We start from the raw sequence: 144,179 nt of genomic DNA on the forward strand, positions 1-144,179 counted from the left end.
CAAGAGACAAATATATATTAAAATTAGAAAATCCAATTAGAATTTGTACATACAATACCACAGTTCATAAGCATAAAATACTGTTTGAATAGTCCGAAATCAATGATTTTTGAATGATGAAGTGTTGGCAAGTTCAATCATTGATACCAAATTTCTTAAGATAAGAGCTTATAACATGATATGCTTTGAATTTGAATCACAATGTCTGTTGTACATACTTTGCTAGTGTATATCATTTTCTTCTTTCTTCAAAGATATTCAACTTATAAAATGGATTACCATATTTTTGGTTGTAATATGTCATGCACTTCATTGCTTATATAAATAAGAGAAACTCCAAATTTCTTAGGTCATTGTGTTCTTTCTCTACTTGATTGTGCTTACATTATGTCACTAAATGCTGCAATAAATTTGTCTATGCTCTCTTGTAAAATGAATAAGTTTCAAGTAACATCCAATCTTATGAGACCCAACAAAGAAAATGAATAGTTTCAAGTAAAGATCTCTAAGAAGATGAAACAATGATTTCTACATAAGATGTCAACTACATTATGAATACATAAAAAGTTCAAGATGAAGATAGACATCCAAATTTGATGCATTTAAGATGCTTGAGAAGTCTCAGGTCTATGTTGCTATGAGAAAAAAACATGATATTTCGTAGGTCAACTAGAGCTTATGTTAGTGATATAATTAATTGAAGAGGTACATCAACCAAGCACTCCCTATACAAGGTGATGATTATTTAGAACAATTTCTATATCTTGTTGAAACCAATCAATCGAATTGAATAGAAGCATAAGAGAAAAGGAAAACAATATGAACCCACTTAATGTGCATTTCAATATTGCTTCCTAGAAATCATCACTTTTGCATACAATTACTATCATAGATTGCTAGTCCCATTTTTGCTAAGAAAGGTAGAAAGATCCTGAGCATTTTTATCTTCAAGTGAGAGTAACAAGCATATCTTTATTAAGTTACTTGTTCTTTTTGTTACTTATAATTATTTCCTACAAATGACAACTCTTTGTTATTATTAGTTTATCTCTAAAATGATGTAATTTTCATACATTTGATGTTCCATTTTATTTGATTTTGATCTTTTACTAATGGGAAAATTGGTTGATCATCCATTGTGATGCGAGTTTAATGTTTGTGTGATAAGGAAAAAACAAAATCACTCAAAAGAATCTCAACATGAGAGGAAATTGAAAGTGAACAGAGAGTAAGATTATTCTTGGGAGGTGAGATAATAAAAAACCATAAGCTTGTTCTAGAAAAATGTTATACAGTTATTTGTATTTCAACTATTTGGGTATATTCAAGATGTCTAAGTATTCTAAGCATAAAGAATTGCAAGTGTATAATAATCTTTGTTTTAGTGTTTGCATAGGTATTGTGCTTGTTCATCCATGATCTTCACAAACAATAAAATAGATTAGTAAGTTTGTTGGTGGATTACTAGACCTCCTATAACATTCTACTAGTTCTTTCATTGAAGGTGTATGTAGTACATAGTTTGTTGGTATCTAAGAGAAATGTTATCTTCATTAGAGAATATTTGTAAAGGTTTCCCATTGGAATTTTAGTTAATTACATGTTTGAAGGAACTCATGGACCTATTTCCACACATAATAGATATTGTTTTGATGCAAGCTCCATGAGAATAACTCACATTAAGAAAAATTATCATAACTCGGGTTCCTCTAGTTGGGCTTGTTTGTTATACTGCCTTTTGGAGTATAGAACAAAAGATAAGTAATTATTATCAGTTTTATGAATGTTACGTGATAAGCATTGGATAAAATCAGCAACCAATATAGTTTGTAGTAATATTTACAAGTAACAAGACTTTTCTCCTTAAATTGAGTTCCTTATAGGAAATTCCTATTTATTTTGCAAGATCATAAGTCTAGGAGTTCTTACCCTTGGTAATTATGCTTATGCTACTCATAATGACCATAGGTTTTGTAATATTCTTTGGTAAATGCAGATAACTTTTCTTTCTTACAAGTCATTATCCATTAATTTCATTTGAATCATATGTAGTAAGTAAATAAGTGAATCAAGCTTTGGGTTAATTCTTAAGATAACCTTATTATTCAATAAGGCCAAAACTATAGTGTAAATCACCAAAATATAATGCAAAAAACATGCTATCACTTAATCAACGTACACATATCATCAAGTCATAACATTAAACGACCTAATGGTTACACATTCTTGTACATTTGTACTCTATTTTCTTGACAACCACAAAGCATTATAATTTTATATATAGCATAAAACCAAACTACCAAATCTGAGATACAAGTTATTATGCCAACTATCTTCATCATTCTTCAATAGCAACCCAAAATATGCCAATGGGCCAAGATATGGAGTAAAACACTAAAACATAGCTTGTTAAATTATTCATTGGAATAATCATGCTTATACCATTCATATTTCTTTCCAATAATAAACAAATGCCTTTGAATATATAAATGTATATTTATGATATTACAATGCTTCCAAGAATCTATAGAACAAAATTTCCATACATTGTACATCTTCGAAAAGCAGTACTATGACCAAACAAAATACATACCTCGTTGTTATAACACATAACAAAAAACCTTCAAGTGGATCATGATATCCTTATACATATTTGAACCTTCTTCTCAATGCATTAAGCAACTTTCAAAACTTGACCTTCTTCTCAATGATTTTCTTACACATGTTTACATTGGGCTAAGGGAATCCATTTCAGATAGGCAATAGGATTCATCTTCATCTTTGATACATGCCTCTCCACATATCCCATCCCATCCATTTTCCCACCTCTTGTAACGCCCATACAAGAAGTCAACACAACCTCTCCACACAATACATATCAGATTTCGCAAAAGGCTAATGGGCATCTGGAAAATTTGGTGGGGTCGCCTTAGCCTATATGGGAAGAGAATTCAATAATGGAGGCTCTTAACTTTGGTTACAATCATGATAAGGGTAATGCACAACTACCTCTTGGATTCAAGTTCCATCCCACTGATGAAGATCTCATAATAGATTATCTCATGAGAAAGTTTTTACAAAATATTTTTATAGGAAGGGCCATTGTTGAAGTGCCATTCAAATTTGATGTGGTGTTCTAACCATAGGCTCTTTACTCTCTCCTCTTTACATACATATTAATCAATGATAAAGACAAACTAGGGGGCTACACAATGGAAGCTTTTGTTGAGTTGGGGGAATGGAAGGGAAACTAAAAGTTATTAAACTTTGATTGATTAAGAGTTATAAACTATGCACCAACCTAGATTTTCTAGTCATTCATTGATTTAGGATTCAACCATGAATATATATTTTGTCTCTTGTTGCATCCTTGTGATCTATGTCTCTATAGTGATCTTTTTTTAATGAAATATTTTTTTCTATATATACATATATAGACACACACACACACACACACACACACACACACACACACACATATACATATATATACTTAAATTGTATAATTCATTTAACTTGTTTAGATGTCACCCTTACTAAAGAGATGGTAATATTTTATTATTTTATTATTTTTGATTATATGCAAGATACTACTAATGCTTGTATGTTTATGTTTGATATAATTTTATAGCCCGAATATTTTCTCGTGAAGAAATTCCATGCCTAATAATATGAACCCGGGACAAAATAAGGTGACAATTGCTAGATTGTGATCTCCGTTCAAAAGAAAAGGTGATGGAAAATGTTATTGTCCTTGCAAAAAATGAAAGGGCTTAAAGAATCAAAGAATTCTAATCACAAAACTCATAGACATTTTAGGCAACATGATCACATTGAAGGGGGAAAGGATTTTAGTCCTTTGGTGAATGTGGATTTCGAACTGGTGCAACATGGAGGTGTGAAAATCAAAGCAGAAGGTAATGTTCCCATGGAAGAAGATGTTACTAGCACAACTAATGAAGATGATGAAGATGATGATAGTAGTGCATCTAATGATAATGATGATGATGAGAACCTTGATATACCTTTAATTGAAAAGACATATGAGCCCCTGTACCAAGGCTCCCAAACAATGCTTCTCTCTGTTGTATTGTTTTTGGTAAACTTCAAGGTTATGAATGGTATTATTAATATAGAAATCTCATGTATGCTCAAGTATAGTGTCATTTTTGTCATCTTCTATGTTAGCGTACCATTAATGTTCTTCATATTAACAAAAAAAAATTCCATAGGTTGATAGGTGAGTGTTTGTTACCACCATAAAAAATTTCTACCTCTCTCTTACCGAGAATTATCAACCATTATGACAGATATTAGAATGGAGTATCAAACAACACGTGCATGTCCCAATGATCATATTATATATCATAAATAACATGAATTTGTAACATAATACCGTGATTGTCACATTAGTTAATATCAATAGGATCAAATAACCAAATAGGTGTCTCGCAAGGTTCTTTGGTACATTCTCATTATTCCACGTCTACAACGATTATTCAAGTGATCTAGCTTGGCACAATTTATGGATTACCATGCACGCAATAGAAGTCAAGATGACATTATGTGAATTCATGTGGATGGTTATGCATTTAAGGACATAAAAGATAGGTGGCTAGTATTTAAAGAAAAACCTCATAATTTGAAGCTTTCATTGGCAGAATATGGTGTCAATCCATTTGGAGAGATAAAAAAATTTTACTCGATCTAGCATGTTTTTGTTATTAACAATAACATTCCATGCGCTCTTTATCCTATCTAGTCTTTCCTCTTTGACTAACTTAGGCCAACTAATTTCTTCCATATGTTGGGTTTTCTTTAGATATCTCAATAGTTGGGTCATTATTGAAGCTTCTAATGGGCATGTACTTGTTTTTTTCCAATAAAATCTCTTAAATAACTATTGTTTTAATTTTGAGGTTGGTGATGATGAGATGCTTAACTAAGAAATCCTTATTCCATATCTAGGACCCACAATTGAGTCTTGCAAGCCAAAATTGGGGTGCTCTTGCACCATTCTCCCCCCCAAAGAAAACAATTGTCATGGGATAGAAGGGGTAAGTAGTTGAGGATTGATTCCTTTCTTCTCAAAGTCAATTTCAAGGCCCTTCATACATTGTTAAATCTGCCATATTGAATGTAACCAGATTCTATGATGACTTTACACAACTTGTTTAAAATCTTGCAATTAATACTAATAATTTGTTTGTCTTATATTTCTATTCCGTAGCTATTTAAAGTAATTGAAGCAACACTTAAACTATTCATTGAATCTACATCTACATCAGACACTTTGTTTTCTATCTGTGAGTTGATCTTGTTAGTGAACATATTCAAGAGAAATTAGCAATTAATATGTTGGATATCTTTTACTATTTATGTTTCAAAGAAAAATTAAAATATTATGCTTGAGTGGACCAAATTAATGGAGATAGTATTAGATGTTAACTGTGTCAATCTCTTAGTTTCAAGCAATGCAGAAGGAGGCTCTCGTTCAATATGCAATCTCAATTGATATGTATAGGACATCAGGTGGAACTAAAAAACACATGTTTGCATTTTTTATACAAGTCATTAATGTAAACGTGGTGCATTTTTTCAGCTCCACCTATTGTCCATGCATATCAAACATTGGTGCACGTACGTGCATTCTTGATTCGAAGTGGTTGAATCTTATTTTGGATGGGAGGGAGAGAAACTAAAGACATATGGATGCTTAAGTAGATATAGACAGTGATTCTTCACTATTTACATTGTAGTTCTATTGCTAAATTCTTTATTTTGACTATTACTACATTCTACATTTTGATGTTATTAAAAGTAATGTTTAGTTTCTTTGTTGAAATGTGTCATGCCTTCATTCATGAAAATTGATCTCTGCTAATTGCAACCATATTGGTAATATGTTGATTTTAGTCTTCTTAAATTTGTTGTTATAACACTATAGATCCTAATATTCATATAGCACACTCACCAATGCAACAAAACTGGAACATATCTTGAAACTTTTCAACATCTTTTGTAATGCTAATTGATCATGATTTTGTTGTATTTGGTTGCAGGGTACCGAGTAGCAAAATTGAATGAGAAATTGAGATTGTAGGGTAAAGAAAGTATCTCTCCATCATTTGAGTGTAAAATGGGTAAGGACTGAATCTATTTATGGTTTGAATCTAGAAGAAAAGTATCGATGACAATGATTTTTTAAGATTCTTGCATAATGTTGTTTTGTTACATGTTTGGTGTTGAATGAGGGATGTCAATCGATGATCTTCTCTTTCTTATTCCAATTGGATAGAATTTTTTTAAGGCTTCTCTAATTGTAGTAATCTATAAAGGATAATATTGTAATAGAAAAATATCTGGTTGATCCTCCCTTGAAAAGAGATTGAATCCCATCTTATATCTTGCAAGGATGTGAAGAGATGCACCCCTCCAAGCATATATTGGTTGGTTATAAGTGGACATTACACACAATGTTTAAATAAGGAAAAGTTATCAACTATTTGTAAGATACAACTTCTCACATCATCTACCCTCACCAATGTCATCATTCAAAACTCAACTCCTTAAAGATCAAGAAGTCAAACTTTGATCAGTCCATCAACTATTGATCATATTGCAAGGTCCAACATCTGATCTCAATCATAGTTTTTTATCACACTCTCATCATGAGACATCTTATCCTTCCCTATGTCCACACTCTTGGGTTGTTCAAACACATTATTTTCCATCCTTAATGCCCATTGACAACTACCATCACTATCAGTATGTAGACAATAAAATGTAACTTTCCCTCTCTCCCAACCAACCCACATTACATCTTTTCCTTTATCTAGTCCTTAACTCTCTTTAGGCCTAAGGATTTTACTTGTGACATACCCTTGGACTAATATCTAATACTAAACCCCCAATAGCATCCTTAACTTTGTCAAACTTATGACAGCCAACTAAACATGTGGAAAGTCGCTCACCTATCAAACTAGAAAATGCATTCCACTACTCTTATATCAATAGGGTCACTAACTCCCCATAGAACGACAATTGCCTTACCTTGGATCACCAAACAAATAGGATTCTTACACTCCTAATGCTGGCAACATAACAGTCACCAATTACCTTAGATCACCAAGAAAATAGGATTCTTATGAAATTTTATTATTATTATAGAAAACTAGGGTTTTTGTTGAAGTTTTGACAATCATTAGTCAATCTATCGAAGGTTGTTGGCATCGATGACATGGCAATGTCGTTAGAATCTCATAGGATTTTGATGACATTTCGTTGATGTTTCAATGAGGCTTATCATTGATGGCATGGAAATCTCATCGATAACAATCTCCTACTTGTCAGATTTTTTACAAGGCCTATCATCGATGGCATGGCAAGCTCATCGATACCAATCTCTTAATCATCTAGATTTTGATATATCCTAGTGATGGTCTAATGTTGCCTCATGACAGAGATTGGGATCATTTTTGACGGGGTTGTCCGTCAATATATAGACAATGTTGGATTTTGTCAAAATTTTGACAAAATTATAGAGACGCAATTTTTTGACCATTGTCTGTTGAAATATCAACCAACCCTTATCAAAAAATAGGTACAAATTTACTAATGAAAGAACAACATCTGAAGATAAGAGTAGGTCTCCAAGAATGAAAATAAGAAGGTACAACTTCTATAGGATCGTGCTAAGTCAAACAAGGAAATCCAACTATGATCACTAAGGATGGACACACACAAACCACACAAGGAATACAAGAAGAAAGCTAATAACTCACTCACAAAAAATAGTCGCATAGAGAATTACTAGCTCCATGAGCATCAATGTAACCATAGATCCTAGTGTTGTATCATGAGTTCTAAAAATGAATAAGACCTTAATAGGTATTTCATCTATGACAACCAATAGACAAAGATATATCCCAAAACACAATCAAAGATTAGAAAAGATAATGTTTAGTTGTAATACAATGGCTCTCCAACATTTGAAGCTATAACTCTAAGGTACAATAGTTGTTATGCATCTAAGTTTTGTTTTCTGGGTGTTTTGTTTAAGTTTTTATTTTAAGATTTGACTATTTGACATGTAACAAGTGTACGATATTCCCAAAGTTCCTATTGTAGAAACTTGGTCTCTAATACTGAATGTAACACATCACTAGTGAACCCAAGAGAAGTTGGCTAAATATGTTACTAAGTTTACAAAGCTTTTTTTTTTCAAGTTCATACAACATGAATGATAACGATGTAGAAGCAACTTAATCAAAAACACCTTACATACACATGAATACAACACAATTCCAATTATATTTCTCAAAGGTTCCTAAATGTAGAATTACATGTGTGCTAATTTCATTAATTACATTAATCTTAAGTACAATGTACCACAACCATATGTGAACGTTAATTACATCATCTCATACATTAATACATCAATAGAGTTGATACCATAAGGTACACTCAATGACATAACATCCACCGGACAAGTCGTAGGGTATGTAATAAGAATATAAGTACAGATATAATACATCATCCCATAAGGATCTCAAATGATACAAGATACATGAAACAAAGAACAACATCTGAAGATTAGAGTAAGTCTCCAAGCGTGAAAAACAAGATGGTACAACTTCTATAGGATCATCCAATACCGATACAAGTTCGTTGAAATCTTAGTTAGAATAGAATCACTACCACTTAACCACATGGACCTAAATTCCCACTCCTATTGTGTTGAGGAGATAACATCAATCCCACTCAAATAAAAAACAATGAAATCAACAACACAAGCCTAGAAAAGTGATCCAAAAATCTCTATATCTTAAGTGGTTCTATACATACAACAAAAATGATCTTAGAGGCAACTAACACATATAGGAAACCTAAGATGCATGTGGGAAAATATCATCACATGAGCCAACTCTAAGGTTATCTTGGAAATCTCCACGCCCTAGTGACTCTATGGGAATTAGTAAGCTCTCATATAGATAAGGTCACTAACTATTCAAGACCTTAATCAAGCATCTTCTCTCACTCCCATCCTACGTTGTACTAGAACTCAAGGCATGAGTGGGAAACACAATCATCTTATTAGTGTTTTACCCCAATCTCAAAATTTATTAAAATAACACTTACTAAGTCAACTTACAATGAGTTACCCCAAAAGCCACTTAGAGCCCCGACCCCTATTGCAAGCCAGTTCCCCTCTATACACCTAGAAAATCTAGCCTAATGCTTCTAGCAAATAAACTAAGAAAGTTTTAAATCGAAACTACAAAAGACTTGTCATAAATCATCCAGTCGCAAAAATTACGGAAGAAAATGTTGTCTGATGATGTAAACTAATGAAATGTGTAAAATTAGATGTCTCTAATTTTTTTTTTTTTAAATTGAGTGAAAAATTTATCTATTTTGTAATTTTTAAAGTCTATTTTTTAATTTTTTTTAAATTCAAAAAATATAGAGTTTTTTTCCCGTCAAACAAATATATGCAAATGTTCATATTTTGATCTGATTTTGGAATATGTTAGAGTCGACATGTATACCTAGTGCACCAAAAAAGAAAAATTGAAATTCGGCTAATATTTTTCAATTTATAACTGGTCAAAGTCAAAGTTATCATAAATTGACAATTTTTCTATCCCATCAAACATTTTCCATAAAATCTACATATTTTTTAAAACAAATTACATATTCTTGAAGAAGACTCTCTCCTCTACTGCAGCATTAAAAAATAATAATTTTTTAAGATGATTTATTATTATTTTTCTTATTTTTGAATAGACATCTTCCCAAATCTTAAAATACCTACTTGTACTATTTTCAAATTATAACATATTATACATAATCAAAATTTTTAAAAAATTATATAATCATATTCTTGACTTCGAGACCTACAAAACTATATTTTTAGTTTTTAAAAAAACTTCAATTTAGTAAGTCAAATTGGCCTTCAAATTTAGAAGTTTACAGAGTTCTTATTTTTGCTTGTGTGGCTGCCACCTAGGATGCCACATAGGTAGTTTCAGCCAAAACCATTTCGGCTGTAACAGTTTCGGCCGAAAAGGTTACGGCTGAAACACCCAAGCTTATAAAATTGTCGTCAATCACTTTTTAGCTATTTTTTATGATATTTTGAGTCATTTGAAACATGGGGATTATGGCCAGAACCGTTTCAGCCAAAAGTGTTTCAACCATAACCTTGCATGCCACATCGACGGGTAAACTTGCCACATATGTATGACTGAAATGTGTTCGACCGTAACTATTACAGTCATAACTATTTCGGCCATAACCCCTCCAAATATCACAAATGGTGTCACAGGTTTGTGCTTTCACCCTGGAGCATATTAAAGAACATATATCACAAGGCCTATGATCATCAAAACATCAATAACACCTCTCTCAAAGCATGGGGCAAAACATAAATTAATATCATTATCCAATTCATAAAATAGTCACAGAAGAAGAAATAAGGTGACCAAATAAAATATCAACATAATAATGGTTGTCACTTTTATGGTAAAATAACATAAAAATCAAGACATGTGACATCCCTCACAAATACACCCCAAAATTGCTTATAAATCAAATTGTGACTTAAGACAATGTCTCTGGCCAGAACTCTACTGTTGGTGCTTTCCCTATAGCTAGGGTTTTGGGGGTTAGTGGGGATTGACAAAAGGTTGTTGGGAAGGTGGAGGATGGTTGGACATCAATTAAAGGAAAAAAGGGCAAGTCCACCAAACTTTCATTTGATATGGCTTTATGTTCTCATAAGACGGGACCAAAATGTAAATCTTGATGGACTTTGGTTTCTTGGGATGTTTGCCCTCTTGTAGAAAACTTAGATGTGTCCCTCTAGTTTGTTGGGTGGTTTTCCACAGTTGTGTTATGGTCCTCATTGTTATATCTTTCTTCTCCCTTTGTACAAGGTTTCGAGTCCTTTCAAAACCTGTTTTTACTTAATCAAGACAATGTCTCCACGTAGAGCAACACTCTACCCATACAAACATTTTTTCAAAACAAACATACATGAAAATATAAAATATTATCATGATGTTTAAATAAACTTGATTCATAAACATCTTTTAATTTATAACCTAAAAAATATATTATTAGATTCAAAAAATTAATAATTAATAATGTAGTTAAGCGCACTCAGGCTAGAGTAGTACTGTGATGGGTGACCTCCCAGGAAGTCCTGGTGCTTCACCCCTATGAGCATTACCTAGATCCAATTAGTTCTAAGTGTTCCATTTATTCTAATGAGAGATGGATTCATGTTGAAACACTACTCATGAAATATGGGTCATTGAATTTGATTAAAAATCACACTTAAATCCTGATAGCAATATCACAATATTAATTCTATTTATAAGATATTAATTTAAACATAAATTAGATCCAATCACAATACACAATAATATTTACAACTAATTCAATCCCATATTAACAAACATAATTCAATTATAAACTTAAGTATGCATTTCTATTAAATTATAATCAATTAATTATAACTTATCTGAATTATAATTATTTATTGAAGTGTGTCTCAATAATTAGAAGCCTTGCTCAAAAATTACTACCCATACATTTTAATTTATATCCAATTATATTCATCCATAATGAAATTTAAAAAAGAACACCAAATGTCCACAAGTGGACACCCAATCCAATCCAAAAAAAAGTTAAAAATAAATAACAAAACCATGCATTCTTCATATGTGCCATTAAAATTTCCTAGAAAGCAATTAGATAAAAGAAAGAAACAATCAAAACCCACACAAACCCATGCATATATCAAGTTTATAACCATTCTCATGCACTTTCCCCAAATGATAAGAATGGATTATGAAAAGAAATTTAGAAATACACAAAAACTTATTGATCCTATGTGGCTTCACAATTAGACATGGTTTTAAAGTGAAAAACAAGATTGACCATTTACTTTAGCTATCACACATCCGTTAAAGCAAAAAAAATTGTAAAGCAAGAACTTTGGGAATGATTTCCAAGATGGGCTCGAAACATAAAATAATTTTTTTAGGTAACATAGGAGAATAAAAAGGAAATTGAAATTTTAAAAAAGGAGAATAATTTTTTTAGGTAACATAGGAGAATAAAAAGGAAATTGAAATTTTTAAAAAAAAAATAAAGAAACCTTTTTTCTCATGACTTAACATTTGCCATAGGGGAATTGTTAGTTCCTGTCAATGGATACTTATGCATTCATGTAAGTGCTAATATCACATTAACACTAACCAATCAAATCAAAGAATTTAAAAGATTATATGAAATTTCAAATGTTTATATCTTTTTCTAATTTTTCATTATTTTATAAATCATATTTTTCATTCATTCTATTGGTCCCTACTATTTTTGGTGGGGGAGAAAATTAATTTTCTTCAACAAAAATACAAATATTTTCTAACAACTTCATCATGCATTAATGTATGCATTAATTACAACTTTATATTTTCCACATTTATAACAAGTTGATAAGATTTTTTTTTTCAATCATTTTATCTTCCCCCTCACACAATATGTCTAATCAATATTAATTCTCAATAGCAATATAATTTTAATATGTTATATCTTTGTATTTGAATTTCTAATTTTTTTAAAACTTTGATTTTTTAATAAAAGCAGTTAAATTATTACCATTATTTTACTTTTATAAAAATAAATTAAACAATATTATTTTTAATTATATTTTATAATAGTGTTTGTAATATGTATAAGTGATAAGTGTTACAATTTATAAATTATATTATTTATTATTATTAATATTTTTTATTTAAACAATTTATCATTTAATTTAAATATATTTAAAACTTAAATATATATTTTAATATTAAATTAATAATTATATTTTACGTCAAAAAAACATACTAAAGAAAATAAACACCAAAAAAAAAAATTCAATTCTAAAAGATATATAAATTATTATTAAGTTTTTTATAAACTATGTATTAAAATTAAATAGTTATATTCTATTTCTTATTTATTACATCATATTTATTCATCAACATCAAATTTATATGTATTACATCTATTTATTATTTACATACGTACATATTAAATTATATAGATATTATTTCATAATTAAAAATTACTTAATTTTATGAAAATTTTGGAAATATAAAACATGAACCTTCAATACATTTCATTTTTTCTTATACAAATGTGAGTTTTAATATAAAAATTAAATTCTTAGTTTCATTAATTAAAATATAATATATTTTAATTTTTTATTATAACCATGATTTTTATTTTGACTATTTGTTTTATTAAGAAAAATAATTATATTTAATTCTAACTCTCTCTCTCTCACACACACACAAAACTTATGTTGGTATCACTCTATCTCACTATTTTATCTCTCTTCCTCTTTCTCCTTTATATCATCTATCATTTTTTCCTCTTCATATATGTTTATGTTGTTATTGTTTTATATTGCTATCTATCTCTATCTAATGATTAAAAATAGTGTGACTTTCATTTGATAATCAAGATGAGAATAATACATAGTTGGGGGAGTTTTTCCAACTACTTATGGTTCTCTAGTAGCATGCATAACATGTTTAAACATATAATGTGATACTCCAAATTCTTCATCACTTCTTCAAGTTCTATAATTCAAATATTTGTATGGATATCTTTTCTTATTGTACATATTTTAAATTGTCGATGTAGAAAGTGCAAATTTGTCTAAAGCATATGTATTGATCGTAGTATGATATTAAGTACTTAGTGCCATATTGGGGACTTTGGCCTCTTATTCTTGGGCTTAAATGCCCAAAGATATAATAAAATAACACGAGAACTTAACAACAAAATATGAGCCATCCTATCATATCACAAGTGCAAGTGCATTTCTAGGATGAGAATTTAACAACAAAATATGAGCCATCCTATCAAATCAAAAGAAAAGTTCATTTCTCGACAAAAATTAATGCATTCACAATGTTTATTTAGAACTATTTAACCTTTTTCTCACTCATCTACACCTCTACAACCATTATGCATTAGGCAGGAACTATGACGCATTGTGTCTCTTGTTTTTAATTTGAATTCAAGAAAGCAATTTGCATAGTTAGCAAATATTGCAAGAAGGAAGAGAGAGAGAGAGAGAGAGAGAGAGAGAGAGAGAGAGAGAAGTATGATATATATTATTCGCTTTTTATATTTTTTTCAATAATATTTTATTTAGATTAATCAAATCTAAATTTTTGTAATTGAAATATCTGAATTCTATTTAAACATAATTTCCTCAAAGACTTCCAAATTTATGTTTGAGCTATAGTTTTTTACACAAAGAAAACTAATATTTCTTTATTCAAACTATTAAACAAATGAAAACTCAAATCAATTGTTTTTTATACTTTCCACATAAACAACACCAATTCAATTTTCACACAAAATCTAACTAGGGTTTCCAACATGCAAACCCTATTTTAATTTATTAATTCTCTCTGATGCATGTTAATTTCATTTTATTAATTTATTTTCCACGCTCACTTTATTGCACTAGTAAATTTCATAATATTATTTTAATTATCAATTAATATTTATAACATATTAATAATATGCAAATTGACAATTAACAGTTATTATAATAATTACATTAATCCATAATTGAGTCTTTTATTTAAAAACAATATTAATTAATTTTTATTTATTAAATAATCTTATATTTAATGTTTCTATTTTTCAAGAAATATAATTAATTTATGATTTAATTAATCTTTATTTAATTTCTTCAGTTGTCTCAACACCACATTCCACAACAAGCTGCCTAACATACAACAAGCAAGAAAACATACTAAATCCAAAAATGTCACATCACCTTGACAAATTCAAATGGGTAGTCAATCAGATACTTGCCAATTATTTCAGGAAAATAAAGGATTAGGTTGGGATTTGGAAATGAACATTATCTCCCCTCTTACCTTTGTTGATAGTTTGGTAATAAATCTATGAGATGTGGGTGTGTGTGTGTGTGTGTGTGTGTGTGTGTGTGTGTGTGTGTGTGTGTAAGTTTGCTATTATATTAATTATACTAATGAAGGGACATGTCCATTCATTAGTATAATTAATATAATATCAAACGTATAATTAATATAATAGAAAACTTATATATATATATATATATATATATATATATATATATATATATATATATATATATATATATATATATATATATATATATATATATATATATAAGTTTTCTATTATATTAATTATACGTTTGATATTATATTAATTATACTAATGAATGGACATGTCCCATGAAGGGACATGTCTCTTTTTGGCTTATTCCTCATACAAATTTAAAGAAATCAATGCATTTGGAAAACGCATACCAAAAAACATGGCAGTTGTAACGCCTCGCCATGTGACCCAAAAGAAGTTAACCTAAAGTCTTCACTAAGTTTGTCAAAAAAAGAAATTGTTCAAAGATGATAACTTAACAACAACCAATATGGCCACTAATATCACCTTTACCAGTTTGGACTAGGATACGCAGAAAGCCCATGAGCAGATGGTCGAGGAGAACCAGAAGATTTATGAGGCAGCCCAGGCCATGCAGGATCTCGAGAGGAAGAATGAAGAGTAGCCCTCTTGTTCTATCTTTTTGGATTTTTTTGTATCTTTTTTGACTTTTGGTTGTGGCTTTTGCTAAGTTCTGCTAAAGACAATTTGTTTTTCTGGCCTTTTCGTTGGCCTTTGTTGTTGGCTAGGCCTTGTGCTTATTATCAGCCATTAGACTAGTTTTATTCTGGCTGGGTTTCTATTGCTTATTTTCAGCCATGTTAATGTAGCTACTTTTGGGTTTCAGGGTCCCTATAAAACCTGTTTATCTTATCAAAAACAACAATAGAATAATACAGTGGAAGCAATTAACATACACTCATACATCAACAACACATAAATAGGTTACAACTCTTAAGGGTCCCATGACGTTGAATCACATTTAAGTTTAATTAATAATAAATATAATATATAATAAATCCACATCAAATAATAATATACCAGTATGAATCCATTTAAATAATATACAATTATATATGATGCCACTTGGCAATAAACAAAATGCACAATCATCCATTGTACAGGTCACAGGGTATGAAAGGATGAAATAATATACAGCATGAAATAAATTACATCATCTCTTAAGATCTTGTGAAATCAAATACAATACAATAGTACAACCATCCATCATAGAAATACAAGAACAGATAGAAAGGAACATCTACACAAACACATCCAGCAGCAGCATCTGATGGTCGGATCTTAATGGTATAAGAAAAAGCACTACCACCCGACCTTATGGTAACCCAAAAAGGTCCACTCCCACCGTGCTGAGGAGATAGTCTCAAGTCCCAAACAGGGTATCAATCCCAAAATCAAAAGTATTATCTAAATTAAGGAAACCCTAAAAGTAATCTAACTCAAAGGTTTTAAGATAAATTACATCTAGACCTAGAGGCAACACAGACACATAGGAAATCTACTATGCAAGTGGGCAAGTGTCATTCTATGAATCAATGTTAGAGTTACCCTAGCAGTCTAACTTGACCCCAGGCCCCTAGTGACTTTATACGGCACTAGTATCCTTTTGTACTGACAGGGCATACTGACAATGCATGGTCGCAACCAAGCATTCTCTCTACTCCCATCCTAGTCTGTACTAGCACTCAAGGCATGGGAGATAACATACAAAGACTCTTATTAGGTTCATTTTATTCCCATTTAGTGTAGTATTTTCACTTATTAAACAACTTACAATGGGTTACTCTGGTAGCCACTTTGGGCCCCAGCCTTCGTTGCAAGTCACTTCCTAAAATTACATATAGATAACCTACCCTAAGCTCAGTAAAATCAAAAGATCACAAAAGACCACATACCATACATCAATTCTTAAAAAAGCAACTGACAAGTACTAAAAATCACTGATCATAATCACAGGTTCCACCAATACGATCATCCTAACAGGACTGATCCCAAAATCAAGTATACATAAACCAATCCATGTCATAACATGACATCACCAAGAATAAATCATACAAACACCTTAGTCCTATAAAAGCAACTGGAAAGAAATCCAAATACAACCAATCGAAGACTCAAAGGTTATATCAGATAGATCACACCATTCATGTTAGTTTCACACAAGAGCACTGGAAAGCAATAATAATCAATGCATCAAAACATCTCATAGAGCATACTAGACACATTATCGTGGTTGAGTATAAAATATCAAGATCAAAACATCATCATGGCATCACAAAACAAAACTCCCAAGCCTCTGGTAAACATCCTGACTAGCCAAAGCTAAGTCAAACCCGAAAACCCAAACACTAATAAATCACATGTCACATAAACCACATACAAAAGTGAATTTCATAATTCATTAGGTTTTGAAAACCCTAAAGTTCAATATTTACTAAAGGTTTTCAGATTAAATCATAGACAATTCTATAATGGAAATTAATTTTCTCAAACAAGGGTTTCAACACAAAGAAATTCTAAAAATAGAAACATGATAGATACGAAGAAGATAGGAATTAGAAGAATGAGCAACTACTGCACAAACTCGCGAGATCTTACCTAGATCTGATGCTAAAACAATGAACGCACAAACATGCAAGAATCTTCCTTTTCCTTCGAAAACCTTCTTTTCAAAAATTGGCTCCTCCAAACCTGTGTGTTTAGAAATGAGCTCTAATTTCCTTAATAAAGAGTTTTTCCCCCAAATAAAGGCTTTGATCATGCAATTATATGATAACTCTTTGTCTTTAATTACTATATTTTAATTTTCATGCACACACTTTATTCAATTTAATTAAAATAAACTATATTAAATTAAATCTTTCTCTCCCTTGGTAAACTTGTACAGGTGGAAGGATGAATGTGTGCGCATTTCAGTCTACTGCTAGGGCCTGCGTGCCCTACCTCAACCAGCGACTATGCTAATCTCTGCACTGTGTGTTTTTTTCATGCTTGTGTGGGTCTGTACTTGTTGTAGCCTGGGTGGACGTTGCTAGTTTGGGTGACTTGGTCTTCATTTCGTTGTGGATGGGCGTCTGCTATCTTTTATTGTCACTGTTGCATCCTTGGTGGGGGTCTACGGTGGTTTTGGGTGAGGGGCTCCTGCCCCATCTTTTCTTATTTTTTTTGCTATGTGCAGGCTCCGAGAGAATGAGCATCTTGGTATCATCTCCTCCCTGCCTTCTGGTGGAGATTTTGAGATGGGTGATCCGGCTTCGATTGTGCATGCCAGCAATAAGGTTTTGAATGGTAAATCCTAATTGGGGGAAGGTGAATCCTCTTCAAATGGGAAGATTTGACTACAAAAAGTTAATGGATGTTTGTAGAAAGTCGATCTTAGGCCAATTTTGGTTATTCAACCTAAGAAAGTTTCAAGGGATGTCAAGTACTGGAGCAATCATGCTCTTATTTGTAAATTTTTGGGCCTTCGCCTTTCATTTCCTATGTTGGATTCTTGGGCCCGCCGGGTGTGGAACCCAAAAGGAGATATGGAGATTCTGCTAGCGGCGAATAATTATTTCATGGTTATCTTCTCAAGTATGTCGAACAGGAATAAGGCTTTTGAAGGTAGTCCTTGTTTCTTCAATCAAGTAGGTCTCTTCATCAAGCCTTGGCACACAAACTTTAACTCAGCTGAGGAAATCCCTTCTCGAATTCCAGTGTGGCTTCACTTGTCGAGACTTCCTTTGGAATTCTGGAGGGAACATATTCTTCATTCAATCTTGATGCTTCTTGGAAAACCTGTGGGATCGGCTACACAGACTCAAGATCGTAAGGTAATCTTCTTTGCTCGTATTTTTGTATAAGTTGATTTAAATAATCCACTCCCAAATTCTATGGAGATTTGTATGGGCTTAGTTTCCTGGATACAGCAGTTGGATTACGAGACCCTACCGTTTAGATGCAAAATCTACCATGAGTATGGGCATTTACTTCGCAAATGTCCCAGGAATAAGAATCCCACTTTGGATGCTCCTGAAACCCCCTAGGGAGGACAAGGGGAAGGCTAAGTTATCTTATGAACTTGTTGATAGTGAGGGGTTTACTCAGATTAAATCTTGTAACAGAGGCAAAGGTAAGAAGAGAACCTAGATGGATAGGCAGAATGACAGCACCTTTAACAGGTTTGAGGCTCTTGGAGAGATGGTCCAAGAGGAACGTATCCCAGTTGAGCTCTTGTCTGAGGCCAAAGGGTAGCATGAGATTCAAGTAGGGGATATGTAGAGAGAGGATCAAATTCTATTTTCAAGGGTTCTATAGGACGAGTAGCTGGATATTGATTTGCCTCCTCTTGTATAGGATATTGGAGATCTTTGTGGGTCACAAGGTTCAAAGGGCCTAGTCTTGGCGGCATCTGACCCCCTTTTGCCCAAGGGGACCTCTGATTCCACAAAGAGTAATAAGACTCCTCTTGTTTTAGGCATACAATAGAAATCCTTCAAAAAGGGGCCTTTAGATAAACCATCAAAGAATGGTAGGAAGACTGATCAAGAAAAGGTGAAGATTATGGATGAAAATTTGGTTGATTCTAGGTCTATGAAACCCATTGATTCTCATTTCTCCCACCCTCATAAATGAATGTGTTGTCATGGGATGTAAGGGGGTTGAACAACATCCCTAAACAAAAGGCTATTCAGAGATTAATTGAATCTCAGTCTCCTGATATGGTCTTTATTCAGGAAACTAAACTTTCATTGGATGGTTTGGCTAATTGTACTACGTGTATTTGGCCCCTAGGCTCTTGGTAGGGGGTGGATGCCTTGAATAGTTTAGGTGGGGTTGTTTGCTTCTAGGACCCAAGGAAAGTCTCCCCCTTATGGTGGATCTCCACTTGGTCCTCCAACTCTTTGGTTGTCACTAGCTTTGAGACTGGTGAAAGGTGTCTTCTATCTAATATTTATGTCCCTACTGATTTTTCAAGTAAGTCCCAACTATGGGCTCATATTAGATTCATCCGGTCCTTGGACCCCTTTCTTCCATGAATTATGGCTGGAGATTTTTATGTAGTTACTAGTTTGGAGGAAAAGCTGGGTGGGCTAGCTAGGCTGGACCCATCTTCAAATCTTCTCAAAGATATGATTGGCTCATTGATTCTCATTGATGTGAAGCCAACCAATGGATTCTTTACATGGAATAACCAGAGATGTGGTGGTGAGGCTATCTCGAAAAGGCTTGACAGATTTTTGGTTTCCTGCTATTGGATGGACAACAGGTGGATCACCAGTTTCAAAATTCTTGACTGGAGTTGTTCAGACCACTGGCACATTAAGCTCTCCATCTCTTCATATAGAGTCACCAAGAATCCCTCTTTCAAATTCCAGCTGATGTGGCTTAGAGATTCGTCCTTACCTGATCTTATGGTGGATTGGTGGTATAAGGGAATTTTTACTCATGGTACGGCCATGTACACTTTTAGTAAGAGGCTTCAACATGTGAAGTACAGGCTTAAGAGATGGAATAAATAGTGTTTCAAGCATCTTCATGTTCAGAAGACTACTGCTCAAACCAAGCTGGATGATATTACATGCCAGATTTGTGACCATGGGTTGAACTATGAGCTAAGTAAAGCTAGGTCCTCAGCTCTTAAGGATCTGGAAGAATGGGAGTTTCGGGAGGAGATTTTCTGGAAGCATAAATCCCATATCGATTGGCTCCAGGAGGGGGATAGGAACACTACTTTTTCTCACAAATCTGTTGAGGCACAAGGCATGGGAACTCTCTCTCCTCTCTTGTCTTAATTAATGGAGCTCAGATCTTCTCTTGTGAAGATATCTCTAGGGAAGCAGTCAATTACTTCTCTGCTCTCTTCTCTAGGGAGGATCTTTCTGCAGGGCCTAAGGAGTGGGACATCTTCGATTGTATCCCTTACCTTGTTTCTGCTAAGATGAATGGCGCCCTCTTAAGCCCTATCTTGCTTCCTGAATTGGATAAAGTTGTGTTTAATATGAAGAAAGGTAAGGCCCTTGGCCCAAATAGTTTTCCGATTGAGTTTTTCAAGAATTCTAGGAGATAATAAAGTATGATCTCCTAGATGTGGTCTAGGAATCACATAGGAATAAACAGATGCTGAAGTTTTTGAATTCTACCTTTTTGGCTCTCATTCCTAAGAAGGAAGGGGCAAATCAATTGGATCAATTTAGGCCTATAGCGTTATGTAATGTTGTCTACAAGATCATCACCAAATTGATTGTTGAGAGGCTCAAGCCACTCCTTGGTTCTTTGATCTCTGCTGAATAGGGTGGCTTTGTTGACGGAAGCCAAGTTTTGGATGGAGTTGTGATACTAATGGAGGTTGTACACTCTATGGCTACTTCTAAGGAGAAAGCTATTTTCATTAAATTGGACATGGCCAAAGCTTATGATTGGGTGAGTTGGGAGTTCTTACAAAGAATTCTTTTGACTTTTGGGTTTGCTGAGGAGTGGGTGGATTGGGTTCTTAGCTGGGTGACCTCGTCCTCCTTCTTAGCTCTTATTAATGGAGAACCTTTAGATTTGTTTGGTGCCTCTCGAGGACTTTAGAAAGGGGACCCTTTATCTCCCTACTTGTTCATTATCATGATGGAGGGTCTTGGTAGATTTCTAAAAACTCAAGTGTGGCAGGGTCTTATCCAAGGTTGGAGCTAGAAAAATGATCGTTCTTCATATTCTCATCTTCAATTTGTGGATGATATCAGATTGATGGGCATGGCTAGAATCAATGAGGCGATAAACATTAGGAAAGCTCTAGATACCTATTTGAAAGCATCGGGTCAGAGAATTAATGATGATAAGTCTTTCATTTATTTCTTTAATACTCCTCGGCTTATTCAAAACAGGATTGCTAGAATTCTTAGATTCCAAATTGTTTCTCTTCCTTTGATGTACCTTAAGTTCCCTTTTTCCTTGGGTGCTTAGTGGAGGGATTACTAGCACGGGGTTTTGGATAAATTCAGGAGTAAGGTTAGTCATTGGACTTACAGATGGTTATCTTCTACTGGGAAAGTGGTTCTGCATAAGACTGTGGTACAGTCTCTTCCCATTTACGGGTGTTGTGTTCAGGTCCCACCCTCTAATTTCGTGAGGGACTTTGATGTTTTATCTCGACAATTTCTTTGGTCTGGTAGCCTTCTTTCCTCAAAGTGGAGCCTGGTCAAGTGGGAGTTTGTGTGTAGGCCAAAACATGTTGGTGGCCTTGGGCTTCATTCGATGGCTCTTGTTGTCACGGCCTTGGCTACCAAGTTGTACCGGCGATGGTGTAACAATCAAGACCAAGATTGGGTCAAGATTCTTTACCATAAGTACTTTCTTGGTGTAGATTTCTCTGAGATACCATGACTTCCTTTGGTGGGTAAAGGCTCCTATATCTGGGATACTCTTAAGAAGGGATGGCCACCCTCCCATTATCTCTAGCTTTCCCCAGCTTCTTCCCCTTTCCTACACTTTTGCTAATGTTGGTTGGCTTAAGGTGGAGCATTTTAAGACTGTCAAATGCTTGGGACAAGTTGAGGTAACTTGCTAGAAGGATTTGCAGGAGTGGCCAATGGGTGGCTCGGATGAGGATCGTGCCCTCCTTTCTAAAGTTTTGGAGAATAGGTTCTGCAGCTCTCTTAATGGGAGGGACAGCTTGGCTTGGGGTCCTAGTCCTAAAGGTAAATCTATAGTAGCTCAAAGCTATTCTATACTTTACTGGAACCTACACGGTTTGGTTGAAGTGTGCTGGTGGAAGAAGGCTTGGAGTAACTTTTGTTGGCCCAAATGTAATTTCTTTTTATGGCTGGTGGCTCAGAAGAAGTGCCTCACTTGGGAGAATCTTTGCAAACAAGGTTTTCAAGGGCCTTCAGTTTGCTTTCTTTGTTTGCACAATGAGAAGTGTGCATCCCACTTGTTTTTTCTCTGCCCTTTTTCGAGAGAGATATGGAATAGATGGTGGGAGGCTTGGTGTCATGGTTATATTCATGCTACTTCCCTTATTGATTTCTGGGAAAGCTTGGACAAACCTCCAACAAAGACTTCTTTCTTATAGATTACCTGGATGGTTGGCCAAATTTCTATCCTCTGGAACCTTTGGCTGGAAAGGAATCGTAGAATTATTTGTGGTTCCAAATTAGGAAGTTGCCAACTATGGAAGATGATTCTTAATAGGCTCCAAGAAATTATTTTTGCAAAGTTTGATATGTCTGAGACTATAGCTCCTAAGGATCAAGTTATGGTGAAGAATCTAGGCCTAGGAGATAACAGTCAGGGATGCAGTCTTGGAAATAGACCTAGCCATGTTAAGCAGCGGGTTATTTGAGATGGGAGGTGGTCTCCTCCCCCGACTAGGATCTTGAAGATCAATATGGATGGTTCTTCTCGGGGGAACCTTGGTCATGCTGGTATTGGGGCTATTGGTAGAAATAGTGATGGTGGTGTGGTTTTCCTCCTCTCTATTTACAAGGGTCAACATTCTAATAATTTGATGGAGGCCCTGGCTATCAAGGTTGCTATTGAGCGAGGTTACTCTTTAGGGTGGCAGAAGGTTATCTGTGAGTCTGACTCTCAGATTGTTGTGGATATGCTAAATAACCAGAGGTTGGAGGATGTTAGTTGGCAACTTACCTCTCTGGCCAGACAAATTCTTAATCTTTCTAGTTCCTTGGACTCTATCTCCTTTCATCATATCCCTCGCGAGTGGAACAGAGTGGCAGACTATTTGGCAAAGTGGGCTTCAAAGAATGTGGGTGGATGGGATATTAACGGTAGGGATGAATTACCTTCTGAGTATTGTAAGATCATTGAACAGTTGCTTCTAGAGGACAGGAGTATGTAGTGTTGTTTTGGGCCTTTGGCCTTTGCTCTGTAACTTGGACTTGATTGAATAAATTTTTACCCCTCTCTTTGTCCCAAATTTAAAAAAAAAAAAAAGCTTTCTCTCCCTTATTAAATCATGCGACGTTTTTAATATAATATTTATTAATTTAACTAATAATATTATTTAGAGTTTATTAAAAATGAAACTCCAAAATAAATTATTATTAAATTAAATAAATATAAATACGCCTAAATTAGAACTTTAATCAAATATTTTAAATTTAATTCTTTCGTGCACATTTAAAGAACTTTTATATTAAAATATTCTTTTATATTTTCTTTTCCTCCACTTATTAATTAGTGCAAGCACTATTTAAAACATAGTTTATTATTTAAATTAATAAGAATAATTAAAGCTCCTTATTTAAATGCAACTCTAATCTAATAATTATTAATTAAATAATCCTAATAAAACAATATTAAATCTTTAATCTTTTAATATTTCAATTCTATTTTTATCCAACTTCTTAAATTAAACTTTTAACATAAATATTTTAAACTGAAGTACATATTTAATTAATTTCTAATTAATTAAATAACATCATATCCTAATCTTTCTTTAACCAATTTTTTAAATTTAGACCTTTTTATTTAAAGCATAAATTTAATTAGTTTTTAATTAATCAAATATTCACATATTTTAATATTTTCTTTTTAATCAAATAATATTTATTACTCAACTAATAATATTATTTAGAGTTTATTATTAAAATTAAACTCTTAAATAATAATTATTAAATTAAATAAATATAAATATAATAAAATTAGAACTTTAATTTAATGTTTTAAATTTAATTCTTTTGTTTAATTAATTTTTCAACTAATTAAATATAATTAAATATTGAATTTTCTATATACAATTTTCATGCAACAACTTTAAGCAATTTAAATTAAAATATCTTTATTAAATTAATTTTCTTTCTCACTTTAATTAAACATGAGAGGTTTTTAATATAATATTTATTAATTTAACTAATAATATTATTTAGAATTTATTAATTAAAATAAAACTCCTATATAAATTATTATTAAATTACATAATTATAATTATGCCAAATTAGAACTATAACTTTACCTTTAAATTTTATTTTTTTAGTTAAGTAATTCAAAGACATTTTTAATAATATATATATTAACCTAATTAGTAACATTATTTAGAGTTTATTATTAAAATAAAACTCCTAAATAATTATCATTAAATTAAATAAATATAAATATGTCAAAAATAGAACTTTAATTAAATATTTTAAATTTAATTATTTTATTTTATTAATCTCTCAATTAATTAAATATTGATTTTTTAATTAAATTTTCATTAAATTGTCTTTTAATTTGATTTGATTATTTATAATCACCACAAACCCGCAAAACCAAAAATGACAACTCAACTGAAGGCAAAGAACATAATCAAACTCTAGGGTCAAAATCACGAATTCATGTTGCTTGACGAATTCAGATGGGTAAACTAACTCAAATACTTGTCCTATTTTCTAGGACAATTGGCTTAGGGTTTAGGATTTGAACTCAAGAGTTATCTCCCCACTTATACCATTGAAATATTACGATAGGGTACACTCATCTTGGCAATTCAAGGAAGTCTATACCCGATACCTGCAATATGCATAAAATCCATGCATCTACAAACACAATATTCTAAACTAAACAAGCAATGGCAAGAAGTGGTTCATCGTGTAGGTCCCGACTAGTAGGTGACTACGACTCCCTTTCTCAACCACATCAGAAACGTCAAACATAAAGAAAACATACACGCACACCATACACATGCAAGTGTGGGGTAAGTATCCCTAGAAACCGCATAAAAATCATCTTTCTAACTTACATCAATCAATAATTGAAAGTCAATACATGAACATAAATATCATTATCGAACATAATCATAGCACATGACTAAAAGAACCCGATCAAAACAAATTAGAAAAGTCAAGTAGGGGTAGGCATTACATCTACTCCCTCTAGAATTAGGCTTACTCCTGGAAGCCTACAAGAAAGATAAACTAAACTAGGGGTAGGCATTACATCCACTCCCCCTAGAATTAGGCTTACTCCTGGAAGCCTACAAGAAAGATAAACTAAACTAGGGGTAGGCATTACATCCACTCCCCCTAGACTTAGGCTTACTCCTAGATGCCCACTACAATGACTGGGGTAAATAAAAGTCAAAGAGTATTATCTACAATGTCAAACCAAAAATCTCATTTAAGAAGCTAATACAAATAAGTTAACTATGTATACACTTTCAGTCAATTAGAGCAATATGATTTTGGTTTAATAATAAATCGAAAGCCATATTGATCAAACATTTATCTTTTTAACAAATACTGAAATAGATCCCCTAAAATAATCCAAACAAAAGATCAACATAATATTTTTAAAAACAATCAAAGGCATACTACCTTCAAGCATAGTCATAAGAAAATATGTCTGAAAACAAACTCAAGAGTTATCCATCTTTTGCCTTTTTCTATGTTTCAAGTATCAAGTCTAAAGTTTCAAGTTTCAAGTTTCAAGTTTCCAAGTGTTCAAGTTGCAAAAGATACATAACATTGTTTATGTTTCATTCCAGTTCAACTAGCTCAAGTGTTCAAGTTTGTCATAGATACACATAACAGCTCAATTTTTGTTTCAGTTCAATTAGTTAACAACTAGCGGCGTTCCAATATACCCAGAGCTCCCAATGTAGAAACTTAGGCTCTGATACTAGATGTAATGCCCTACCATGTGACCCAAAAGAAGTTAACCTGAAGTTTTCACTAAGTTTGTTAAACTTTTTTTTTTGTTCAAAGATAATAACTTAACAACAACAGAATAATATAGTGAAAGCAATTAACATACACTCATACATCAACAACACATAAACAGATTACAACTCTTAAGGGTCCCATGATGTTGAATCACATTTAAGTTTAATTAATAATATATATAATATATAATAAATCCATGTCAAATAATAATATACTAGTATGAGTCCATTTAAATAATATACAATTATATATGATGCCACTTGGCAATAAACAGAATGCACAATCATCCACTATATAGGTCGCAGGGTATGAAAGGTTGAAATAATATACATCATGAAATAAATTAAATCATCTCTTAAGATCTTATGAAATCAAATACAATACAATAGTACAACCATCCATCATAGAAATACAAGAATAGATAGAAAGGAACATCTACACAAACACATCTAGTAGCAACATCTAACGGTCGGATCTCAATGGTATAAGAATAAGCACTACCACCCAACCTCGTGGTAACCCAAAAAGGTTCACTCCCACCATGCTAAGGAGATATTCTCAAGTCCCAAACAAGATATCAATCCCAAAATCAAAAGTAATATCTAAATCAAGGAAACCCTAAAAGTAATCTAACTCAAAGGTTCCAAGATAAATCGACATCTAGACCCAAAGGCAACACAGACACGTAGGAAATCTACTATGCAAGAGGGCAAGTGTCATCGCACGAATCAACCTTAGAGTTTCCCTAGCAGTCTAACTTGACCTCAGCCCCCTAGTGACTCTATGTGGCACTAGTATCCTTTCGTACTGACAAGGCATACTAACGATGAATGGTCGCAACCAATTGTTCTCTCTACTCCCATCCTAATCTGTACTAGCACTTGAGGCATGAACGAGAACATACAAAGACTCTTATTAGGTTCATTTTATTCCCATATAGTGTAGTGTTTTCACATATTAAACAACTTACAATGGGTTACCCTAGCAGCCACTTTGGGCCCCAGCCTCCATTGCAAGCCACTTCTCGACATTACATATAGATAAACTACCCTAAGCTCAGTAAAATCAAAATATCACAAAAGACCACATACCATACATCAGTTCTTAAATGAGCAACTGACAAGTACTGAAAATCATTGGTCATAATCACAAATTCCACCAATACGATCATCCTAACAGGACTGATCCCAAAATCAAGTATACCTAAACCAATCCATGTCATAACATGACATCACCAAGAACAAATCATACAAACACCTCAGTCCTATAAAAGAAACTAGAAAGCAATCCAAATACAACTGATCAAAGACTCAAAGGTTATATCAGATAGGTCACACCATTCACCTCAGTTTCATACAAGAACACTGGAAAGAAATAACAATCAATGCATCAAAACATCTCATAGAGCATACCAAAAACATTATTGTGGTTGAGTATAAAAGATTGAGATCAAAATATCATCATGACATCACAAAACATAACTCTCGAGCCTCTAGTAAACATCCTAATTGGCCAAAGCTAAGTCAAACCTAAAAACCCCAACACCAATAAATCACACATCACATAAAGCACATACAAAAGTGAATTTCATAATTCATTAGGTTTTGAAAACGCTAAAGTTCAATATTTACTAAAGGTTTTCAGATTAAATCACAAAAAATTCTATAATGGAAATCAATTTTCTCAAACAAGGGTTTCAACCTAGAGAAATTATGAAAATAGAAACACAACAGACACGAAGAAGATAGGAATTTGAAGAATGAGCAACTATTGTACAAACCTACAAGATCCTACCTGGAGTTGATGCTAAAACAATAAACACACAAACACGCAAGAATCTTCCTTTTCCTTTGAAAACCCTCTTTTCAAAAATTGGCTCCTCCAAACCTGTGTGTCTAGAAATGAGCTCTAATTTCCTTAATAAAGAGTCTTTCCCCCAAATCAAGGCTTTGATCATGCAATCATGCGAAAACTCTATCTTTAATTACTATATTTTAATTTGCATGCCCACACTTTATGCAATTTAATTAAAATAAACTTTATTAAATTAAAACTTTCTCTCCCTTATTAAATCATGCAACATTTTAATATAATATTTATTAATTTAGCAAATAATATTATTTAAATTTTATTTAAAATAAAGCTCCAAAATAAATTATTATTAAATTTAATAAATATAAATACGCCTAAATTAGAACTTTAATCAAATTTTTTAAATTTAATTCTTTCATGCACATTTAAAGAACTTTTTACTTAAAATATTCTTTTATGTTTTCTTTTCCTCCACTTATTAATTAGTATAAGCACTATTTAAAGCATGCTTTATTATGTAAATTAATAAGAATAACTAAAGCTCATTATTTAAATGCAACTCTAATTTAATAATTATTAATTAAATAATCCTAATAAAAAAATATTAAATCTTTAATCTTTTAATATTTTAATTCTATTTTTATCTAACTTTTTAAATTAAACTTTTAAAATAAATATTTTAAATTGAAGAACATATTTAATTAATTTTTAACTAATTAAATAACATCATATTCTAATCTTTCTTTAACCAATTTTCTAAATTTAGAGCTTTTTATTTAAAGCATAAATTTAATTAGTTTTTAATTAATCAAATATTCACATATTTTAATATTTTCCTTTTAATCAAATAATAGTTATTACTCAACTAATCATATTATATAGAGTTTATTATTATTTTTTTTAAAATCTTAAATAATTATTATTAAATTAAATAAATATAAATATAATATAATTAGAACTTTAATTTAATCTTTTAAATTTATTTCTTTTATTTAATTCTTGTATAACAAATATCTCAATGTTGAGGACCCTATTTCTATCTTCAGGATTAGTAATCCTCCCAAGGGCTCCGAATGTTGGAATTTTATGCTAAAATGTCATGATCTCATTGATAAGTTTCTCACGTGGGATGTTGGTTTAGGAGACATGGCCTTATTCTGGGAAAACTCCTAGGATGGCCATCCTCCTCTAGTGTCCATGACATTCCTGCGCAACTTAAAGCATCTACTAATGACTCTTTGGGGGAACAAAGTTAGTGACTATAGAATTAAAATTGAGTTGAATGGTACGGATTATTGAGTATGGAAATCAGTGGAAGGTTTGGGTGCATATCCAGAAAAGGTTGGAGCTTTTAATAAGATATTGGCTGATAGGCCCATCAAGCAGACTAAGAGGAAAGATGTACTTATTTGGATGGTAGCTAATGATGGCAACTACAGAGTTAAAGATGGATACAAAGCTTTATTACAATCCCAAAATTGGGACAGGGTCAATATTCCTCTCAAGCTCTATTGGGATATAGCATGCCTTCCTAAAGCAGGCTTCTTCCTATGGCTAGCATTCCAAAATAGGGTTCCGACAGTGGACAGGCTTGTTAAATTTGGGATTCAAGGCCCATCTAGATGCATCCTATGTAAACAAAATTTTGAAGACTTGGACCATTTATTATATAAATGTCCTTTTTCACAAAAATGCTAGGAGTGGCTTAGATCTAAATTGGAATGGTATTCGTTGTTTCCTCTATCCTTTCGAGATTTCCTTATAGGTTGGCCTTCTAATTTTGGTAAGGGATTTTATAGTAAGGTATGGAATATATGCCCATCAATTGTATCATGGGAAATCTGGAAGGAGAGAAATAGGCGCATCTTTCGTGATTTGGAATTCAATTTCAAGGATTTGATCCCTAAAATTAAGGCTAGTATCATGAAGGTTACTAATTCGCATCTTAGAAAGTGCCCAAAAGAAGAAGGTTCCTTCTCTTACTAGGATGGTATCATAAAAAAAAAAGTGGGCCTTGTATACTTTTAAAAAAGCGTAGACAGAGCTAATTGCTCTTGGTCCCCACCTCCAAAAGGATGGTTCAAACTCAATTTTGATGGGGCCGCCTGAGGTAATCCTAGCCTAGCAGGTATCGGATGCATTATCCATAACGACTCTGGTCAATGGATAGCAAAAAAAGCTATGGCCATTAGGCCTAGTACAAATAATTTAGCTGAACTAGAAGCACTGAAATTAGGATTACTAATATGCTATGAGGTTGAGGTGTCAAAAGTTGTAATTGAGGGTGATTCTCAGATCATTCTGAATGAAATCAGGAAACATTCTACTCCCAACTGGACCCTCAATTCTAGACTTGATGAAGTCCTAGCCCTTCTTGATGGTTTCGAGGATATTCTTATTCAACATATTTATCATGAAGGTAATAATAAAGCGGATTATCTTGCTAACAAAGGTGCAGATGGTGACTCCATGTATCTTGTTAAAAATTTGGTCTCATCCAATGATTAGCAACGAGAGGGGTGGTATGGCTTTTCTTTTATTTTGTGTCCCTCCATTTATTTCTTTGATTATATTATGTTCTTATTCTGCTAGGCTAAACTTGGTGTGATATGTACGCTTCGTAGGTTTTTTTATTTTTACTTATATCTATCTGTCCCTTTAATCATCACAGAGTAAGGGACTATCTTTAATGATAGGCTCCTACTCGTCTGTGTCATGATGTGAGCATAGGTTTTCCATCCCTCTCTTTGTCTTTAATCACGTGTTTGGGTCGGTGTCAGCATCCTTATTTAGGGTCCGCCTGCCCTCATTTAGATCATTCTAGAGCTTAGTCATTTTTTGAAGGTGTCCTTATCAGTAATTTAGGGCTTTTGTCTTTATTGGAAGAGATGGATACCAATGTTCTGGTGTTTCACTCCAAAGAGGAGAGGGCAATGGCATTTTGGGGAAGTATTACACCAAAGCATTGGAATAGGATTTTGAATCCCTTAGAGGGCATGTCGCAAATTATTGTGGCAAGGGTTATCGGAGAAGGAATCTTCAACTATAAGTTCACCTAGCGGACAAATAGCAGTATAATAGGATCATTTATAGGCTGCTTGGCTAGAGCCAAGGTCGATCATGACAATATCATTCAATTATGTTGTGACTTATTCCAGCCTACATGGAGAAAGGGTTTGGAGCATGCGGTCAAGAGTATAGATAGAAAATTTTGTATCCCTCTTCTTGAGAGATACATGGCGCATCCCCTAGGTTCCCCTAAGTTGGAGATGGCATATAGGCATCCTTTCCTTATCATTCAAGAGAGTCTTGTATTCTACTCTCAATGGCTAAAAATGGAGGCATCCATTAAGTTTCTCATGTACTGGAGAGGCATTGTGATTGAAACCAACAGAGATTGGCTTATAGAGTACTTCAAAATTTACAATTCATACATTTATCTAGGGGTTTCTTTTGAGAATTTGGAGGCCTTGATATTATGCACTCCCAATGCTGACAAATCCAGTAGGTTTAGGGCGAATTTTGATCTCCCTCCTAACTTTCAGGTCGAGTACCCTAACGATATAGCGGAAGTGATCATGATGTTTCCTAGGAAGGGTTTTATGTAATGCTTCAATGTTAATGTCGGCTTTTGATTTTTTTGTTCAGCCTATCGGTGGCTATGATGTATATATTGACTATGGCTCTGTGTCTCCATTTTGTCGTTAGTTCTCTGTTCAGTTGTCAAGGCTTTGTATGTATATATTATTGTAAGGTACTCATATGCAATGAACGCATGGTTTATATATATTGAAGTAGGTTGATAATACTAATGGTTTGGATTTGAGTGCATTTGGTATTATGGTTATGTGGTCTATATTTAGCTTATGCGTTGCATTTATTATGTAGAAAATGACTTTTTATTATTTCAATTTTTGGGATATATTATTTTTGACGTTATTATGTATTTAAATCTAGATATTTTCTCTATTAACTCCTACGATTGAGAATGGGCCTATGTGGATTTGGAGGTAGCTTCTTCAATTTATATTCGGCTTTTCATATTTCCGCATATATAATTCATTAGCACTGGACTTATAGTCATGATATTGGTATGGATCTCAGCATTTTGATTAGGCTAACTATATATTTTTTGTCCAATTAGATAAGAAGCATTCTTGTTTTTATATCTATTGGTCATTCCTTTATTTGAATCAGGAGCTAGTTTACTTCAGTCACTTTTGGAATCATGCCTACTCAGTTTCCTCATGGTATATGACAGAGGTTGCACTGACTATAAAAGTAGAGATTTATTTTACTCCATTTTGAGCTGATTATGCTCTTCACACATAGTCCAGTAGGAGTCAATTTTTGGGTAATTAGAACACCCATCTTTTCATTCAGCAGAAGGAAATTGGGGTGTTTTGTTTCGGGAGAATAATCAATATTGTCCAAGAAAGGATAGCTTTTTTGAATTCAGCTTCAACAGTGATAGTTTCTGGTCTTATGCAAACTACATTTAAGCTCTATGGTGTTTTTTCATTATTGGTATTTGCATATACATGTAGGCCCTGATGTTAGTTTGGTGATATATGGTTTAGTCAAATTTGTTTTGTATTAGTTTGTTTCTATTATGGTTAAGGTTAACTTCGCTTCTCTTTCCAATTATTTGGGATTAGTATTTAGAAATTTTAAAGAGTGATATATAAGGCTTGGAATTCATTTCTTTGGGTAAGCCAATATGTTAGTTTTTTCTCTAATATGGTTTAGATTGTAGACTAACGTTCTTTCAGGAGTTATTTTAGAGACAGATGTGATCGTTGAGGAAGATTATCTGCAAAAGCAGATAGCTAGTTTTCAAATCAGATATAACGCCTATGTTTTTATGATTGACAATTATAATGTAAATGTACATTTGGGTTTCATTCCCTCTTAATATGTAAATTTTTAATATTCCACTGGGGTATGCCCCTTTCAATATGTAATAATATAGGACATTTGTCCTGGGCTAGACTGGAGGTTTTCTTTTCCATTCTTTCCTACCAGTGCTCGTTTGAACGGAGTTTTGCTATTGTATTTCTTTTCTAAATTTAATGAAATTTATCAAGGCCTTGTCGTTCATTGATTTTTTTTTTTTTTTAAATTATAAATATGCTAAAATTAGAACTTTAATTTAATATTTTAAATTTAATTATTTTATTTAACTAATTTTTCAACTAATTAAATATAATTAAATATTGAATTTTCTATATACAATTTTCGTGCAACAACTTTAAGAAATTTAAATTAAAATATCTTTATTAAATTAATTTTCTTTCTCGCTTTAATTAATCATGTGACGTTTTTAATATCATATTTATTAATTTAACTAATAATATTATTTAGAGTTTATTAATTAAAATAAAACTCCTAAATTAATTATTATTAAATTAAATAATTATAAATATACCAAATTAGAAATATAATTTTATCTTTAAATTTTATTCTTTTATTTAAGTAATTCACGAGACATTTTTAATAATATATTTATTAACTTAATTAATAACATTATTTAGAGTTTATTATTAAAATAAAAACTCCTAAATAAATATCATTAAATTAAATAAATATAAATACATCAAAAATATAACTTTAATTAAATCTTTTAAATTTAATTGTTTTATTTAATTAATCTTTCAATTAATTAAATATTGAATTTCTTTACAAAATTTCCATTAAATAAAATCATTAAATTATCTTTTAATTTGATTTAATTATAACATAAAATCACCACAAACCCACAAAACCAAAAATGACAACTCAATTGAAGGCAAAGAACATAATCAAACTCTAAGGTCAAAATCATGAATTCATGTCACTTGACGAATTCGGATGGGTAAACTAACTCAGATACTTGTCCTATTTTCTAAGACAATTGGCTTAGAGTTTAAGATTTGGACTCAAGAGTTATCTCCCCACTTATACCATTGAAATACTACGATAGGGTATTCTCATCCTGGCAATTCAGCGAAGTTGATACCCGGTATCTATAATCTGCATAAAATTCATGCATGTACAAACACAATATTCTAAACTAAACAGGCAATGGTAGGAAGTGGTTCATCATGTAGATCCCAACTAGTAGGTGACTATGAATCCCTTCCTCAATCACATCAAAAATGTCAAACATAAAGAAAACATACACACACATCATACACATGCAAGTATGGGGTAAGTATCCCTAGAAACTACATAAAAATCATTCATCTAACTAACATCATTTAATAAGTGAAAGTCAATACATGAACATATATATCATCATCAAACATAATCATAGCACATGCCTAAAAGAATTCGGTCAAAAGAAATCAGAAAAGTCAAGTAGGGGTAGGCATTACATCAGTGTTATTACATCTACAACAGTCCTAAGAAAATCAGCATGGTATCAGAGCCTAGTTGCAAATGTAAATTGAATCAAGGTTGATTAGAGAGAATATAAATATTGTTCATATGACTATTTGTACATTTCTCTGGTGAATGATGATCTATAATAGTTCCATTTACAAGTCAAGGTCATTGATTTGCAAACTTGGATAACACCCTCATTGAGCATCGAGCATCGCACAAATTGTTGTAGCCTTCAAATGACATGAGGTTTGGTAAACCATGCATTGACCCTTGCCAACATGGGCCTCCCATTCATGCCAAGTTGATCTGGCATATGTGAGAAGATTATCATCACAGCACGTAGATATAGTTAGATCTGGTCATCGTGGACTTGACATGACGAATTCATCAGCTTCATTCATCATTGAGTTTTCAATCTGGCTCATCTCATTTAAGCACCCACAAGTGGTTCTTCTACAAAAACATTCACAAAGTTGGGGGCTTCTGCAGTTTTCAATGTCTCATTGACACCATTTTTTTTGAGATTCGATCTGGCATTCTACATCCTCCTAGAACATGAACCCCACTGGTGCATGAGCCAAAACTCTCACCATTCTCGAACATTAGACAATATTACACAACAGTTTAGTGCTATATACTATAGTTTCTCCAAAAGATGTCGATGGTCAAATGTCTTCTTTAGCAGTGACTAAAAGACTTGGAAGCACTAATCATGTAATACAAAACGTAGCGGCATAATCTGAAATTACAAAAGTGATAAGGAAAATCATATTTGAACAATTTGTTAGTACCCATCATACAAATATATGAAGAGGGCATCATTTTATTAGTGTGACCCATTACTATGTTTGACATTTGTGATAAAAGTGAAAAATAGAAAACACGAAAAGGTAGTATAGTGGAAAAGGGTGATCGGCTATTAAATTCCATGCAGAAAATGGTGTGTTGAATGTGCAATATGAAGATGATATTAAATCTACTAACGCAACTGCCATGATCAACATGGACCCACCCAACATACAAAATGGAGGAGACGGACAAAGGCACGTGGATGCCATTGATAACCATCAATGGAAGTTAAGTACATAGGTAAGAGCGACCCAAATTGTTTGGGCATTTAAATGTTATTATTATGATTATTTATGTATAAATGGTAAATTAATATAATGGATTTTTAAAAATAAATAACTTATATAAATAATGTTTACTATTGATATAATAAATAGGCGTGATTTTTGAAAAATCACTATCATAATATAAGAAGTTAGAAAAAGATATAAAAATACAAGTGAATCAAAAGGAAGCAAGAAAATGAGAGCATGTGAACTAGAGTCCTGCTGAGGAGGAACTCTCTTAACTAAAACTAGTCTCAAATCCTAAGGTGGTTCATCATTCTAGTGTCATTCTTTGTCTACATGAGATAAGTAATTATTATTATTGAGTATTACTTTTGTCTACTCACTATTTGTGTTTCTAAAAATGAGTTATTTGCCTTGATCTTCTCCTCTAAGTATGTTTTTGTAGGAAGAGGGAGATTGAGATTCAGAGGAAGGTTGACATTTCAAGAAACCTTGAAAAAGAGGAAGCAGATAGAGAATATGATTCAAGCAACCTTTGGTGATCTCGATCATATTGATTCAAAGGGAGTAAACCATGTTGAGATGTATTCTCCAGTGATCAATAAATTGTAGCAGTGAAGAGGACTGTGATTCATGAATATGCCTCGTGACTATGTGATTTTTAATGGGCCTACCCCCTGCGTACATCATGAGCAAGTGACGACTTCCAAATGATGTCACTTGTATTTGCAAAAGTTACTATAAGGTGACGATCTTACAATAATTTGTATTATGAGATCAAACAATTAAGTATATGGTGAATGTCTTGCATCTCAACATTCTGGGAGATCATTACTCAAAGAATACTTGGTGAATATCATTGATATTCTAGGAGGCCAATACTCTTGATATCAGATGTGATATCTAACCTTATTTTTAGTACTTGGTGAATATTATTGATATTCTAGGAGGCCAATACTCTTGATTACAGATGTGATAGCAAACATTTTTGAGTAATTGGTGAATATCATTGATATTTTGGGAGGCCAATACTCTTGATATCATATGTGATATCAAACCTTATTGAGTATTTGGTGAATATCATTGATATTTTTGGAGGCCAATACTCATGATATCATGTGATATCAAAACTTTTTGAGTACTTGGTGGATATTGAATGTCGATATTCTAGGAGACCAAGACTCATGATATCAATTGTGATATAAAAATGTTGAATATCTTCTTATCAAAGATATTTGTATATTACATTGAGTTAATATATTGTCATGTGTTTATCCTCCCTAGCTAAGAGGGAGTTGATGTTTTGGTAGCATTAGTAGGATAAACCTGTAAGATCGGAGAGAAATTAATATAATTTAAATTTTATATATATATATATATAAGTTTGCTATTATATTAATTATATTAATGAATAGACATGTCTCGTGAAGGGACATGCCTCTTCTCAGTTTACTCCTTATACAAATTCAAAGAGATCAATGCATTTGAAAAACACATACCAAAAAACATGGCAGTGCTATTACATTTGCAACGGTCCTAAGAAAATCAACACCAATAAGGTATTGCAATAGGACACACTCATCTTAACAATTTAGGGAAATCAATGTTAGGTACTTGCAATCTTACATAATAGCTCTACGACTACCCAATACTTAGAAGCGTTCATCCTGAGTCTATTGTGTTGCTTATGCACGCAAGTGACTACGACTCCCTCCCTCAGCCACATCATTTATATCAAATAGAAATGTAAAACATACAAACTAATCATACACATGCAAGTATGGGATAAGTAACACTGATTAGTCCATGAATATAAATAACATCTTATCTTATAGATTGAACCGCCTCACAATAGGTGTATCATAGTCATGCACTAGGCCTTGCTTAGGAATAATATATTCAAACTAAGGACTATTTTCTCCACCATGAGGTGCATTTAATCTTATCAACCCAAGGACGTATGCTTGAAATGGTCGGCACAGTATGTGCACTAGGTCTCTTAATGAGTCACTAAGCTTATGCTACTGGAAAGTAAAAATGCAAGGAAAAGAACTTACACTACTGCTGCAGGAAGGTAAAACACTTAACTCTATGAATACTGGAAATACAATGGAAAAGATAACAGATATTCCAACTTGGCTCATCCACTAAAATTGTTCTCACATATGCTGCAGGAACATTCACAAAGTGTGATGCTACAGGAAGGAACTTACTACTTCTACTTAAGATACTACTAATGCTTGAAAATAAATCTATTCTATCCTAATCTAATCCACCTCCCAAGTGGGCCCCCTTGGTTGGCTTCTCTAAACTATTAACACATGATAGAAGCCAAAGAAAACTATTTCATTCCATTTAGATATTCATTACATAACACAGAACTGTAAAAATTAACAGTCTGCTCTCAAAACTTTTCTTCTTACTCGCTAAAAAAACTTAACACACTGGGGTTGATTCTTGCATATATAGGAGATCAACACTTTATTCCATAATAGAAAAGTAAATGTCCTAGCTTTAAATCTACAGGAGAGAAAATAGGAAGAACAACTGAAGGCAGGAAGAAGAAATAATGGCTTAAGGCAGGAATAATAAAGTCTTAACATCCACTCGCCATAGAGTAAATGCAGAGAAGGCAATGAATCTTCATAGCTCCTCCTTACTCGTTGCCGTGTTTTTTGGAACCGTTACAACTTCCTCCACCGTGGTTGCTCCTTAGCGCTCGCTTCTCCTTGAATGTTGTCGACGCCTAACTTTTGAATCCCTCCAGTCATCTTTCAGTCTTCATTAACAGGTTAGTTATGACACAAATCATGTTTGCAAATAAACATTTATCAAATTAAATTCAAACATAAGAACACACATTTTGATAACTATATGAAATATTGCATACTAGATATAATATGAGCAAAAGATGACATAGTTTCTACCCCATAGGTTCATCAAAGGTTTGGTAAACATAGGTCCATAAGTGTTTCAACAAAGACAAACAGAGTATCAACAAAGTATCTTAAACACCACAAAATGAAGGCAAATTTTAGTCTCATCATAGATCATTATTAAGAGAAAAACCATAATCATCAACTACAGGCGCATAGTATATCCTTATCTTATGCAAGTAATCATCACTATCTAAACTATCATGATATAATCAAATAATCCATATATCAAAATATTACATCATTAATATAACTAAAGAACAACATGCACATGACAAGGATTGGGTAGAGTTTGACAACATAATCTATAATGTTATAAAAAAAGGGTGGGTATTACATGTTAGGCAACTCCTTCGATTTTAGGAAAGACTGTCATTTCTAAGTAGATATTGTAAAGCATTAGGTTCTATGACAAAACGAGAGGGTGCCAAAGGGAAACCTTGTCTGATTTATCTATGAAGTTTGAAACTCATAGATTTACCTCAATTACTGTCAATTTGTGTTTCTCCATCCTCTAGAAAAACATTAACCCAATTGCAAATACTTGGAAGTTAAAGATGAAGGTTTTGAGCATCATTATCAAGATGATCATTGTATTGTGACATATGCTATTTGTAAGTCCAACAAAAACATCCCTACTTCTTGGTTGTCATAATTTGGCCCATTACATTGCTTGCCAACTAATAATGAGGGTTTATAAGATACACTTTTCTTTAAAAAGTTTGTTTGAGTGATTCCAACAAACTTGGGATGAATATTCATCAATCTAAGAGTAGGGACCACATAGGAGATGTTCAACAGAGTGATGGATCTCTAATTCTTGATAAGATATGTGTCCCTATCTTTGAGTAGTTATTTTTTATGACCCTTTGATAATGTTCGTCCCCAAGGAATTGTATCTAGCCTTATTGTAAACAAGTACCAACTCTTCAAAAGTTCATGCAATGCATGCCTTGCAAAATTTAGCAAGTGGGGCATCACCCCTAGGGGATTTATCATTTATAGTGTTTTTATAGCATTTTAGATTTCTAAGACGATAAAGTTTTCCCAATATCTTGTAACTTCTCATTGGTTGGTTGGTGGGTTTATCTATATCCCTCTCCCCCTACCTCTCCCTCTGTGTTTATCTCTTAAATAGCAAAATGGGTTTTCCTTCAATTTATGTGGAGTTGAATGTCCATCCATGGTGATGGTGTACATCATAAATGACATCTCTCACCATAGTCAAATCAAAGATCTTGCATGAAGAGAGATGAAAATGCATATCCTATGGATTCATGATCTATCTTTCATGTGTTGATAGAGATCAATTTGTTAAACTTTTACCAAGTTCTAACATGAAAAACTAATTTAATTATGTTTACTCCTTTGAAACATAATAAATATTCTTGGTTTAATGATTTATTATAGTCGTGTTTGGATGCATAGATGATTTAAAGCTATCACTTATCTATTAACATATTTGTTATACAAGAAAATCAATTCACAAATTGTCTACCAATTGAACTCATCTTTTACACAAACATATGAAAAAAATGAAGCCTCAATTTTCTATAATTGACCTCCCATATCTCTTTGACTTTCCCATTGCACACCAAGGTGCAATCTAGTCATACATATCATGTGTGATTCTAGAGTCTCATTTTTAGATCCCGGTGACATCATTAAGGACATTGCTTTCCCTTTTAATCACGACTCTCAAATTCTATTAACATTCTTTGAATGTAATTTGGGTACATATAGATCCTTGTGTTCTATATCCACCTCTCCATGCATCCATGATGATACCATTTATAATTAGGCTTAAGTTCATCAATCAAATCAAAATATAGTTCAACATCAACATGTAGAAATATGAGCATCTTTTAAAATCTTCATTCAGTGTCCTAAATATTACCTTCGAAAAGAAAATTCAACCAATTTAAAGCATGTGGGCTTTATTCTTTCAAAAGGAAGATTCATTGTTTGATGTGAAGGGACTTAAATAAACACTCATTACAAGATTATCTACTTTAATTTCATCTTTTTGTGAAGGCATTCATGTGCAAAATCTTGTAAGGATTTCTAGATGGTTATTCACATTATGATACTTTAGTTCTCATTTTGTGGACATATTCACGTGCAAAATCTTGTAAGAATTTCGAGATCCATTATTCACTTTGTGAGGGTTTCTTATTTCTCTCTCATTAGGAAGAAACAACACTTTATACATTGGTAGCTAACCAAGCTTCACATTTGTTGAGACCTATCTCTAACCACCTAAGCTATACTTAAGAAGTGTGTTGGTGACTTTTATTTATATGCATTTTTTGTTTTCTTTGTTTTTTATTAAGGAAAACAGGTTTAGAAGGGTGTCTAAAACCCTATTACAAATTTTTTAAAAATCAATGAACCCCAACACAAACTAAACTACAGACCAAAGGTGAAATAGGTCACCAACTAGAACAAGGTGATCGTTGTGGCAACACAAATAACACAGTACAACTCGGCCACAAAAAATAGGTTTTGACCGGGCACTTAAAACCCCATGGTTAGCAAAGGATATACATTAAGTCCCTAACCATAAAAAACTACGATGGACAGCAGGCCAAAAAAGCCAGGAGATCCAAAACAGGACAGGGACTCAAGATTTCCCTTTCGGTCCCAACTTTTGAGAATGTAATGTCATATCAAAAGTTGGAGTGGAGGGCTTGACCTTTTCCCCTCTTACAGTTGTCCATCCATCCTCCACCAAACCAGCAGCCTTCTGCCATGCAAAGTCGACAACACCACAATCAGCCCCTAAAACCCTTGTGACCTGTGAAGGACTCTGGATCATAGCAGAAACAACATCATTCGAAGACGGAGCCACAAGAGGGGCCCCATCACCAGTGACAAAATATGTAGGAGAGAGAACAGGAGAGGTCACCATCGTAGAATTCAAAGGAGGGAGAATAGGAGAGGTCACCACCATTGGGGCAGCATCAGCACTAGCCGAGTCCGCCACCAAAGAGTCCTAAGGCAAGCCACAATCCCCAACAGGGAGGGCTTTCTGAACCGTTTAGTGATCGCCTCAAACCCCTTTCCACCAAGTGGGAGGCTTCTTCGGTCTAGATTTTTCAGAAGAGCAACGGGCAGCTAAGTGGCATGTCTTGCGACATTTCCTGCAACGAAAGGGGATGCCCTCGTAATCAAGCATCGAAATCCAAGAGCCAAGAGGAGAGTCCAGCTTAATATGTTCAAGGAGTCCATTGGAGACGTCAATCTCCACAAGAATGTGAGCATACGTCATCTGAAACACATTGGACGATGCCATATCAACCATTAAGAAATCCCCAAGGGCCTCCCCCACTGCCTCCAAGACTGAATCCAACCAAAGGTGAAGGGGGAGATTCGACAACCTAACCCACAACGGGATTTTATTGAAGGATTCAATCATCAAGTCAAAATCTTTATACCAAAATTTGGCCATCAAGGGGAACTTCTCCCCTCGTGAGAAACCACGGCGCAAGATGGTATTTATATCTTCAATAGAGGCAAATTTCACAATGAAGAAACCCCTAGCCACAGGATAAATCTGGGCAACTTTTGAAATGAGGGACTCCCATACTCGAGATATCCAGGCGTGCAGATCTAATAGAGAGGGCCAGAAACCCTTAAAACTCTACACACCCACACAATTGTTATGAGCCCCTTTGCCTTGCTATTTCACATAAGGGGCACAAACTCATTATTGCAATAATAGTATTGCTAGAGGTGTAAACAAAACTACAAAAAATGTATTCATAAATTTGTTTGTGTTTCAAATTTTACTTATAGGCAACCACACTTACCATTAATGTTTTATACAAGTAGGTATGCAAATCTACCATTAAAGCAATAAAATTAACACTGAAACTAGTTGGTTATCGTGCACATTCTTCGTCGTCTTCCTTGACCTTCAAGTAGGCAACCCCATTATGCTCGCCCATGGCGAGTGAAATAAAACTCACTTAAGAAGTAAGGTTTAGCAACTTGAACACACAAATTCATGGGAAAAATAAGGAATGCTTCCTATATGCTCATAAATAAAAAAATTTAAACCGCACTTCCCTCCTTTACAAATCAAATGCAATACCCCTTCCCTCTAAATGCTAGTGTAGAATCATGTGTGTTGCTTTCTCTTGAAACTTAGTGTTTTGGTGTGTTTTCCTTTGTGATTCCTTAGTTGAAACTCTTAATGAACTCTCCAAAACTTGTCATCTTTATGCCCTTCAATCTTGCAATGAAAATGAAAATGATGGTTGTTACCTTTGCACAAACTCAAAATCAACTTATGCCTCCTTTGAGTGTGTTTTTACTTATATTTTCATTTTGTTTTGGAAATTTGTGTTTTCATTTTGGATCCTTGATATGGTAGTCAAACTTCTTAATGGTGATTGCTTTGCATATTATCCTATAATGGTTGTGTATTCTACAAATGCAAACAAAAAACCTGCATCCTTGTTGAATGTGTCCTTTTCTTCTTGTAATTGAAGCAAAAGGCAAACTCTTTCCTTTGTTTGCTGACATGCCATTTTATCCCATTGACTGACTTGTGTAGCAGAGAAGTACGTGGAGCAGAATCTCCGCAATTCTTCTTTTCATGTTTTGGAATGTCATTCGTTTCTAATCATATTTTGGATTGCAACACACTGAATCATGCCTCTTCACTAGCATATAAGAGGATCAAACAATTGTCATTCCTTTTTTTAATGAAAAAAGAAAAAGAAAATTGCCTCTACATCAATATACAAGGAGATAAAGGTGGAGAAAACACCCTGTGGGTAGCTATAATCCATATCGGAAACCTATTACATAGTTCACACTCACTCAGACCAGGAATACAACGAAGATTAGAAGTATACATGAAGAAGAATAGACACTAATGAATCATACACAACATTCACATAATAGAAAATACAATTGGAGCAGCGTTAAGGAGAAGAACAAGGCATCAAATCCCATAACTGGCTTACCACCGTTGATAATAATAGGGCAGTATCGATTGTATTGAGGCAGATTGAATCTCAGACTAGACAAACAAACTAGCACCAATATATTGTTACATATTAGTGGTTGAACAAGATTACTCTTTGCTGGGAAATTGAAAACTGTAGTGGTAGCGAAGGAAGAAGACAAGAAAGTATTATTTACAGATATCTGAAGAGTATTGGAGATACATATTAAATTAGCACAGTGATCTCATTTACAACGTAATCCTCCTTAAATACTGATAGTTTTCTCTACCTTTGAACACTAGTAGAATCTCAAGTGGTAATATGAAGTAGGCTCAGAGAGAACCGGGATGGCCATACACAATAGATTATCCAGATCTTTGCATTTAGTATTATCATTATGTCATTCCCACATGAATGAGTATGCATCACTCGACAACATCGGAATAACAACCTAAGGATATTGTATAAGAAAGAAGGATTATCAGGCTTAATTGCATACTATAAGGAAAAAATCATTAAATACAATAATATAACTTGTGAATCTGTATAGATAAATCAGAAATGACTGTGACAATATAAATATAATAGAAAAATTAGAAATGACTGTGACAATATAAAGATAAACCAAGGGCAAAAAGACATCATCATCATCAACAATAGAAGCAAAAGAAAACAATACAAGATTATTAATCAGATTTTGAGAATAAAAAGAAAATTAATTAGTGATCCCAAAAGAGGACATTACAGTACATTTCCTCGCAAGCTTTGTTCACTACCCATTCTTGCTAATGGCTTTCATGGAGATCTTCAAGCATCTCCTTCTAAAATTTTTTTATGGTAATAATTTGCAACCATCAACCTAAGGACATCAAGAAGAATCTAGTATTATACAAAAAATCATTTCACCCAAAAACTTACAAGCCTCAATGAATTTGTGGATCTATTACCAATTGATCGGTAATTTTCTCTAATTCAAAACAGATATAATGAATAAAACAACAAAGACGACTATGCTACTTGGTGTAATCAAACGACAGAACAAATGGAGGAATTGAAGTGTCATTGTAAACAAAAAAAATAAGAAAAAGATGCAACACAGACATAATTTACCCTGGGACACATCCATATGAACTAGAGTTTAAAAAAAAATTATGAGGAAGTGGAACAGAATAAATAACATCCATTTGCTGTCACATTTTGGCATCAAAGATAATTCCCCATCAACAAAATTAGATATCAAAATCTATTTGCAGTTTCAGATGGTCAGATGTTTGATTGCAGTTTGTACATCCTTGTCCCCACGACCACTGCAATTCAGCACCAACTTAGTTCCATCTGGCAGAGTGGGGCACAATTTTTCCAAATAAGCCAGTGCGTGAGAAGTTTCCAGTGCAGGAATTATGCCCTCTAATCTTGATAATCGTTGGAAAGCTGCAGTTGCATGGAACAGATGAAAAGTTAATTTTATTTTTAGTATCTTTCAAAACTTTGAATTGTAAGATATGAACAAAACTCATAAACCCATGCAATGTTAATGCAATCTCCTTCATATATATAGTTAAAAATTTGTTGCATGATGATAGCTGCAGATACAAAGTGCACAAGAAGAAAACGAAAGAAATAAGCAAAAACTCAAAGCTGGAAAAAGCATATTTGCTATGTCACTGAGGACAAGTTTTACATAAGTTTTACATAGTAATTTTTACACTGCAATAACCAAAAGTTCAAAGGTTGAGTCTAGACTTGTAACACATCTTGGAAAGCAGAAAAGGGAAATGAATAGTGGTAGAATACCTACCACATTTCTCTTAAAATAACTTATAAATTGGGGCAGCTACCTGTAGCTGCAGCTTTCTTATTTGTTAGATTCTTTGACTTTCCAGTATTTGCTTGAAGGGGTCTTTGCAATATAGTCTCCAAGTGCTGTACATCCTTAACTCCAGTACAACTGTCAAATGGCTTTTCCCCTATTGAATAATTAGTTTTATTCTGGCATTAATGTTACTAAAATTAGGTTTAGTGGATTGCAACACTCATTTTGCAGAACAAGATTTGTGCCCTTATCCCTAATATAAACATTTGTTACTGACTACCATTTTCAAGTTCAGTGGAAATCCATTTTGTTTTAGCAAATAGTAAAGCAATTTAGTATATCGATTATTACAATACCCTAAGAAAGCATCAATCAGACCTTAATTTGACATTTAGCCCAGCATTAAAGAATATTTATGATGATAAGACTTCTTGATGGTTCTTGAATAAATGCCATGCAGAAGAAGGTTGAATATACTAGATAAATTTATTTAAGTTTTAACATGTATACTCATATTAATACACAATGCAGAATGCCATTGGAGTTGTCTTCATAGTTGTCAATCTATCAGACACAGACAACTAGCAAAGGTTTTTCTGCCATGTAATAAAGTTAAAAATTAATTCAACTTTCTAAACTCCATTTTCTAAATTTGATAGTTGTTGTGTATACAATCATTGTACATGCCACCTCTCTTAGCTTGCGAAAAGAAATGATTGTTACAGAATCAATAAAAAATCAACACAGGAACCAGGGTTGTTTAACTTCCAAAATGGCCACAGGTGTAACAAAATGTATTTAATAAAACATTGACAGCTTGAAAGAGAAAATGCATGGTTTTATACCAAAAACACATGAAAAACACATTTTTAACCAGTGTTTTACTTGCTTTGATATTTGTACCCATGTTTTTTCACATCTATCGAACCGCAAGAGTTAAACTTCTGAAAACTCACCCAGCTAAAAAATAGAGTACTCGGCAACTCGGAGAGTACTCAAAGACTTTGTAAACTACCATGGAAACTACAAACAATGGTGCAATAATAACCAGTAACTCATTTCCAGTACAATAACAATTGGGCAAAAGCCCAAATTATTTTCCATATTAGCAATTACCCAAAACCTTGTACCCAAGCCCAGGTTATGCATCATACTAGCATACCAAAATCCCTGTACTCGTGCCTGTACCGATACTGCTAACTTAAATAAGAAGTGGATATTACAAAATCCTCAGAAAGGAGACCTTGGGTAAATTTCTGAAATTATATAGTATGAAGCAGAACTAAGAAGAGTCTTGAGATATACTTACAATGGTAAGCAACTATAATATAATTATTACAAAGATGACAGCAACTATAAAAGCATATTTGATGTATCATGTAACAAAACGAAGGTGGTCTTCTGAAACTGGGTTGAGATAGAGCAGAGTGACACTTGTTAGTGAAGAGATAAGATCCATTTCTTTCTTCATTGTTCTTTTGCTAATCAATAGCCACACCATCGGCAAGTCCCACAAGGGTTGCATTCCAGTGAATCAATTGGGTACCATACTCCACTATTGCAAAATTCTCTGTGGTGTATGTCCTCTAGTTGTCAGCTAATGTGCTAAACATCTCCTCGAAGATCTTTTCTCAATTTATCATTGTCAGACCATCAGCATGTTTAATCAGAGGGTGCATTGCACTGATCAAGAGGACCATAATACTCCGCCATTGCAAAATTCTTTGCATTGTTTGTCCTTTTAGTTGTCAAATAGTGCTGGTTGTACTGGACAGCACTCTTGAAGATCTCCTCTTACTTATTGTTACCAAAAGAAATTCAATTGCTTCTGCTTGACAGAGCACACTATTGTATAAATGACTTTGGCAGTACAAGGTTTTCCTTTTATTTGTTCAGGCAGCGGATTATTGCCATTTGGTTGTTTTTAAAGCTTTGTACATTGCTAATCAACAGATTGATGCAGCTGTCCTAATTGATTTGCTCCATGCTTTTGAAAGCCAATGTATTCCAAAATGCCATAAAAGGTATTGTTGATATTGACAAGTGCAATGTGTATTGACTATTGAGGTATCATTTTGAGTGTGAGTTTGCAGTGGGGAGAAGCTTGGATTCTTGTGCAAAAATGTTTTTTTTCGAAGTGGGGGGAGGGATAACTGCCTGGGGAATTTTGTTGGATTGGTTTTTTAAATTTGCGAGTGTGTGAAAAAGTTCTGAAATCAGAAAATGCAGAAATGTAGGTCAACACCTTAAGGTAACCAGATTCACAATGGCATCCTTTTTTTGTAACATTCAGCATCTGAACATGATCAACCCTTGCAGAATCAGCTTCTTATCTCCAAGATGAATATGATACATCCTTTTATACCAACAACATATTTAGGGTAAATTAAACGGCAGGGCACTCAATCGTATGAAAGCTTATTCTAGAGTCTAATCAAAGCATCCACCATCACATTGATATTGCCTTTCATATATACAAAATGTAATTATTTAGAGTTGGTTATGAATTAAGCTGGCATTTGAAATTACTAAATGAATTTGACTTTTACCATTCATCTTACCTTGTTTTCTTAGATAGTATCCGTACTCTAGAGTCTAGTGATAGAGAATAGACTAACAAAATTAAACTAGTGTCTCTTTAGTGCTGCTAAACTAGCCTAGCAGCTATTATAGCTATGTCCAAAACTACTGCAAATGACCATGTGATACCATAGTTTGCCAAGATATAAAACTTAAAAGAAACTCTGAGTTTTCTTTGGTCGGTTATAGTATTTAAAGCATCGTTGAGGTAATATTTTGAGAAATAGCACAGCTAAAATGTTGCTATTGTTCGCTTGATACTATTGTCTTTTTATTTCTGACTATAGCTTCAGTATACATAATCCTCTTAGATAAGAATATCATATGGGCTCAATAGGTCATTCCTGCATTGCAACTATCAACCTGCAATCTGAGATTCATTCATTGCAACCAAGGAAGAAACTACGCAGAAGATTCCATGTGATTCTTCATTGAAGACATTAACCAGATATGGTTTACAGGAAAACAAAGATAGCATTCCTTTATATGTATGAAACAATCATCAATACAAATATTATAAGAAGAAATAAGACTGTTAACATTGTAGTATTCCCTTTACATGACATCGACAGTGTCCTAAAAAATATAAAAAGAATTCAATTACCCAAGTTTAAAACAGGAAATGCTCAGCAAAAAATTGGGAACTAAATAATAATGTACTAATTCTAGAAATAAATAATATACATTTTATCATTTCATATTAAATATAATGCATGTAAATTAAAAATGGCATTATACATTATAAAATATACTGATCATAAAAAGTTGCATACAGCATAAAAAATCTGTTTTACTTTCCCCTAGGAGGGTTTATATAAAAAGCATATGGCTTGCCCAAATAGAGTGCTATCTTATGAAGCATAACCAACTATTTGAGGTGTAACCCTATTTTTATACCTAAAGCCTCATCAGGGTTAGGTTTTTAAAAAATTCACATTGAGGTTTGAAATTCAACTTCTATAAGAGATCTATTCCTGACACTTATACCAAAAATGTTAAATCTGTCTTTGTGTTATACTTCCTTTTTCTGCTAAGAGTGGAAAAGAGCAAATATATATTTAAAAAATATATTCCAAAAAACTTGGGAAATGACATGGCAAACATGGTGGGTCATGATTAATCAAGGTTTATCACAAGTTATCCGAATGTAATGCAAGTGTGGTGTCAACTTGTGTCCATGAACACATAGATTTTGATAACAAACTAGTGCATATCTATGGCCCATATCATTTCCAGGACAAGGCTAGCGAATTGTATTTCAAGGACAAGGGCCACAAGGCATTCTTTTAGGGGATGACAGGAAATGACAATTAGAAAAAGGGAAAATTTTAAAGATGTTGGAAAGTTCAATTATTATTACATAAGGTATACATCATATAAGTACATTATAAAACTGTATTAATTACATCGGAGCTGAACTGAGAGTTTTCAAAAGAATTGACAAACAAACTAAGAAATTTATTTGATTTTATTGTCAACATGCATATAATTATATGACAGTTAAAAGAAAATACCCAAAGGCTACAAATTACAAATACATGACAAAAAGATAAAAAATATACCATTCTCCTATAATCATCTACTAACACTGCATCAAAATCAGAGTCTAAGTCTTAATCACTCCCAATACGTGGGAATACCTCATCCATCGGTACCCCAACCAGCCCTCCTTGTGTCTCAACTTTTGTGACATCTTCAAGATCAACATTTCAACATGTGGTTGGAGTCTAATAAATCTTAGTAGTCTATCAACCTAAAGTTGCAAGGCACTATGTATGACCACCAACATTAGTCAAAAGGTAAGTTTATTTCTCCTAACAAATTGAAAGAATTAAGACATGATGTTTCCACAATCCATGCAAAAACTTGTAAAGCTTTTAGGAAAAAACTAAATAAGTTTCCTTTTCTGCATTATCAATTTATATCGTACTCCATGACCCATCGTGAAGAAGAGAACATAAACCCTAGTCTGAAATTTCAATGTGAGAAGAAAATTATTTATAATTTTTAATAGAATATCTTTAATTCAATTGAATAAATCTACACACGAACCAATTCCTTTTTGTACTAGAGGAACTAACAACATACAAAAAAGGCAATTCGCAATGATAACGAACTCCATGGCATCTTTATGGAGGCATGCCCACCATGCAATAAGGTCGTTTTGGACTAACGCAGCCCTATCTATCCTTTCCTTTGATTTTTCAAATGTTTAGACTATGAAGATTGACAAGATTAAACCACTTTTCTTGAAGTATGTATGCCTTCTCTATACATTTTTAGAAGGGCCTTCATAAACCCATATTTTGTCTCTTCATCTTTAAAATGTATTCTTCCAGTTCTTGTTGTGTAATAGTTTAGATTGAGAGCACAGGGTTTCATATGAAGCAAAATGCTCTTGGTGTTCCAGCCCAACATCACAATGGGCATGTATGGTTCTCAAATAGTCTCATATAGAAGTACCTACTAAGAATTGCTTGCTTCATCTAGCTAATCATGCTATCCCATGTCTTATAAAAAAATTTGGGGTTAGGAGAGTTTGTATCAATATACATGACCACCTCCAAAATAGTTGAAATGAAAGAGCAAGTATAGATCTACAAACAAAATATTCAACAAAAGAAGCTCAGTTCCAATTTACCATTGAAATATTTTATATTTTTTACAAAATTAAAAATAATACAAAAAAGAAATTGACTTAAGAATATGTTGCAAAGTGGACCACCAATCATCATCAAGGACTTTTGGTTACCATTGAAATTAAAAGATTGGACTCGTTGTTTGGTGGACATAGCCCAGAGATGGGATATTGTCGCAAGAAGCTACAATCCCATCATACATTATGAAATCCCTAACCCTAAGCCATTTTATACAAGCTTTTGCCACTTACAAAATTAGAGCTAGAATAAGTTGTCCAATGGAAAAAAAACAGCCGATGCCTTTTGCAATAGTAGAGTCAATTTTGGCTTCGGGGGTGTTGCCACTCAACCCCACCGTGTACTGTGAAAAGGAGAGCACTTGGGGCACTGCCCCAGGCCCCCGAAAACCCCCGCGGGGGCATTGCCCCTCAACCCCACCGTGTACTGTAACAAGGAGAGTCAATTTTGGCTTTGGGGGTGTTGCCCCTCAACCCCACTGTGTACTGTGACAAGGAGAGCACTTGGGGCACTGCCCCAGGCCCCCGAAAACCCCCGCGGGGGCGTTGCCCCTCAACCCCACCCTGTACTGTGACAAGGAGCGCAACCCTCGTAGAGATAATATGGGGAGAAACCGCACCAAATAAACCTCTGAGTTTGATTAGGCTCCACATCACGACACCTCTACCACCATGCCAGCAGGACTAAAAACATATATTCAGTTAATGACAACCCCTACAACATTTGAGGCCCTCTAGCTCCTTTGTAGCCTCCCTCAAAATTTGAAATTGGGAGTCTACATTCCCACACATTCCTAAACAATTAGTAGTTCTCAAAAAATAAAAGCCAACTTGGATACAAGTGGACATCTATAATCGGCCAAGCCATCCGTGATTATTTTAATAGCTAGTCTTTAGCAAGTTTTCCTTGTGTCCTCAATCAACAAACTCAACATAAAATACTCTGTATCAAGGGAGGTGGCACGTAGTCTATGTCCTCCAAAGGGGGGAGATGAAGAACCAACACTATTTGTACTTTTCAGGATTTCAATGAAATACGGAGAAATCAGCACATGGAATGGGAGCATGGCCAAAGGACAGTTTGGCAATTGTAGAATTTGCCTCTTGTTGGGATTGCGCATTCAACATCTCTAAAATACTAGAGGTACTTCTCTTTCCTTTGGTAGAAATCAATTACTGGATTCATGCTTATAAGAGTTGGGTTTGGAGGTGGGTGCAATCCAAGTCCAAGTTCACCACTAGGTTCGTCTAGGGTCCTGCTTGGCAAATTCTAGTCTACCTAATGCCATGGGTTTCCAAAAAGGGATCTCACGCTAAAAAAAAATAAAAGTGAATAAAGTGCCCTAAACCATAAATTAGCCCTATCATTCCTATTGGACATTTCACCCATTTTTCATCACAAAACTTGCACTTTTCACCATTTTTTCCCTCCAAGCTTATTTTAAAAGTTGATTCATTTTTCTTCTAAGGTGAAGGCTATGGAGGAGTGAGGCTCAACCTAAGGCTAAGAAATGAGAAGGTAGATTTAGCAATCAAAGGTGAGTGAATCTTCATTTTATTCAAGTTCTAAAAAAATTAAGAAGTTTCTGGTTTTTTTTAAAACTTTGTGTGCATAATAAGGGGTTATAATGCCAGTTTTTTCCTGCAATGTTTTTATTTTATATTCAATGCATAATGATTGGAAGTGGAAGTTCAAATTCAGTTGCCTAGGGCCAAAATAAAGAGAGCACTTTTAAAATTGACGCATCTTCACCACTTTGGTGTTATTAAATAATGATTAAGCAAATGTTTGGTGGTGGACGTTTTCTCTGGCAGCATAACCATTGTGGCATGGATCATAAAAGATCATACTGTCAAATAAAAGGTCATTTATGGGCCAACCCTGGACACAAAATAAAAGCTTGTTGGTCTTTTCCCACCTATCACACTAAATACCAACCATCATTAATCATAGAAGTTCCTTAACCTCAAGCATTCTCCCTAACAAGTAACTCGCATACCTAGCTTGCACAAGTTTGAGGAGTTTGTTCTTTGGAAAATTCCTAAAAGAGCAAATAAGATGTGACAGTTGCAAAGGAACATCCTTGTCTCTATCTTCTACAAACATCGCTTTCACCCAATCTATCTTCCCAAAGTCTTAAAACACATTTTTCAACGCATGAAAACATGGGGTGAAAAAATGTGTTTGTAAGCACCCTCTACCACCATGTCAGCTGGACTATCAACATATACTCAGTTAATGACAACCCTTACAACATTTGCGGCCTTCTAGCTCCTCTGTAGCCTCCCTCAAAAATTTGAAATTGGGAGTATACATTCCCGCACATTCCTAAACAATAAATTGTTCTCAGAAAATAAAAGCCAACTTGGATACAAGTGGACATATATAATAGGCCAAGCCATCTATGATTATTTTAATAGCTAGTCCTTAGCCAAGTTTTCGTTGTGTCCTCAATCAACAAACTCACCATAAAATACTCTTTATCAAGGGAGGTTGTATGTAGTCTATGCCCTCAAAGGGGGAAGATGAAGAAACAACGGTATTTGTACTTTTCAACATTTCAATGGAACAGGGATAAATTGGCGCATGGAATGGGAGCATGGCCAAAGGAAAATTTGGCAATTGTAGAATTTGCTTCTTGCTGGGATTGCACAACGGTATTTGTACTTTTCAACATTTCAATGAAACAGGGATAAATTGGCACATGGAATGGGAGCATGGCCAAAGGAAAATTTGGCAATTGTAGAAGTTGCTTCTTGCTGGGATTACACATTCAACATCTCTAAAATACTTGAGGCGTTTCTCTTTCCTTTGGTAGAAATAAATTACTGGATTCATGCTTAGAAGGGTTGGGTTTGGAGCTGGGTGCGATCCAGGTCCAAGTTCACCCCTAGGTTCGTCTAGGGTCCCACTTGGCAAATTTGAATCTACCTAATGCCATGGGTTTCCAAAAAGGGGTCTCACATTTAAAAACATACATTTAACACTGCATAAAGTGTGCTAAACCCTAATTTAACACTATCCTTCCTTTAAGTCATTTCACCCATTTGTTATCACAAAACTTGCACTTTTCACCATTGTTTCCCTCCAAACTTATTTTAAAAGGTGATTCATATTTCTTTGAAGATAGATTCATTTTCTTCAAAGGTAGACGCTATGGAGAATTGAGCCTCACCCTAAGGCTTAGAAATCATTGGAGAAGGTAGATTTAGCAATCAAAGGTGAGTGAATCTTCATTTTATTCAAGTTCAAAAAAAAATTAAGAAGTTTCAGATTTTTTTAAAAATCCTTTTGTGCATAATAAAGGGTTATAATGCCAGATTTTTCCTACAATGTTTTTATTTTATATTCAGTACTCGTGCATGATGATTGGAAGTGGAAGTTCAAATTTAGTTGCCTGGAGCCAAAATAAAGAGAGCCCTTTTAAAATTGATGCATCTTTGCCACTTTGGTGTTATACAACAATGATTAAGCAAATGTTTGGTGGTTGTTGTTTTCTTTGGCTGTGTAACCATTGTGGCATATAGATTAGACAAGCTCATAATGTCAAATAAAAGGTCATTTACGGGTCAACCCTGGACACAGAATAAAAACTTGTTGGGTGTCAGATGGCAAAGGGCTGCCACAACAAGACCTTCACCATGCTTATGCATAGGCAAGCCATAAGGCCCCAAAATAATCCAAAAATCTGAAAGGTGTTGGGTGGTACTTAAGTATCCTTTATTATTGTGATTTAAAAGAACCTTAATAAACAGCCCTAAAACAAATGAATAAGTGTAAGAACAGGCCTCAAAATATATATATATCACAAATTAGTGCTCAAATGAACTATATAAAAATAGCAGCAGATCCCAACTAGGATTTAAAATTCCTAATAACTAAAAAATACAAACATATTCTAAGCACTGGTGAAAACTGTTATTTTTTGAAACAAGATAGAATGAAAGATCGAGTGAAGGAATGCTACATATTTAAAAAGCAGAAGACATCAATACAAACTGAGCAGCACAACTCCTCGGGCTCGCTAGAAATGAAAATTAGACCTGTTAGATTGCAGACCTAAACTGCGAATTTAATTCCATTAGTTGTCAAATCAACAAAAAAATTAACTGACTAGAGGAAGGAAGGAAGAAGAACAAATAACAGAATAACCTCATTGAAAAATCCCATTCATTGATAACTGAAGCTCACTACATGCCTCACTGAACATCAGATAAGGAATCTAAACTTATGACATTAGTAAAATTTGAGCAATGCCTCACAAACAATTTCATATCTTACAGTCCTTGTTGAGTCAACGTGCTCTGGACTTCAACATACTGAAGTTTGACTGACATTAAATAATATGTATGGAACTAGTCAATGGTCTAATCGACTTGAATGAGTCGGAAGTAAAATTATAACACACTTCCATTCCTAATGGCTCAGTTCAGCATAGGAAGTACTTTCTGAATGTTAAGGAATGTAAGATCGCAGATAGAGATAGATTTATTACAGATTCAATTTGATTTGTAAATACTAATGTATTCTTCTTCAATCTGCAGGTCAATGATAATTCCATTGCAGATATATTAACTGTCACTGATATTATATTGCTGAATGTTCTGAATATTCAGAATTATATTGTAATCACTGAAGAGGATTTATTACTGAATATATGTGTGTGTGTGTGTGTGTGTGCAGATCAAATGCTTCCAGGACATTGTGATGTTATTGATGTCCTTTCTGATTGACTTGCACGGCATATATATGTTGGTGAAGGGACATGACAACGTAAGGGCATGACCCTTATGTGGCATGAGCCACGTAGGGTCATGACCTTACATGGTCATGCCCCTTAGCATTAGTTAACAGTCCATAATCATATTGTTACGATTTCATAACAATAGTATGTCTAAAGATTTTCAACAATATAAGGCCCGGTCATGATACTATGTCACTATCATGACTTTCAGTGCCTTCTCAATACATTATCTGATCGGGCATGACTAAGAATATTGTGCAGACAGATCAGAGAGCAAATACAGTAAATCAGATCCACCATTGATGTATGCTAAAGCACGAACTCTGAATATATCATATTATATATATGTATGTATGTATGTATGTATGTATATGATATGATTTGCTTATAGTCATACTGTGGTTTACTGAGAGCATCCATTTGACTGATGCAATAACACTAACACTCCCTCTTATCGAGGGAGAATATAATCAATTTCACAATCTCAATAACTCATATTCGAGTTAGCATCAAAAAATGCTTATTCACAATTATATCCTTTTCAGAATATAGACTATCTGATTTCCAGCACATCCCGCAACAAAACATAGTCTATCAAATAGTCACTCTTGACCTCTGATAACAAGAATCATGATCTTCAACTCACTCCGGGACAAAAGTATTCTATCATGATTTACATATTTTCATGATTTCCGGCACACTCCGAGACAGCAAATTAATGTAGTCTATCATGACAATGGATCAAGAACTCAAGAAATAAACAACACAAGTAGCATCATGATTTCCAACTCATTCCGGGACAACAACTTAATGAAGTCAACCATGATGCTTTTGTTACCATAATTACCATCACATTTTGGGACAACACTGTCGTCGGTAGAAATTGTGTATCGGCCGACGGGTCCCTTCGGAAAAGAAATTGTGCATCGGCCGACAGGTCCCTTCGGAAAAAGTCTTGTTATGTAGTCGACGGGTAAATAGTTTGTAGCGGGCATAATGTATCTAGCCGACGGACTCCTTTGAGAAAGTTTTTCGAAAAGTATTTATAACCCCTTCGGGAAGCATTGTAGATATCATATCTTACCATCGAAGCATAATGTACTGTGGGCATATGCGAATAATAAGAAGAGTTCTGTTGTTCGTGTTCGTGTTCATTGTCTGTGTAATTCGTAATTAACCTATGCGGTAAACATTTGGCGCCGTTGCCCGATGGACCTAGTACGCAGGCAGGCGGATATGAATTAAATGTCGAATCAGTTGAACAAAGATAAGAATAAGCTGAAAGAAAAAGATGACATACATGTTGCACAGGAAAATTTAATTCTGGCTCAGCAGACAGAGCATCGAAGGAGATTTCAAAAAATTGCCAACGGAAACAAGAGCGCGGAAGGATTGTTGAAGGAGACTCGACAACGGCTTGAGTTGGTGGAAGAAGCGAGGGAGGAGTTTCTGAACCTGCATACACCACGGGAAGAGAATCCTAACGGAAGGAGATCGACTCGCACGGCTTAGAGTGCCGACGGAGCATGAGCGTGGAGTGACCTCTTCGTCCGAGATATACTTTCGGAACGAACAGCTTCAGTTGACGAACCCTCTTCTTCACCAAACAATGCAGGTGTTGAAAACAGCGCGGAAGCAGAAAACAGCGCGGGTATTGAAAACAGTGCGGAAGTAGAAAACAGTGTGGGTGTGCAGAACAGCGCGGGTGTCCAGAACAGCGCAGGTGTGCAGAACAGCGCGGGAGTTCAAAACAGTGCGGGAGCTCAGAACAGCGCGGGTGTTCAAAACAGCGCGGGAGTGCAAAACAGCGCAGGTACACAACAAAACCCCCAACATATAGTGATAATGGTAGGTCCGAAGGAAAAATTGCCTAAATTTGATGGTGATGAAGCAGCTGATCCCATTCGACATTGTAAAACATGTGAAACGATCTGGAGGGCAAATGGCATAACAGATACAAACGAATGGATCCGACAATTTCCCGCTACCCTACGAGGTGGTGCGATTGATTGGTTTATTGATGCTGATCCACAGAAATTAAATAGTTGGGATAACATTAAGGAGTTCATCGCAGAATTTCAACTTTTGCGCAATGATAATAAAATTGTAGCCGAGATATTCAATACCAAGCAAAAGAAGAATGAAACAATACGGGTCTTTGCTAGGAGATTGAAGGACTTAATTAGTAAAATGGAGAATAAGCCAGCAGATGGGCTCCAGAAAAGATGGTTCATTGAAGGCCTTCACCCGAAGCTGCGGAAAAAGATGAAGATCGTGCCACCATCAACATACGATGAAGCGTACAATCGGGCAATGAACCTCGAAAGTGACTAGAAGACAAAGAAGAAGAAGAAGAACAGCTCGTCCGATTCAGATGACGATGCATCTTCAGGAGAGGATAGCAGCAATGACGAGGGAAGCAACAGGAAGGTCCATGCCCTCCAGAAGGATATGATGCGGATGATGAAGGAATTCAAAAACATGAACAAGGAGACAAAGGGTAATGACCTATGGTGCACGGAGTGTAAGAAAGAAGGCCATACGAAGGGATCCTGCCCGAAAGATCAATTTTGTGAAATCTGCTAGATCCTGGGACACTCGGTAAAGGAATGCCCTTTCAATTTAAAAACAAGGACACCGCAGCAAGTGTTCCTATCACAGGAGGCATCCCCGTCAGGAGGGAACGGGAACACCAGTACGGAAGGAGCCACATCGGGCGGATACAGAAACAACCGGCGCGGTCAAAACAACAACAGCAATAACAACAATGGTGGCAACAACAATGGAGGAAGGAGTCGAATTCAGTAGATGCGAATGGTCGACCAATTGTTCAATGCCGCGCATGCAATCTGTGGGGTCACTTCGCCCGAGAGTGCACAACGACGAATACACCGAAGTTGCTATGCCGATGGTGTGGACCTAGCGATCATGATGATACTAAGTGCCCGAAGTCCGGAGTAAACTTGATTACCGTGGGGACAGACGAGGAAGAAGTTCTGGCAATCACTCGAAAGCAGGCGAAGCTATACCTTGACCCAGCGGAAGAAAAGAAGAGACTGGAGGAAGCAAGGGCAGAGATCCAAAAAGCAACACAGGCAGAAACGGCACACCTGAAGGACCCGCCAAGTACCTCAGTCCGGAACTGTGCAGAACAGAACATTGTACGGCAAATATTGCAAGCTGAGATACCCGTCAGGATAAATGATCTGTTGCTCACTATGCCTCAACTCCGTACGGCCCTCACAAATATAGTTCCGAGTGCTAAGCAACCCGTACAGCAAGACAACGAGAAACAGGGGGGTACAAGTGCAGAAGATCCGATGTTGTTAGCTCTTTCATCTGGACACTATCCGGCGGTTGTTGAAATGGGCATTCTCGGGACTGTGCTAACGGACACGATCGTCGACGGAGGATCCGGTGTCAATGTGCTACCAGAGGATACTTGGAAAAAGTTGGGACGGCCGACATTATGGCCACCTACCTTCCAACTGTTAACAGCCGATCAACACAGAATCAAGCCATTGGGAATACTCACAGCGCAACCAGTGACAATCGGAACACAACCATTCCTGTTGGACTTCATTGTGATTCCTCTCAGGCGAAAGGGGTACGATGCTATTCTGGGTTGGGGGTGGCTGATACAAGCAAAAGCAAAGCACGATTGGAAGAAAAATACTTTATCACTCGAAAGCAAAGGCCGGAAGTATGTCATCAATCTGCACACTCAGATGGTCGGGGAAGAAGCCCTATCGTCAGAGTCTGAGGGAGAAGAGGATGAAAAGGGGCAAACTATGGAACCGGATCAGGAGGGAGTTTTACGATTGGAAGGAGATGATGATTTGGATTCACTAAATGGTCTTTACCATTGGCAGATAGAGGATTATGAATTGTTTCCAACCTGCAATGTACTGACAATAGAAGAACACAATACCGATGCATTTCCAAAGGAGTTCACTGAAATAAAGGAAGGGGATGCGTCACTCGATGTGACCCCGGCACATCAGTTCACTAAAGGAGAACCCATCAAATACAATGAAGTCGCGTTGCAGACCATGAATTTGGGAGACAAAGCAGAACCACAGAACATACTGGTAGGAGACAATTGGGACCCAGTACTAAAGACAACAGCATTCAAGATATTTTTAGAGTATAAGGATGTCTTTGCATGGACATACAGGGACCTGAAGGGTGTACCACCTGAATTGTGTGTGCATCGCATTCCATTGATCGAAGGAGCAATACCCGTACGGAAGAGGCCCTACAGAATGAACAAAAATTATGCAGCCCGGGTTACGAAAGAAATCAATCGGATGCTAGAAGCCGGAATTATTTTCAAGGTGTAGACCAGTGAATGGGTATCCCCGATCATGATCTCCCTGAAGAAGGACTCCATTCAGATCCAAATATGTGTTGATTTCCGATGCCTGAATGCAGTTACCATCAAGGATCCGTTCCCGATCCCATTCACGGATAACATCCTGGAGGAGGTAGCGGGACACGAGATCTACTCATTTATGGATGGTTTTTCCGGCTACAATCAGATCTCAATCGCAGAGGAGGATAAACTGAAGACAGCATTTGTCGTAGAAGATGGGGTCTATGCCTATAATCGGATGTCGTTCAGTCTGTGCAATGCGCTTGCGACATTTCAGCGGATCATACTACACATCTTTGACAAGATGTCCATCGAAAACTTCAAGGCATTTTTGGATGATTGGTCAATGTTCAGTGCGGAGGACAAACATCTAGCAGCCTTAGGCGAGTGTATGGAAAGGTGCCGCCGTGCGCGTTTGGCCCTGAACCCGAAGAAGTGCAGATTTATGGTCCCACACGGAAGGTTGCTCGGACACATAGTCTGTAAGGAGGGACTGAAGACAGATCCGAACAAAGTGCGGGTCATATTAGAGATGCGGCCGTCCACCAATGTAACAGAGGTAAAATCTTTCCTTGGGCATATAGGGTATTACAGGCGTTTCATCAAAAAAATTGCCAAGATAGCATATCCGTTGGATAGGTTAACTTGCAAGATAGAATCGTTCTGATGGGACAAGGAACAAGATGAAGCATTTGAAGGACTCAAGGTACGACTGGCTACAGCACCTATTTTGGCATACCTGGATTGGAAGGAGCAGTTTCATGTGCATGTGGATGCATCGAACTATGCGATCGGAGCAACTCTCGCGCAAACGGGAAGCCACGGGTTGGATCATCTAATCTACTTTGCCAGTCGGTTGCTATCAAAAGCTGAACAAAATTATAGTACAACTGAACGGGAAGCATTGGGGATGGTCTATGCTGTGTAGAAATTCCGACATTACTTGCTGGCCACTCCATTTGTGTTCTATGTCGATCATCAGGCCCTGTTGTATATGATCAACAAACCAGTCATTCAAGGAAGAATCAGCCGATGGTTACTCCTGTTGCAGGAGTTTACTTTCAAGATTATTGTACGGCCAGGAAAGAAACATGTAAGCGCAGATCATTTATCACGTATCAGAACAGGAGAACCGGCAGACGGTGTAAATGATGACTTTCCTGATGCACAGCTGTTTCAGATTGCTACGCTACCAGAATGGTATACAAGCATCGGCGAATACTTGTCAACAGGACAGTTTCCAAATACCATGCCACCGAATGAAAAACGGAAGTTGGTGATACGGAGTGGAACATTCTAGCTGATTAATGGATTGTTGTATAAAATGGGACCCGATCAGATCCTGAAGCATTGTCCTGAAGGAAGAGATTCCACGGGTACTGAAGGAAGCGCACGAAGGACCGGCAGGAGGATACATGGGGCCGGACACAACTGCACAAAAAATACTTCTAGCAAGATTATGGTGGCCAACAATATACAATGACGCCAGGGAATGGGTTGTTGCATGCGATACATGTCAGCGAGCTGGAAAACCCTTGAAAAGAGATTTCATGCCTCTGAATCCTTCTCATGCTCAGGAGCTCTTTGAACGATGGGGTTTGGACTTCATAGGACCGCTGAAGACAAGCAGAATCAAAAGGTGCCGTTACATTGTTGTCACGACGGAATATTTGACTAAATGGGTGGAGGCGCGTGCACTACCGGACAACTCAGCGGTAAGTACAACAAAGTTTATTTATGAACAAATAATTACTAGATACGGCATTCCGTTACAATTAACAAGTGATAGAGGCGGACATTTTGTAAATCATGTGATCCGACTGCTTACCACGGAGTTCAAAATTTATCATTCGCTATCAAGTCCATACTACCCAAGGGCAAATGGACAGGCCGAAGCTACCAACAAAATCCTGGTATCAATTATATACAAATCCTATGCAGTCTAAGGGGAGGATTGGGAGTAGAAATTACCTTCTGCTCTGTGGGCTTACCGCACGGTGTATAAAGTTGCAACAGGACACACGCCGTTTCAACTGATGTTCGGACAAGAGGCCGTAGTACCAGCGGAATTTATGATACCAAGCTTGCGGATAGCACTAGAAAACAAGTTGGGCGACATGGAAAGCTTAAGGGAGCGGCTGTATAAACTGAACAGGTTAGAGGAGAAGCGATTATTAGCACAGTGGGCAACTGAAGTAACGCAGAATAGGCGGAAGGCATGGCACGATAAGCACCTAAAGCTAAACAGGTTTCAGCCCGAACAGTGGGTATTGAAGTACGACGACCGGAATGAGATCAAATCGGGCAAGTTCAAGGTTAAGTGGGTCGGGCCGTATCAGATTAGGGAAGTAGGGGACAATGGAGCAATCAAATTATGAACTTTGGATGGACACGAAGTGCCTTAGGCGGTGAATGGGTCAAAGTTGAAGATATATCACGGCGGGAAGACTTCTGCGTCACAAAATGGCCTTCGGGAGACCCCTTCATCATTGCAGACCGACGGTGATGCCGGTCAAAGGGAAAACTGACTGGAAAAAAATTTTAAAAAATAAAATTAAAAAAAAATAAAATAAATTTTTTTTTAAAAATGAAGAAAAAAAAATTTTAAAAAGGTACCATACGGTTTACTACCATACGGATTTCACAGTGAAGGAGCACCATACGGATTTCTCAGAGGATGGAATGTGCCGTACGGTTTTCAGAGGAAAGAGTCTGTACTGTTTTTAAGGGACAAGTATCGTACAGCTTCTTGAGGGAAGGTGAGTACCGTACGGTCCTTAACACCTGAAGGAAGGAGAATACCGTATGGTCTTTTATATCTGAAGGAAGAAGAGTACCGTACGATTTTGATATTTGAAGGATGGTGTACAGTTTATGGTGTACGGATTTCAGACAATCCAAAATGTGGTACGGTTTTCAAGATGGTAGTACGGTTTTGTGGTAGTGTACGGTTTTTTTTAAGAGCCAGAGAAGGATAACGTACAGAATTTGGAGCCAAATTTTAATTTGCATCATACGAATTTTGAAGACTTGGAAGGATATTGCAATACGGCTTTTCTAGAAGATTGAAAGTGTAGACGCCTTCAGATTTGTTTCATCAAAACCCGTGTGCAGGAAGGAGGCATCCATATGCAATCAGCAGACAGTGTCAAGTTTGAAGCCGTACGGATTTCATCTTAAAAGGGCCAAGTTACCATATGCACCTTGCAGGGCACTGTACGGCTTGTTAAAACATCAACCATACAGAAGACTTCCAGCATTTCAAGCGTACGAATTCCTTCTGAAGAGTAGGGTACGAATTTCATTGTACGGATTATTGAATGCAAGGTTCTCAAGGTTAAAGTACGGAGTTCACCAGTAAGCAAGGCGGTATACCATGATCAGTGGAGGGCATTGAAAATACCACCGTACAGATTTGGAAGAACTCTTCACTGTACGGATTTGGGAGACTGTTAGGAAAAGACAAAGATATAATTAATGGAGTCTACAGGTAAACGCCAGTGGAAAATACAATTAGCGCAGTCTAAAGTTGTGGGAGGCAGTAGCATGGCAAGTACAGGTAACCTAAATGAAGGCTCGAGTAGCAGCAAGGAAAAGCGTAAGACTACAGCACCTACAGTAGCTTAAGTCACACCACAGACTATACAATTTGAGGGATTAAATGGAACAAATTGCCGAAAATGGTGGCAAGAAACCCCTGATGACCATCCAATTAAAGCAAGCATCAGAAGAGCGCAGGTTGAATGGGCCATTCAGATGCCTGTTTTTTGCATTCGAGATTATGAAGGGTATCTGCGTACCATGATTGAGACGTATGGCAGAGCTTCTCGGAGGATCAGATTTCAATATCTAGGACGAAACTTAGTGGTATCATTCAAGGCAGCAGATTTCACACGTGTTTTTGGCATTCCAGGGCAGCAGGGCAGAAAGATCCAGCCGAAGAAAATTCCAAAGGATGGGAAGCTATTTTTAATCAGATTAGTATGTGGAGATTTGACTGAAGCTAAACAGGCAACATTAGCTGAGACATCGAAGGGAAGGGGTTTAAAGAAAACTGACATTCAGGAAGGGCCATGGCGGTGTCTGATGGACTTGGTCAAAAGCAGGCTCACGGGATCCTCTAGGGCATCGGATATCACATTTCCGAAGGTATCCATGATGAACGGCATAATGATTGGGAAAGTGTACGATTGGGCGTCTATGCTGGCTGAACGGATGCATGAATTCATGACTCTCCAGCACAAGACCTTCTATATGCCCCATTACGCCATTGGTCTATTCCTTGATGCCGTAGCACGGATGATTCCAACGGAGGAGTTAGAGGCAAAGCTTGGACCACTAGCTCCAGGAGAACCTCCTATCATGCGATGGAAGCACTTGGACACAATCTCTGGGCAGAAGGGTTCAGCAGGCCAAAAGAGGCCTCGGATGGACATGGCAGGTGATACTAACAGCGGCCGACAGGAGACATCTTCTGAGCAGGATAGTGTGGAGGAAGAAGGGGAGGGCGAGGATGATGAGGAGGTTTAGATTGTCACGGCTACACCCTTGCTGTTTCCGCGTGCTACAGTTCCTATGACTTCTGAGTTGGTGCCCTGAGGTCTACACATGGCTCACATTCCGGGGTTTGGACAGACTCGGCGACCGATATTGATGACTGGAAGATCCCACCAGGCAGTCACACTAGCCGCACCATGGAAACACGGGGTACGGCCTTCTACTGTCCGGCCGGGAGCAGGATTTGCAGTCGGCTTTGCCCACCTGACAGCACCCGTCAACCGAGAGACTTCTTCAGCCCCTGAAGCATTTCCGGTAGCAACACCCATGGCGTCTGCCATAAGTCAGCCAGCAGCAGCTGTTACCGTAGCACAGTCAGCGGAAGCTCAGGTACTTCCAGTAGAGAACGTACCAGACGGAGGAGTGCAGGAGTGTACGGACCTAGCGCAGCCCGAGCAACCAGAGGTCATGGATAGAGCCAGTGTTTTTCTGAGGCAGCAGTTCCGACTCGTTCCTGACTGGCGTGGCCCGTCCATTCAGTCCCCTAGCTATTCCGGAGTTGCACCTGTACCAGAGCCTCAGCCTCAGGAGGAGGGAATGCCACATGCCGTGATTGCGCCGACAGCAGAGGAGGCGGCACCGGATGTGGGCATGACTCCCGCTGATGAGGACAATAGTGATGCAGAATGGTCATTGGACGATTTCGCCAAGGAGGATTACGAGTCGGATGAGGACAGGTGCAGGGACTACCTCAGAACTATGAAGTCTGCATTGAAGAAGGGGCATGATGTGGCGATTCAGGCTCTCACTTGGCGAAGGGAGTGGCATTTGATCCGAGCGTATATTCGTGGGATTTGTCCTAAGCGATTTCAAACTTGTTTTGTGGATAGAGGTTGGCCGGCAGTTGAGACACCAAAAATGTTGGCAGATTGGGCCACTGAGCAGAATTGGGAATGAGTGACACTTCGATGATGAAGTTGGCACATGAGATCGTCGGACTGTACAAAGAGGTTTACTATGCGCGGCAGCATGCGGAGGCGGATAGGGCAGCAGACAGTGTGGCAGCCCAGAGATCTCTCGCGGTTGAAAAAGAGGCAAGAGAAACGTTAGCCACTGATTTGGCCGACAAGTAGGCAGCTTGGGCAACAGAGCGGGCAACATTAATAAAGGATATGGCAGCCGTGGTACAGGAGAGGGACGCGGCTATCCGGGATAAAGATGCTGCAGAACATGAGTTGTAGATGGCCAAGAGGCAGGCTATGGATGTTGCGCTTCTCCTGAAGGAGGCCGTAGAGGTTAATTCACAAATTCAGACAAATCTGCGCATCCGGACTGACCAGGTGTATGAGCTACGTCGTTAACAACACTCTTCTGGAACACCTCCTCTCTAGTATTTCCTTTCTTGATTGTGGGTTGTCTCCTAATTTTGCTAGTCGTCAGGAGACGACTTTTCTTTTTTGGGGGGGATGATGTCGTCGGTAGAAATTGTGTATTGGCCGACGGGTCCCTTCGGAAAAGAAATTGTGCATCGACCGACGGGTCCCTTCGAAAAAAGTCTTGTTATGTAGCCGACGGGTAAATAGTTTGTAGCGGGCATAATGTATCTGGCCGACGGACTCCTTCGGGAAAGTTCTTCGAAAAGTATTTATAACCCCTTCGGGAAGCATTGTAGATATCATATCTTACCATCGAAGCATAATGTACTGTGGGCATATGCGAATAATAAGAAGAGTTCTGTTGTTCGTGTTCGTGTTCATTGTCTGTGTGTAATTCTTAATTAACCTATGCGGTAAACAAACACCTTAATGAAGTCTTATGATAATAGATCAATCTATTGTTAAGGTCGTCACCTTACAATAGGGACCTTACATCCAAATGAAAGATCGTCGTCTTTCATAAAATAATACACATGCACAATAGTAACTCTTAACAACAACAACAATATATATAGATATATATATATATAAAACAATACCGAGACTTAATCTCAAGAGTTACATTTTTCGTAGGTAAATATTGGGTAGCCGACAGGTCCCTTTGGGAAGGTTCTTGTTATGTAGCCGACGAACCCTTTCGGGAAGGTTCTTATTATGTAGCCGATGGACCCTTTCAGGAAGGTTCTTGTTATGTAGCCGATGGGCCCTTCGGTAATTGTCATGTAGCCGACGGACCCCTTCAGGAAGGTTCTTCGAAAAGTATTTATACCCCCTTCGGGAAACATTGTATTCATGTTATCTTATTAAGCATAATGTAATGTTCTAGCATATGCGAATAATCTAAAGAGTTCTGCTATTCATATCTATTGTCTGTGCATTGATTTCTTTACCCAGTACAGTAAAACATTTGGCGTCGTTGCCTGATGGACCTGGTACACAGACAAACGGATGAAGACTAAATGCCGAATCAGTTGAACAAGAATAAGAATAAGTTGAAAGAAAAGGACGACATACGTGCCACGCGAGAAAATTTAATTTTGGCACAACAGGCTGAATGCAGACAGAGATTTCAGCAAGTTACCGACGGGCACAAAAGCAATGAAAAATAGTTGCAAGAGACTCGACAGCGGCTCGATTTGGTGGAAGAAGCAAGGGAGGAGTTTCTAAACCTGCATACACCGAGGGAAGAGAATCCAGACGGAAGGGGATTGACTCGCACGGCTCGAAGTGCCGAGGGAGCACGAGCGTGAAGTGAACTCTTTGTCTGAGATATACTTCCGGAATAGACAGCTTCGGTTGACAAAAACCCTTCTTCACCAAATAGCGCGACTGTCAAAAACAACGCGAGTGTTGAAAACAGCGCGGGTGTTGGAAATAGCGTGGGTATCGAAAACAGCGCTGGTGTCGAAAACAGTGCTGGTGTTGAAAACAGCGCGGGTGTGCAAAACAACGCAGGTGTGCGGAACAGCACTGGTGTACAAAACAGCGCAGGTGTGCAAAACAAAGCAGGTGTGCAGAACAGCGCGGGAGTGCAAAACAACGCCGGAGTGCAAAACAGCGCAGGTATACAACAAAACCCACATCTAGTAATAATGGCAAGACCAAAACAAAAGTTGCCTAAATTTGATGGTGAAGGAACCGCCGATCTGATCCGACATTATAAAACATGTGAAACGATCTGGAGGGCAAATGGCATAACAGACACAAATGAATGAATCCAACAATTTCCCGCTACCCTACGGGGTGTTGTGATTGATTGGTTTACTAAGACAGATCCACAAAAGTTAAACAGTTGGGATAATATTAAGAAGGAATTTATTGCAGAATTTCAAATATTGCGAGACGATAATGAGATTGTAGCGGAGATATTCAATACTAAGCAAGGGAAGAATGAAACAGTCCGAGTCTTTGCCAGGAAGTTAAAGGACCTAATCAATAAAATGGAGAATAAGCCGGCTGATGGGCTACAAAAGAGATAGTTCATTGAAGGCCTTCGCCCGAAGCTGCAAAAGAAGATGAAGATCGTGCCACCATCGACATACATTGAAGCATACAATTGGGCAATGAACCTCGAAAGTGACCAGAAGACAAAAAAGAACAGCTCGTCCGATTCAGATGACGATGCATCTTCAAAAGAAGATAGCAGTGATGATGAGGGCAGCAACAAGAAGGCCCGTGCCCTCCAGAAAGACATGATTCGGATGATGGAGTTCAAGAACATGAACAAGGAGGCTAAGGGCAATGAGCTATGGTGCACGGAGTGCAAGAAGGAAGGCCATACAAAGGGATCCTGCCCGAAAGAGCAATTTTGTGACATCTGCCAGATTATGGGACACTCCGTAAAGGAATGCCCTTTCAATCTGAAAATAAGAACACCGCAGCAAATGTTCCTGACACAAGAAGCGTCCTCGTCAGGAGGGAGCGGGAACACTAGTACTGAAGGTGCTACATCGGGTGGATATAGAAATAATTGGCGCGGTCAAAACAACAACCGCAACAACAATACTGGTGGGAGGAATCGAATCCAGTACGATGCGAATGGCCGGCTGATAGTCCAATGCCGCGCATGCAACTTGTGGGGTCACTTTGCCCGAGAGTGTACGATGGCGAACACATTGAAGTTGCTATGCTACTAGTGTGGACCTGGCGATCATGACAATGCTAAGTGCCCGAAGTCTAGAGTAAACTTGATTACTGTCGAGATGGACGAGGAAGAAGTTCTGGCAATCACTCAGAAACAGGCAAAGCTCTACCCTGATCCGACGGAGGAAAAGAAGAGACTGGAGGAAGCCTGCGCAGAGATCCAAAGAGCAACGCAGGTAGAAACGGCACACCTAAAGGACACGTCGGGTACCTCCGTGCGGAACTGCGCAAAACAGAACATTGTACGACAAATATTGCAAGCCGAGGTACCCATCAAGATAAATGATCTGTTGCTCACTATGCCTCAGCTCCGATCGGCACTCACAAACATCGTTCCTGCTACTAAACTACCAGGAGAACATGGAAGGGAGCAGGAAAGTGGAGCAAGTACAGCGGACAAAAAGGAGAAGGAAAGTGGCGCAAGTGCAGAAGATCCGATGTTGTTAGCCCTCTCATCTAGACGCCATCCGACAGTCGTCAAAATGGGAATTCTCAGGACTGTATTGACGGAAACGATTGTGGATGGAGGGTTCGGTGTCAATGTGTTGCTTGAAGACACCTGGAAAAGGTTGGGGCAGCCGACATTATGGCTGCCTACATTCCAGCTGCTAACGGCCGATCAACATGGAATCAAGCCATTGGGAGTCCTAACCAGAGTAACAAGAATCACCCAAAAATCGCTTGAATCGGCGATTCAACGATTAGATTCATCGATGGCATTTTTTGGAGTCGAAAATCGCCATTGTCGATTTCATCAGGTGAATCGCCGATTTGGGCGATTCATCCAAAAAATCGCATGAATCGCCTGATTAAAATCGCCATGAATCGCCCGCGGCCAGTAAAGTATGGACTTGTAAAATTTAAAAAAATCACTTGTTTTTTTTACTTTCTTTTTGACCTATTCTCTTTGTTATAACCCTAAGGGGCCTTCTATTTGTTTAACATGAGTAGAAGAGAGGAAAAGTGGGAGAGAAGAAGAGAAAAGAAAAGCCATAGGTTTCTAACCGGCAAGAAGAAAGAGCACAAAAGAGATCAGCAATCCATTTGGAAAGGCCATCAATTGCATTGGGAGCATTAAGGAGCCAATCTCAACACTCCTCAACTCATTTGCAAGAGGTAAGTGCTCATTTTTTTTTTGCATGTTAGTGTATTATGCATTTTTTGTTAAATTTTTATAGTTTTCAAGATTTTTAGTTTAGATCTTGAATGTTCTTTATTTTTACTAAGTTGCAAACTAGGGTTTCTTGTTTTGTAGCTTTTATTAGCTTCAAACTTTGATATTTTACATTAAAAAAATTATTGCAGCAGCCTTTGCTTTCATTTTTCGCAAATTCGCAATGGGTAGAAAAGATGAATGTTGGAAATATAACAAAGAGTTTCCTGGAAGAACCAAATATCGAACAAAATGTATTTTTTGTAAAGAAAAAATAACTTATGAGGGTATTTATAGATTGAAATACCACATTGCTGCTATACTTGGACACGATGTTACAATTTCCACTCACCAAACTCCTAAGGCAAAATGCACTTGCTTAATGGCATTAGAAAAAATTGAAAACGACAAAGCCAATAGGAAAATGCAACTTGAAGGGTTAAGGGTATTGGCTCCCATGTTCCCGCATCTGCATCCGCAGCCGCATCCACATCTGCATCTGCATCAGTTTCTGCATCCGTAGGTTGTGTTGGAGAGGGTTCTTCTAGGCCTCCTTTTTATCCTAGTTCTTCTGCTCGTGCTAGTGCTAGTGCTAGTGCTAGTGCTAGTCGGTCACATACTAAGACAGAGTCCCACACCAACCTATTGCAGCCTAGAGTGCGGAAAAACAGAATGGATAGTTACTTTGTGCCCCGCACTACTCCTGCTTCCCAACCCATGCTTGAAGGCATAGATTTGAACAAGGAGATTCATGATGCTGCCAGAAAGGAGATATGCAAATTTTGGTACTTTTGCAACATTCCATTTATTGCAGCCAGGTAATAGATTCTTTTTTCTTTGTTTTCTTTAAAGTTAAAATTAAAGTAAAAGTAAAACTTTAATTATATCTACTTGTTTTATAATTTGAGTCTTTGACATCTAAATTTTTATTTGTGACAGGGCTCCTTATTGGCAGAACATGATAGATGCGGTTGCTATTTGTGGTCGGGGGTTTAAAGCCCCAACTGAGGCTGAGTTGAGTGGATAACTCTTGGATGAGATGGTAGAGGACATGAGGGTTGAGCTCGAGGAGAACCGAAAGGAGTGGATTGCAAAGGGTTGCACCATCATGACTGATGGTTGGACAAATAGGAGGAATAGAACACTCCTCAATTTTCTTGTATCCTGTGGAGGTGATTGATCATTCTACTTTCCTACATACATAATTGTAAATTTTGATTTGTTGAATGCTAATTTGTTGATGATCCATTTAATTTTAATATTCTAATTCGTTGTTTTGTTACTTGTAGGATATACCATGTTCATCAAATCCATCGATGCTTCCGCACATGTAAAAAATGCCACATACTTATGTGAGGCTATTGAGGAAGTCATAGCAGAGGTGGGAGAACAAAATGTGATCCAGGTGGTGACGGATAATGCAGCAAGTTATGTTGTTGCAGGTAAACTTTTAACTTTTCAAGTTTTGAAAATAAATTTATTTGAATTTTGAAATTTGAATTTCTAATTGACTTAAAATTGTTGTAGGTAAACTTTTGATGGAGAGGCACCCCACCATATTTTGGTCCCCTTGTACGGCACACTGCATTGACCTCATGTTGGAGGAAATTGGCAAACTTGAGTTTTTCAAGTCATGTGTGGAAAGGACAAAAAACATATGCAAATTCATTTATAATCATTCATTTGTCCTTAGCACAATGAGGAAGTACACAGAAGGCAAGGAGTTAGCTCGCCCAGGTATCACGAGGTTTGCCTCGAATTTCATCACCCTGCAGTCCTTGTTGACATCAAGGGATGAATTGAGGAGCATGTTGTTGGGCGGGAGTGGATTTCCTCTTCTTATCCTATGACCACTGCAGGGATAGATGTGGCAGATTGCATATTTGATGAGGATGGTTTTTGGAAACCCGCTAGAGAAATCCCGTAGGTAAATTTATTGCAATTTAACATTTAGTATTTTACTTTTACTTTAAGTTATATTATTTTATATTTAAGTATTGACTCAAATTTTTTGTTTTACTTTATATGTAGGTCACTGAGCCCCTTGTAGCTTTGCTACGAACTGCTGATGGGGAGAAGCCCTCTATGGGCTACATTTATGAGGGCATGGATAGGGCCAATAAGGCCATCAGAGCCCAATATGCAGGAGTGCAGGAGAGGTATGGCCCTATTTGGGACATCATCGATAGGAGATGGCAGAATCAGCTCCATCGACCCATCCATGCAACAGCTTACTTTCTGAATCCGGCATATCATTTCCGCCCTCAGTTCAAGGCGGATGCGGAGGTTCTCACTGGCTTATACACAGTGATTCAGAGGTTGAGTAGTGATGAAGATAGCACTGCTGCGATTGTTGAGCTAGACTAGTTCAACAATAAAGAGGGGCCACTTTTCTCTGGCAGAATGGCCATAAATGCTCAGACAACCCTACAGCCAGGTAAAAATTAAATAATATATTCAATGTTCATGAATCTAGATTCTAAACTTAAAGTTGATTATGTAATTTTAGAGTTAACCTGTAATTTGTAAATGAGACTAATTGTTCCTATTTTCAATTTTTCCCTTATTGCAGATAGATGGTGGCAAATGTTTGGGGCCACAACCCCAAAACTTCAAAAAATTGCCATCCGTATTCTAAGTCAGCCAAGCAGCGCTTCTAGATGTGAGAGCAGTTGGTCCATGTTCGAGCACATCCATTCGAAGAGGAGAAATAGGTTGACAGTGCAGAAGTTGAATGATATTGTCTTTGTTCATTACAACCTCCGTCTTAGGATCAGACAGATTTTGGGCACTGACTCCTCTCCGATCATTCTAGAGGAGATTGATCCAAAAATAGAGTGGCTCACAGAGGTTGTGGATCCAGTCTTCACTGAGGAAGACCGTGTGTGGGTTAACCAGGTGGATATAGAGGCTAAGGCAGCTAGAGCACATTCTTCAGGCATTGGTAGACGCACACGTGCACGCACAGGCACAGGCCCTAGCGACGTTCGTGAGCCCATCTTACATGCAGGAGATATGGCTCGGCAGTCCTCTAAGACCTACATTAGACGCCTTGCTACTAGGCAGACTGGATACTCAAAGGCTGAGGCTGAGGCTGCAGCCGAGCTTCAGGATGATGATGATGACTATGAGTTTGAGGCTTGAGCTGGAGCCTTGTTTTTATATTTTGTTTACAGATATTGATACTAAATCATTGATAGACATATGTTTCAAACTTTCATGGATCTTCATCTTAGATTCTTACATACATTTATGATTTGATGTCTTATGGATCATCTTACATACATTCTATGATTTAAATCATTATGATCATTTGATTTCTATTTACTTCAGCTAGCCTACAATTTACATTTTAGATAACATAGTTACGTATGTGATGGATTTTATGTTCCATGTTTATGTATGTTAAGTTTTAACTTCTATTTGATGATGTTATAGTGTGTTTAAGTTATATTCAATAAAGGGTACATGAAATAAGTTTTAAATTGTTAAACTCCTTAAATTTAAAGGGTTTTTTCAAATTTGCCGATTCATCGCCGATTCATTGCCGATTCACGATTTGATTCGGCCTTGCCGATTCCGATTCTTGTTACTTTGGTCCTGACAGCACAACTAGTGACGATTGGAACACAGTCATTCTTGTTGGATTTCGTCGTGATCCCACTAAAGCGGAGAGGATATGATGCCATTCTGGGCCGGGGTGGCTGATACAAGCCAAGGCGAAGCACAATTGGAAGAAAAATACTTTATCACTTGAAAGCAAAGGGCGGAAGTACGTCATCGATCTACACACTCAAATGGTCGAGGAAGAAGCTCTATTGTCAGATTCCAAAGAAGAAGAGGATGAAAGGAGGCAGAATATGGAACCAGATCAGGTGGGAGTCCTGCAGTTGGAAGGAGGATTGATAGACGACGATCTGGATTCAGTGAACGATCTTTACCACTGGCAGATAGAGGACTACGAACTCTTTTCGAGCTGTAATATGTTAAGAGTCGACGAAGGTAAGAAAGAAGGAAATGAATGTCCTAAGGAACACAGAGAAGCCGAATAAGGAAATGAATGTCCGAAGGAACATGGAGAAGCCGAAGGAGGAAATGAATGTTCGAAGCAACACAAAGAAGTCGAAGAAGGAAACGTGGGTATGACTGAAGCTGAAGGAAAGAACATACAATACGAACTCAAAAGGAAGAAAGATTCCACTGTACGACCGCGTAGGAAGAAAGTATTACGTCAAACCACAGATATAGCAGAAAGGTGTCAACAACAAGGAAGACACATCATACGGTCCGCACAGGAAACAAAGCGGAAGGGTTTAATAAAAGTTGCAATAGTACGAAGTGGACGTGTTATTGATAGCCAGAAGGGGCAGCTGACGGAGTCCATGGTACCGAGTTTCGGAAACAAACCAGGCAATATGAAAAACCGGATGGAGAGATAGTGTACCTTAAATAAACTTGATGAGCAACAATTGCAGGAGTGGGCTACGGAGGTGACACAGAACAGGTGTAGAGCATGGCACGATAAGCACTTGAAACGGAACAGGTTTCAAACAGGGAAATGGGTGTTAAAGTATGATGGCCAGAATGAGATCAAGCCAGGCAAGTTCAAAGTTAAGTGGGTCAGACCATATCAAATTCGGGAAGTGGGTGATAATGGAGCAATAAAACAATGGATGCTAGACGAAAAGGAAGTGTTCGATGTAGTGAATAGGTCAAAGTTGAATGTCTGCCATGAAAGAAGTAACGCACCTCTGTGGACGAACAACTGAGAGAAGAAGACTGTAAGTGTTGTATATATGTAAATATTGTACATAGTTGTTCAAAAAGTGAAAAAAATAAAATAAATTAAATTAAATTTTTTTTAAAAAGAAGATGAAAGTCCACCGTACAGTTTTCTGAAGGCTGATGCACCGTACGGCTTTCAGCTTGTACGGTCTTTTAAAGTTATTTTTGAGAGATTGTATGGCTTTTACCGTACATCTTTATAAGCCTGTGTGTCATACGGATTTCTTTATGTGTCGTACGAATTTTTCATTATGTCATGGCTAGCGTACGAGTTTTTAAATCATTGAACGGGATTTAAAGCTGCTCACCGTACGGATTTTAAAATGAGGATAGATTCTAAATAAAAGCTACCGTACGGATTTTCTAAAGATTGGTTGCTGTACGATTTTTAGGCATTGTACGGGTTTTTGGAGTCACCGTACAGAGTTTGGAGCTCTCGTGTTACTGCAACCATATAGATTCCCAAGCAAGGAAGTGAAGATTCAATTTGTCAGAACAAGTTGCCGTACGATTTGAACAAGACTAGGTGCAGTACGGATTTGAGGATTCAACCCTAACCTATCATGTATGGACTTTAAAGGCATCAAGCTTGAGGGATGGGATACTTAATACGTCCAGCCTCTCCTATAGCCTAGTAGCTGTACGGAACGAATGGGTGTGCAGGAAAGAGGAAGTAGAAGAGCTAAAAAAAAAAAAAAAAAAAAACACGTCAACAAATCAAGAATACTCAAAATGAGTATCAGATGATGCCATAGGGAAGGGGAAGCACCAGCAGTTGCCAGAAAGAGTGTGGGATTAGGAGAAATTGCAGAAATAGTGTGTTCCATGCATTTTTCTGTGGGTTTCGGAGTGCTAATTTGGTTTTGGCAGCGAGGGGCGCTACCCCTTGACCCCACCTTATATTGCGACAGGGAGTGCACCTGGGGCGCTGCCCCAGAACCCCGAGAGGGCATTGCCCCCTAGACCCCCAATAGTTGCGGATATCAGTCGTGGGAAGTGTGACCAGTTGATGAAACCTGGAGCTGCTGCAAGCATAGTGTGCCAGAGGTGGAAAGATCTACGGAACAAGCATTTTGAGAGGGGTGTTACACTTGGAGTAGGTGTTGGCCGTGAAGCTATCTTGGTGGATGCAGAGAGAGCTCGGGAGGAGTTGATCATCCAGTTAAAGGCAGTTCAACGGCACTTGGCTCAGTGGACCCAGAGTTGGAAGCAGAGAAAGCGGCACTGCTGGCTATCAAGGTCAGCTTGACTTAGGAGACAGTGGCTACAGATGCCATGTGGGTTGGAGACCAGTTTGATTCAAGCACGGAACAAATGTGAAAGTGATGTGACAGAAGCAAATTTATCTTGTTGAAATTAGTCAGTTAATGTATTTTGTTTTGTAATTGTCGTCCGGAGACAACTTTTTCTTTTGGGGGGGATGATGTCGTAGGTAAATATTGGGTAGCCGACGGGTCCCTTTGGGAAGGTTCTTGTTATGTAGCCGACGAACCCTTTCGGGAAGGTTCTTATTATGTAGCCGACGGACCCTTTCGGGAAGGTTCTTGTTATGTAGCCGATGGGCCCTTCGGTAATTGTCATGTAGCCGATGGGCCCTTCGGTAATTGTCATGTAGCCAATGGACCCCTTCGAGAAGGTTCTTCAGAAAGTATTTATACCCCCTTCGGGAAGCATTGTATTCATCTTATCTTATTAAGCATAATGTAATGTTCTGGCATATGCGAATAATCTAAGGAGTTCTGCTATTCATATCTATTGTCTGTGCATTGATTTCTTTACCCAGTGCGATAAAACAACATTTACATCTTAGTCATACCAAGTTTTCTTCTAAAATATTCCACTTTTAATTTTGCAAGAGGTTTGGTAAATATGTCGGCAGTCTGCTCTTCTGTGCTAATAGATACCAATTTGATAACATTTATGTCCACCATATCTATGATGTAGTGATAGGGAGTTTCATTGTGCTTGGACTTGATATGGAATACTAGATTGCAAAGAATTTAATGCAGCTTTGATTATCACAATGTACTTGTGGGATTTTGAGGTTTCCCAAATAGTCCAACCAATGACTTCCATAACTACACTGCTTATCGAGCTCCCATAGATGCCGCTATGCATTCAACTTCAGCAGAACTCTAAGCAACTGTAGATTGCTTCCTACTAAACCAAGATACCATAGCAAACCCAAGACTAAAACAACATCCTGTAGTGCTTTTCTAATCAATAGAGTTGTTGGCCCAGTCAGGATCTAAATACCCTTCAAGCTATAACTCAACGTGGTCATATTTTAGACAAAGTCCAATAGTGCCTCGTAAGTATCTCAAAATGTGTTTGGCTGCCATGAGATGGATCTTCTTAGGTTCACACATAAGTTCACCTAATGCATTTGTAGTGTAACAAATATCAAGGCAAGTATTAACCAAGTACATTAGGGATCCAATTATCTATCTGTAGAATGTAGAATGTGTGGCTTCAAATTCAAATGCTTCACTTTTAAGCTTATGAAGATTTTTCTCCACAGGTGTGGACAATGGTTTACAATTCATCATGCCAAATTTGTTTGATCTGTCAATAGTATACTTACCTTGGTTCAAGAAGATATAATCATCTTTTTGCCATACCTCTAGTCCCAAGAAATAGTGTAAGAAACCTAAATCCTTCATTTCAAATTTAGATGTAAGATCTTGTTTACACTTTGCAATGAGGAGATATTCCCCTGTTATTAGAAGATCATCAACATTCACCCTCTGATTCTTTGAAGTATATATTAGGATCTGCTTCATTTCTTGAGTAACCCAGATTGATAAGGTAACCGTCTATTCTCTCATACCCTGCCCTGGGGGCTTGTTTAAGGCCATAAAAAGCTTCCTTTAGTTTACATACATGTGTGTTCCTGTCATGGATAACAAACCCTTCCAGTTGTTCCAAGTATACCTCTTTATCAATAACACCATTTAGGAATGGTGTTCTTACATCCATCTGATGTATCTTCCACCCTTTGGATGCAGCAATTACAATGATGGTTCTGACAGATATATATCGAGCAACAAGAGCAAATGTTTCTTCATAATCAATTCTAGCCTTCTGGGAGAATCCTCTAACGACAAATTTGGATTTGTGTTTTTCAATACTGCCATCAAGTGCCTATTTAATTTTAAATAACCACTTTGAGGAGACAACAGATTTGTCTTTGGGTCTTGCACAATGTCCCAAACATTGTTCTTTAATATGGATTGATATTCCTCAATCATGGCATCTTTCCTAGCTTGAGATTTCAGAGCTTCTTCAACATCTAAGGGTTCAAATTGAATGGACTCATTTATATGGGTGACATAATATTAGTGACTTCTTGTTTTCTTATTTTCTCTAGAGAGTTCATTAGGAGCCACATTGCTTTCTTCAATCATTTTTCTTACCCATAATGGTCTTTTCTTGTTGGGAGGATTTCGGTCATACTTAAGGTTAGGTGTTGTGGGTCCATGATCTTCTGTATAACTCTCCCTCTCAATCATAGAACTTTCATCTAATTCTAGGATGGGGTAATCATTTGGTTCTATATTTTTAGAATTCTTGTATGCAACATCTTCTTTGAACTTAACATCTCTACTAATTTCAATTGTCCTTGACCCTAGTATGTATACTCAATAAGCTTTGGAAGATTCACTATAGCCAACACATATGCCTTTCTTTCCTAAGGGCTCTAGTTTTGTCATTTTCTCTTTAGGTATATGAATGTATATAGGGCACCCAAAGATTCTTAGGTGACTTAGATCAGGTTTGATTCCTAAGAAGACTTCTTCAGGTGTTACATTTTTCTAAAAACGAATGACGGCATCTGTTTTAAATGTATACTACGGTATTGGAGGCTTCAACCTAGAATGTTATATGAAGATTTCGATCATGCACCATGGCCTTAGCTGCTTCAATAATACTTATGTTCTTCCTTTCGGCTACTCCATTTTGTTGAGGATTATATGGTACTGTATACTTCCCAACAAATATGCAGAACTCTTTAAAATTTTCAGAAGTGTATTCTCCTCCATTGTCAAATCTTAGGATTTTAATTTTCTTCCCTGTTTGATTTTCGACTAAGGCTTTAAACTCTTTGAATTTAGACCGAACTTCATTTGACTCTTTCAGTTTCAGGAAATAGATCCAGGTTTTCCTAGAATAGTCATCAACTAAGGGAAGGTACTGACATTGGTCCACACAAGTCAGTATGAATGAGTCTAAGTACAATCTTTGATTTATGTGCACTCAGGGGAGGATGTTATGGAGTTCATTCCTAATGCACACCCTTTACATGTTCCATTGATCTGATTATAATCCAATGGTTCTATCCATGCTACCACTAGATCCGTAAAACTAATCGAGTATTTACTCAGAATAGTTTACGCGTTAGATTTACAAAGATTACATTAGTACAATCTAACATCAGGATCTTTTAATTATCGATTTGAATCCAATATGTAAATCCAAATCTATAATCTACTAAGCTCAGAAAAACAATTGCAAGAAAATCACAAAAGAATAGAACCAAGATGATAACGGAGTTCACCGAACATCGGCTACGTCTCCGGATTCGCCAGAAAAACGAATCGATCTATTGCCTTCAAGACTTGGAAACGCCACAGGTTACAAAAAGAAGTCAACTTTCACCTTACAAGAGGCCTCAAGAAAGTAGCTCCACCTATGACAACAGCTCCCATGTCGGCAAGACGTCCTTACAAGAGAATGAGAATAAGCTTTGCAAAAGCTTTTACAAAACGTAGATTCTTCACCAAGTTACAAAATTCCCCCAAGGAATGCTTGGCTTACAAGAAGAATTACTACGAGAAGAATTGAGAAGAGTTGGATGATCAACTGATGAATCCCCCCCCCTTACAAGACCCTTCTAGTCCCCTTTTATACATAAAAATAAGCCAAAATTGGGTTAAAACAAATTTTTTTAAATATAGGGTTTATTAATTAACCCCATATCCGAAATCCCCCTTTGGCTATTTTAAAAATTTGGCTTAAAACCAAATTTGGGGATAAATTGTTAATAAATTAACAAATAAACCTATTTTTACATAGGTGGTTGGCGGATTAATATGGTTTAAAAATAACCTGCGCCAAATTTATCCTCAAGCGCTGAAATAGCGCAACGGCCCATCCAATTTCGGACAGGCCGCCGGTCGGGGGTTCAAACCCCGCCGGCGGCTTTTTAAAAGCCCATTTCCGGCGGCAAAGGTTAAATAAAACATCGCGCCAATCTAGACTTAAAGACAGCCTATGGTGCAATGGTCACCACCACAAGGCTTGCAAGTTGGAGGTTATGTGTTCGAATCTCATACCAAAATTTTGCTTGAAAAGACAAACTTGCCCTTGCCACTACGTGCCACATGGCACAATGTAATTTGCCAACCATGACACGTGTCATTAGACGATTAGACCCGATTGACTGCACTTGCCATGTCTGCCACATCATGTACTGATTGTTATGCCACGTGTCATCATTTTAAACTGCCACAACACCATGCTGATGTCATCGTACGAACATGCCACGTCATTGGTCAACCCTTTTCCTGGGTAAACTTTGACCACTCATAACTTTTGCATATGAACTCCTTTTTCGACGAAACGAACGCCGTTGGAATCATGACGACGAGACCTTTTCAGTGATGCCAACTTTGACCAATTTCTTGATGATGAATTTTTTCACCTTTTTTCTCGTCCCTGATCTTTGAGTTGACCAACATTTGACCGAGCTTTGACCAATGATATCTTGCACAAATGGACTCCTTTTTTGCCCGTTCAAGTTGTACCAAATTCAGAATTCTATGCTCTATGCGATGGCATTGCTTTCGTGAGAAACTGGAACACTTCAATTTTAGGTCCTGAAGATCCTCCTGGATCATCCATTATGTTCAAATTTTAGGTTAGGTATGCCTTTCACAATCTTCTCTATGGAGGGTAGAGCATGGAAATGCAAGTGACCTAGTCTTCTGTGCCAGATCTCATTGTTCTTTATAACTTAATGATTTAAGGCTAGGTTTTGAGAGTTACATAACTTACATTGACTTTCGTCTCTAAATCCAATAGAGATTGCATTTTTAATATTTAAATTTTTAGGCCACGATAGGACCTCATCTTCTTGGAAGGTAACATAATACCGTTGATCTACTAGGCCGGAAATAGAGACTAGGTTTCTCTTGATACTTGGTACAAATAGAACATCTTTTAGTTGTAGAGTAACTCCAATTTTCAATTGAATTGAACAGGTCCCAATTCCTTTCACAGGGTAAGTGGAGTTGTCTCCTATTGTGACTTCTTCGGTTGAGTGTCCTTCGAAGGTTTCAAACTGATCTCTAAATCTAGTTATGTGTCTAGAAGCTCTGCTATCAATTATCCAAGCTTTCCTACTGGAGTTTAACTCACTTGGTAAACCAAGGAAGAATAGTGAGTTTTTACTTCCTTGACGTCAAATATGTTTGCAAGGGCTTTCTTTCTTTCTGGACAATACATGTGAGTATGTCTGAATTTGTCACATTTGTAGCATTGAACTTTTGACAAATCTCTTTTCTTGTAGTTTTGATTTTTATTTCCTCGTTTCTTGAAGTGTCTCTTCCTTTTATTGTTTGAGTTTCCTTGTAAGGCTAGAATTTCCTTTTCTTCATTAGGAACAGTTCCTCTTGTGATCAATCATGATTCTTCTTGAGTTCAATTGTTCTTGAGTTGATCAAATTTTGTTAGAGTAGGCCGAGCACTTACCCTTTGTGTGAAGGATTCCCATGTTATGGGTAACCCTTTAAGAGCTATCAATGATAATTCTTGATCATCTACAATATTTCCGATAGTAGAAAGTCTCTTAATTCTGATATTCTAATGAAATATGATGTGACAGTTTCTCCTTTGTTCATCTTATTATGGAGGAGTTGTGTTTTTAGGGTAAGGAATCTACTTGTATTATTGATTTTAAATGAATTTTGAATAGTCATGAACATCTCATATGCAGTTGTTGTTTTTTGCTATAATTGGAAGAATGTGATCTTTTATAGAATCAATTACAATTTGCATAGCTTTATTGTTGCGCCTTTTCCATATTGTTTTATCTAGCTCACTTTCAAGCACAATTTTGTTTTCTTCCACATATTGTTCTAGTTTGAGTTCTCGAAGAACTATCATGATTCGGATTCTCCAGGATACAAAGTTTGATGCTCCAACAAGTCTGTCTTATAACTTGAATTTGTTCACCATGATTGCACTTTTGAATAGTTTAAGCAATTCAGGGACTTTTAGAAATGTTTTCACAATTTGCTTTAACCTCTGTCTAGCAACGAGGCTTTGATACCATACTAAGGAGTGTAAGATCACAAATAGAGGTAGATTTATTTCAGATTCAATTTGATTTGTAAATACTAATGCATTCTTCTTCAATCTACAAGTCGATCATAATTCCTTTACAAATATATTAACTATCACTGATATTATATTTTTGATTATTCAAATATCATAAGATAAGATAAATTTATTAATGTCCAACAAAAGACCACCCAAGGGTCTATAGACTGAAAAGCGTACAAGAAGAAAGGCAGCCAGCTAGCTACAAGAGCACCAAATGGTGTTTGGAAAAAAGCAAACAAGAAATAATAGAAGCAAGGAGCAAGGGGCAACAACCCAACGAGGCAAGGACTAGGGGTCCTTCCTCGGCAAAAAGAAGTCAAGCACCAAAGCGTACGAACTATGGCGAGCAAGGGCCCCTAGCTATTGCCAAGGATTGTCGGGGGGTGTCGATAACGAATATAACTGCTACAAGGCAACACAAATTTGGAGTGGCTGGTGGTGATGGCACAGGAAGGTCGCTTCATCAAGCCAGAGACAAGGGAGAGAAGAAAGTGGTGATGAGCTTAACTGGGGCCTCTAGCTGGGGGAATAAGAGTTGCAAAGTGTGGTCACAAAATTGCATAGTCTCTTTGAGATATAGTGCAAGGCATCTCTAATACATGTAGATGAAAAAGGCCGCGAATGCACTGCACTCTCTAAATAAGCAATATAATCTCCCTCAAATCACGTAATAGGCAGGGAAGTGAAAAATGAAATGGATCTCCGTCTCAGTTGTAGCCAAGGTACATAGATGACAAATCCAGTCCTCTCGAACAATGTAATGATCTGTCTGGATCCAAAGCCGGTGGGAGCCAACTCTGAAGGACCCAAGGGAAATGCGTAAGGCATGGCATCAATGTAGAGACAAGTAGCTAGGGCGAACAATAATACTGTCCCAAATATCAAGAAAGCGCTCAACATAAAAGGCCATCTTTGGACATAACCCCCTAGTAGGGGTACACCACATCGTGGTGATGTACTATCTATAAATGTCAAGCTTGACATGCCCATTCAACTTCTGCTGTGAGGGGAAGAGGTGAGAAGGAGCATCAAGTGAGAACTAAAAGGGAGGGAGGCAGTCAATATCAATCTTGATTGAGCTCAACAAGGAAGAAGCATGCGTAAACCAATAATGGGCATGGGAGACCAGATTGGAATCTACAACTGTGATTGAGGAACAATAAGCCAAGTACGAGTATCTATGTCAGTCGTCCACCAAGTTCGCAAAGCCACGAAGACCATGAAGAAACCAAATCAAATAAAAAATGGCGGCCAACTTGAAGGGATGGGCCCCAAACTCGACCAGACTAACATTGAGGGGTGAGTCGATGACATTTGATAATATGTCGGAGCAACAGAGTCTAGACGCACTCAATGGAGAACCAATCTGAATCAAGAAGAAAGGGCCAAACCACTGAACCATAAAGAATTATCGGTCTGACCAAAGAGTCCAAGAGGGACAGCTTGGACGAAGTGTCTTGGAAGTGATGTTTGAAGTATTGTCTCTCGAGCATAACAAGGAAGCCCATCCCCTTACTAACTCTAGGCTGGATGGCGGGTCTCAAACTGAAGTGAGGTCTAGAGAACTTGACCCCGAGGTACACATAGGATGTGGTAATCTCAATCTCCCAACCCTGGAAGTAGAAGCGTAAGTGTGAGGTCTTCAAACAGTTGAAGACCATAACCCGAGTCTTGCTTAAGTTCACAAAAAGATGTCGAAGGTCACAAAAGGAAGCCAAGCCATCAAGAAGCCTTTGGAGACTCTCACGAGAGGAGGCCAAAAGGATTACATCATTGGCAAACGGGAGAATGGAGATTAGGACCTAATGCATGTAGCAACTGTCGATAGAGAGCGAGGAATCCCTAAGGAAGGACTCAAGCTCAACAATAAAAATGCGAAACAAGGTGAGGGAAAGAAGGCAGCCATGTTTGACCCCAATAGTGCTCTAAATAGGAGCCGTGAAACCCTTCGGCATCCTAAATCTATTAGTCACTAGGAGAGCTTCATGTTGCAGGATAATGTGTCACAAAGGGAACGGCATTGGGAAGCAATGAACGACCGTTTCTTCTAATAGAGGAAATGGTTGTAAGAGCGACGCATGCTGGTTAAATCATCAGAGTGAGACAAGAAGGCAAAGCGCAAGCGGCAATGGAAGGATTTATAGTCATTATTGAACCAACGGTTCATAGGGAAAGTGCTACAACATATCAAGTGGTGGAGGGGGTAATGGGGGATGGAGAGGAGAACAGACTCCCAGATCGCAGCGGTCAAAAGGTCGAACATGGAGGAGACCTGGCTAGACCCGGAGAAACCATTAGGGGGAACAATCACTCTCAAGGAAGCGGAAGCGGAAGCGGGCAGGGATGCAAGTAGCCACCAGCAGGGATAATCACTGAAGAGGATTTATTACTGAATATGTGTGTGTGTGTGTGTCTGTGCGCGCGTGCGTGTGTGCAGATCAAATGCTTCCAAGAGATTGCCAATGTTATTGATGTCCTTTCTGATTGACTTGCATGGCATATATATGTTGGTGAAGGGACATGACAACATAAGGGCATGACCCTTATGTGGTATGAGCCACGTAGGGTCATGCTTACATGGTCATGCCCCTTAGCATTAGTTAACAATCCATAATCATATTGTTACAATGTCATAACAATAGTATGCCTTAAGATTCTCAGAAATATAAGACCCGATCATAATACTAAGTCACTATCGTGACTTTCGGTGCCTTCTCAATACATTGTCTGATTGGGCATGACAGAGAATATTGTGCAGACAGGTCAGAGAGAAAATACAGTAAATCAGATCCACCATTGATGTATGATAAAGCACGAACTCTGAATGCGTGTGTGTGTGATATGATTTGCTTATAGTCATACTGTGATTTACTGAGAGCATCAATTCGACCGATGCTGTAACTCTAACACTGAAAACAGTACTTGCTGGACATCTAATAAAAAATAACAAACAAACTAGATATGGAACTTCCATCCCAAAATAAAAACCTTACTAAATATATAAAGTACAAAGAAGAATAAATCAGAAAACTCACTGAAGTTTGATTGACATTAAATAATATGTATGAAACTAGTCAATGGTCCAATTGACTTGAATGAGTCGGAAGTGTAATTATAACACACTTCCATTCATAATGGCTCAGTTCCAGCATAGGAAGTACCTTCTAAAAAGAGGACTTGCTAATTGTAGACATCTAATAAAAAAATTTAAAATAACAAACAAGCTAGATATGGAACATCCATCCCAAAATGAAAACCTTACTAAATATATTAAGTACAAAGAAGAATAAATCAGGAAACTCACTGCAAGCAAAGAAACTAATAGTTATAATCAACGTGGCAACTTTCATTTGGAAAATTTTATACAGTTTATATTATGCATGAAAAAAAAAGTTTTTGAAGCAAAACAAATACAGCAAATTGTTATATTTTAAATTTATTAATTTAGTTAAATTTAAAAATACAAAAAAAAAAAATTGTTAAAAAGAGCACATGACAGCTTAATATCAAAATTCTTAATTAAAATTCTATTTTCTAAGTAAAATGATACTGTTTAATTATTTCTAACTGAAAGATGCCTCTTCAAATTAAATTTGAAAATGCTTTTGACAAGGTAATGGAAAAAAGTTTGAAAAGTTTCATTATAAAGCTTTTAAACAATTGATTGAAAAAACTGAATAAAACTCAAAAAAATGGGCCAAAAATGAGCATATTGCGTAACCTTGATTATAACGAAGAAGCTCCTAGCAACATGTTATTTACTACATGGCAGTTGTCCAGACATTTTCTTGAGAAAATACCAAATATAAAAAGCAACAAATCAATTGTGCTAGTTGGGTCCAATGGTTAACAATGGGCAGTCACAGCTAATAAACAACACATAAATGATAACATTCTTCAGGATTACAGAAAAAACACCAGTACAGGTAGAGCATATACTTCATCTCACTAATCATGAAACTTCAGAATTCACAACGGCCAACAGTTGCTTCACACAGCAACTATATTAAAAGTAGGCCTTAACAAAGGTAAAAACATTACAAATAAACAATCTCTTCATCAATTCCTCAATTCATCTTACTTACCATCTAATGCTTCTTGATCAGTGACACTGTAGTACTCAGCACGGCCAATATCCTTAAGGAAACTGTGCTCAGGCCCAACACCAGGGTAGTCCAAGCTAAAATGAGTTGCGACCAGATTAGACCACTCTTGATACAAAGAAAGCAATTCCAAACAGAAATGTCAAATTACACCAATGTTATATTGTGTCACCAAGCAATCTTACCCGGCACTAATGGAATGGGGCTCAATAATTTGACCATCTTCATCTTGAAGTAAATAGCTCATAGCTCCATGCAGAACACCCACCTCTCCTTTTGTTAAAGTGGCAGCATGTTTCCCACTGTCTAAGCCAAATCCCGCAGCTTCCACACCTATCAACCTCACACTTTCATCATCAACAAATTCATCAAACAGTCCCATTGCATTTGAACCACCTCCAACACAAGCCACCAAAATATCAGGCTTCCCGCCCCACTTTTCCATGGCTTGCCTTCGTGTTTCTTTGCCAATCACCGAGTGAAACTCTCTTACAATCATAGGGTATGGATGTGGACCAGCAACTGAACCCAGAATATAATGTGTACTTTCTACATTTGTAACCCAGTCTCGAATTGCCTCTGATGTGGCATCCTTCAATGTAGCGGTGCCAGAATGAACTGGCCGCACCTGCAAGAAATAACGCTTCAACCTAAAATACACACGATATATGAAAATGCCTCAAAATTAATTGCATCTACTGTATGTAAATACATGAAAGGCAATTATAGAAGCAAAATTTAATAATAACTGGCAGTTTTCCAAATTATTTTTTGGTCATTTCATCTACTGTATGCAAATACATGAAAGGCAATTATAGAAGCAAAATTTAATAATCACTGGCAGTTTTACAAATTATTTTTTGGTCATTTCAATATCAATATATGAAGATTAGCTGGGACAAAGAAATTTGCAATTATCTTCATTTTGTTGTATAGATAATCAACATTCAATTTATTAAGACCTATTAATGAATGTAGATGAAGAAGCCTGGCCCACCTCAGCACCAAGAAGACGCATTCGGAAGACATTCAAGGCTTGTCGTTCCATATCTTGAGCACCCATGTAGACTACACACTGCAAACCAAACCGTGCACATACAGTAGCCGTTGCAACACCATGCTGCCCTGCACCTGTCTCAGCTATTATCCTTTTCTTTCCTATGTGTTTGGCAAGAAGTGCTTGTGCAACAGCATTGTTGATTTTGTGGGCACCAGTATGGTTGAGATCCTCCCTTTTTAGGTAGATGTCAGGTCCTCCATCTGAACGCCGATAATGTTCCGTTAACCTCTCTGCAAAGTACAATGGTGATTCTCGGCCAACATAATCTTTCAAAATCCCATCCAACTCTTGCTGAAAATGCATCAATGCAATCATAAAGTTATAACATGTTCACAATTAAATCAATCAACAACTCATGCTAGAAAAAATTCCAAGGAGGCTGATTATTAGAAAACTTCTAAATCAATCATAGATCAGAAGGCTGTGCCTTGAGATTTCTGAGAGCATGCCTTATCAAATACTTTGAATTCATCGGTTACATTCATTGAATTGTTTTTATATAATTGAAACTGAAATATATAGTATCCAGGATCATCATGTCAGAGCAGACTTTCCTGAATGTCATCAATACCATAGCAGATAATTCTAAGGAAGACCTTTTATTTATTTTGTAATAATCATCCTAAAATCCTATTTATATGCACAGAATTGATGGCATTTTTCCAAAAAACAAAAAATAAGAAATCTAAAAGCTAAACTATGTTACAATCACCAAAAGCTAACAATCAGATGTAAAAGTATCTACTTAAAGCAAGAACGAAAAAGATCATCTGAAGGTCAACAAATAGATATATTGGCGGTGTCTAAAGACACCAAAGAACACTAAATTGAAGACCTCAGTTGCATGGATGAGTAAGAAGTCAACGAAACCTTGCTTAGAGTTAAAAGGCATGAGATGGAAACAAACCCACCTCTAGAGCCAACACATCACATGAATTTCAAATTTAAAGATATTACCTGCATATCAGTGTTGTTGACAATTTTCCTATCTTGCAATTAAATAAAACCAACGTTGCTTGTGTTAAATCAGAAAGATACAAAAATAAATCTAGAAAGGGAACATTGCATATTTGCTAAGTTACCATATTCGCTGGTCAATAAAATTCCAAGCTCAATTCGGTCTAAATTCGAATTTGGTGCAAATTCGGTCCCAATTCGATTTTTATCTGAGAAATTCATTGCCAGGTTGCAACGTGGAGCCCAGGTTGAATGTCAATCAAATTTGACTGACAAGCTTTCCAAATGAATTGTGTTTTAGTTCATGGATCTTCTACAAATGTATATTCAGAATTTGATTGAGGCAGATATTACTAATGTTTACTGCAGGTCAAGTCCTCTATATTCAATCTTGGATGATTAATAATATCTCTGCTATGTAATTCAGAGGAAGTAAAATGCTTGGAAGATCAGACTGCTGTGTATGTGTCTTCCAAACTGCATTCACAACCCGTACATATATCCTATCTAGAGGGTATGTCCCTCAAGGGAAATAACCCTTGGCATTAACAAGCAACTTGTTATCCCTAAGCCAGCGATCTTTAGTAAATAAATTAGTTATGACTAACTAAGTTAACCAACAACAAATAATGTATTTGTCTAGAAATCACCAGCACCTTTAGAGACAATATATATGAAATTGAATGCCATTCATTAGGAATATATGTATAGAAGAGTAGGTACGATCTGTACCATCAGACCTGTAGGTTTATCTAGGTTATATGCTTAACACTCCCTCTTAACCTGATAATCCTACAGAGAGATATCATATCTAGCAGCATCAATACAGATGTTTAAGCAAGAATTAATACTCTATATTTGTTTGTCTCTTCTTAGTATGTGATATCATAGAACACATAATACAAAGTCATATTACTAAATCTGTGATATGACAAATCACTGCTACTAGTGATAAGACACATGTTGTGACTCATAGAAACTGGTATTTCTATATCACAACGAGATCCTAAGTTTAAGATCTACCAGAATTCAGGATAAACTTGGAGAATTCTAAGATTCTTTCTTTATCTAATTTGTGACCCATGAACATAGCAATGTCAATGTCACAAAATGATCTAAAACTCATCTGAATCTTACAGTAAAATCTACTGTTTAGTACATTATCTAAGAGATTGTCATCTCTCATAATGCCTTTTACACAAGTATTCATTATTTCAGAGATTGTCACCTCTTTAAATAATGATTACACATGGTGGAGCCCATAATAGTCAATAGCCTGACAAAAATAAAATTATCATAAGAATACAAAATAATTCAATCATACCTGGATCTTTCCTGAGATGATCACTCTCAGAGAGGTTTGATAAGAATATTTGCTTTCTAATTTCCAATATTTAAGGATGAAGTCTCGAGAATAATTAAATTCTCTCTTAATCCAAGTTGTGATTCATAGACATCGAAATGTCTCTTTCACAACACAATCTTGAATCTATTTAAGGTTTGCCAGTAGTCCTCTACTGATAAAAACACCATAAGATCATTTGATATCACATCAAAGTCGTGCTGGAAGATTTTTTTTTTTTTTAGTTACTGCAAACTGATGCTGCAAGACTGTTTGCTGAAAAATGCTTCCACACCATGATGTTTATAAAGGGAGGCCCATCAAATGATTGCTCACTTTAGATTTTCAAGACTCCTACTGGATATCAAATCTTCTGAGCTCCTTATTCAAGGTTGCCTTGATGAGATGTCGAACTCCCTTTGAATCCAAACTTCTTTCCTACAAGAACATTCTTCAGAAAACAAAATCAAGGCATATACTCTTCTTATAAGAAATACAAATGAAAGATGTTATAGACATAAGGTAAAAGACAAGCTCAAGTACAATAGATACTTATCTTTCCATCATAACCTTGATGAAAGCTTTTGTACTTTATGAGTATACACCATCTTGACATGGTACACTCAGTCTGAGTTTGTATAACCTAGATCCTGGGGAGTCAACTCGATCTTCTAAGTACTCTCTCTGACATATAACCTTCTTATAAGTTGATACTTATGATTTTTGCTACAAATTCTTTATTACTCGGAAATAAATAAAGCATGGTCTACTCCCTCTGAGTCAAGATTCGTCATTGCAGATCATTTAGCTTCTCTTTTTGTCAAGAAGGCATACCATGCTAATGATCTTAGTGTCAAAGCATGATGTCACTTCATTCCCTCCTTTCTAAGAGAACCAATACTAATAATTTGAATAGTCATAAGGTTATATAGAATGCATCTTTTCTAAGTCCACAATCATTAACACTCCATCTTGGACTTGAGGAAAGATCATAAATGCCTTGAGTAAAATGTTTTGATATCGCATATGATATCATGAGTATTGGCCTCCTAGAATATCAACGATATTCACCAAATACTCTTTGAGTAATGGCCTTCCAGAATGGTAGATAGTCAGCAAATATTACAATGAATTTTGTGCTTGACTATAGTTTCCAGCAGCCTAATGTATCCTCCTTTAATATTCCCGCCCTGACAAAGCCTTACCAAAAGTATCTCCCATCTAAAGATCACAACCTTCATTTCTGGCCAATACCGTAGAATTAAATATGCTAGAATCTGATTTAGCTAATTTCAATACTCCCTCTTAGCTAGGGAGGATTCAAAACATTCAAAATATTCACATAATCACTATGGCATTCTCAGAGGGTGATATTGAACATTATGGACTTTCTATGATACCATCTTGCATACTCGCAAAGGATGGATCTACCTAGCATTGCCATCAGAGGGTGGGAGATGCAACTAAATGTATCAATGAAGCAGTCTACATATCTCTCATCTTCCCATTGCATTCCTCTTATGAAAAGTAATTGCTCCTTGGTAGAGGAATACTTAGATACATCTAGTACTCTAACCTTGGTGCCATCCTGACAGCTTTTCACAAAGATTAATAACAGTCCAAGAGAAATATCAATGCTTGAATCATTCATGATTCATTGTCCATATTATATAGCATGAATTAATAACAACATGAAGGATTAAAGAGCATTATTCGACCATAAAGAATACTTATCTCTTTGTACTTCTTGGTCTGTCTGCAGTCAACAAATATAAGCATTCAGCAACATAGAAATCAGACTAGATCACAAGCTCTAGTCCATAGTATATTCTGAAATCCTTTACTCGTATTGATCTTGAAGTAATTTCAAGTGCAGACCCATCTCAGTTCATTATGTTTCCATTAAAATGTAAAGTTTTGCTAGTCAGAGTACTGAGACTTCCAAGAATATCAAAGGTACCCCTCATTTGTGACCCCTGCTGCCTGTTGACACTCAAAACTGCTGCTATTCTGAGATTGTTTGTGAATTTATAAATGTAACAATCAAAACATATGGGTCAAAGGGTTTCACGTTAGCTGCTTCAAGAGTCTCTAATATTTCATAAGCCAAAGGAATCCTTCCATCCAAATGAATTCAAATACTCCAATAGCATGATTTCCCATTGAGCTATCAGAAGGTACAACTCTGAAATTCAACCATACTTTGATGACTCTTGTACTAGGCTCAAATTGCAGATTTTTGGTTTAGACCATAGTCATCTCCCTTAAAATGACCCAAGTCTGCTTCAACAAATATATGTTTCTCAAACAATGAAGATGAAGGTTTCCTACGATAGAAAGTTGTTTGCCTCTGAAAGCAATCCAATTCCATATATTAATCTTCATGTCTATAATTTACTGAGTTTTATCATTTCCGTATCTGGGGAAATATCCCCTTGGTTGTCGTTTACATCCTCTAACTTTATATTTTAAATGATGAGTCAACACTCAATATATACATTCCTCCACCTCACTTGTTCTTCCTTTCTTGTTGATTGAGATGTTCATTCGCTCTTAATAATTAACTTTATTGGGTCGATGCCCAAAGCCCTTGTGGTAGTATTGCTCTATACCCACCTTTTGCTATCAATGACCTAGACTCCTTTGATACATGTATGTCCTCCATGCATCAATGGCACTGTCCTATTTTATGTCCTCTACCTCCCTATCAATTTTTGTCTTATCCCTAATGGTGATTGTAATCATCTGCTACCTTTGGATGCCCTCTTTCCTTATGGTGGTTGAGTAGATCTGCGTCTTCCTCCTTGCCATCACCGTAGAGAGATGGTGCATTCATCATCTGCACTGACATCAAATTTGGACTTTCATTTTCTATATTGGATATCCACGAGGGTGTATCCATAGGATATTTAATCAGCTTGCAGATATGGGAATATTGTGCTCTGACCATGCGTTAGGTATTCATAACATTAATCAATAGAGAAAGATATCAAGATTCTTCATAAATGATGGTATGGATGAACCCGTTAAGTCCAAAAAAGACTTTCTGCCACCATGTCACCGCCACTCACAAAACCTCTCCATCATCGTTTGCCATATAAAATTAAAAAATTATAAGAAAACAGTGATTGCACTTCTCAACTGGGTTTATTAAAAGGACAATAATTTAACAACATGCAAGGTACGACTATTATTTTGTTCAGCACGAGTGAAAGATTTTGGCATAAGCTTATAGCAATGATACTACAGATTTTAACTCGCTTCTCTAGATATTCTCTATTATAATTTTTCTCACGAGTTCGATTTGTGCAAAACCATGCTTGTGCTCTGAGTTCAAAATATCAAAGGCCATAATCTATTTCTCAATTGAGATTACTCTTCACTTTCTCATCAAATATTTAAAGCTGTATAGAAAGTTATAATCTCTCCCATTTTCTATCTCCTTTTCTACATTTGCAACCTGGTTCTAATACCATGTTAAGTTCATGGATCTTCTATAAATGTATATTCAGAATTTGATTGAGGCAGATATTACTAATGTTTACTGCAGGTCCAGTCCTCTATATTCGATCTTGGATGATTAATAATATCTCTGCTATGTAATTCGGAGGAAGTAAAATGCTTGGAAGATCAGAGTGCTGTGTATGTGTGTCTTCCAAACTGCATTCACAACCCGTACATATATCCTATCTAGAGGGTATGTCCCTCAAGGGACACAACCCTTGGCATTAACAAACAACTTGTTATCCCTAAGCCAGCGATCTTTAGTAAATAAATTAGTTATGACTAACTAAGTTAACCAAGAACAAATAATGTATTTGTCTAGAAATCACCAGCACCTTTAGAGACAATATATATTAAATTGAATGCCATTCATTAGGAATATATGTATAGAAGAGCAGGTATGCTCTGTACCATCAGGCCTGTAGGTTTATCTAGGTTATATTCTTAACAAATTGGAATCCAGTCTGGCTTTAATTCAGTGAATTTGGGGAAATTTGGCTAACATTGATTTGTCTTTATTAGAGCTTTCCAATATTGTTTTTTGTCCTTCATGAAACACGATTTCTCAACAATACACAACGCTTATTCTCAACGATATCCTTATTATAGTTTTTTAATATTTTTTTGTGCTTAAGGATATCGTCGAAAGGAAAGATAACAAAGTTACCAGCTGGGGAGTGCGATGACAAAGGTAAAACAATTTTGCATTTGGTTGCTATGTGTGCAGATAACAGTAAACCAATGAAGATGGCCGAAAGGAAAGATATCGAACAAATTAGGACATCGCTGATGTGTTGTCTGACACCAATTTCATTATAGTATTTGTCGGTTTATTGTCTTATTTATTAACAAAATTTTACTATTTGTTAAAATTACATATATATAAAAAGCTTTAAATATATATATATATATATATATAAAGATTTAAAAAAATTCTTGTATAAACAAACCCGAACCCAACTCAAAAAAAAAATTGGATGAATTTCAAGCCCGAATCTTGAACCTGCATACATACCAGAATCCGAACCGGTAACTTAGCATATTTGCCATACAACGGGTTTAAGAGCTCAGAAAAATTGAATGGAACTCAATAAGTTGTACTTAAAATTCATGAATAAAGATAAATAACATGTAATTAAAAAAATTTGGCCACATAAATGCTCCAATATATCAGCTCATAAAATCCACAAGCAGATTATATATATAGCCAGTTAAACTGGTATCACAACAGTAATACTAATAAGTGATTTGTAGTGACCTCCCTAAGGGTCTTCCACCTGACAGGCATTAAAAAGCATGTCATAGAGGTGGGGAAGTGTACAAAACCCAAAACGACTACCCATTATAGGCACCTGAAATTGTTTAAGGATGAAATTGAATTGATGGTACAAGGACTGCTCGACAAGTGGCATATTCTTTCAAGAAAAAGCTTGTGCAACAACAGTAGTATTCACTAAATAAAAGAATGATCCTTTCTGCATGTAGATTGAATTCCTATTTAGCAAGCCTTAAATGAAAGAATATAAAGAACCAAATTCCTATTCCTAGAGTGGATAAGTTGATTGTGGATTGCATGAAGTGACTCAATTGGGATGAAACCTGAACAGAAAATGGCATTTAAAGAACATGAAACTCAGCATGATTTTTTGGTCATGCCTTTCAGTCTACAAATGCATCAGCAACATTCCATACCATCATAGATAAAATATTTCATCCTGACAGTAATGTCCCCATTTTTTGGTCTCTGGTAGTGCAGCTGGTGTTGGTTTTTTGGGTTGGTGTTAGTAGGATCAAACGGGTATTTTGATGTCACTAATATGTTCAAACGGATTAATCAAGATGAATACTGTCTGGAGTGATTTCAAACAGTTTGTCCACAACATACAAGTTTTAGCAAGTATCAGTTTGAATTTTGGACACTGATTGGTTAGTTGGGAGTTTTGGATTACTATTTTTAGTAGTTGCTATTTTTAGCAGTTTTTATAGCAATTCTGTATTTGGCAACTGATCTCAGTCTCAGCCTTTCCTCAGCTTCAAAGTGCAAAGTCTTCAGTTTCAAGTTTTCCTAAGGCTAGGAAATACCATTTTCATATCACTTAAATATTGTATAAAATGACTTCACAATTTTAATGAAGAGTTCAAAATACCCCCCTTGGGCCATGCCTAGGCAATGACAACTTTAAGTTGTTGTTCAGTGAAATATTAAAATGGCTAGTTATTTTATTATTGAAGTTGCCCTAATCTGGTGTTGACCTAACTTTGATCATAATTGCCTCCCATTCTGGTTGTTAATTTAGTTATAACTTATGCTTCTAGTTTGAAGGAATTGTTGCTTCTTGCTGGTTTGTGACAAAAAAACCCCTTGCAGGTGACATTCTTCACATTGTTGAAAGACACAATTTGGAGAATAACTTGGTGGTTTCACAAAAAGCTCACAACTAAGCTTCAATGGATTGATATCTTCTCTTCTTCAGTTTTCCAAGTTGTAGAGTGCTAGAGATTGTTCATGAGAGAGCAGATTGAGGAGATTTTCAGAGTCTATTGCATATCTATTGGTCTATTTCTTGCTGGTCTATTTCTTTTTATTCATGAGAGATAACATTCTCTATGATTTTCCCATATTGGTTTTCCACGTAAAAATCTAGCATTCATTGTGTATGATTCATGTGTACTCTTTCATGTTTACATCTGATTTGATTAAGTGGGCAACCGAATACCCCCTCTCAGTTGTTCGAGACATTCAGCAATTGGTATTAGAGCTTTGGTTCCCAGATAGTGAGTCTGACCACTTAAGAAAATATGATGGTGCATGAATTGACCATTCCTACTCTTGATGGATCTGATAATGGATCCTAGAAAGTGAAGATGAGGGGATATAATTGATTCCCTTAAGTTACAAGACTTGGAAAGTTGTAGAGAACAAGAAATGGCACTGGCAAATGGACCTACTACTTTGGATGAGATCAATGCCTATGAAGAAACCGAAAGAGCATGGTATACTATTTTAGTGCATTGTCTAAAACTGAATTGGCAAAGGTTGTTGCATTACATACTGCTTATGAAGTTCAGGAAAAACTGAAAAATATCTATGAAAGAAATGAATGAGTTAATCTAGCAAGATGCAAACTACTAAAGGTAGATATGAGAACTTTAAGGAAAAACTGAAAAATATCTATGAAAGAAATGAATGAGTTAATCTAGCAAGATGCAAACTACTAAAGGTAGATATGAGAACTTAATGATGGAAGGAGAAGACATAGCAAGCTACTTTCAAAAAATTGATGATGTTGTGAATGAGATCAGAACCTTGGCAGCACTCTAGATGATAAGGATGTGGTAGAAAATATTTGAAGGACTTTACCAGAAAGCTGAAATGACAAGGTCATAGCAATTGAAAAAATCTGTGATCCAGCAAATTTCACTAGAAAACAACTGTTTGGCACTCTAAGTGCATTTGAAATCAGGAAGTTTGGAGACGACAAACCCAGATCAAAAACTGCTTTCAAAGCTACAGTGGCTAATGAAGATTGAGAAGATGAGAACACAAATGAAGCAGAAGCAAACTTTGTAAGGAGATTGAATGTAATGTCCCTGTTTTTGGCCAGTCTATGCAGTTGATTGAGTTAGCTCATCATAGCGACCCTCATGAGTTGACAGGGTGTTTTGGGGGTCTCAGTTGATTACTTACTATTTTTAGTAAATCTGTTATGGACAGTTGCTATTTTTAGCAGCGCAGTGGATGGCTTAGCAGTTGGTCGTCACCTACGGTTGATCAGGTTAATAATTACATGAGCTCTTATTTATTTATTAAGTTGCATTATTATAATAATGTTTATATCATTATAATAATCACTTAAAGAGATATTTCTAAAAAACTAGTTAGAAAGTTTCTAGTGTTGAGTTCTTTTGGAAAACTTCCACGTTTTCTAAAATGGAATTTTATGGAAACTTTTGCCAACGAAAAGCTTATAAATGAGAGCTCTTTTCATCGGGAAAAAGTGCACTTGATTATATATTTTTCTTTTTGTGCCTTTGTGGTTTTTCCTGAATCTGAATTGTGAGCCCTTGCTGAAGTGTAAGTGTCTCTATAGTTTTGATGTTTGAAGTCACTGCTGAAGTATAGTGGGTTCACTCGTCAAATCTCCTATCTGTCATTATCTATGTCTGGGAGATTGGATTTATAATTCTGAGAATTCTGAGTCTTGGAATTTGTTCTGAATTTGATATTGCAAATTGTGCTGAGGTATGTAATTAGCTCTAATTCCTCCTACTGTATTACTGTGCCTAAGAGGAATTTAGTACTGAGATTATTGTCCAAGCAAGTGAAGGAAAGTCACGTTATTGCTGAAGTTCAACAGGAGTCGAATTGAGGGATTGACACTACAAGGAGTCAAAATCTGGAGGTGTACCTGTGAGGGTAACGTCTGGGATTTGCAGAGGATCAAGTGGAATCCAGTTAAGGGTGAATATTACTGTTAATCAACCTGTGGTTGGAATATACATCTGCTGTTTCACTTTCTGGAAACGGCGGCCAACTACAGGGGCACGTGGAAGATTGCTGGACTGTATTGAGGAATTTGTGGCACTCGGAATTCACCTAGTCCATAGTGTTTGGCATTTTCAAGGACTGTAGGAGACAGCTGGGAATCCCACCGTCAGGCATGTGTGCAACTTGCAGACCTGTGGTTAATGTGTATGGACTTGCTGAAGCTATCGGATGTATATAGTTTGTTTGAATGGGTAAGCTCTGCGTCTAAAACACCTGTGTTTTCCTTTTGAGGGTCATTTTGCACATTCAGCTTTATTGCAGGCTCTTTACTGATTACTCTCAGATAAATTAAGGACAGCAGATTCAGCGTTTTGGCTCAGGACATGATCATATTAATAAATATTGCAATACACTTCAAAATCGGGTTCATTTAAATTTGTTCCTTCCTTGATTGTGCAAGCAATAAATAAAGACATTTGATGTTTCAATTACTTGTGATGTGAATTTCAGATTGATGTTGTTATTTTCTTTTAAGCAATTCCTTAATTCAAAATCGAAAAATCATAAAAGGGATCTTAGCAAAAGATATTATAAATCAAAGAAATTAGTCACACTCAATATCACAGCCAGAGACTAGTTTGGGCATTACATTGAAGAAAGGAACTAGTAAGTATAAAGGCATCTTACCTCTTAAATGTTTCAAAGTGTGGAAAGGTGGGTCATATTTCTACTAGATGTCCAGATAAAGGAACAAAAACAAAACTAAAATTCAATGAATCATACTATGTGAGTGAAACTGATAGCATATTGGATGATGAATCAGAAAAAGGTGACTATTTATTTTATGTTGAAGAAGTTACTTGAACTTAAAGTTAGTAATGTGATATCTTTGGAATGTAATACTGATATTATTGATCCATTACATATTGACAAGAATGACAATGAATGGTTGATTGACAGTAGTTGCTCTAATCATACAACTAGTGACAAAAACAAGTTTGTGAAACTTGAAAATTATGGTTGTGCATCTATTAAACTCGAAGATGATCAGACTGCACAAATTGTTAGAATGGGTTCTATTACTCTTGATAGGATACATAATACTGACAATGTGTATTGTGTTAAAGGATTGCATCATAACCTTTTAGTGTTGGACAGATATGCAAAAATGGATACAATGTTTTCTTTTTAGATAATGGTTATGTGATCCAGAAGGGATCCAGAAGCGTTATTTTTGCAGGCAAAAGAAATGGAAGAAATATGTATCGGTTGGATGCTGCTACAAGGCATTACCTGACTAATGAAAGTTGGTTGTGGTATCGAAGGATGTGTCACACCTTCTGTGACAATTTGATGAAGATTTGTTCAGCGAGGGCAGTAATACCAAGATTAACTGAACTAAATAACAGTGCTTGCAAAGACATAAAGAGAGAGAGAGAGAGAGAGAGAGAGAGAGAGAGAAGAAACAGAATTAACGGCTACAGGACCATTGGAGTTCGCAAACACTGACTTATGCGATCCAACCAGAATAATGAATCTACAAGATGAAAGGTATTTTATGTTCTCAATTAATAATCGTTCTAGAATGACTTGGGTTACATTCAAATTAGTCAAAATTGGAGTTCAAAATCAAGCTGATACAAAAGTCAAAGACTTGTGATCTGATAGAGGAGGAGAATTACTTACATCTTTTGTGAGATACATGGGATTAAAAGACTATTGTTGGCTCCTAAGACACTGCACCAGAATGATGTTATGGAGAAAATGGATGAGTCTATAGAAACAAGGTATGAATCTAATGTGATCATTGAAGATAAGAATAAGGGAGTCATTCTTTCTGAAATTGAACCTAAGACGGTTGAAGAAGTTTGTTGTGACCAGAGCTGGTTGAAGACAATGGAAAAGGAAATGGAACAGATTGAGAAAAATCTGATTTGGGAACTTGTTCCCAGGCTGGAAGACAAAGAAGTTATCAAAACCAAGTGGCTGTTCTGGAATAAGTTATCAAAATGAAGTGGTTGTTCTGGAATAAAATGGATAAGGATGGACTTGATGTGAGAAACAAGGCAAGATTTATCTGCAAAGACTACACTCAGATTGAGGGCATTAATTTTGAAGAAAATTTTGACGCTCGAATGGAAGCTATCAGAACATTTTTGGCATTTGTAGCATTCAAGGATTTAAAGTCTATCAGATGCATGTGAAGACAGTGTTGATGAACAAAGAACTAAAAGAAGAGGTTTACATTGAATAACCAGAAAGATTTAAGTTTTCAAATGATCCGGACATTGTCTGCAGACTCAAGAAAGTTTTGTATGGATTGAAGCAAGCTCCTAGAGCTCGACATGGAAGATTGGATAAATATTTGATCGATCAAAATTTTCAGAAAAGCAAAATCCATTTCAAATATGAAGAAAAATAACTCTTAGTAACTATGGCTTTCATGAATGACCTGATATTTCGAGGAGATGATGGCAAGTGCAAGGAATTTGCTAATCAGATGCTCGATGAATTTGAGATGTCTATGATTGGTGAGTTTAATTTTTCACTTGGATTACAAATAAATCAGAATAGTGAAGGCATTTTTATCTCTTAGTCAAAATCTATCAGAAAATTGTTGAAGAAGTTTGGGTTTGAAATTTGCAAACCGTTGTGTACTCCTATGACTATCAGATGTAGGATGACAAAAGGAGGCAAATCATCCAAGGAAAATGGGATTAAATACAGAGCAATGATTAGAGAACTGCTAAATACCAGACTGGATATCATGTATGTTTTATGTTTGACAGCTAGATTCCAGTAAAAACCAAGAGTGTCGCATGTTATTGCAGTAAAAAGGATCTCCAAATATTTGAAAGGAACAAAGGAGTTCAAATTGTGGTATCCCAGAGGATTAGACTCCACTCCAAAAGTTTACACTCATACAGATCTGGTCTGTCATTTTCATGATGGTAAGAGTACCAGCGGTGGAGCATTTTTTCTTGGCTCCCGGTCAGTTGCTTGGTTCAGTAAGAAGCAGGAATTTATATCTTTGTCTTATGCAGAAGTTGAATATATTGATGTTGCACCATGTTGCACAAAGGTACTTTGGATGAAACAAATCTTTAAGGATATTGGTGTAATATTTGATGAACCAATCTCAATCATTTGTGATAACACCTATACAATAAATCCAATAGAGTAACCCACATTCACCCATGTTCCAATCCGGTATCTCTTCTTAAAGGAAAAGATATTAGACTGTGAAGCAGAACTTGTGTATGCGCCCACAACAAAACATATTGCAGACATCTTTACAAAAGCATTGTGCAAAGATACTTTTTGCACAACTTCAGAATTGGTTGGGGGCATTACCCCTTCCTAACTTCAAACTAAGTATCTTTGGCACAATATTAATCCAGAGAGCTTACTAAAAATTCTTGGTCTGGACTAATGTATGTGGCTTCCCCTCAAGGGTAGCAGTGTGTGTTGCCTGCCTTTGTCCTTAATATAAAAGGGGGAGAGAATGTGTTATACGATGGGACTGTGTTCAGTTGTGCAGTTGTGTTTGTTGTTGATGGAGCCATCAATGACAAAGGGGGAGCTTGTTGACAAGGGCAGTTTGTTGTCAATGTTGCAGTGATGTTGCAAAGTTGAAGAGGTACGTTGCAGACTTGATCATATTGTTGTCGTTGTAGTATTTTGTATGGTTGTCTTTGATGGGAAATGTTGATGTTGTTGATGTGTCGGTATGGTTGTCATTGATGACAACATACTGCTTTGGTGGATGGTATTGTGAGTGGTATTTATGTTAGGTTGATATGGTTTTGAGTTTATGTTGGTTTGGAAGGTCGTGCTTCAGAAGGATGGTGCTCCAAAAAACGTGTTTTCGTGGTGCAGTATGCGATATTTGTGTTTGACAATGGTCCTGAATTCTTTGCTGGCAATATGGTTTCATTGTTTTTCTATTTTGGATTGTGATGATGTGGTCCAGAGTGTAATAACCCCAACTGGCTATAGCATAATAAAACATCAATTCTTTCACAAATTCAAGGGTTTGTCATTTTGTCAGGCACCTGGCAAGCAACCTTGGTACCAATTCATGATATTGAATGTATGGCAAATTGCTCTGATCTGAATTAATCAACAATTTATGTTTTTTCCAGATGGAAATTATAAATATACAATTTCTAATTCCTTGCAAAAATTCTGCCACCTAAAATAATGGTACCAATTCATTGACTAACAGCTAGACAAATCCTTCTATCATTTACAGTTGCTCAAAATGCAATTACAAATTACAATCCATTTATTAAAATCAAGAAAGATAGAACCTGGATAGATGCACAGGTCGCAGCTCTCTAGAATGATGCCAGATTAAAAGGCAAGCCACAGAAACTAAGCGCAGGTCTCTGGAATTAATTCGCAGGCCTTAGAGAATGATTTGCAGGCCCTCCAAATGTATCACAGCCACTCCAATTTATTAAGACACTCTTGTAGACGATAAATCCCTGCCTTAAAATGTAACTGCAGTCTTCCTGAGTGCACACACAGCCTCTAATGTTGAACAGCAGGCCTGGAAATGAATTGCATCCTCTGAAATAAGAGACGCCAGCCCTCCAAACAGTCACACAGGCTGGAAATATATTCCTTAACAGCCAATACCTTCAGCTCAATCAATTCCTCTTGCAAATAACAACTTCTCATAAATAGTTAACACAGTAGAGAAGTCTAGGCGAATTATTTTACTCCAGCAATAATTTATAAATTCAATATCTCAGACAAATTCCACAACTCAAGCCCTCAACCAATAAGCCAATAGAAAAATAATATTCAAAGATAGATTTCCCAGTTACAGTAGGAACCAAGGGGAAAACAATAAGTCAAATCTCAAAAACTGATCCACAATACCTCAGCTGCGGAATCAAATGCACTTCTCAACTCTACAAACCCTTTTACCTCAGCTACGGAATCAAATGCACTTCTCAACTCTACAAACCCTTTTACCTCACCAAGGGCACGAAAATCAGAACTTCAGGAAATGTCACAAAAATGAGAAAGAAAAATAGACAAATCAAATAATCAGATGCTTTTCCTTTCACAATGAGCTCATATTTATAATCTCCAAAAACCATTTGTTTCCCAAACAAAACTACACTCAAGAAGCTTCACCAACACGACATTAATAAGAAGCTTCCATTAGATTCTTTTAATGAATAACAATTCCTTGCCCTTTTCTATTTAATACTTGACACTAATTAAATAAATGGCCCCTTCCAATGATGACTCAACTCTCAACTTAAGTGAAATTATAACTTTATAATAAGTCATTTAATGATTTAATAATAATTTGGCCACTAAAAATATAATAGCTCCCAAAATACTCATCATTTAAATATTTTGTATGAAGTAGAAGTCACACCTATTATTTCTCCATGTGACCAAGTGCACTTTCCAAAAATAGAAAGGGTCCATCTCAATCAACACCCAACTTACCACAAATAGTAAGTACACAAAACTAAGCCCAAACAAAGTCCAATCTGAGCTAAACAAAGACCAACCTGTAACTTACTGAATTGTGGAGAAGACAAGCCCCTCCCAAGCCAAGCCATTGCCTCAGCAGACCCTCTATCCACAATAATTAGCGTACGAGGATCACAATAATAGGCTAATCTCTAAAACTCTGATGCTAACAAAAATGGAGACATTACATAGACACATAATTGCTAATGCGTTCTTTATTGAGCTTTGATTATTATGGCATTTGGGTAACATGTTATTTGGTCGAGGTGGTGTGTGTGGTATGGTCCACTTTGCGCTCCTCCCCACTGCAAGAATCTTTAGTTTGGACCTATTTCAAATTATGTTTTGGATGGCCAATGTTCATATTTCTAAGATCAATATATATAAGAGGATGTTTTGTGATTAATTTGGATAAGGTTGATTAAGGAGAAGATCTGTCAGATACATTGCGAAGGTTCAGCAGAAGTGTGGAGTAGAGCATCTGTCATTAGACACCCGAGGCAGTGAGCTAAGGGTTTCTTCCAATAGTTGCATTACAGTGGAGGATTTCCTTTTTCTCTCTTTTCTCTTACGGCAGTAAGCCCACCCGTAGTGAGCATTCTAGTAGTGAGCCACCCATTGTAAAATTCACCTTAACCAGTGTTTTATTAGTGAGAGGTAACATTCTCCGTGGTTTTCCCCATATCTATTTCTCCATGTAGAAATATGGTGTTTATTGTGTATGATTCATATGTGTACTCTTTCATGTTTACATCTGATTTGATCTAGGGGACAAAGTATTAATTCACTATTTCCAAATCTGTGAAAGTGTTTAAAACAATTATTTGACAATTAATTCACCACCCTCTCATTCGTCTAGGACACTCAACAGTTAGCATAATTGTCCACTCTATCATTAGCCTGTACATAATAGATGATTTTGATCCTTGTCTTGCATGTGAGTTGGATAGGTTCTTCTAATCGGCAAATTGATCTTGAGCTCTTGCCAATTTCAATGTAGACAATTGTGAAAGACATCCTGGGTATAGCTCAATTATTTTCCACATCCAATAGGGAGAGTATTGATCATTGCAGTTAATTCATGATGTTAGTACGCAGGCTTCCAGATGATGATTTGTTGATTACAATGATTTTGGCTCGCTAGCATACTCAAGATTCTTCCCTCACTACTTGGATATTGTTGATGATATGATTTCAATGGGTGATTACAGAAATACTACTTGTTTAGCTGATTTCAGAATTGGTTATGCTGACTTCTTCTATTCTAGTCCCTAGTTAGTGATAGATCAGCTTCTTGTTTGGAACTTCATGAGGGGAGATGTTTCTACTTTTCGAAAGAGTCAATAATTCTCTAGGTTGGCCTAGATCATGATTGGCGGTGAGTTTGCTAATGCAGTCTTTCCTAAGTTTGCTTGGTAGGATAAATTACATGGCATTGATTTCAGCCCTCTTAGATTTTTTGGTATGGGTGTTGATGATGATAACTTTTTGGGGATACGTGAGAGGAGATTTCAATTTGACCATGTTGGTTTGCTAGTTGTGATTAGAGTGGCGTAGAGGCGACATGATGGTTGTTCTTTGAGATTGATATGGGACCTTGCGATCATTTTTGGCTACTTTCGTGATCAATTTGATAATTGTGGAATTTCTTTTACATTGCTCGAGGACAAGCAATATTTAGGATGGGTAGATTGTTCCCCATTTTTTGGTTCTCTTATAGTTTAGCTTGTGTTGATTTTTTGGGTTGGTCTCAGCAAGATCAAAGGAGTATATTGATGTTGCCAGTCTGTTCAAAGAAGATTTATTGAGATAAACAACACTTTCAAGAGTGATTTCCGACAACTTGGCCCAAACTTACTATATTTAGTAATATACTATTTTTAGTAAGTGTCAATTTGGATACTCATTGGTTACTTGGAAGTTTTGGATGATTTACTATCTTTAGTAGTTCCTATTTTTAGCAATTACTATTTATAGCAGTGTTCCACGAGGACGCATCCCCTATGCTTTTAGGCTCCTACCCATGCCGAGGATGAAATGGGGATGCGGGGACGGATTTTTGCCATCCCCAAAGCCGTCCCCTTTTTGCCAAATTCGGAAACATCCCTGAAACGGCAAAAAAAATTTGGCAAGAAACTTGGGGACGACCAGTAGTACTGAGGATGGCTTTGTTGTCTCCTAGCTGTCCCTGAAACTTCTAGCCATCCCAAAAACTGCTGGCCGTCCCCTTTTTTCCAGCTAGTCGAGTAAAGGCAAAACACTAAATTTTGCTTGGCGGGTCCGTAGTTGTCTTAAAGACGTAATAAAAATATGCAAACCATATATGTCCATTAAAACACTAAAACTCTAACTCTTCTACTCATTTTAAGATATGATGTACTTTCTAAGAGGGAAAAAAACATAGGGCAACAGCAGTAGCAGCAGTGCGGAAAGATTGCATTTAGTATTTCTATTTACTACTTACTATTTTAGTTGCACTTCTCTTTATTCCATTTTGATTTAACTACGTATGTATGTGATATGTTATAATGGAGGTACTTAGTATTTGTCATTTGATAATTTTCCATGTATTGATCTTCTAAAATGTCTATGGTGAATGGTTTATCAATGCTATGATATGCATACATGAATTATCTCTCTCTATATAAAAAAATCCCCTATGTTTTTTATTGTCGACCCCTAAGGTCCCATCCCCTAAATTTTGGCTTTGACCCGTCCCCATACCAGAAACACATCCCCGTCCCCTAAAACGTTCCCATCCCGGAAACTCTGTGGAGCATAGATTTATAGCAATCTCTATTTCTGGAAAAGAGTCTCAATCTCAGCCTCAACTTCAAATAGTTGAGTCTTTAGTTTAAAGTTTTCCTAAGGCTGGGAAATACCATTATATTATTTCACCTAAATATTTTATAAAGTGACTATGATTTAAGTGAAATAAAGTGTTTAAAGGAACCCTCCACCCCCCTTGGGCCACGCCTAGGCAATAACAACTTTAAATTGTTTATAAGTGAAATTTATCAAGGGCTAAAATTGATTATATTATTATTGAAGTTGTACTAATCTAGTGTTGCCCTAACTTTTCATGAAAGGCGAAAATCAGACCAATACTTCAATCACCAATTTTATTGAAGCATTTGAAGCTTGGGCGATTGTTCCTTTCCAATCCTTGATTTTGCAACTTCAGAGGTTTTGTTTGGGCTGAGACGGACACATTTTCAGGTGTCGTTTTTTTTAAAGTGCATAATTTTTAGAGAGCAATTCAGATTTGCTATCATAAAATAGGCTTATTTGGATGAAAAATTCACTTTCAACATTTAGTCTATTTTGGCTTATTGGGTACTTAAATTTGTGGATTGTTTTGTGATCTAGTGTCCTAATTGTATTGAGTCTGTTGTTGCTTTATATTTTTTGTTGCAATAATCAAAATCAAAAGTCCAATTTGTCCAATTAAGCAAGTGCAATTGTACTCGCACTACATATAAAGTGCCAAAATCATCTATTTAGGGGGGTTTTCATTCATTCATTGCATTTTAGGGGTACATTATTGATGTAATCATGGTAGCAATATATCTTGTTGTCATACAGTTGACTAGAAATAATTACGCATTATAGGCAAAAGGCATCATCACACATTGTAGATGGCTTAATATTTGCCTCATCTTTATGGACACATACCTGAGTCAAAGACATATTGGAAAAGACATGCTTGGATGGTTAAAAATTCTCATATTAGAGGTGTGATTGGTAAATGTCTCTCTAGAAGCTCAAGAGATAGCACAAGAGAGATAAGCAAAATGATGATCAATTGATTAAGTCAATAATGATCAAGAGTACAATGCTCATGCCTAATTGATTTACAATGTAGATGGCCTAATATCTTGCCACATATTTATGGACCCGTACCTGAGCCAAAGACATATTGGAAGAGACATATTTAGATGGTTAAAAATTCTCATATTAGAGATGTGATTGGTATAAGTCTCTCTTCCATGAGATATCATCAAGTCTACTTTGAGATCAAGAATAATAAATCCCCTTGTCTAGTTTGGAATGTTATTTGGGAACATTTTGGAGATTCAATTAGGCATGAGCATTTTGGATAGTCCTCCAGTACCGACTGATCCAGTTGCAAATTGTCTCATTCTACTTGATGATGCAGATTATATTCCCTATGATGATGATACATTAGAGTTCATCATAGACCTTGCAGAAAGCCTTCGGTTGCATCTCCTACTTCTCCAGTTGAGATCATGTCTACTGTTGTTCATGATGATACTTGCATTTATACAGCCATGGATTCAAGTGATTCAGTGCAACAAGAAATTCCTTGTCTTCCAGTTACAGCGCCTTAGGATGACTTCTTGTCAAACATTGTAGGTTTGTTTCTGGAGTCCTATATTGAGGATTTGGGAGACTACAATGATGATATACATCTTCTCTTTGTTGAGGAAGATCCTTCTTTAGTTTTTGCGAGGGAACATTCTGACCCTCATCATTCTCCACTGGATCCTTCTTTCCAGTTTGACATGATTGTGGTTTTCTTACAGCATTTGGAGGTCTCTTTCACTTCAAAGAAGACAATTGAGTCTTTGGAGATTGGTTTTCATGAGTCCCAAACTTCACTGGAGATGTTACATTACATGGGGATCATACTCATGTGTTGGAGATCCCTGTTCAGTTTCCTGAGACATTCTACATCTTGAGGGTTCTTCCTACTCATTGAGGAGGATTCTTTGATACACCTATGGCACTATTTCTTCCTAAAGGGAAGAGCATCATTCAGTTTTCTTGGTGCAGCTTCTACATTGATCTAGGAGTATCTATCATGGGTGTAGATTCTACATTGAGGGGTGTTAAGTTTGTAGTTACTGTCAAATTGATATGATCAGAAGATTCATTATTGATAGTAAATAATCATTATATATATATATATATGGTTATACTAACTAATGATGATTGATTATAGAGACATGTCTCATACATGTCTCCTCCTCTCATATTTATGAGTCCTCAAATCTGCATTTGGAAAATATCTATAACAATGGCAATATAAACACATTTGCAGAAACGATCCATATTACTTAACATGGTATCAGAGTATGATATTGCTATCAAGATTTAACTATGTGATTTTGAGTCAAACTCATTGACCCATGTTTCATGAGTAGTGATTCAACATGAATCCATCTCTCATGAGAGTAAATGAAACACTTAGCACTCGTTGGATCTAGGTGATGCTAACAGGGGTGAAGCACCGAGACTTCCCAGGAGGTCACCCATCCCAATACTACTTCAGCCTGATCGCGCTTAACTACAGAGTTTCCTCCATGGTTAAACCCAAAGCTTGCAACCCCATTTGTAAAACCTTCACCAAGTGTTGTGCCTTATGAACCATTCATTAGAAAGCCCCTTAAGCTCATCAATTGATAAGTAGGAGATAATTTCCACAGCAAGTCAAATTATGATATTGCTAGCAGGATTTAATTGTGTGATTTTGAGTCAAACTCATTGACCCATGTTTCATAAGTAGTGATTCAACATGAATCCATCTCTCATGAGAGTAAATGGAACACTTAGCACTCATTGGATCTAGGTGATGCTCACAGGGTGAAGCACGGGACTTCCTGGAAAGTCACCCATCCCAGTACTACTCCAACCTGAGCACGCTCAACTACAGAGTTTCCTCCATGGTTAAACCCAAAGCTTGCAACCCCATTTGTAAAACCTTCACCAAGTGTTGTGCCTTATGAACCATTCATTAGAAAGTCCGTTAAGCTCATCAATTGATAAGTAGGAGATAATTTCCACAGCAAGTCAAATTATGATATTACTAACAGGATTTAACTGTGTGATTTTGAGTCAAACTCATTGACCCATGTTTCATGAGTAGTGATTCAACATGAATCCATCTCTCATGAGAGTAAATGGAACACTTAGCACTCATTGGATCTAGGTGATGCTCACAAGGGTGAAGCACCAGGACTTCCTGGGAGGTCACCCATCCTAGTACTACTCTAGCCTGAGCGCGCTTAACTACAGAGTTTCCTCCATGGTTAAACCCAAAGCTTGCAACCCAATTTGCAAAACCTTCACCAAGTGTTGTGCCTTATGAACCATTCATTAGAAAGCCCCTTAAGCTCATGAAACTTGGATCAATGAGTTTGACTCAAAATCACACAGTTAAATCCTGATAGCAATATCATAATTTGACTTGCTGTGAAAATTATCTCCTACTTATCAATTGATGAGCTTAAGGGGCTTTCTAATGAATGGTTCATAAGGCACAACACTTGGTGAAGGCTTTGAAAATGGGGTTGCAAGCTTTGGGTTTAACCATAGAGGAAACTCCGTAGTTAAGCGTGCTCAGGCTAGAGTAGTACTGGGATGGGTGACCTCCCGGGAAGTCCCAGTGCTTCACCCCTGTGAGCATCACCTAGATCCAATGAGTGCTAAGTGTTCCATTTACTCTCATGAGAGATGGATTCATGTTGAATTGCTACTCATGAAACATGGATCAATGAGTTTGACTCAAAATCACACAGTTAAATCCTAATAGCAATATCATAATTTGACTTGCTGTGGAAATTATCTCTTACTTATCAATTGATGTGGAAATTATCTCTTACTTATCAATTGATGAGCTTAAGGGGCTTTCTAATGAATGGTTCATAAGGCAAAACACTTGGTGAAGGTTTTGCAAATGGGGTTGCAAGCTTTGGGTTTAACCATAGAGGAAACTCCGTAGTTAAGCGCGCTCTGGCTAGAGTAGTACTGGGATGGGTGACCTCTCGGGAAGTCTTGGTGCTTCACCCCTGTGAGCATCACCTAGATCCAATGAGTGCTAAGTGTTCCATTTACTCTCATGAGAGATGGATTCATGTTGAATCACTACTCATGAAACATGGTCAATGAGTCTGACTCAAAATCACACAGTTAAATCTTGATAGCAATATCAGGATTTGACTTGCTATGGAAATTATCTCCTACTTATCATGGTATCAGAGCCTAGTTGCAAATGTAAGGAAGCAACATCATTGAACCAAACTAAAGCAGGAACTCGAAGATATACATATACAACTAAAATATACAAGAACTCAAAGATATACATAAACAACAACTAAAATATACACAAGGGTTGTTAGCATGTTCAAGAGATGGAAAACATCAAGTACGGGCCAACAAACTCATGGAATGTAATGACGATACGATCAATTCGAGAATCCAAATGCAATATATAGAGATGTGAATCATATGTCCAAAGCCATATTTATTAACAAATCCATACAAATGAACCCATAATAGAGAAGAATTTGGTCTATAGAATTACAGTTACTTTGAAAGGGAATAGATGATACGAAGAGCATGGACATATAAAGAAAATACAATTGAGGAAATGATGATCAAACTTTCATCTACATAATATATGGTCGACCTTCAGTGAAATGATGATGGAGATCAGTTGGGAAGATATTGGATATCCTTCGCAATAGATATAAACACAAGCACCAAAGATAATGGAATCACCACTCTCCTCCACATCGACTAGCGTAGAAGGCAAATACAGATACACAATGCATCCATTCAACCATTAGTCACCATTGACTACTGGCACAACAAATGACACCAAGGCGGAGATTATGATAGGAATTCAACAAGAAGGGACACATCCAATATCAAAGGAGTATTGATCAAAGATATAAGAAAACCTGGATACCAACTGGTGGAGTTACAATGGAGAAAGAAGGAACGATCAAGTCATGGACTTGAAGACACCCACTATAGTCTTAGAAAGCCATCAACACATGAGAATATTATAAGTCATACAAATGGCCATCGCCCAAACTCACTAGTAACACATTTATTAACCAATATGTATCGTACAACAAGATTGATGTCATAACACGAGTCTATTGTGAGAACCGTTGAGGAGCATAGACTTGGTATATTACTCGCCAAATGAGTTGACAAATGAACTTGATCTTGGTTACAAACCTCAATTGGGCCCTGCACAATACAGAGAAAATAAACGATATCCTACCTTGGACAAATTCGAATTCCCTTGTATTAATGAAGGCATTCAGAATCAACATCGACAGACAATAAGAAGTTTAAGAGCTATCAATGTAATTTATAAGCACACAAGAAGGATAAGAAGATACCGCATGAGGGTCAATTTAAAAAATTCCTGCCAAACATCCATGCGGATAGATAAGAAGTGTAAGGGTCAACCCCTTTGATCTTTCAAAGAAGGGTGGAGCACGAAAAATTCCACCAATCATTGCATAAAAGGAAGAATCAAATAAACCAAAGTGCAAATTCCTAATTGACAATGGTCTTCGAACATTCATAATCAGTATTTAGACATAGGAGGAATGTAATTAATAAGGAAGGGCACACAAGCCCTTGTTAGTCTACAAGAAAATAGGAGGAAGACCAACTTGAGTTGAACTCCTACTCATCACGAGAGGACCAATATGGTACAAAAATGGGAAGAATATCTATACATAAGAAGAGACCCAAAAAATATAGAGCAGTGAATAGAAATCAAAAGTCAAATATGTTATATTAAAGTTGGTACAGAATTATATGTCATCACAAGGTGACATGGAAAGTAAGGATAACTGCACGAGCTGTGACCGAGGGTAAGAGGATCACACCAGCAACAAGGGGCCACAACAACTAAGCACAACACTAGAACTCAAGAAATGTATGCTGACCAGATTGACTTGACCACATGGATGTGGGACCCATGCAAAGAGTGTGATCATTTAAATAATTTAAAAAAATTTTAAAAATAATAAAATTAAAATTAAAAGAAAAAGGGTTAACTTAAAGGCAACTGTTGATATGGAAATTTCATGGAAGGAGGCATCTTACTCATATTGTCGAGACCTACACTTCAATTCAACATACAAGTCTGGCATAGTGTTGTGAAGATAGTTCTTTCAATTCCCTTACATATGGAACATGGAAATGAGTTTTTTCTTACCAAAGTGTTCGAGGCTGTGAAATTAAGGTCACCATATAGATGAATGTTCATTTGCAAACAGCTAGTGGAATGATCAAGAGTATGTCTAGTATGCGGTGGCTTGTAACGAATATTACAACATAACTTCCTTTGTTGAAGAATGGTTCGAGATTGTGCTTGCTGGAAATAATAAAATGAAGAATAATTGTGCATGACCTTCAAATACTTGTGAATACGACCTCATTATATACCAATCTAGAAAGAAGGAATAGTTATAAATATTATGGGTTATGTATGATGATTTGATGATGATTTCATGATGTTTGTGCTTGTAAAGTACGATTTCTATCAAGGACCATATATTGCACTAATAATGGTGAGAATGGATGTTCAGTTCTTAATGTGATCACAATACAATTACTATTCTCAATTAATTCTCAAATTAATATAGGAACTTGAGCTTAAGGGATGGCAGACAAAGGATTTTTTTGATTCTTAAGAAAGTGGACCATGTAAAGAAGATTTTGATAGTGATTGAAAACTCTTTTGAATTGAAGTATGTAGGAATTTTACATTGTGGGGGGAATAATAACAAATGTTCCATTCCCACTTGAACCATCTTTAGAAAGCAGATGTTCCATTTTCTAATGTTTATGGACCCTCATGTGCAAATACGTATTCTTCTCTCTTACATTCATCTACTTATTGTAGTCTATCTCCTATTTGTAATTCTATACATACTAGAAGAGTTATTTGCCTTGATCTTTTATCTTTCTGTCTGAGGATATTCTTACAAGAAAAGGAGGTCGATACTTTACATATGCTACATGATATAGTGCAAAATCAACCTAATGATAGTAGCTCCAAAGACCCTGATGATCAAGATGGATAAAATGAGACTCTCATCTTTGATGATTGGATTATGGGATTCTTCTACATTAAGAGGGAATATGACACTTCTTTGAAGGCAACGCAGGAGCTTAGAAGATTGACACTCAAAGGGAGTCTAGAAATACATATGGGTGACTACATGATGTTGATGGGCCTACTCCTACGTATATCATGAGGAAGTCATGACTTATCACCAGAAAATCAGAAAAATGATATCAGATTCAGAGTGAGTGTGACAGGCATCTTTGGGTGAAGAGAGTTTCTGAGGGAGTAACTAGAGGACTTGACTTCACAGGATCGATGTTCAAAGGGAGAAATATTGAGATGCAATCCTTTGTGGATGATATCTTCTCTACAAGGAGAAGTTCTAAGAGAAATTCTTTGTAATGCGCTCTAGTAGCAGCTATGGTGGATCCACCCTCTGACTTGGTTCATGGTGGATATCATGTGAGCTACTACATGATGTTGTTGTGATTATGTCATGAAAGGTGACGATCTTTCATTGATGCATATATTTAGAGGGGAGCTATTGAAAGGTGACAATCTTATCAATAGTTGGACCTATTATCATAACAAACTACATTAAGTTGTTGTCCCAGAGTGTCGAAAGTTATGTTAACGAATAGAAGTTAACTATTGTAAGGTGACAATCTTATCAATAGTTGACCTATATCCTAAGACCAAAATGTTTTGGAGCAAGTGTTATCTTGGTTCTTCGGGCCAGATTTTGCCGGACACCATGAAAGTTGTTATGGTTCTTCAAGCCAGATATTACCGGACACCATAACTTAAATTTATAATAGACCACACTTAGGGTGGTATTTAAACTTATATTAACGTTATAGAAATTGTTTAATTTCCCTCCTTGCTAAAAGAATAAGTGTTGAGAAATTTAGTCTCATTGTGAATTGTAGCCAATTCCATATATAATATATGTGTGTGTTGATGGATTTATGTTGATATCCTTAAATATGCCATTCTAGGAATATCATACTGAGATGATATCTCTTTGTATACTCAAGAACATAATATGTTCTATATCAATCCTTCCTAACTAAGAGGGAGTGTTAAGTTTGTACTTATTGTCAAATTGATATGATCAAAAGATTCATTATTGTTAGTAAATCATCATTAGATAAATATTCTTTTACATATATATATATATATATGGTTATACTAACTAATGATGATTAATTATAGAGACATTGTCTCCTCTCATATTTATGAGTCCTCAAATCTGCATTTGGAAAATATCTATAACAATGGCAATATAATTACATTTGCAAAAACGATCCATGTTACTTAACAAGGGGGAGCTTCTTTGCTTCTCTTCCTACTTCATCTTTTGAGGAGACATTTTTTTCTTTGGAGTTTGAGCCATATTATTACATAGATCAGTTACCACCGGTTCCTTGTTTGTCACCTTCCTCTATTTGGCTTAATCCTGATTGGTTCGTGGCATCTTTATCAATCAAGGACGTGGCAACGTATCATCAGACTTCAGAGGCATCATATTTCACTTGGATTCCCCTTCTTCTTATCCACAGTAGGAAGCATTCTTGCATTTGTACTTGGTCTATCTTCTTCCACATGGGAGAAATGTTGTTTGTGGGCATTGGACCATCTTTTGTCTTCAAGCACTCACTATCCTTGGAATAGATTACTCACTATGGGGGGAATATCATGTCTTCTTATTCCCTTCTTGTAGAGGGATTCCTTATTGTATGTGCATGATGCATGTCATAATAGGGGGAATTTGATTACTCCATCCATACATACATCTTGCTTTTCTTTTTCATCCCTCTTTTTTGGGAAGGGTTTTTCCCATGAGGTTTTCCCTCTTTCTCCACTTTATGAGAGATTGCATTGCATATCTTTTGCACTTGCATATTGTACATGGGTCATTTGGTACCTAACATGGCCTAGTAGTCCAGACCCATCTTGCATTGTCATCTAGCTTTTGTGAGCTCTAAGTGCATTCCCCTAAGTTGCACTTAAGAGGGGATGTTGGTGTATTAAATATTACTAATTACACTTAAGATTACTTAGGATAATGCATTTTCATATTAGTTGTCATGTATACACCTAGGAGTTTGCATTATATTTGAGCACATGGTGTACGAGAAATCCACTTGCACATAGTTGTTGTCTCATACCTCATTGTTTGTGAGTTCCACTTTTGTGTTCTTATCACATTATCATCTTGACATGTTGCACATAGTGCACATACTTTGTTACACGATGGAGGATGATCCACCTTTAGTGGACAAGTGATTACACCTTGCCTAGTTGATAGTTTATCTCTATCATCACTTGTAGTTATCATGCATTGCCTATATATTCAGGCACTTCTACATGCATTATATTTGAATCTGAATATCCAATATCATTTGATCATTATTGAGATTCTCATTTGATCATCATCTTGTCTCTCTTGTGCTACCTCTTGAGCCTCTAGATCTTGGCATTACATTCATTGCCTTAGGCAAATTCTTACACTCTTTATTAACTTAATGCTTCAGCCTATGGAGAGAATAGACAATAGGCTGCATTAATATTTATTTATTTATTTATTGATGTGCTGAGAAAAAAGGAGACATTGCATTTTCTAACAGTTCTCTTAGGTATCTTGAGTCACTATCTAGATAGTTTTCTAAAGTAGTTATTCTATGTAACTATCTCAAGTGACCACCCTAGGTAGTTATCCTAAGTAGTTCCCTAGGTGGTTATCATAAGTAGTTGGTTAAGTAGTTACAAGTTGGTTATCGAAATGGGCCTATAAATACAATGCATTTTGCAATCTATGGGGGTTATTGGGAGGGACGGGAAATTATGGAGAAATTTTCAAAGACTTTTGGGTTTACACCACATACAGAAGGGTTTTTGATTAGTATATTTTTCATAAGGGCAATAAATAATGCATTAATCCTATGTCTTAAACGTATTCAGGAACTGATATTACCAATTTTTCTTATGTTAAATTAGTAATCTCTTATGCTATGGTGAAATCCATTTTTTCTCTAAACTATGTAAATTGTAATTGATGGGATGGAATGCACTCATTTCTTGCTATCTTGATTTAAATGTTTTGGAATAGTATATCTTTTTGTATGTCAAGATATGCTATCCTTCTTTTCCATTATTGTATTTTGTGCTAAAAAACTTTACAATCATTATTCATTGTGAATCTCAGTGAGTATTCATATGTCTTCTAATGGGATTTATGTTAACCATTTCTTTTAGTTTTTTTTGTGTTTCCTATTGTACTTCCAAGTGAATAGTACACAAAAATTACAAATATCCCTATCATACGAGGAAGCTTTCTCTCTCAAATGCAAAGGAAGATTGCAATTAAATTGTGATCTAGTTGCAATTTCTCCAACTGTTGGCAGGGTTGTCACAGCTCACAAAGCAAATAGAGTCAGTTTCAAAGATGAATATGCGGTGACAAATCTGTTTACCCACAATGCTCCAATGCTTAGCTTCTTTTGATCGCTTGGATACTCAATGTTTGAGTGCATTTTCATTTGGGTTGAACCTTTGGCTAGATTTTGATGGCACGGTTGTCTGAGGGCAGAAGCCCAAAATGAGTGTCACAGCTTGCTTGAGGAAGAGTTTGCAAGTTGAGGCAGCCAAAATCCCTTGGTGTCCATGTCCATCAGTGATTTTGGCAGCTCTATCTCACCATAGCCCTCGGCAAAATCTGCCAAAAGCAATAGTGACCAACAGGAACTTCAAGGTTGTGCTGCATTCGGGGTGACTAGCTAAAGGAGAAGATTTTGGGGCCTCCACCAATGTATTGGCTTCTCCCAACTGCAATGGCATCACTAGATTATGCCCTTCTCTTTCTTTCTGCCTCTCATCCACAATTCTTGAGGTTTTCTCAGATGATTTTGCCAAGGATCAAGGAAAAAATCTGCAGGATCATGTCCTGACCATGCAGATTCACAAGGATATGGCCAGAGTTATGTGATTTGCACTCGTGGATTTCGAAGAAGTGTGAAGAATACACGGAGGGAGAAATATGGATTTACCCTTGTGCCAAAGGGCTTTTGTATCCTCAAATTTGACTCTCGGGATGATAAGAAGTTGGTGCTGAAAAACGGTCCTTGGATCTTCCAAGGTGATTTCCTATGTATGAAAGCATGGTTCCCAACCTTTGATCTACATACAAAAATCTTCACTACAACTTATTTATGGGTGCAGCTAATGTATCTCTCTCTACAAGTTTAGGAACTTGGCTGCTTGTGGGCCATTAAGAATGGCTTAAGGAAGTATCATTGCACTTCCAAGGAAACTATTGATTTCTGAAATTCCACATGTGCTTGAATATGTGTTTAAATGGATTTGTCTAACAGCCTCCCTGTTGAGATACAGTTGAAGCGACGTAACAGATGCCAGAAGCAATTTACTGACTATGAGAAAATTGCTTTCCGATGCAAAAGAAGTTGCTTAATGAATAACCATACATCCCAATGTCAAAAACAGCATGTAATGGGGAATTCGGCTTCTTATGCTTCCTGGTGGGTAGGGTTGAGCCTCAACATTATGTCATTCCTCCCGACTCTCAAGACTCGAATCAACTCCAAGCTCCTTCTGGAAATGCTAAGGTTTGTTCCCTCATCCATCTAGCAGTTGCCCTCAACCTCGATCTGCTGCCCACCACAATAGTGGTCCCACAATGGATTCTCAGATTTAGTAGCAATTCCAACCCGGCTTGCTCCCCTGTGCCCCTGGAAAATTTTGTGGTGACGAGCAGTGAGGACGGTCCAGAAGTAAAGAGCTGCCATCCAATAGATTCCAGATGCACATAAGTAAAGAGGAGGAAGCAAAATCTTCAACATCAAATGACCTTCAGGTCCTCCATAAGGGGAAAAGGTGGAAATTTTAAAAAACTTGATCAGCCATATGGACTGGAAGGCAAGGTGTTTTGCAAGCTTTTTAGCTATCTTGTAGCTTATGATTGCTTTTGTTACTCAGTGGCAACAGTAACTTTTTAGATTTAGTGAAGAATGGCTCATTTTTTGTAATTTTCCCCAGCCACGGACCTAGTCGATGCACCCCTATTAAAGGGCAGATGTGTTTCTTGCATTTTCTTATCGTTTTACATATGGGAGTGAACCCCATGTCCACAACTTCTTACGAATCAAAAATAAGATAGAATTCATAGGAGTACTTATGCTGGTGGGAACGTGGTATAGTATCTAGCTAATTTCATATTAGGTTTATTTACACTTAATATAAGTTTTTTAGATCATAGACACTTGTTATGATTTTAATGTCCTATAAGTCTCATCTTTGATTTTACTAAAAAGGGATTCATTATTGTATATTGTACTAGTTTTATTTTGCATCTAATAAATTATCAGGCTAAAAAGCATTTCCATTGCTTCTCTACTGTGGGCGAAATTGTTTTTATTGCTGGTGATGCTTGGGCTAATGTGGAGTTGATCAACAATTCTGACAACTTAAACCTTTAGATTGTTCTGAACACCACAAAAACTGATAACTTACTTGCCAAACAAAGCATCATTTCTGCATTTAAGCTCACACGTTTGAGGTATATTATATCTGGAGGAGTCAAAGCGCATGAATCCAAGGTTCAGGGATCTAAAGAATCGCCAGAACTAACAATAGTTACTTGTCTGAGATGGTTCCCAGGATTATGCAGTTACTATCGAGATTTTATCAGTGGATTTATCCATTTATACTTATTATTGGCATAGTAAAGAATATCCTAATGGAACCCAGTAGTATCCACTTTGGGGTATAAATTATAAATGTATGATTGTATTTGAACTTTTTAACCCTAAAATATAATCGAAGTTTTTGGAAGATTGTATCAGATAAAAGGTCAGCGTAGACTATCAAAAATTATAAAGGATTATACTGGAAACATGTATATATATTTTAATGCTATTCACTCTCACCATTAAACATTCCAACATGTGAATGGAACCATCACAAATTTTTGAATTGAAAGATGGGCTCGAAAATCGAATTTACTCCCTTGGCTCCAACAACCCAAGGATAAGAAACGAGAAATGGAATGTGTACCTGAAAAGCTTGATCCTCTTTCAGTAAATTGAAGGCCGATTCGAATTCAGACAAAGCATACATAAGTGTCTCTGGTACATATTTGCCCCCATATTTCCCAAATCTCCCAAACTCATCGGGTCTTTTAACTTTTACGTTCATATTCATATCGCCACTTTGGTGCGGGGCTGCCATTGTGCATACTGGACTGCATGTGTTTGACCGTGCCTTGCTCAACGAAAAATGGGCCTTCCTCCCTAATGACACTGAAGAAGAAGAGGAGGAGGAGGAGGAAGAGGCCCATTTAAATCTGTGACAAGACCCTCCACGTCCACCATCTCTTTTGCTGCCATTGACATGTACCAGTGAAGACTGTGCTGAAGATGCAACTGTTGCTGCCATCTCTTCCTTAATGCAAAGGTCTCTCTCAAAATTTCAAAATGATTCGTTGAACCAAAAAAGGAAAAATAAAAAAATCCAAGTTTACAAATATTCAGGGATAAAACAAAATCCAGAAATACATCTCCCTCCAGCGGAATTATGTTGACGGATAATCCGTGCATATCACTAATTATCATAGATCTATAGTATTAGAGGTTGCAATTTTAATAGTATAATTGTTTGAGGTATCATGGGGTTTTGAAAAATCGTGTAAAGTTGGACTGAAAAAAATAATAGTTAAATGGTCTTCTGTCCACTAAAATGAATGGCACGGGATAGTGATAATATAAAGAAATGAGGGGAGAGTCCGGAGGAAATGGTACTCTCAATCTTCAAATTTTAAGCTTCCATTGTTAAAAGATTATAGTGTTCTTAATGTCACCATGAGCATTATGTAGTGTACATGTGTAGTTTATTTTCCAGGTCAATTTTGTTAGATTAGTTTTTATGCATGTGTTAGTTATTAAAAAATGTTTGATTTTATAGTTGTATGATATTGGTTTTACGTTTGAATTAGAAATAATTGTGTAGTTGAGATATTACGTATAATTATAATTACTTTCACAATTATGATACTTTATATGTTCTTAGTTAGTGATCATAGTCACTTTAATGATTATGCCGTGTCTTTAGATGATGATCACTCTTATTTTCATGATGATGAAATTCTTACGTTAGGATATGATGTTATTTATACTTGTGATTTATTAGTTGTACTTACCTTATACTTGCATATATATGGTGTGTGTGTGTGTGTGTGTGTGTGTGTGTGTGTGTGTGTGTGTGTGTGTGTGTGTGTGTTACATTTATTTTTAACATGCTTGATATGGTTGAGGGGGAGAGTTGTAGTCACTTATGGATCGAGATCTACATGATGTACCACTCCTCAGCATTGATTGTTTGGTTAGATATATATTTGAACATGCTCATCATTTATGCAAGTTTGCAGGTATCGGATATATACTTCCCTGAATTGTCAGGATGAGTGTGTCTTATCGCAATATGTCAATGGTAAAAGAGATAAAATTATATTCAGATATGAGTCTTAGCTTAAGCCTGATTATTGGCTTGGAAATGAGGACAAATATTTGTCTGACTATCCATCCAAAGCCTTGAGTCTATTCTTGTGCATGTTGTTCGATTTTGGATTTAATTTATTTTATGATTGTTGGTAAACAGATTGTCCTTTTATTCAACTCTTTGAATGCCCAATATTTGTGAACAATAGTTGGTTACAACAGTTGGGAAATCATAGCTAAGTGATTGACTTCCCTCTAAATTCTTAGGTACATCTCCCTTGGATTTGTAATTTGCAATGAATCTTGTTTGTTCCTAATTCTAAATGGGGGTTTGTTGTTGACCAAAGAACAGGAGAGGTAAACCAAGTTAGGCCTAAACATGAACTAACTCAAGCAAAGATTTGGGTCTTAAAACTAACCAAATCTATGAACTCACGCGTCTTATGAACCCGCAGAATTTGATGATACGTTAATGGATTCTATCTATGAATTAGTTGTTTAACTGAAAGCTTCTAACTCTAATAAGGGAGAGACTAACTTAAAGAATAACACAAAACATAATCTCTTTTAACTTTCAATAACACTACTATTATCTCCAGCTTGTATTGAACAGGAGAACAAAACTTTGTTTATTCCTTAACTCAATTCAGTTGAAAGAGATATCTTAAACTATCACAAAACAAGGGATCAATAAATGATTGACATAAAATACATTCAACTTGTCTCCGCAACATGAAGTATTTCACACCAAAAATTAGTCGACCTTCTATTAATCTTTCAATTAGGTACATATACGATTCTGAGATGAACATTACAAAATGAGACTTAAATCGGTTCATCTCCTCAAAATTGACAAATGGCAAGGAGGTAATTGTCAGTTACAACTTCTACGTCAAACTATGAAAGGGCGAGATAAAATCACTTCGCCTTCTTTCCTTTTTCCAACTTCACCTTATAGGCTTTGGCGACAACAATGATTGGGATCAACTTCGCATGTCTATGAACATGAACGTTAGTGCATCTTAAGAGCCACTTGGAATGCTCTATAGCTAGATCTTTGATGTCATTCAACCACTCTTGCATTTCCTACATAGCCACATGTATACACCCACCAAGCCTTTGGAGCTCCGACACTATGTTCTGATGATTAGAAGATTTCTCTGTTAAGCTATCCAGATAATTAGAGAAATTCTTTTGCATGGCAACAACTCCGACTATGTCTTTCCCTTGTCCACTGGCTTGGGAGTCTATATGTAGGCCTCTTAGTAATTCATAGTTTCTATCCTGCTCCTTTTTAACTTTGCTCTCTATTTTTTTTAATCCTTCTTCTGCCACTAAAATCATTTCAGCTTTGAATTGCATACTTTGTAGCCATTCAAGTAAGGGCTCATCTCCTTTAGGCAGAATCTTTGCCTTCACTACTTCCTTAGCTTTCATTTGGATGACCATGTTCAATAAGGAAATGCAATCCTCACTCTTGGCCTTTTATGTTGACAGGGTAGCTCAGTTAGCCGAGATGTTATCTTTCTCCATTTTGAGCCTTGGTATTGCATTACTAAGCTGCTCTATGATTGTAAGTCCTTCAGACTTGAGTTTTCCACTCCACTCCCTACTAATTTTCCAGAAGTGTTTGTCCTCTCATAGCTGAGAAATGATAGCCTAGATATCTGTAGCTGTAGGATCACTGGTAGGGGGAATTCCAAAAATACTTGCTAGTGGAGCAATTAGTTACCTGATAAAATGATTAAGCTCATGAATCTCCACTTTCATCCTAACTTTGGCAAGTTTGAGGCTTTCTACTTTCTCCTCTATCACTTTATTTGTTGACTTCTATAGGCCCACCTTAGTGCCATGCCTAACTTCTCTGAGGTCTAGAGACTACAAGGTGAAGTTATTAGTAGTCAGGTCTTCAATTCTCCCCTCCTTGGTAGGTTTAGCAATTTCCAAAGTCAAGTGCCCTATATAAGGGTCTCGGCCAAGAATTGACAAAGTTTTTTGTTTCTTAACCTTGCTCAATGTTGATCCAAAGTGAATGGCTAGAGATAGAGTCTCTTTATTTGGAACTACCTCCTCTATCCTTTTCTTCTTCCTATCTAAGGTTTTCTCGAGCCATGATTCAGTGCCAATCACCTTAGGTGAAGTCCCGAGCGTATCTACAATGAACATTTTCCTCTTGACTAGAATTAATGTCTTCATAGCTGAAGAGAAAGGATTCTTTGGAGCCTAGGAAATAAGTTTTGAAGTTTCGGGACCCTTCTCTATTTCTGCAGTCTTCTTTGTAGCTTCATCAGACTTTGTAGATTCACTCTCGCTACTTCCACCATCTCCAAGGACAACCACTTGTATTTGAGGGTTACTTGGTAGGAGTAATGCAGCGTTTATAGATAGAATCTATAATGCCTACCCCTAGTTGACTTTTCTTGTCGTATTGATGGATTCTTTTAGGCCAATTTTTTTTATTATGTTCTATAATTATTAGTACTTGGTTACCACATTAGATTAAATGTATTTCATACTTAGTTTATATGTGTGATTAGTTACTAAGTTATTTCTGGATTATTTTGATAATGATATATGTTGGAATGTTCAAATGGGAAGAGTACTTCTGAGGGGGCGGGGGGGTGAATCAAAAGTACCAACTTTTATCCTTTTAAGTCCTTATTAACATATAACTGAAAGTAAATTGCATGCATGTAAACATATAAACAAACATGAAATGAAAGCATGCATCAACACATAACACAAAGATTTGGTAACCCAGAAACCCTCCAGGAATAAGAAGGTAAAATTGGGCTGGGGATGACACCCACAAAAATTACTGCAGCAATCAATGTTCAACCACTTCTGATGGTCTGTCCTGTGAAAGGCCTACCCTATTAAAGGCTTTACACTGTGTCAATAGTGACCTAGTTAAAGGATTTACAAACACTTACATGAAGTGTCACCCTGTTAAAGGATTTACAATAGGTTGTTAAACCCACCTAATACATAGGATTTTCAAGACCTTCTTCAAAGGTTCTCCTACCTAGCTATTAAGCTAACCTATCAACCTAGGATTTCAACCTCTAATACAATTGTGAGAGAGTATTAGAACATTTGACCTGATTGAATGCAATCTCAAATTGTTGGATTCAGGTACTAGATCTTCTCTTCTCGTTATGATCCTTGCTTGATCTGATTTCTACATGTGTTCCTTGTTCCTTGTGTTGTTCTAACCAACTGGATGTGAAATTGTTGCTCTGTTCCTCTAAGTCTTTCCTTCTTCTCACTGAAATTTTGCTATAATCTCCCCTTACACTATTCTCTTCCACACATGCAATGGTGAATTTGACCTCCTTATAAAGAATGCAAAGACTTAGGGTTAGGTATGGATCTACAATCCATATTAAGTCTCAAATTCCTGCTCAAATCCTTGGATTTTTCTCATTGGTTGCATGCCTTCTCCATTTTTATGATTGGTTGCATGCAGATTGCATTGGGAATGTAAATGATTTTTCCTTATCCTTTTTCTCCTTCGAAATCTCTCTAGGTCTACTCCAAAAACTGTTTACAACTTAGTTTGTGAAAGCACAAACTCTTATGTTGATCCTGAGTTACTTGGCACTCATAACATTATTGATGCTCAACATGAACTGATTCTTGGATTGCTCGACATCTATTGCTTTCCTAGTTTGCTCGGCACCTATTAGACAATGTATTGCTCGGCACATGTATGTTTTGTATTGCTCGGCATCTGAACATTTATGGATTAGTTAGCACAAAAACATTTCTTGGAACACTCGGCACATAGTACGTTTTGACTTGCTCGACACCAACTATGGCTCGACACCTATTGAAATTCTAGCTCGGCATACATTGTGTACTCGACATATATAGTAAAAATGGTTAAGTGTGTTGACACTCAATTGTCAAGACTATTCTTTTGACCAACAATCTCCCCCTTTGACATGAGTGTCAAAAACACTTAACTAAGCATTTATGAACTTAACCTTATTGAGTACATTCTTTATTTGCTTGGTATTCATGCAAAATTTCAAAAAAATTTGTGAGTAACAATATACCTTATGACTCTTGTCCATTTCTTGAGATTGAAATTCTGTGCTAATGTGCCTGATCCTCTTTGTCAGTTGTCCTGTTTTTACATTATGAGCCTGTGCACTATATATGATCTGTGTGAAATTCAAAATTTTGCATCTCCCCCTTTCTCCTTTATTACTAGTCTCCCCTTTTTTGGCTATTTATAGACTTTCCACTCAATTTTTAAGATGAAAGAATGTAATTCAAAAATGATTACAAATTTATTCTCCTGTAGTATCTGCATATATATATATATATATATATATATATATATATATATATATATATATATATATATATATATATATATCCCTTTATACATATATCTCCTCCTTACTTTATCCCCCCCTTTTTGACACTGATGTCAAAGGGTTCTATGGAGTAATACCATGCTTAGCCAAAAATGTGCTATTTACTTCCAGGAGTATTTTCAGAGCTGCATCCCAATTTGCTAGTGCAATGTCCAATGACTTATGCTAGATGGCAACCTCTACTAGTAGATGTACAAGTCCATCTGAGGTAGAAAGATTTGAATCTTTCTTTAGGACTATTTTTGCATACATTTGCTCCTTATGGAGTACCTCCAAGTGAGGGGTTATAGAGGACTGCATTTGCATCAACTTAGCTTTTGTATTAGCCTCCTTTTTTGTTAATACAACTAATTCTCTTTTGAGTGTGAAGCATTTGAGCAAAATGCTTCTCACTCTGAGCTGGATTGGTTAGGAGTTGTATACTAGAAATATTTAGACTTCTCTCCAAGCTCAGTATCTTCTGGCTAGTCTCTTGTGTGAAGTTGGAAAAATCACACAACTTTTTGTACAGGGAGAAGATATAATTTTAACTCTATCTAGTTTCTTAGTCATCTCAACTTGAGATAGTGCTATATCACCAAATATTTTCTCATTTACCTTTCCTTGGAACTTCCTTTCTGGCCATTCCATTAATTTTGCATTTGTATCTTGGTCTTCATTAGTCACCTGGTCAACTATGTCAGATAGTTTCTCTACTATTGGTCTTGACTCATCAGGTGTCTGCAAGCTGAAGGCATCCATAAAGATGTCCTTGATCTCATTAAGTGCTTGCCTATATTTATATTATTTTCTCAATACCTCTGGTCTCCTTCTTCTATCCAATGCACTCTATATCTCATTAATCCTTTCTTCGGTGAGGGTGTTGGATTCATAGTAAGGTATTGTGATTTCCTCATCAAGCTCAAGAATTCCATACTTAAGTTTCCTGGCTACTTTTGTTGAGCTCAAGCCTGGTGTTCTAACTTGCAATGCTAGCATTTCAGTGCTTGGCTTCTGAAGAGTTTGAGTGGGAGTACTTGTTGTTGGTAATTTAACCAAAGTTTGTATTGCAGATTCCTCCTCATCTCTTGTCTCTTCCTTCTCTTCTATTTTTTTCTTCTTTTGACTATCAATGGTTGGGGATGTGCTTGCTAGTTGTACTAATTTTTCTTTGTCTTCCCCTACTGTTGCACTCGGCACTTGAAGTGCATCTGTGACTACTTTTGGTGGAGATGGTAGAGGAAGGAATAGCATTCTAGTAGTTTGAGTGGTCGAAGGTGGTTCTTGTGTTTGCACCTTGACTTCCTTTGATTTTACTATTGCCTTTTGCAATTCATCAACATTGACCAGTATTGGGCTTGAACATAATCTAGCTACTTGTGTTGATTGGTCAAGGATCTTTGCTAGATCCTCTGTAGTTAATGGATTGATGTTTTGACCAGAAGTCTCAATAACATCCTTAATCTTGATAATCTCTGCAGGTGTGATGGTGACATGAAGAGGGCTAGGAGGTGGTAGTTGTGTGTCTTGTACACTTTTTTCTTATTGTTCATCTGTGCCCTTTTCTTCCTCTTTCTCCTCTTTATTCTCCTCTTCATTTTTCTTTTCCTCTTCATCTTTCTTCTCTTCCTCAACCTTCTTCTCCTCTTCCTTCTTATCTTCCTCCTTCCCTGTTTCTTTCATTTCTTTTTTCTTGGCACTTGCTTCTGCCTTGTATTCCTCATCAAACACATCATCAATTTTCTCGTATATTATTTTTCACAATCTTATGGATTTGCTGACTACATCTTCAATTTTATTTTGCAAAATACAAAATGCTCTATACTTAGGAATAAATCTACTATTGTGCCTCTTGACTGCATTAGTTATTTGACCCTTAGTCAAAGCAGGCAACAATCTAGCTAAAGTCGATTCCCTTATTTCCTTTTCCATTTGTAAGCAAAAATGCCATTTGTCTTCAATGATTTTGTACAACTCCTTGGGCATTGAGCCATCTAGCTCTAGAGGTGTGTGCTTTTACTCAGCCATCATAGCATACACAGATTCCTCTATTTTATTTTGCTCTTCCTTAGTGAGCTTATTAAAACCTAAATTCTTTAAATCTTTTAAGTCATCATTTCTAATCTTTGTACACAATTTATCTATGGCAGACTTGGGTGGATGACTTACCACTTTGAACTGATTGTTATCATCTGTTTCTGTCTTTTCTTCGTTTGAGTCAGGTTGAGCTATATATTTTCTTCTCTTCCTTGGCTCCTCCTCAATCTCCTTGGTATTTTTCTTCTTTTTTGCCTCTTCTTTGGCCTTTTGTGTTGTAGCTCTGGTGGTAGCTCTAGTAGTAGGCTTCTTTAGTGCAAGTTTTGCCACTTTCTTTGCTTTGGGTTGAGGGGCAGGTGGAGTTTTAGCCTTCCTCTTGGTGACTTTAGTTCTGATAGGTGCTTCCTCAACTTCTTTTTCCTCGGCACCTTCCTCCTTGTCCTCACCTAGACCTTGTGTCAGTTGTAGAGGCTCATCTTTTTCATTTTCATTGTCATCCTCTTCTTCATCTGCTTCCTCTTCTTCATTTGCTTCCTCTTCTTCAGTAGTACCTGCTTCTTCAACTCCAAATCTTTTCTTGATCTTCTTGATCAATTTGTCCTTCTTTTTCACTGTTGTGGATGTCTTAAGATTTGTCACCACCCTTGATTTGACAATGTCATAGGTTCCAAAATGTTTTGCAACCTTGTCAATGTCCTCTACAAGTAGAGTTGTTATTGCTACTGAGGCTTGATCAACATCAAGTTCATAGCCTGATGGCCTAAGCCATCTCACTCTAGGTATGACTACTTGTATATAAGTATAATCAATATCCACAAGAAAGCAAATGTCATTTTCATGCTGCTCAACCAGTGAGACTGGTATCCTCATCCTCTATTTCATGGACTTTTTGAAGTCCTCAAAGTAGCTAGTCATTTTGGCGTCAAAATTCTTACCCATCTGCTCAATGAATCCATTTATTTGCTCAACAATGGTCTTATTCTGATCCCATTTCACCTTACCTATTGAAGGGAATTCTTTCATAATATAGAAAAATATACAAATAAAAACTAAGCCAAATTTACATTAAGCTCCCTTAGACTTTCTTATAGCTCCCAGATTCTCATTGATCTGTTGTAACATGAGCTCTGCAAGATCATGTGTATGATCTTTCTTCACCAATTTATAGGCAACATCCACTACTATACATGGTACATTGTTTAGTCTACTTGATTGGTAGAATTTGTGGGATATGACTCTCACAAGAAAATCTAGTAGGGGTTTTGTAATGGTGTCTATTGTCATTACCCTGTTATTCCATTTGGCACTAGTGTTCTTCTCTATGACCTCCTTTTTGTCACTTCTCAGGGTCTTTGGCCAATCTAGGGTTGGAATACTAGTAACCCTATGGAAAGTTTTCTTTGTAAACTTCACTGGCCCTATCTCTAACCAAAAGGCTCCATCATGGATTATGCTCAACACTATACATATCCATTATGTTAATAGGGAAAACTAGGGTTTTGGTCAGACCCTTCTTCTCAACTATGGAGAATTCATCTTTAAGTTTTCCATTTTCACATAGTTTATCAAATGCATTAAAAATATCCAAATCTCCTATGGCTCCAACTTTACAATTATAACACTTTCAAACATCTTGGACCATAACAACTTTATTAGGAATTATGGATAGGGCACCAATGGTATCATTCTTATAGGCGACTTCAAGTATGGGCCTAAACTCTGGCTGTTTGACTTCACTATTGACTAGTTGAATTTCAAGACCTTCCTTTCCTTTGGTAGATTTTGACCCAGATGCCATCGTTTACCAAACTAGGGTTTAAAATTAAATAAGCTTTCAAACTCTGTGTAGCTTGGCACTTGAATGAAATACTTGTTGATTGGTGAACTATAGTTGAATCGTGGTTGGAATCACTGCAAATTGCTGTTTGATCGTTGTAGAATTGCCTTTTAACTCTGCTCAACTTCTCTTTATGTTCGAATGATTAAAAAATGAACGATTTTCAACTTTATTAGGTTCAAAAACCTAGCATTTATTGCATTTGTGATGACAGTTGTACACTCAACTTCCAAAGATTTTATCAACTCGACTTCCATTGAAGTTCATTTACTTGGCAACTACTAACATGTCTTACTCGACATCCACTAAACTGTTCAACTCGACATATACTGGAATTTTACTCGAAAACCAAAGATAGCTCGACATCATCTTCTAATTTTTAACTTGACATCTTTTCTCATGCATATTTCTCCTTTGCAATACTTCTATGTTTTCTTGGGCTGATATATGATACATCTTTATATGTATCAACCCCATGTATCTATATTGTGCTTAATTGGATGAGGTATGATCACTTGACCTCTTGGGTGAAGTGATCTCTCCATTTGATGTGCTACATTCACCTTTCTTCTTCCATGTCTTGTTCATTTGTCCTCTTATTTGTTCAACATCAATCTTCTCTTATCCTTTATTACTTCAGTCTTTGGTGCTTTTGTCTTTGTAGGACAATTTCTGCTGATGTGACCAGTCTTCAAGCAACTAAAACATGTAGTTTGGTTTAGCCACCTACTGTAACTTCCTTTGAAATGTGTCCTTATGCAATTTTCAGGAATGTGTCCATACTCTTGACAATAGTGACAGTTATACCTAGTATTGTAATCCCAATTGTAGTGATGTGGACAATTGATTTCTCTCACAGGCTGATTAGGTGTCCATATAGGCTTTGATTTGCATTCAAATGCTTTATGTCCATACTTTTTGCAGTTGTAGCAGTGACCTTCAAATCTTGGTGTCCTCATGGTCTTGGTTCTACAATCTTGTGTTGAATGTCCTTGCTTTTTGTATTTGTGACAAATTTTTGCATTTGTAGGCTCATCATGTTGATGACTATTCTTGCTTCTACACACATTGGAGGTATGTCCCTTTTTACCAAAGAAATAACAAGTAGGTTTAGTGTTCTTACCTTTGTTGCTTCTTTCTTTTGCAATCTTGGACGAGTCTCCTTGTTCAGTGCTGATGTGGCTAAGTCCTGAAGTATCATTACTAGCCCTTAGTGATTTCAGTAATTGCTCAAAGTACTCGATGGCCTCATTTGGTTTGTTGTAGCTTTCTATTATTTCCTTTTCTCTCTTCAATTCATTCTAAATCTTCAAGGTGGAGATTTCAATGTCCTTCATGTTTAGCTCATGATGAACATTCATCATCTGGCTTAAGGTGTCCAACTGCATGTTTGAGATCTTTTCAAATTCAATTGTCTTCTCTTCCAGTCTATTGGTGAGATTACTCTTGTCATCTTCTATCATGGTGTTGTCTTCAATAGCTCTTTTCTTTTGTTCAGTAATCTCACATAGCATCATGACTTGTGATTCTTGTTCCATCTTAAGAGATCTTATCTCTTCTACTTGAGCCCTGTTTTTCTCCATTAATTCTGCTATTGCTGCATCAAATTCCTTGGAATCTTCATTGGAAAACACTTGTGCGGTGTCAATCTCCTTGTAGTGTATGTCATTTTTAGCTATGGCTATCTCCTTCCTTCTTTTCAAGGATTTTCTCAGTTTCTCCTTGGCTTCTTCTACTTTGTGTAGAGCTAGTTGCAAATCAATCACTTGATTGTCAATGATCTTCCCAAGTTTGAAGACTCCCATCTTCTGACCTTTTTCTCCAAGCTGTTAGGCTTCTCCTTGTGAGAACTAGAGCTCTGATACCAATTGTTGGAATGTTCAAATGGGAAGAGTACTTCTGAGAGAGGAGGGGGGGGGGGGGTGGTGAATCAGAAGTACCAACTTTTATCCTTTTAAGTCCTTATTAACATATAACTAAAAGTAAATTGCATGCATGTAAACATATAAACAAACATGAAATGAAAGCATGCATCAACACATAAAATAGATATTTGGCGACCTAGAAACCCTCCAAGAATAAGAAGGTATAACTGGGGTGGGGATGACACCCACAAAAATTACTGCAGCAATCAATGTTCAACCACTTTTGATGGTCTTCCCTGTGAAAGGCTTGCCCTGTTAAAGGCTTTACACTATGTCAATAGTGACTTGGTTAAAGGATTTACAAACACTTACATGAAATGTCACCCTATTAAAGGATTTATAATAGGCTATTAAACCCACCTAATACATAGGATTTTCAAGACCTTCTTCAAAGGTTCTCCTACCTAGCTGTTAAGCTAACCTATCAACATAGGATTTCAACCTCTAATACAATTGTGAGAGAGTATTAGAACATTTGACCTGATTGAATGCAATCTCAAATTGCTAGATTCAGGTACTAGATTTGTTCTTCTCATTCTGATCCTTGCTTGATCTAATTTCTATATGTGTTCCTTATTCCTTGTGCTATTCTAACCAATTGGATGTGAAATTGTTGCTCTATTCCTCTAAGTCTTTCCTTCTTCTCACTGAAATTTTGCTATAATCTCCCCTTACATTGTTCTCCTCCACACATGCAATGGTGAATTTGACCTCCTTATAAAGAATGCGAAGACTTAGGGTTAGGTATGGATCTATGATCCATATTGAGTCTCAAGTTCTTGCTCAAATTCTTGGATTTTTCTCATTGGTTGCATGCCTTCTCCATTTTTTTAATTGGTTGCATCTAGATTGCATATGGAATGTAAATGATTCATTCTTATCCTTTTACTCCTTCGAAATCTCTCTAGGTCAGCTCAAAAAATGGTTTACATCTTAGTTTGTGAAAGCACAAACTCTTATGTTGATCCTAAGTTACTCGGCACTCATTACATTACTGATGCTCGACATGAACTAATTCTTAGATTGCTCGACATCTATTGCTTTCCTAGTTTGCTCGGCACCTGTTAAACACTGTATTGCTCGACACATGTATGTTATGTATTGCTCGACATCCGAACATTTTTGGATTACTTGGCACAAGAACATTTCCTGGATCACTTGGCACATGCTACATTTTGACTTGCTCAGCACCAACTGTGGCTTGACACCTATTAAAATTTTGGCTCGGCATACATTGTGTACTTGGCATATATAGTGAAAATGGTTAAGTGTGTTGACATCAGTTGTCAAGACTATTCTTTTGACCAACAATATATATGTTCATTTAATGACTTTCAATTATTTAATGATGTTAGTTAGAGGAATGATTTAAATGTAGTTTCTATGGTTATTTACCCCATACTTGCATGTGTATGGTGTATGTGTAAGAATTTTCCTTAGGGAAAAATCACCCAAGACCAAGAAGCACAATAACCAACACAAAATAGACCAATAGAGTATGATCATAATATCAATATGATATTCAATTGATTGTATAGTACACTAGAGGTGCCTGTATATAAAGGCCTCTAAGATGCATCTAAAATATCTAGGAGTTAGCAATATGATAAGCCTCACAACTAAGCACATGTCCACCAAAAGTGGGTTATCCTCCATTAAGCGCAGGAGTTAGTGCGATGATGAGAGGATAAGCCTACAAAGGTGTTTCACGTAAAATTATGTTGTAGATGTGTGCTAAAATGTTGCCACACTTCTATGAATCATTACATGTAAGAAAACTCAAGAATGAGCCCTCACAAATCGATCCATAGCTCTCTACTCATAGAGTGCAAGGGTTTGCAATGGAGGCCCTCAGTTTGACCTATTTTTGTGCCCATGCAAGTACACCATGAGATGAGAGATTCAAAGAGGAAAAGCAAGAATGCTAGTCTCCATGATATTCAAATATGCATGAAAATAAGATCTAATCTATGAAAGCAAAATCTAATCTAGAAATGTAAGATCTAAGCTAAAAGCCCATGATGGGTGCAAGAGAGAAAAAGACAAGAAAATAGAAGTTCTCCACAAAAAGCTTTTGTATTCAAACTCTTTCAAAAATTGGTCTTCAAACCTGCAGCATAACGATAGCATAATCATGAGTCTCTAACATGAGGAGAGGGCTCTCCCTTATAAAGGAAATTATGGAGGTGAGAGGCTTCTCACAACCAATATGGGATAATAGAGCTTGATCCATGTGAGACAAAATTCCACCAATGAGAAAAGAGAAGTGGTTGAGAAGAAAGTGGTGATCCATGTGAGACAAGATTCCACCAATTAGAAAAGAGGAGTGGTTGAGGAGAAAGTGGAAAGATAAATCCCACTTAGATCACATTTTTAAGTGTAGAGAAATTAAATAAAAAGAATTTATTTTATTTCCTTTTTTCATCAAAAGAGATATTTAAGTGAGATTTTTATTTAATTAAAAGGGAGCAAGTTCTTTTTAATTAAATAGAAGATATTTAATTAAATTAAAAGAGAGGTTTTTCTCTTAATTAATTAAATGTGGATGAACTGTTTAATTAAAAGAGAGGTTTTCTTTTAATTAAATGGGATTTTATTTTATTTAATTAAAAGAGAAGATTTTCTTTTAATTAAATAAGACTTGGAATAAAATGATCAATCTTAGAAATGAAATAAATCGAATTTGATCAAGGAAATTGATTTGAATTGATTTAATAAAATATTACAAACCATTGATTCAAAAAATTTGATAAATTGGTAAATTGAATAATGGGGGCCCATAGTTTAGGCGACCATTTTTGGGTGCATACATTTGCCCCTCTTTGACTAATGTGTGATCGATTCGGGAACACATGTAGTCAAAGAAAGAAATTGAAGTGTGAGGTCAATTTGGGATCACAAAACAACCTAGATGTGTGGTCGACTCGGGAACACATCAGGACAAAGAATACAAATAAATTTTAACTTGAAAAAGTTGAGGATAAAATTGATAAAACTGAATCAAGAATTGAAATTGATAATTATTGCCCCCTCGTGATCGAAATCGAAATGAGATAGAGGAGAAACAACAAATTGATAAATTTGATCAAATCGAACAAAAGATAAGGTTCTTGATGTAAGATGAAAGATATAAGAATCATAGAACCAAGGTAGATCATCAAGCATGAAATATTATGCCCCAAAAGTGATTTAGAAGAAAAGAAGTGGGGAAAAAGAAAATGGAAGATAGAAGTTTGAAAGATATGGAAAGAAATAGAAATAAGAAAAGAAAATGCTCCAAAAATCAATCAACTGTTTAAGATAGAAATTTCGATTGAGATCACGAAATAAATAAGGAAATGAAGATCAAAATGTGACCACAATTGATTAAATGTCCACAATAAAGATGAAAGGAGAACCCTCTCAAACTCATAATGTAGCCTAAAAATGCAAACTAACATGAAGTCTAATAATGCAAGCTACATGAAATGCAATGGTGTACTTGCAAAAGAGCAACTGTAACATAGGATTTTGTGTTCATCATTCATTAGAGAATGTAAAAGAACTTATTTTCATCATTGGGCCATTATTAACGAACATCGAAAAATCACACAATCATCACTAGTTACAAATGCAACTATGAAGATATGAATGCGATTTATATTGGATTGAAATGTGGAAAGATTCTAACATAAGCATCAAAGACATAAAGGTCAAGATGACTTCGATGTTAGCTTACCCAATTTAATATAGAAAAACTATGCTGGCATCAAGGCATAGATGCCAAGATGACTATAAGAATGGTTGTGCAAAAACAATCAAGGATGATGTCTCAAATCTCCTAAGTGTTTCAAGGGGACAACAAAAGACACTCTAGACTTCAAGACCACACCCACAAAAAAAAAAAACAAAAAACAAAAAAACATGTCTCATGCTCCAAGTCTTCTAGTGATGCATCATGGAGAGACTTATCAGCCAAAGACACTCAACAAAAATCAATAACAGTTAGTACACAGAGAAAAAAAATCATGACATAAGTCAAGCATTAAGTGTTGCGTTTAAAAATTTAAGTGTGTTAACTAATACTGAGTTCTGAGGACAAGGATCAAATGCTTGCAAGAAGGTAAGATCACATGATGATACTGGGTAAGACCAAACCAATAAGTGTTGAAAAACACTCGATGTCAATGGGTGTTGAAAAACACCATTTGCGAGGTGTCCTAAAGACTCACACATCTAAGAAACCAAAGCTAACATAGTTATGCCCCCTAGACAAAGACCAATTCCAAACCAAGGTAACAAGGACAAGGCATGGTGGAGAAAGGCTAAGTGTCAAGGATATGTGCTAAGAAATAGGGGTGCAAAGGCCTCAAGTAGTGCCCGTTTCTAGGTTTTCACCACTTGGATTTTATTTATTTATTTATTTTTTTTTGTATTTTTGCTACCAAGGCGCCTGTTTCCAGATTTTCACCAAGGCACTTTTTCTATTTTTTTGAATTTTTGAATTTTTTTTTTTTTTGTATTTTTGGAATATATAATTTTTTTAAAGATACATCAAAGTGCCTTTTGCTAGGTTGTCACTAAGATGATCATTTTTTCAGGACATTTTTCAATTTTTAGAATTTTTACAATATATCATTTTTTTGGATTTTTTAAAATATATCAATTTTTTTTGAATTTTTTTTTTCAGGATCAATAAATATGTACAAAGATGCCCCTAGACAGAATGGGCATTAAACTCTTAAGCAAGATCACATCGTGCAGTCCCAATGTCTAACAAGGTGGAGGACATGATGAAGCAATAAGCTAATGGATATTATGGATAATCAAGGAGTGTATGAAGCAAGTGAAAGTGATCTTCAAAGGTTGACTCCTTAAGAGTACCCAAGCTAGGGAAAATTTGTCATGTAAAGAACATTTGGACAAGAAATGAAAGGCCAGTATAGGATAATTCAAGAAAGCATAATGTAAAAGTGGGAAAGATGCAATCCAAAGAAGTAGACATGTCAAGAGACTTTATAGCATCATATTTTACTCTATTTTATTAGATCAAGACCAAAGGGGTAAATGGGAAAAGGGTAGCAAAAGACTAGAATGAATGGAGGAAAATAGATATGAAGGCTAAACATGAAAGGAATGAAAACAAGATCATCATAAGATATCTCACAAGATAGCCAAATGTTTGTCTATAGGTCAACATTGTCAAGATCAAAGAGAGAAGACGAAATGAATGAAAGATGTAGAAGAACTACGCATGATCCCTATTTGTTAGGTTTTCATCATGGTACTTATCCAAGGCACCACAAGAGAGTGGTTTTCACCATAGGATGAATTTATTTCTCTTTACTTTTGCTACCAAGGTGCCTGATTACCAGGTTTTCACCAAGGCACATTTTCAAATTTTTCATTTTTTTTCTTTCTTTTTTTATTCAATCTTTTTCAATTTTTTTTTGGAAGAAGTCAAGCTTTTGAGATAATGCTCTTTGAATGTTTAAACCATGATATACAAAGGAATTCAAATGATATGCTCAAAGATGCTAATAGGGAAAGGAAGACGGGAGACAAAAATGGAGGATATGGCTTTATGCGAAGTGAGTGAGATTGAAAAATGGAAATGAAGGCAAGATCAACATCAACACACACACCTTGAAGTGTGGCGAAAGGATGGAGAAAATGTGAATGAAGGAATATGTGAAGGAATATGGTGAGTGGATAGAAAAGGTTGCAATTTAGGGACATGGAATGGAAGAATGCTTTTGGAAGAAGATGAAGCGGAATTCTTTGGAAGCTTGAATGTCAAATTTAATTGCTGTTCAACATTAGACTCTCTCAAGAGAGATTTTGGAATCCATATAGCCTTAGGCTTCTTTTCATTTCTTTTTGATGATTTAGAGATAATATCTTCAATGATGGATTTTGGAACCCATACTTGTCTTGTAATTTTTTTCTTAGATATCTCTTTTGACTTAATGCCCCCATGTCGATTAGAAGAGACATTGTGGTCTTCTTTTTTATATGGATTCTTGAATTGCTTCTTTTTCTTGTATTGAACATTCAAGTTACTTCCAAAAGACTTGGGACTTGTGGAAGAAGAAGGATGATATGACTGGTTTAGGTGAGTGGGTGGATGAAAAGGATTCAAGGATATGCATCTATGTTGATCTTGAGGAAAGATAGGAGAGGGAGGGACATAAGGACCCAAAATGGATGAAGAACTAGGAGAATTGGGAGGGGAAAGTGAAGGGACATAAGGACCCAAGATGGAAGGAAAATGTGAAGGATTTAGTATTTGTGGGGGAGGTCCAAGGATGGATGCGGAAGATGCAAAAGGATAATCAATAAGTTCATTAACATCTATATGACAATCAAGGACATCAGCATCTTTAGAGTGAGCATCAGGATTTTCAATAGGAACATAAACATATTTAATAGGAGTAACTTCGTTGATAGGAGAACTTATAGCTTGAGAAGACTTAGGAAGAGTAGAAAGTGGAAGGGAACATGGAGTGGTAGAACAAGAAGATGGAAGACTTTGATCTTGAAAAGGATCTTTAGATAATATAAGCATAGAATTGTTCTCTTGATTTTCAATAGGCTCAACATTGGAAGTAATAGCATCATTTTTAATAACCTTAATGGAAGTATCATCTTTGGAAGGAGAAAGTGTACTAAGGCCATTTTTATTGTCAATAAGCTCAGTGGTGCAAGCAGTATCTTGATCTTGCATAGGAGAAGACTTAAGACATGGTGGAATGAATGAGGAAGGGTGTAAGGGATCAAAAGAACCATGAAATGGATCAAAAAAATTGTGAAAAGGATTGGATGACATGGAAGGTTCTTGATCTTGATCTTTTTTTATATTCTTTTCTTTATCATTTTTAGAGTCCTCTTGACATGAAGCCAGTGCTAAGGAGAAGGAAGCATGTTGGAATTGTATGGAAGACTTTGGAATAGATGATGAAGGACTAGCTAAAGTAGGCATTATAGTGCATGAAGGCTTAGGCTCCTTAGGTTTAGAATTGTCAAAGGTATTTGTAGCCAAGTGAAGGTTAGCTTGAGTTTCTTTAAGAGGTAGCCCTTGAGGATAACTATAGGGAACTGCATGAAAAGCATTAGGATCTTTGTTGGATGAATGATTGGTAGAAGATTTGAGAGTCTTAGAATCTTTAGGGAATGTATGGATAGTGGAGGAAGTAGAAGATGGAGGGGGAGCATCAGAAGACAAAGGTTCAACATTAACATGATCTTGCTCAAGAGTGTAATCTTTATTTTCAACATGAGGGTTCTTAGAAGAGGAACTCTTATCCCATTGATGTTGTATTTCAGCACAAAAAAATGCTTTCTCTTCGTCAAAAAATGCAGATTTATCATTTAGGTATTGTTCACAAAATTTATCAATGTTGTTTTCAAGATTTGATTCATGTGAATTACCATCAATATCTTTTCGTGACTCATCCCCTTTAAGCACAAGCATAGGACTAGGAGGACTTTTAGGAACTGTTGGAATGTAATAATCATCACCATCATAATCATTGTCACTAGAAGAATTATAGATAGGCATATCACAAGACTTTTCATGTTGTTCATTATCATATGTCTTAATAAGAGGAATAAGACTCTTGGTAGAAGTAGAAGAAGAATGATATCATGAAAAAGAGGTACGTGAAGACCTAGATGGATGATATCTAGAAGAGTCATGGTAAGATTTAGAAGATGAAGTATGTGAATGATATTTAGAAGAATTATCATAAGACTTAGAAGATGAAGAATATGAAGGATATTTAGAAGAATCATGATAAGACTTGGAAGATAAGGAATTTGAATGATATTTAGAAGAATCATGATAAGACTTCGAAGATGAAGAATTTGAATGATATTTAGAAGAATCATCATAAGAATTGGAGGATGAAGTTTGTAAATGATATTTAGAAGAATCATGATAAGACTTATAAGATGGGAAATATTTGGAAGAAGGATATTGTGATTTAATCTTGCACATGATCCTAGCAAAGGTTTCTGATTTATCCATTTTTTTAATCATTTTTGTTGCAATGTTAGCATCCATGTATCTATTGGAGCGACAACACTTTTCAAATTCAAGAAGGAGGTGGATTTCATCTGAGCTCAAATGAGGATCCTTAAAAAGATATCCAAGATCCATGGTTCTAGAAGAAGAAGAATCAAGCATGAAAGAAGAGAAAGAATGAATAGAAGAAGGTAGACTATATGATAATAGGAGGAAAAGAATCAAAAAGACATGAAGAAAAGAAAGAATAGAAATGGGAGATTAGAAAGACATGAAAGATGAAGAAGAAAGAAGACCAAGAGTAATTTTGGGAAATTTGATACCATTTGAGATCATTTGAATATTGAGCAACATGTAATAGCACTTGTAATCAACATGAAAGAAAATGTACTAGTTGATAGGATAACCCTAAGAAACATTGGTACCAAACTAGGATAGTAAAAGCACTAACTTGTCCAAAAGAGATGTGATGAGATAGAATTTTGCAATAGGCATAAACCAACACTGCCACAGAGGTGCCCACAACTTTGGGTGAATACCCTAGCACATATGGACTAGGAGGATGATTTACCCAAATTATAAATAATTAAAATTGATTTTTTTTTTATGAAAGTGAATGGACAATAAATTACTAAAACTCTCCAAGTGTAATATCAAAGGATCCAAGTGTGTATCTTTTTCAATAAGGATGTAACGCCCCGCCAAGGGATCCAAAAGAATTAACCTAAAGTTTCACTAAGTTTGCTAAACATTTTTTTTTTTTAAAGTAAGAAAGTATGACATACACATCAAACAAGTAGTAGCGGAAGCAATAACATGTAATCATCGACAAACATACATTGCAAGTTACATTTCTTAAAGATCCCAAGACGTTGAGTCACGTTTAAATTTAATTAATTCTAAGTCTAACAACTAACACATACATATAAAAGAATAATCAGAAACTCCAATGTCCATAATATACATTTGTTCCGAATGCTCCTTGGCAAATTAATTCGGAATGCTCATTCATCCACTGTACATGTCACAGGGTATGAAAGGCTTAAAAGAATATACATACGTAAAGATCAAGATACAACATCCTCAAATCCATGATACAAAGTACAGTAAAAATATATGAAACTATTCACCATACATGATACATCCATACATCCATAATGATAAAACATCTATCATAAAATCTAACCATCCATCATACTAATCCAAGAACATAGTGAAGGTAAATGCCAATCATGAAATCTCCAGCCATGGTGACCACGGAACGGATCTCATTGGTAAGAGTAAAAGCACTACCACCCGACCACGTGGAACCTAAATGGTCCACTCCCACCGTGCTGAGGAGATAGTCTCAAGTCCCAAATAGGATAACAAAACCTATAATCATAAATACTCTCTAAGTCCAGGAAATCCTATAAGTATGCTAACTCAAGGGTTCCTAAAATGACCGACATCTAAATCCCAGAGGTACCACAAGACACGTAGGAAGCCTAATATGCAAGCGGGAAAGTGTCATCGCAAAAGTCATGTAGAAGTTACCCGAGCAATCCCTTAGGAATCCCGGGTCCCTGCTGATCCTGTGGCCACTAGTATCCTCTCGTACTGACGAGGCATACTATGGTATGCAAGGTCGTAACCAAGCGTCCTCTCTACCCCATCCTAGTCTGTACTAGCACTCATGGCATGGGAGAGAACATACAATTATCTTATTAGGTTCATTTTCTCTCATTTAGTGTAAATGTTTTCACTTATTAAAAACGACTTACAATGGGTTTCTCAAGGCAGCCACTTAGGGCTCCGACCCCCATTGCAAGCCACTTCCCGACTCTACACATAGATAACCTACCCTAGCTCATGAACTCATAAATCAAAGAATCATAATAAAACCATCTCAGTCCTATGCGAGCAACTGAAAATATCATAAAAAGATAATCCACAAAATATATCAGTTCTTCATGAGCAACAGATAACATCAAATAGTAATCAAGTAATCACGACAGTTCTCTATTAGCAACTGAAGGCATCAATGATAAGTCACAAAATCCAATGGTTCTCTAATGAGCAACCAGAAAGTAATACAAGTATAACTGATCGAGACTCAGAAATGGTTAAGTTAGGTATTCTCAAATACATACATCTCAGCTTCACACAAGGAAACTGGAAAGCAATCACAAACAGTAAACACAATCATGTCATAGAGCACTTCATCACATTACCATGGTTAGGTTAAGAAAGATCAAGACCAAATCATCAAGACATCACATTCACAAACCCCGAGCCTCTGGTAACAACCTGAACTGGTCAACGCTAAACCAACCCCAAAACATTCAAAGTACAAAGACAACATCAAAGTCTCAGAGATTGGATCTGAAAGTATATTATTTAAGTTAAGGTAAGGTTTGTGATTTAGTTTAATGTCGAATTCAAGTAACAAAGATTTCACAACTACCCTTTTTCGAATAACCCATTTCTATAATAACTTTCATTAAATCAATATCCAAATTTATAGCTTAGTCAAATAAAATTCATTATTAATTAACTTAATTAAACTAATTTTAATTAAATTAATCAATATTCATTTGATCTAATTACTATTTTTAATCTATCCATTAATTGTTAAATTATTAATTTTTAACTAAAATTATCAATAATTTAATATTTACCATTTATGTGAAATACATTTAATATTTATTATTTAAGTATTAATAAAATAAAACTTTTATTAAATAAAAATATATAATAATTTTATTAATTAAAAATTTTAATTAATAATAAAAAATCATTTTTTGTAAATAATATATATTAAAAAAAATAAATGAATTTACAACTATACATATATATATATTTTTTTTTTTTTTTAAAATAATAATAAAAAAAGCCACTTTACAATATCCAACCGCCGGCTTAAATAAGCCGACGGCCTGCCGCAGACCTGCGGACGCAGGGCCTGCGGCAGCAGGTACGTCGTACCTGCTGTCGCAGTACCTGCAACGCAGGTCTGTCGGCTGAGCCGACCGTGGGGGGTGGGCACGGGGTAATTCCCTCCCCCCCCACACACACTTATAAAAACATTATATTTAATTTAATTTTATTTTATATATATATATTTTTAAAAAAACACAATCAATATATATATATATATATAAAAAAACATTTTTTTAAACTATATATATATATAAAAAAAAACATTTTTTTAAACTATATATATATATATATTAAAATAATTAATTAATCTTTCTTTCTTTCTTTTTTTTTTTTTTTTTTTTTTTTTTAAAAATATATATATAAATATATGCCTTGAAAGATTGTTTCCTCCTCTATCTTGATATAGAAAAAATAGTCATTCATCCAAACGTTAATCTAGAATCTCGGTATTAAATTCAACCCTTCCCATTTAAATCTCATGTTGGAAGAAGTTTATAAACAAGTAACTGATAAAAACCAATTTCGTAATGTTTAAGTATTCTTCACAAGGAATTTCAGATTTACAAACCCCAGACACGAAGAAGACAGAAAAGGATAATTGCGTATTAAATCGATAATCGAAAACACCAGACCCTACCTGATTCTGATGCTATTATGCAATCTCCAGGAACTGTGAAAGAATTCGCTCCTCTCAATAACCTTCCTCTGGAAAACTTTCTTGGTATCAGCTTCCTGAAATTCGCTTCCAAAATTGTCTCTCCAAAATTCTCGTCCAACTTCGTATATCAAAAAAATGAACCCCCAAAGTTGTGATAAGCAAATTCTCCTCAATTCGGGGCACTAATTGTGCGTTTACCCGAGAAGACTCTTTGCACAACTCAGTTAACTCAAATTAACTTTTATTATCTTTTCTAATTCTTTTGCATTCAACTTTCATGCACAATAAGTTGAATTATTAAATAACTCTATTTAAAATTTCACTTGACTTCAATTCTTAATTAATTTATTATTTTAAATCTTATGTGCACTTTTAAGAAATTAAAATAACATTATTAATTTTTATAATTTAATCTTTTAATTTAATTCTTATATTTAACTCATGATTAGATCATGCGATCTAGAATTCTTAATAAATTTATATCTTTCAACTTTTTAATTTATTTTAGAACTTAATTGATAACATATTTAATTAATTTAAATAACAATAATATTTAGCATTTATTTAAAAATGAACTCCAAATATATTATTATTAAATTAAATAAATATTATCCTGTTCTAAATATATCTTAAACTTTAATTTCCAACTTTAATTCTTTTATTTAATTAATTAATTAATTAATTAAATATAAAGATATCATAATTAATTCCTTATTAAACTAAATCATTAATTAGTCTTTTTAATTAGACTTAGTTAATAGAAAATACACCAAGGACTCATAAAGCAACATACGAAAACCCATCATAGAAAAATACATACCACATCAAACAAAAAGGTTATAATCACAAAATTACATCATTTGATGCATTCGGAGGGTACTAACTCAGATACTTGTCCTAATTATCAATTAGGACAATTGGCTAGAGGGTTTAGGATTTGGACTTAAGAGTTTATCTCCCCTCTCTTACCATTGAGATAGTGCGATAGGGTACGCTCATCCTGACAATTCAGGGAAGTCGATACCCGGTACCTGCAACCTGCATAAAATCCACGCATGTACAAACACAATATTCTACACTAAACAGGCAATGGCAGGAAGTGGTGCATCGTGTAGATCCTGACTAGCAGGTGACTACGACTCCCTTCCTTAACCATATCAGAAACACCATACATAAATAAAACAGCACGCACACCATACACATGCAGTATGGGGTAAGTATCCATAAGAGGCACATGAAATAATAAGCCATCCAACTAATCATCATCGATAACTAAAACCATTGAATAATCATCATACATGCATGAAATATAGAGTACCAAGTAATCTCATCATATAATAACTGAGTGTAAACATCATCTGATAATCTCTAAAATAATAATACTACTCATCAAACATAAATTGGCCTAAAAGAGTTTGGCAATCATAACATAAATGTAGCTCGAAAAATGTAAACTAGGGGCAGGCACTACAAAGGACGGTTTCTAACTTACCAACTCCAAACAAGGTCTCTTGTGAAATCAATGATTACTAATTCAAGAGGTCAAAGCACAATAACCCATGGTGCAAAAAGGCTTTTAACAATGAGAAAAGTAGCCTAATCCAAATAGGACCAACCTAGGGAGACTCGAAATAATGGGACAACAAAGTTATTTGATCATGAAGTCTCAACTCAGGAACCCATATTTGTTTTAAAAGATCAAGTAAGCACATCAATAGGTTTTCATCATTGAATAGGCACATAAGACAACAATCAAGGAGTTCAAGCAAGCATTCTTCAAACAATGAGCAAGGGCAAAAGCAACCTTGCGCATGAGCAATCAAGTGACTTAGTTTATGCTAATCCCTAGGAGAGCTAATTGTGTATGTTCTCAAAGAGTTTCACAATCATTGCATACATCTCTAGAAAATAAAAGTTGGCCTCTCTAAGGTTTTTAGTAATGGTTTGACTTTGCAACTTTTATGATTCACAGGGGTGACCTCCAATCCCGACGCACCGAGGTTTTGACACAGTCTGAGAACTTAATCTTCAAGAGCTGCTAGGGAGATCTGACAACCCACAATGAACCATACCCCATGGAGATTTCTTCCACGAGGACATTTATATAGCGATTGTTGCAACCACGGCAGAAGTGGCTATTACCGCTTGAGGTTCCGTCCGCAGTTTGCCCTATATAGGGATTGTTTGCTATGGTTAACCCTCTCTAAAGGTGACCGACTCACAATAGTGGACCAGAAGG

The 144,179-nt window shown here is 36.2% G+C and overlaps 3 protein-coding genes and 1 long non-coding RNA gene across 4 annotated transcripts; 2 read left to right on the top strand and 2 right to left on the bottom strand.

Moving 5' to 3' along the window:
• Window positions 1-17,984: 17,984 nt before the first annotated feature.
• On the top strand, window positions 17,985-19,055 carry LOC149551631 (uncharacterized). Its single transcript, XM_089790117.1, has 4 exons — window positions 17,985-18,001; window positions 18,206-18,305; window positions 18,393-18,842; window positions 18,939-19,055. The coding sequence occupies exons 1-4, from the start codon at window positions 17,985-17,987 to the stop codon at window positions 19,053-19,055; spliced, it is 684 nt and encodes a 227-aa protein (XP_089646243.1).
• A 22,847-nt stretch (window positions 19,056-41,902) lies between these two features.
• LOC149551632 (uncharacterized) lies at window positions 41,903-42,800 on the bottom strand. Its single transcript, XM_089790118.1, has 2 exons — window positions 42,746-42,800; window positions 41,903-42,462 (listed from the first exon to the last, which is right to left on the bottom strand). Exons 1-2 carry the CDS (start codon window positions 42,798-42,800, stop codon window positions 41,903-41,905), a joined length of 615 nt encoding a protein of 204 aa, XP_089646244.1.
• A 2,051-nt stretch (window positions 42,801-44,851) lies between these two features.
• LOC149551633 (tryptophan synthase beta chain 1) lies at window positions 44,852-119,453 on the bottom strand. The gene is made up of 5 exons (XM_089787138.1): window positions 118,751-119,453; window positions 86,978-87,331; window positions 86,166-86,608; window positions 85,963-86,057; window positions 44,852-45,239 (listed from the first exon to the last, which is right to left on the bottom strand). Exons 1-5 carry the CDS (start codon window positions 119,129-119,131, stop codon window positions 45,064-45,066), a joined length of 1,449 nt encoding a protein of 482 aa, XP_089643264.1. The 5' UTR covers window positions 119,132-119,453; the 3' UTR covers window positions 44,852-45,063.
• LOC149551634 (uncharacterized) lies at window positions 70,769-72,567 on the top strand. The gene is made up of 2 exons (XR_016353322.1): window positions 70,769-70,878; window positions 70,996-72,567. It is a non-coding gene; the product is annotated as an uncharacterized LOC149551634 (long non-coding RNA).
• Window positions 119,454-144,179: the final 24,726 nt, after the last annotated feature.

The sequence above is a fragment of the Cupressus sempervirens genome, chromosome 6 (assembly GCF_028749045.1).
Source record: "Cupressus sempervirens isolate cs-2001-9-10 chromosome 6, ASM2874904v1, whole genome shotgun sequence".
In the NCBI taxonomy this organism is placed as follows: domain Eukaryota; kingdom Viridiplantae; phylum Streptophyta; class Pinopsida; order Cupressales; family Cupressaceae; genus Cupressus; species Cupressus sempervirens.

Excerpts from the sequence above, each read along its gene's own strand:
- LOC149551631 (XM_089790117.1), top strand. Across the intron at positions 18,306-18,392 it reads TTGTGCATGCCAGCAATAAG|AAAGTCGATCTTAGGCCAAT; the intron begins GTTTTGAATGGT and ends GGATGTTTGTAG. Across the intron at positions 18,843-18,938 it reads CACAGACTCAAGATCGTAAG|CAGTTGGATTACGAGACCCT; the intron begins GTAATCTTCTTT and ends TCCTGGATACAG.
- LOC149551632 (XM_089790118.1), bottom strand. The coding sequence starts at position 42,800 with ATGGGCGAGCATAATGGGGTTGCCTACTTGAAGGTCAAGGAAGACGAC. Across the intron at positions 42,463-42,745 it reads CAAGGAAGACGACGAAGAAT|ATCTGCACGCCTGGATATCT; the intron begins GTGCACGATAAC and ends CCTCTCTATTAG.
- LOC149551633 (XM_089787138.1), bottom strand. The coding sequence starts at position 119,131 with ATGGCAGCAACAGTTGCATCTTCAGCACAGTCTTCACTGGTACATGTC. Across the intron at positions 87,332-118,750 it reads AAGAGGATCAAGCTTTTCAG|CAAGAGTTGGATGGGATTTT; the intron begins GTACACATTCCA and ends ATGCATTTTCAG. Across the intron at positions 86,609-86,977 it reads TGCGTCTTCTTGGTGCTGAG|GTGCGGCCAGTTCATTCTGG; the intron begins GTGGGCCAGGCT and ends TATTTCTTGCAG.